General features: G+C 29.2%; 3 protein-coding genes across 4 annotated transcripts; 1 reads left to right on the top strand and 2 right to left on the bottom strand.

The window, feature by feature from the left end:
• Positions 1-61,736: 61,736 nt before the first annotated feature.
• On the bottom strand, positions 61,737-83,409 carry LOC142327674 (proteasomal ATPase-associated factor 1-like). Of its 2 annotated transcripts, XM_075370910.1 has the most exons (8): positions 83,294-83,409; positions 81,781-81,821; positions 78,658-78,854; positions 77,522-77,617; positions 73,567-73,772; positions 71,000-71,139; positions 67,641-67,835; positions 61,737-62,754 (listed from the first exon to the last, which is right to left on the bottom strand). In XM_075370910.1, exons 1-8 carry the CDS (start codon positions 83,344-83,346, stop codon positions 62,705-62,707), a joined length of 978 nt encoding a protein of 325 aa, XP_075227025.1. In that variant the 5' UTR covers positions 83,347-83,409; the 3' UTR covers positions 61,737-62,704. The 2 variants fall into 2 exon arrangements, with proteins under 2 accessions (XP_075227025.1, XP_075227024.1); XM_075370909.1 differs by lacking the exon at positions 61,737-62,754 and having other exon boundaries at positions 64,448-67,835.
• A 6,917-nt stretch (positions 83,410-90,326) lies between these two features.
• Non3 (Ribosome production factor 2-like protein Non3) lies at positions 90,327-112,415 on the bottom strand. Its single transcript, XM_075370188.1, has 6 exons — positions 112,261-112,415; positions 111,741-111,873; positions 109,402-109,561; positions 96,923-97,208; positions 94,412-94,556; positions 90,327-90,524 (listed from the first exon to the last, which is right to left on the bottom strand). The coding sequence occupies exons 1-6, from the start codon at positions 112,284-112,286 to the stop codon at positions 90,351-90,353; spliced, it is 924 nt and encodes a 307-aa protein (XP_075226303.1). The 5' UTR covers positions 112,287-112,415; the 3' UTR covers positions 90,327-90,350.
• Positions 112,416-112,797: 382 nt separating this feature from the next.
• On the top strand, positions 112,798-142,277 carry Klp64D (kinesin-like protein 64D). The gene is made up of 12 exons (XM_075370187.1): positions 112,798-112,981; positions 113,407-113,628; positions 116,551-116,756; positions 120,240-120,430; positions 121,310-121,449; positions 123,229-123,426; positions 129,811-129,994; positions 132,305-132,533; positions 133,054-133,234; positions 135,120-135,356; positions 139,372-139,497; positions 141,751-142,277. Exons 1-12 carry the CDS (start codon positions 112,976-112,978, stop codon positions 141,871-141,873), a joined length of 2,043 nt encoding a protein of 680 aa, XP_075226302.1. The 5' UTR covers positions 112,798-112,975; the 3' UTR covers positions 141,874-142,277.
• Positions 142,278-142,629: the final 352 nt, after the last annotated feature.

Below are 142,629 nucleotides of genomic sequence, written 5' to 3'. Positions count from 1 at the left end.
AATTATTTTAATAACTCTTTTATGAGCCTTTTTAATTTTTTCAGAAAAATAGTTTGCTGTTAAACCCCGTATTTCAACTCTATACCTAATTAATGATTCAAACATTAATTTATAACAAAATCATTATTTTTGAAGATATAGTATTTATCATTATTTAACACTGAAACAATAAAATTTACAAGTAACTATATCAAGTTTTTTAGTAGATTTGTTTTATGTATTTTCAATTTTAATTTACCATCTAAAGTAATTCCTAAATATTTAAATTCCTCTACATCCTGCAAAATTTTACAATCACATCCGTTATTATTCATAGCACAATTACAATCATGAGCTTTCATAATTGGAAGCATATTAGTAAAAGCTTGTGACTTAGTAAACGAACCACAACCGTTTTATCTTTATTTAGGCAAAGTTGCCTTTCATGAGTCCATTTCATAAAAAATTTTAAATCCTCCTGAAGACGTGATTTAGCTGTTTCTAACAACTTATGAGCAGCCAAGAATACTATGTTATCCGCATACATGAAGCGGTAAACTTTATCTACGTATATTAAGAACAACATTGCCCCTAAATGACTTTTTGAGATACCCCAACATCAATTTCTCTCAAACTAGAACCAACCTTTACCATAAACTTCCTGTTTTTTAAATAATTCTCAAACATTTTCAAATAAGATCTCAAATAATAATAATAAAGAATAAAATTACTAGTCGCTATGTGCGTATTAAATTCTTCATTAAAAAAAATTTCAAACGTTTCTGAAATTTCTAATTATTATATATCATAAATACAATAAATAAATGTAGCATAATTTCATAACATTTTACACATCTTTAAAATATCATAAATATTTAAATTTTAGTTTCAGTTTAACATTCAATGACAAAAATATTACCATTTAGGGAAAGTAAAATTTTTTGGATGCACATCTGAATAATTGTTTCACATGGGAAAAAAAACACATATATAGATAAAACAAAAAAAATTTGGGGTGAAACTTTGTCAGTTGTTTTAGCCAGCTGATAACAGATCTCAGCTTTCTTTAGAAAAGAATTATAATATATAATTTTATAATGTAAAATTAAACCTGGTCTTGAAGTACAGGATAAAACTTCAGAAAACTTTGAAATTCTTCAATGTTTTCTGCCGAAAATGCTTAAACTCTTTAGATATACATCGATGTATGCTACGAATAGAACACTATACACAAAATTCCTTCAGTAAAAAAAAGAAATCATACTATTGTAAAATATCACAAATATTTTAAAAAAAAATCAAAATCAGGCAACATTCTAAACACTGTCAAATTATAAATACAAAAAAAATAAAAAATAATTTATTCTCATTATAGATTTTTTTTTCACCTGTTTAGACTTCGAGAATCACCGTAAGGTATTCAGAGGATAAATGAGGATGATTTGTATGAGTGAAAGTGAAGTGTAGTCTTGTACTGAGATGTATGGTTAATTGATACCCAACCACCAAAGAACACCGGTACGCACGATCTAGTATTCAAATCCGTATAGAAGTAACTGCCGTTACTAGGGTTTGAACGTTGGAACTCTCGACTTCGAAATCAGCTGGTTTGCGAAGACGAAAGATTTAATTAGAAATAACCATTCATTATTTAATTATTCGTAATTATCATTAAATTAAGTACTTGTAGTTTGAAGCGATAAGAGGTGTTGTTTTTGATCAAAATAAAAAAAAACTCTTCGAATACTAGCTGAAAATATATTTATAAATAAACTAATTAAAACATTTATTTTTTATTGAAAATAAGGTTTACAGAATAAAAGATTAATTATTAACAGGTTGACTGTTGTGAGACCTGATTCTAGGGCTTAAGATTACATGAACAGCTGGGCTATGTGTGCCCAAGTGCAATAGTGTTTTTATATTTAAGTGCAATAGTGTTTTCCAAGAATGCTAAGGGTCTTTTTTCATCTCATTTCTTAGAATAAAAACATTATACTGCAATAAAACAAATTATGAAAATTCAAACGGTGTACTTACTTTCTTTGTTCATTGCCTCATCCAAAAGTTACTAAGTTATTTTCCAAAAATTAAAAATTTTACCTAACTATTATAAAATAAGAATTGATTTTTACAAAATAAATTTAATTTGTAAAATAATTGTGTTATTTAGGTTAGCAAACAAATTAAAACCCAATGTCGGGGATTTACTACGCATGTATGACAAGGCTTATTTTTTTGATAAATAAACACTATTAGATAAACATAATTACAGATTAAAAAAATTACTTCATGCAGATCATAGTGTACATGAATATTTTTAAATGTTTTTAAAAATTGTAATTTTATTACAAATATTTTATTTTTTCCAGGTCAGAGTTCCTTCTGAATTATATTACTACAAAATAAAAAGGTGAGCGACATAAAAAATTGGACATAACGTTTTTTCCATTTACGTTGTGAACCACACAAGCCTATATTCATTCTATGATTTCATTAATCAGATAACTGATGTACAGTTTTTCTCTTATTTTATCCTAGTAAACAATTATACGATCTACGATACACAATTATATCTTAGTAATTAGATGTTAGTAAACAATTATACGTGATTATACGAACCACCATTTATGTGTTATTTGCTGAATTTTTTTAAGGAACGAATTTACATCTCGCTCATTGAAGTACCAAAGCTATGTCTCGCACTTTTTTTAACTATAATTACGCAGAATTTAAAATAGAATAAAATTCTGTAAAGAAAATTTATAGATTAAAAAGAAAAATTGAGTAAAAGATTTTTTGTAGCAGTGTAGTCAAGTATTGCTGTCGGTTGCAACAGTCAACTTGTTGAAATAAATCATTGAAATAATATTACGAATTATTATAATTAATAATATTTTTTTATTTTAGCGACACAGCAACTTTACAATCTGTTCAGCAAAATAACTGATCAGTTAACGATAAGGCAAACCAAGAATATTACTCCTTAGCAATCTTGAAAACTCACTGATCGTGTTATCCAATAAATTGACCGCCAAATAATTTGGATGCCGATCCAAACGAATTTGATACCGTAGGCTGCTGACAAGAGAGGCTCATGTACCAGGGTATGTTTAGCATTTTTTGCAATGTTTTTGCCTGGTAGCGTTTAAGTATGTCAATACTGGAGTTGCATGCTGTACCCCACAATTCAAAACCGTAAATCCAAACAGGCTTCAAAAGTGATTTATGAATCAATAATTTACTTTCTACTGAAAGACGAGATCTATATCCTATCAACCAGTACATGTTTTTAAACTTGAGATAACTGTTTCCGATTAGATTTGATATATTTCACCCAAGGAAGTCGTCGGTCAAGATGAAAACCTAAATAATAAATAATAATTAAAAAATCTTAAGATGAAAGAATCTAAAAAATACAAAAAAAATGCTTTTCCATAAATACGAAAATAAAATGTTAGAACAATAACTAAACCGTTAAGTTTTTGCGCATCGGAATGTATAAACCTGTAAAGGAGAAATTATAATTACGATTCATTTTCCAAGAATGGAGATCGACAAGAATATATTCCACTTCTTTAAAAACAGAAAAACTCAATTAACTTGGTTCTCAGAAATCAGAGAAAGTTTAAAGAAGAATAGATCACTGAAAAGAAAATGTAACATAGGAAAATTTTTAGGGAAAGAATCGAAAACTGGAAGGTTTCCAAGCCAGAATAAAAAAATATCACTAATTAAAATCGAATAGTTGCAAGAAATAGAAGACAAATGATGAAGTAATATTGGAGAAATTATAAAACAATATAATAAGATGAAATTAAAGTTATAATTTAATTTCAATAATTTAATTATTTGTTATAATTAAATTATTGGACAAAGTGGCCAAATTACAGAAAAAAAAAAATCCGATGTGGAAAACACATGTTTAATAAGCCTATTAAATTAAATTTACACATGTTTTTTTTTTAATGAAAAGTTCGTACATAAATTTTATTTTTTTTTAAATTTCTGATATGTTTTTCATAATTTTTTTTGTTATTGAATTATTATTCATCGTAATTTTTTTTACAATGAGAGGTTATTAGTTATAAATAAATCATTACATTTAAATTTTCAAAAAAGTTAAAAAAAAGGAGATGAAGACGGATTCGAACTGATGTGTCTTCCCCTTGTAAGATCCAAAATTTAATTAATTAAAATCTTATTTGGCAATAACTCTGAAACCAATCAAAATAAGTTCCACATACGATATATTGTTGAAAAGTCCTCAATAAGAGCTTATTACTGCAGTTAAGAAAAAGTCCAAAATCATTTTTTTGGATTTTGGGCTTTTATGGTCACTTTTGGTTCAGCCGATTGGAGTTAAAACGGGAGTAGCAACTAGATTTTACAAGAGTCCTAAATCCAACATTTCAACATCCTGCGGCTAATGGTTTTTGAGTTATGCGAGATACATATAAACATAAGTACGTACAGACGTCACGCCGAGACTAGTCAAAATGGATTCAGGGATGATCAAAATGGTTATTTCCGTTGAAATCTGAAAACCGAAATTTTTTCGATCACAATACTTCCTTTACTTTGTACAAGGAAGTAATAAATAGAAATTTAATCAAAGTTACGTAAAGTTTATGAAAGTACGAGGCTCGGCTGATAAATTTTGCACACTACCGTACTACACGGAGAAAAAAAGGTACTATCGAGTTGGGCATGACACCACATGATAGCTAAAATCTTCCTCTAAAAACTGCAAAAATGCGTTGAAATTTGTTTACCGGTTTGTTTTCAGTACCAGTTAAAATGGAGTCGAGTACGGCCAATATGTCAACACGGTTAAAACAGCGCGCAGTGAACTTTTAACAGCAGAAAATGTGAATCCTACAAATATTTTTCATTGTTTAAAAGCGGTTTACGGTAGTGAAACTGTTGACAGGAATACTGTGAATAAGTGGGCGTTGAAATTTCGCGAAAGCGAAGCTGGTAAAGAGACAATTGAGGACACCTCGCAGCGGGCGGATTATTTACTTAAAATTAATTTTCTAAAAAAGATTATTTTATAATAAACTAACCCAAAATAATTTAATTTGTCATCTAATTTAATATATACCGTCAAAACGTTATTACCTACATACAAGATAAAATTTACATCAATGTTTTCATTAAAAAAAAATAAAATAAATGAATTACTATACTTTTATAAATTGAATTTAGTTTGTTATAAAACATATGCCTTTAGTTAAATTTTTACAACCGTCATAAAATACATCAAGATAGAATAAAAAATATTCAAAAACCAGTTAAAATGAATTAAAAAATAAATATAAACTCAGTGGGCATTTCCAGTATTAAATAATTATAAGTAAATACATATAAGTGAATTTACAAACGTAAAACTATACACATTCAAAGGTAAAGATTTAAAAAAAATAAATATTAAGGTAGAAAAAAGAGAAATAATACATGGTTTTAATACAAACGTTTTAAGGCAGAAATTTTAACGCTTAACTTTATCAAGGAAGACTAGAGAATATTTTGAAAAAAAAGAAAAAATTCTAAGAAAGCTATGAAGTGTGAAAATTAGAAATATTTTAAGATCATACGAAGAAATTTATAAAGAATTTAAAAATATAATCGACACAATTAAAAAATAATGTTTTACGGCCATTTAATCAGAATGAATGAAGAAAGATTGACAAGAAAGATTTTCAGCTTTTTCAAAAGATAATCTCAAACGTAATAACAATTGGCTTCTAGAGACGGTAAAGGATCTCCAAAAGATCAGAATAATAGAAATACAAATTTTTGACAAGGAAATTTTCAAAAAAAAGAACATGATTTAAAATATTTTAAGTGGCTCAAAACGGAAAAGAAAACAACAGGTACAGAAGAACATAGAAACATTAAGAAGAATGATGACTGAGAGATGGCAGAAGGTTAAAGCCTCAGAGAAAAATAAATTTTGTACCCGCAGTCCAGAGATGATGGTCAATCCGAAAAGAAAAAAACTAATTAAAAAATTGAATGTAAAAGATAATTTGACGGAATACTGCAAACAGCGTTTTGTTTTCCTTTCTACCTTGTTTATAATTTTAAAAATTAATCTTTTTCTATTACATCGTTTGGATATTTTTTTTTATTGTTAATAGTATTGAGATTAGAAAAAAATTTGTCGTATTTTTCCGGTAGATGGCTCTGGTGATATCAATCAAACCTAGCAACAGTTGCGTGCTTTTGAAAAGTGACATCTGACGGAATATTTTTAGAAAGGTTATGATGATTAAATTAGTTTATTTAAAAATTATTGCGTCTTGAAAATTAGTGAAAACAAGAAATTTGAAGCAGTTCTAAAATTTATCACAAAAACAGTAAAGAAATCGGCTTAGGATTCTAAAAAAAATGTGTAATGTTTATGGAAATGATGCGATATCAGTATGTATGAAGAAAAGCTGGTTCAAGCGTTTTCAATCTAAAAATTTTGATATCAGTGATGAACCAGGCTCTGATCGGCATATGACAGAAAAATTCAATAAAATCATACAAAACATTAAACAAGAACTGCATATTAGAAACCAATATTCAGAAACAAACTAAAATTCGACCAAAAACAATTTTAAACCGAGGCGGAATAAAAAAAACCTAGATGTTTAGGTGCCACATGATTTTATCAATGAAAAATTTAATGAATCGAATTACCCATCTGCCAATTACTGCTAGAACGGGCTAACACTGCCTTATTATAGGCGATGAAAAATGGATCACGAACGACAATACTGTAAGGAAAAGATTGTGATCGTAGCAAAGTGAAGCTCTGCTCTCTCTCTATCTCTCTCTCTCTCTGTGTGTATGTGTGTGTGGGTGTGTAGGTGTGGGTGGGTGATTAGAAAGGAGTTGTTCACTATGAGCTCCTGCCGCCCTGTCGAACGATTGACTCTGACCTCTACTGTCAACAACAGGAAATATTACCCCATGAAATCGAGATAAAGTGACCAGAATTGATCGATAGTAAAGCTGTTGTCTTCTAGTACAACACTAGGTTTCATACATCTTTGGTGACCTGTCGAAAGTTGGCAGAGTAATATTTAAATAATAAGTTGTTCAAGAAAATTTATAAAAACTAAAACCCGTATTTTTTTCAACTAATATTAAATAGTTCTATCTTTTTGACTTTTCATTGAATATTCTCCAACTGAAATATATATATATATTTATACATACATATACGCGCGCGCGCGCACACACACGAGTATGTTTTTCTTTTTTTATCTTTTAAGAGGTATCAGCCGGCTATAATAAATAGCCGTTAATATATTTTAACAGCATGTAATAAAATAATGAATCTAACGTTATTTAAATTCAGTGATCTACATGTAGCGATTTTACAATGGATATAATGCATTTTGTTATGCAATTTATCCTTGCATATTTCAATTTACAAGATACTGTTCTCTCAAACCCTTTCAATTATTGCGTAACCGTTTATCATTTAACCCGAAACTACATTTATTTATTTATTTTATCTAAACATTAACATTCTAAATATAAATTAATTAAAATTTAACGAAGATTAAAGATTCTAGATTTTTCTGTAGTGGTTCATCTAGTAAAAATTTAATTAAAAATAAACATAATTCATCTGTAGCGTACTTAAAAATAATAATAATAATTAAAAAGAAACACAATAAAATTTAAACGCTTATATTTAATAAATATTTGTAAACAAGAATAGACTGTTTAGTGTAACAAATTATAACAGCCGAGAATGTATCCTTGTATTGCTATACAGATCTAAACTATGCACTAATATAAAAGTTCTTATTTTTCTACGCTTTCGTTAGAGGGGAAAGAATTGTCTGACGATGATAATAAATACATTTAATGAATAGATCTGACGTAAAAGCGTGAACAAGCGATTCTATTAATCACATATTGAGTTAAGGGTGTATAAGTAAGTGTATATGTTTGTTGCATACACATCCCAGTTAGGTGGGTGGGACCCTTTGGCTTTTGGAACCAGATGTATCTTGAAAAGCTTCTCAAAATCAATTAAAACCAATGAGAAGGGTATACCGTAATAATATGCGTGTATGTGTGTTTTGTTATATATGTGTGTGTATTTGTGTGAGTATAGTATCAGTCACACTAGTTTCTTATATGTATAAACTAACTGGTACTATTATCGCTACTAATGCAACTACAGGCTAGCGAACGAGCATAGATTTTTAATAAAATTAGCAGATCTGATATTAAATAGTAGAGGGGGGAATTATAAAAAGAATATAACCAGTACAACAATGGTGATGACCTAATGCAAAGGGTATGAAAGCTCCGCCCATTTAAAATGTATACAATTCAACCAATCAGCGCGCGTTATCTCTAAGACATCGACCTTTTTTATTATGAATTCGTTACAGAGATATAATACGATAGGGTTATATAGCGGGGAGGATGTAAAAAAAACTATATAAAAGAGAAGAAATGTTGAAGAGAGAAAGAAAAAACAGATGCAGATGTATGAAATTATGTTTAATATTGCATCTCTTGATCGTTTTCGACGTACTATTGCCAGCCTTTAACCCTTCCCCCTCTTTCCATGATTATAATCATTATAATGATTTTAATAATGACAAACCAGATATTGTTATATCGTTACTAACCCTTTTTATTATAATCTATATATAAAGCCCATAAGATGAGTTAGGGTTGTATTCGATATTGTTTGTATTACTAGCCTACTGTAAATTTAAAGGTCCTCCTAGTAGCTACGAGATACCAAACAAAATTGTATTGTTAACAATGTATCCAATTATGTGTGTATAAAAAACGATTTTTTTTTTTTTAATATTTCATTACAGGTTTGTTTTATTATCATCAAATAAATTATAATTTAAAAGTCTTCTTAATTTTATTTTTATTATTGTTTACTTTTTATATTTTTTAATTATATTTCTAAATAGAATTCTGTTGATTATATTTAAAGTAAATAATAAAACTAAACAAAGGGATACTTTTTTTATGAGAAGACTATATATTAAAAATACTTAGAATAACTTTTATTTTCCTATAATTAAAAGTCATAATACAGAGTGGCGTACGAAATGATCCAACATTTGATTTTGTGAAAAAATATTTATTTTAATCGCAATACAGAAAAGTAAAATACAACGTGTTTACTATATACCTGGAGATTATGTTCTGCTTATCACATGTTCAATATGATCAGCATCACGTCTAGCAACTTCTTCAACATGAACTTCTATGTTGTTAATAACTCGACAACACATATCCTCGGTTATCTCGTTGCACGCCTCAATGATCAGCACTCTCAGTTCTATCACTGTAAGAAGATGTTTAAAGAAATTCTTTTCCTTCAGAAATCCCAAAAAAAAATAATCACACGGATTCAAATCATGACTGTTCGGGAGCCATGTTCACACGAAAAACGATTAGGAAATCGGTTTGAAATGACATTTGCGTTAAAAGTTTCATGCATATAGTCTAAAACAACATTATCTGTGTGCGGTCTGACTCCATCCTGCATGAACCATTCGTTTTGTAATTGAAACCCATTTTCAAGAAGCTGAGGAATAAAATTATTACGCATCATGTTTAGATAACGTTCACTGTTCACTGTATGTTCAAAAAAGAATGGCCCTATTACCCTGTGACTTAAGATAGCGGCCCAACCGTAATTCTTGGATTATGATGCACCTTTTCACAAATGTTAAATCATTTTGTGCACCATTCTGTAATCTTATAAATACATATTTTTCAGTTTCATAGTTTTCATCTCACTTGGAACAAAAACACTGACCGACCGACCGGTGTTCTACAAATTATTCCATATTAACTGATAACGATATGCAGACATATTATTGACACTTTTGTTAATTTGTTAAAAATTGATTATACAATACAGTAGATATTTTAGTCACCGTAACAATATAATTTTCTTTCTTTATGCCTGTACGCTCGAATTTTATTACAGACAATTCAGTTTTAATTAGATTATTCTGCTATTTTTATATTAAAAGTCATTCATTTCAGAATAATGTTTTATTAAACTTCGAGAAAAAATCTAAAACTACCCTCCGATATGTAGTATGTAGTAATCTACATAAATATTTTGTTAATACAAAATATTTTATTCTGAACGTAAATAATAATGGAAAATATTTAATACATCACGTCAGGAATGTGTAGATATGCTACTGCAAGGATAGACATTTGGTTTGGTTTGCTTGACATTTCTACCGCCACCACCCCATTCGGTCGCCCTTAAGCATAAGACCGAATGTCTGTGCCACAAACGGCTACTGAGCCTCGAAACAGTTTAACCACCAGTGTCCTAAATAGCTCCTAGAGCTTACCTAACAGCGTAAGCGGACTAAGCGCGGTGCCATACACCACCGGCTTATGTGTCCCAACCACTCACTTGTCATATATTTACTAAAACGGGTAGGCGCACCCCGACAACTACTAAAAATATATATGACATCCGTAAATTAAAATTTACTTTGTCAAGACAGCAATTCGCTGCACGCCTAGGTCGCTGAATGCCAGCAAGTACCTCTCTACTATATTAAGGCGCTTGGAACCCTAATTGCTGGTGGTCAGCCATATAACTCAAGGTTAGCTTCCCACAGCAGTGCGTTAGAGAGTCTTTCCCTTAAGTAAACTACTGATGTCGGTTGAATATAGCAAGCCGCATCAAGGAACTCCCACACGGTCCGAAAATGCGGCTCTCGCCACATTGACTCGCCGCTTGTGAGTGGCCAATTTTACTGCAAGGATAAAACAAAAACGTATTGCCTTGGAATTTATTTGAATAAACCAAGGTAAACCTAGTAAAAGTTTGATTGAGAAGCTTTCAAAATACGTAGTTAATTATAAAATTAAAAAAAAACTACTTAGATTGTTTATATAAGCAATTTAAAATAAAAATGCATGATATGATAAAAAATTAAATACGTAATGATAATTAATTAAACAACTAAAAAATAAATAACAATTCAGAACTCATTAATGAAATCAAGGAACAAATTAAACGATTTACAGAAAATTCAGGGGGTTTTTTATTCAGGGTTTTTTAATTCAGGAGGGTGTAGATATGCTACTGCAAGGAGAGACATTTGGTTTGGTTTGCTTGGCATTTCTTCCGTCACCACCCCATTCGGTCGCCCTTAAGCATAAGACCGAATGTCTGTGTCATAAACGGCTCGAACAGTTTAGCGACCAGTGTCCTAAATAACTCCTAGAGCTTACCTAACAGCGTGAGCGGATTAAGTGTGGTGCCATACACCACCGGCTTACGTGTCCCAACCACTCACTTGTCATATATTTATATACTTGTCATTATATGAACATATTAAAGGATTTACAGACAATTCAGGGTTTTTTTTTTAATTTATTTTTAATTAGTAGTATTTTAAAACCCAATAACAGAGAATGTTGAATTTATAAAAAAATAAAATTAAAAGATTTAAGTAAATTGGTGAAAAGATCTTTTTAATTGATTGATAATATATTAAAAGTGGCAATGAAATCATTTCTTTTTATGCAAAATATTGGGTAGAGTAATAGGAAAATAGTATTTTTATCCGAATAGAGATGAATATTATTTTTTATGAATGAATCGTAAGCATTAATTTTTGGCAAAAGTTGCTCTCTCATAAATGTAAAACATGAAAAAATATGGTACATATTGTTATAATTAATAAAAAAATACAGTATTTAATGTACAAGTTATATCGTACATATTACAGAAATATTGTAGGATATTATAACAAAATAACGTAGAAATATTCTAAGTAATATAGAAATAACTTATTAATTATATATAATTGAAACGTACATACAAATTATGACATGCAAATAAAATTATTTTAATGTAAATTACGTACTAAATATGTAACAAAACGTTCCGTTACAGAAATATGTAATATATTTTACCGTGAAAGAAGTACAGAAAATTAGAATCATACGACAAGTAATTAATAATACACAGCGAAATAAAACAGAATTATTTATTTATAACATTTAAATGCAAAAAACCCTTACTAAAATAATTAAACTACATGTAAAAAGTACTGAACAAATTATAGGTCACTGGAAATTAATAAAATAGATTTTGAATTTTTAGTAATATTTTAGAAAATAAAATTGAATGTACCTTCTTAAAACTTTTGATATCACACTCTAAAGGATATATAGTAAGCTTAAATTTGGTATAAGGACTGATCTCGTCCTAAACAGGTGCACCAATAAAAAATCCTAAAATTTAAAAACGCTACCCTAAATACTGATCTCTTTTGTTTTCTAAAAGTTAAATTTTTTTATTGGAACTTTTATTTTTTTAATAAATACTTTTACGTTGGACTATGACTCAGTTTCCGTTGCATGCAGATTCAAATTCTGTTACATGTAAGAAATTTTGATTTTGGAAATGGTACTAATCAGCTAATTAGAACTAATTAGAATATACTACTCAATTGTTGCTCAATTTATTTCTGTATCTAAACAGAAACGTATTTCTTTCTGTAACATATTTCGTATTTATTTCTGTGTCGATCCTCGGTTGATTCGGTACCTGCTGCGTTAAACCTCATGGCTATACCAGTTGTCGATCATATAAGCTAAATTTGTTCTGTGTAACTTGTGAAATTACAGAAGTTTAGTTAGTGCCAACCGTTCCCGCTAGTACAGCCACACCCGCACGAATTAAATACGGTATGCGCGCGCTTTAGTTAGAATCATTGAAATGGCATTTAAGTACAAAAAATAATAACGAATTCAACGCTTCAGTATTGGTAGGAAAATAATAAGAATATATCTGCCGGCTATGAAGAAAAATTCAGAGCAAAGTTTTTTAATTCTCCACTGCTGACTCGTCATCATTTGTGTAAACTGAATATAAAATTTGAAAATATTGGAGTCGTTAGAGTTGTTTCATAATGAGATACGCCTTCAACCACTTTCGTTTAGAAAACAAACAACTTTTTATTGGGAAATATTAGTAACGGAAGTCAACCGGAAAGATCTCCGTTAGATTGGAAATACCAAGAACAACATTTCCCAAATATTCATAAGAATATTCTAAATATCGCAAATATTCTAAATCACCTTTATAGAACTTTAAGATTTATGGGATACGATAATTTTGATAGAAGAATGAAATCTGGGACTTCAATGTGAAGCATATCCTCTAACGGTCTGATGAAACATATTTCAAATTCAATGGCCAACCAAACTGCCATAATTCTATTTTACTATCTAATAAAAATCCATGGATAATTATAGAAAAAGACTTTTATGTGCCTAGGCTTAATTTTTGGTATGGGATCATAAAAATAGTATCGGGACTTATTTCTTCGACAATGTGTAAGAAGCGATTCATATCCTGAGATTTTGGAAATGTTACTTCCAAGCTATTAAACAAACCTATTCAACATTTACTTTCTCTAAATTTGATAAAAAGATAAGAAATAGTCATATTATGCTACTCCGCATTACAGAATACCTTAATCAAATTTTTACTGAATGGATTAATCGAATGGCCACCACGTTTATATATTAACTTCTGCTATTTGTCGTTTAGAGGAATTATCAAAGACATTATGTTTTTTTCTAATTCAAGTGACCTGCTGTCAAATAAAAACTCCGGGATTTTTACAAACCAGAACAAACCTTTATTGGAAAAACGTGTATTTTATTGAATGTTAAACACTACCTTGAAAGTATAAGGGCAAAAGGACGAACTTTAAACACTACCTCTAATACCTAAAATGTATAAAATTATAAAAAAATAATTATAACCCAAAAAACCGGATGCAAAATTTCCGGATGTTAATATTCACAAGTACTTGTGTTCGGCATTGGCCTATAAATCACCTTCTATCTCCGAAACTACTGATTCTATTTTGACCAAACTTAGTCAAGTTACTTCTATATAAGGGGAATTAAATTTTCAACTTAGAAGGTCAAGGGAATGAAACTGCAGAGCAAGGCCACCCTCAGTATCTTGAGATTTCGCCTAATTAATTTCATACTTTTCTTAGGCACATTTGTTAACAATTAAAAAATAACAAATAAAAATCTTTGTAATATCGCATCCCTACTTCGAAAAATACTATTATAGTCGTGGGCTATGCAGTGACGTCATAGGTTAGCGGTAGAATTAAATAAATTAATAAAATTTAAAATTTAAAAAAGTAAGTCCATCTGGTCGGGTTTCGAACTCGATCCTCGGTTGACTCGGTATCTGCTGCGTTAAGCCTCACGGCTATACCAGTTGTCGATCATGTAAGCTAAATTTGTTCTGTGTAACTTGTGAAATTACACGAGTTTAGTTAGTGCTGACCGTTCCCGCTAGTACAGCCACACCCGCGCGAATTAAAAAAAAGTATGCGCGCGCGCGCGCTTCAGATAGAATCATTGAATTAAATAAACGAAAAAATATTATATTTAAATAATGCGTACTTACATACAACTTTCGTTCATTTTTTTTTTTTAAGTATGCTCACGGCTTACCAGATGTGCACAGATTTTTTTTTTATTTCGTAAAGGAAATTTCATTGGTGGTTACAAAGTAATAATTTCTTCAAGATAACATTAATTTACATGGTCACGTATCCTTACTTACCGTTAGATTATTAGCTGAAACATTTTTTATATCCTTAAATCGTCCTGATATTCAAAGTATTTTGACGTGAAACGTACGGAATTTGTTTTATATAATGAAGTGTAATAATTAATATTAACGTATTTCAAACAGTTTCAACTTACGTTTATTAGTAGTAATCTTTAAACAAAAGTTTCTTACCTTTTGCTTTCTTGTAACAATTTTTTTTTCTAACGACTGATGCGTTTTTCGTTTTATTTTTCTTTAATTACCCGTATTTTAAATTAAAATTAAAATAATTACAATAAAACTGACTTTAAAAACTCACAAAAATCTAATCATATTATTCAGGTTTACATTAAATTTCGACAATTAAATCGGTACTTAATTAACAATACGTAAATCTGTTGATTGTAATCTGTTTTTTTTTTAATTATTATTGGCAAAAATTTCAAACTGATAAAATTTTTAAATAAATTTTACTTTTTCGACTACATAATTACACCGTAGCTAATCGGGTCAAATTTTGCAGATCCTTGACGTTTCATGATCAAAAAAGAAAAGAAAAATTTAGCATTGGAAAATTTCTAAAGTATGTACTCGTATTTGGCCTATTTTTATTGGTATCTAAGAACTCGATAGACCAACCTAGACGAAATTTGCAAGATGATTTCTACATATAAGATTCCATTTAATTTTGGTTAAAATTGATCACGAGGGTAGGGAAGATTCGGTTATCATAGGTCTCGTATCTCTCATTTATTCATTAAAATAAAACCAATATATTATAAGGCCTTTTTAGGCCTACTTAGATACTTTTAATGTTCCACTTAATTTCCGTTTTAAGTTTTAGCACATCGAGGACGAAGCTCTAGATATCCAGAATCAAATTCCCGATTTGGCCGGGATAGAAATGTAATTCTTTGATGACTATCTAATTTTTTAATAAAATTATCTTTTAAATAATCTTTTCCCAACAATTTTTTTTTCTAAGTTACATCATTAATCACAAATAATTTGATAATATTAAGATTACAAATTTATTTAAATACGCAGCAACGGGTTACATAAACGAAAATAAAATAGAAACTGCTTGTTTAGGCCGTAAACGCGACTTTCACAGATTAGCGCAAAGTTAAATTCACAGAAGCCTATATACGTTGTGGATTACATTCATGATTAGTTCGGTGCGGCTGTCTAGCGGTGAGAATACGAATTTGCAGCGAATAAAAATTGTTTGGATTTATTTCACTATCGATAACATTTTTATCCCTCCGGATATTTTCGATACTATAGAAACCTTGTTTTTAAAAAGAAAAATATCTTTACTTGTAAAAAGGTTGACAGAAATTGCACGTAAATATTCAATTTTATATTATCAATCGCATAAGGGTTACAGAAAAAAATAATAAATAAATAAATAAAATTCTAATATTTTTAGTGATAGACTTAAAATGTTATAACAGCCACTGTTCAGTGTATATCCTTTTTTAGTTGTCTTATTAGTATATAAAATTCTTCATTCTCGTTCCTCTCTAAATTTTTATAATTGGCTCACTTCCGTTTATTCCTTAAAAAGCACGAAAAAATATCGACGTTTTCCACAAACGTTGTTACGGAACTGACGCATTGGTGAGAATAAACTTGTGGATATTTCGTTGCTACGGTAGTGCGGAATGTTTTGTTGCCCTCAAACCTACAAATATTTAGCGTATGTTTATGGAAGGCTTTTTTTTAATAAGGCTTAATAAAAAAAAAGTATTTATTAGATTAACAAATAAGTTTTGACACTACTTTTGACTAATATAATCTTAAAATATTACGAATCTATACTAATTACATTTCGTGTTTTAATATCAAAATTATTTTTATTTTTTGATTTGTGTAATCCTATAATATTAATTTATATTTCTATAACTATTTTCTTTTCTTTTGAATAGAATATTCAAAAGTTGGATGCTTATTGAATAAAACTGACTTGTCATAAAATCAAACAACGATTAGAAGCCAAAGTGCTGTTACCATAGTAACACAAGTTGATTGATAGAAAACTGATTATTTTTATAACACCTATTATTGACTGACTTCTGCAAAAGCTTTTGATTAATTAAAAAACATGAAGGTTCATGTTCATTGCAATTGTTATAATTACCTTTAACTGTTTTAGTACTTTTAATCGGGTTTTTTTTCAATTATTTTTTCAACCGCAAAAAAATGTTTATAGCAATAATACGGTAGCGCGCTGTTTTCCAAAGATGTTATAAATGAACGCCATTATACGTCCAGCACAATTAGTTTTTATCGTCATACTTAATTTTAGTGGAAGTGTGGAAGTGAGGAAATTTTTTTTAATGATCCGACCCATATGCTAGCTATTACCGTTTTTATTGTATTACTAGAGAGAAATTCCGTTGTTAATTGAAAATTTATGGTCCGATTAAAAGGATATACCCTATTAGAAATTAAATCTGTCAAAAGCAAATTGTTCGTAATTTTTACTATTATAATATAATTATTATTATTATTAATTAATTATACTTATAAATTTTTATCAAATATATCTCGTACTGATTGATATAAAAAATAAATTATAGAAAACCTTTTAATAATTATCTTCAATTTTACAATAAATTAATAAAAAAAATGTTAAATTTTTAACTGAAAATTAAATTGTTCATTCTGTTTCAGATTATATAGGCTTAAATGTTAATAAATGCTGCCTTCTTTTAATTTAAAACCCAGCTGACCTGTTTACCATATGTTACCTTTTATAACCAGTTTATTACAAAAACACTTGGAAATTTTAAAAGAGGTAACGATTTTTTAACCTTTTTTATTATTTTTCAACTAGTATCATATAAAAAATTATTTATCTATTATTTTTCTCTATTTAAAATAATAAATAAAATTACTCTTTTTTTCTATTTTTTTTTAATTGATACAGTTTATATAGGTAGCGAGAACTCCCATTTTCTGGTTCGATTTTCAGATATCACTTCCTTGTACGAAGTAAAGGAAATATTGTGATCGCAAAAAATGTCGGTTTTCAGATTTCAACGGAAATATCCATTTTGACCAGCCCTGAATCCATTTTGACAAGTTTCGGCGTGACGTTTGTATGTACGTACTAAGTATGTATCTCGCATAACTCAAAATCGATAAGCCGTATATGTTGAAATTTGAGATTTAGAACTGTTGTAATATCTAATTGTGCACCTTCCCTTGTGATTGCAATCAACTGAACCAAAAGCGTCCAAAAAAAGCCCAAAATCCCAAAAGAATTTGGATTTTGGACTTTTTCTTAACTGTAGTAAATAAGCCATTATTGAGGGCTTTTCAACAATATATCGTAAGTGGAACTTATTTTCATTGGTTCCAGAGTTATTGCCAAATAATATTTTAATTAATGAAATATTTGGATCTTACAAGGGGAAGCACATCGGTTCGAATCCGACTTAATCTCCTTTTTCTTACTTATTTTTTTTTATTTAAATATATTGATTTATGAATTAACCTCTCTGATTGTAAAAAATATTTACAATAAATAATAATTCAATAATAATAAAAAAAAAAAAAATTATAAAATATCATACGTTATTAATGAAATAAAATTTTAGGTACTTTTCATTTAAAAAACAATGTATCTATGCAATTTAACAGGCGTACAAAGAAGTCATGAGGTGTCCACATCAGATTTCAAACATAAAAATAAATTTAGACACTCTTTAATCAATATCAAAGCTTTTTAAAAAAATAAATTTTATACCCAGAATAATAATACAATTTGTTCATAACGTACCCACTAACAGTAAAGAATCTTAGATCAATATTAATATTATTATTGTTAAATCATTTTTAGCCACATTTAGTGTAAGTTTAACTCTGAACAACAATTTCTTAGTAGGGAACCAACTTTGTTTTAAGATGGAATAAGTAATTGTGGAGAGTGTTTTGTTAAAGATCGTCAAGAAATAGTGACAAGCATTTTTTTTTTTTAATTTAACAGGATTTCTAAGAATTCTAGAAATTTCAAACTTCGCACAAGGAAGTTCCATAAGCTTAAAAACTCTAGAATGCTCGAAAATTCTCAAAACCTTCTAGAGGGGGCATAGCTGAGGGTATTTTTGAAAAAATTCTCAGAAATAAATGCGAAGAACTTGACTTTCGGATAGTTTCAATCTGCGATATCCCCTTATTAAATTTTTCGATTGTAATGAAAAAGAAAAACAAAAATAAGATTTGCACTACTATCAAAATTTATTTTTAATAAATTTCTTTCTATGTAATAAATCTAGTCTACTAAGGAACATGATTTGGCTCGATGAAGGAAATTTATGTCAAGTTTAAATTAAAAAAGAGATGCGACAAAATGTAAATTTAACTACTCCAAGAAATTTAGTTTAAAACAAACAACATCTTTTTCAATCTCGATAAGTACGGTTTGTACGAACTTTTTCCATTATTTTCACTAGTATATTAGTTTATAAGTCCCGGGAGAACTTCGTGATACACTCTGTATAATACACTAAGGAAGGACGACAGTTGTTACAATTTACAAAACGTCATCTACAAATATTCTCGTAAATGTGGTATTGCTGGATATGGAATTAACCTCCGGGTGTGCGTCTTAAATCAGACAGATTTAAGAAGAAAAGGAAAATGTAAGTGTTGAAAGTACAAAAGTATTAATTAAAATTAAAATTAGTTTCACTGGCCCATTGATGAGTACACTCGCGACCGACGCGCCACTACCGCCAGCTATATGTATACTTCAATCATTGTTCATTTGTGTTTTTCATCTTGCGAAATTTTCCCACGGGTCCGCTTGTGTAAATTAATTATGAATTACCCGCCACTGATACAAAAACTGACTGCAAAAATAAAGATCAGTATGCGAACCAAAAAACGTCAAATGAAGTTTGGTAGCTCAGACTTTTAATCTGACTGATGGACTACTAATCGGTGCTATATTGGTACATGAATGCAAAGAGATTCCTAAAATTATGTAATTATATGATTAACAAACTTTTCTTCAGAGAGATTTTGATTTTTTTTTAAAGCAATTAAAGCAAATTGTAACAGTAAAAAATAGATTATTTTCGCTTTTGTTTCAAACAAATTGCTGTTTCAAACAATTCATCAAAATCAGAATTATATGATACCAGAAATAAGCCTATAAATTTTATGTAATATTGTTTTATATTTTACCGGTTTTACCTAATAAGCACCTCAGCTGCACATTGTAATTTTGCAACAACCAAATAGTAAACAATCTCAGGACAGATCTGTAGACATAGTCATAGACCTATCAAACCACTAAGTACGCAATAACGGAAAGATATAAAACCCTAAAGATTTAAAGAATAGGCTCAAGTCATTCTTCTACGTAGTGGCTATCTCTTTCGCAATACTTTAAGGGAATAATTTATTTTGCCCAGAACTATTGTACCATATTACTAATGAAAGATTTTGCATAAATAAAAGCTGAAAAATAGTTTAGAAGCAAAATACGTTAAGAGAGGCAAGATTCAAGTTTTTTTTAACGAATACCCTCGTCTATTTCAGAATTGCGTGACTTATGGAAGTATCCAGCTGAACCCAATAAAACTTTCAATCAGATCTCCATCGGAGGGTAAACATTTTATTATATTGATGAATTCCGATTATTTACATTACCTTTATACACCTTACAATAAGTAAAATACGAATTTAGAGGATGATGTCATATTTTTTTCCATCAATTAAATTCAATTACCAATTGGTCTGCTCATACTGTCACGTCCGTCACGGTAAAAAAAAAAAAAAAAATAAGAATAAATATTTCACTTACATCAACACTTAATCAATTAAACACTTTATATTCTATGACATGGCAGATGTGATTCTTCATAAGTAACAAAAAGAAAAATCACTCAATACTTGCTAGAGAGGGATAAAAAAAAACTACTTGAAAACCCTAATCAGAGTAACATTTTAATAAATTTCTCTAACCTGTATGTTCAACTTTATAATTTATATTCATAGTTAATGTTTTTACGCTTTATGAAAAACGTTTGTAATTATGCAAATATTTTAGTCTATCAACAAGCATTAATTAAGTCTAATTTTATGTTTGTTATTATTTATTTTATAAATCTGAATCCAAAATCTTGCTTGACTTTTTATTGGTGAGGGTTTTTTTTCAACAAACCCTAACCAATTCCCAAAAATCTGGCCAGAAACAATTCTTTTCTTATTTTAAATTATTTAATCTATCAGTATTGTTTAACTTCAAAGATTATACACTCCGAATTTTATATCAGGAATATTGTTTCCAAGAAAAAGCTGTATTGTCATGTTTAATTATATGAATGAAAAATTATGAAATAAGATTTATGGAAAATGAAGTTATATTTTTACGTTGATTTCAGCAACTTACTATTCGAAACTTAACGTAGTTAAATTTAAACCTTTGGTTTAGGTTACTGTTGCTCATTCAGAACATACCAACCATTAATTAGTGTTCTAACATACGGCTTTTTATTCCTTATAGAAGTTATTCCTTAGTCTAGCCTCTCTAAATACATTAGTGAATTAATTTTACCGTAAAATGTTAATAATATTACACAATAGAGTAATACAAAATGAAATATATTTTAAATAACGTTGATCGTAATACTACTTTAAATTATAAACAAAAGCGTCTTATACGAAAAAAGAGTTTTCAATAAATAAATATCTTTGTTTAGTAATATAATCTTATTAGAAATTTAATTAAAGACAATAAAATTACTGTAAAAACATTTATAATAATCTTGTAATAAAAAACAATATCAAAATAAGTTTAGTAAATTGTTATTTTTTCACAATGTATAAATAAAAGATTTATTTCTAATAAACAACTAATCCTCTTAGAAAAATATAAAACAATATAAGTTAATAAAAACAATGAAATTATAAATAAAAGTAAAATTTACTGAAAATAAATATTAAATAAAAGATGAGGCAAAGAGATAATTCTTAATATTTTAAAACAAAAGCATCTTTAATAAGTGATTATAATGATTTGCTTATTTCTTTTCTTAAGGAAAACAAAAGAAAAAATAATAAACGAAGTTTAAATTATTTATGATTAAAAATTCTTTCATTTTTTCCCAAATTTGTTAACGTTTTATAAATAATATATTCTCTACAAACCATCTAATATTAGAATATGTACTTAAGATAAACAAAAATATAAAAATGGCAACAAAATCTAAATCTTTAAATATAAACATTTTAGTATTTGCTAACGATCTGGTAATTTTGTCAAAAGATACTAGAGATGATAAAATCAAAATTTAAGAATTAGAAAAATGTGCAAACCAAAATTGTCTATAAATTTCATTAAAAAAGGAAATGGTTTTCCAGTAATAAAAGTAAAACCAAAAAAAAATATTTTAGAAGAAAATAATCAATCAAAGTACTCCCAAAAATATAAATATTTAGGTAAAATAATTGCCCCGAATGTTTTAGAAAAATAAAAAATAAAAATGAATACTCAAAATATGGAAATGACTTAATACGAAATAATTTAAATTAGAAAATCTTTAACCAAAACGCGAAATTAAGATACTCTAAAAAACGTTATTTTACCGAAAACATTATTTAGTGCGGGTGGTCTTCAAAATTTTTCAGAAAACATCTTGTAAAAGTTGAAAAAAGAGTTTTAGAAAAAATCCACGCCCCAAAACTCCACGAAATAATTATAAATTTAGGGTATCAGAAGAAATTTACCAAAATTTTTAAAAATTACACCATACGATGAAAATAATTTAAAAAAATTATAAAAATTAAAAAATACGACTCCAAAAAATTAATTAATTAAACTAAACAACGACAATAGATCGGACTAAAAAAAAAAAAAAGAAAACAACGTATGGAAATAAAGAACTAAACATCGTTATGCAGAATTTAATTAAATAAAATAATGGGTGAGCAATCAACTATCAGACACTTTTAATCTGTTTAAATATATTTTTCGTGTTGTAGAAATAGCAGTAAATTGTTTTTACTATTATTAAATAGTAATAAGTTGTCTAATGATTAAGTTCTCAGAGGTCTTACATCGATCAGAAAATTTTGTCCTTCAACAAAAACAATTAAATGCAGTCAATGAACTCTTTAATGTAGAATAATTACTTTTCAGAGCTCACCGGGCTCAAGCTGGTCTCAACAAAGCACAGGTCACTCGATTTTTCTGTGAATATCAGTTAATTTTTGTTCTGGTTTCGCTCCATTGTGATTTTGTATCATACTAGCAAATCCCTAGTTTGAATTTTGAAAATCGGACGATTGTCTGCAGAGAAGGGAAGTGCAAAGAGCATCCCTTTGCACTTCCCAAAACAGCACCCAAGGGGCACACCAATTGTTACCAGTTGATAGTGATGATTAGTCTAGCCTCGCACGAAGTGCCCGCATCACCTTACCGCTCTAGCCTCACACGCAGTCCCCATGGGAAGCCTATTACTATCAAACAGAAATGTTTTAAATTTATTTAATATTATTTTATTTTATTTAACCTAAATTTAATTCTATTATTTCTGTAATATTATTCATTCAATTGATTTGAATCATTTAATTTAAAAATGAGCTAACATAGTGATAATGGCTTACAGTTGACAGTTCATTAATTAATTCATTAAAGTTTATGCTTCAACCGGCAAATCTACATTACTAAATATATATTTTTATATAGATACATATATATATATATATTTATTTATTTATTTATTTATATAACTATGACACTCTCCGTAATGTAAGTATTCCAACGCGGGGTCATAGATCTAAATCGATTCATCCATCGAGCTGCTGCGGTGAAACAAATATACATACACCCTAAATACATTACACTCCTTTTTGAGCAGTCGTGAAATGAAAAGAAGATAAATTTTATGGTAATTTTAGAAAAAATTACTAGATTAACAAAACACATATTTGTTTTTTTTTTTCAAAACAGAACACTAAAATAAGCTGGTTCAAAGAAACTAAAAAAGATCTAAAATTATTAATGTTCCCAAAGAGAAAATTTTCGTCAGATAATTTTTCAGAAAACTAATGGATGAATCTAAGTTTCCAGAGGAAAATTTATAAAAAGAAACACAGTGTATAAACCGAAGAAAAAAGAGAAAAATTAAAGGAAAGAATGAAAAAATTTATGAAAACAAAGAAGTCAAGATATGCATAGTTTTTATTCATGCATTATCTTTAGGAGATCCGGTTGAAAAGAAAAATCGAATGTCTTCTTCTTTTTTCTCTTTTTAGTTGGGATTTTAAAAGGATATATACGAATGATAAACTATAAATCGCTCATTTTTTTTTTCATTACAATTTTTGTTATATTTTGATCAAACAGTTTATTTCAGTAAAGACAAAAATTTCTCTCTATTAGAATTCAGAGTTTTGTCAAACTTTCTTTCCTTTCTCTATTGACGGTACTTTAAAATTTTTTTCATTAAACAAAAGGAAGAGGAGGACATCCGGCTTTATTATAAAATAATTTATAAAATTTTATTTTTGTTATTTTTTTATTACACCTTCGGAATTAGGTTCGTCATTGAAAATCATTGAAAAAATAGAAAAATTGTACAACTTAAGGACTGCTTTTTTCAAAGAATGAACAATTAGAAAAGAAAGTAAATACAAGAAAACGTCTGCTTCAACAACGAGATAAATTTGATATGAGATAATGAAATCTAATTAAAATGAAAAAAATATAAAATATAACTGCTTATGTCGTCCTAATATTAAACTATATTTTTAATTTAAATATAAAGAAAAAACTCAGGGTACATCAAAAAGAGGAAGGTAGGCTCAAGGGATAGACCAAGAATAAAATGAGGAGCTCAGTGATAATAACAAGTTGAAGATGAAATGCGATGTAGGTAATACGGTGGATGAAAGGTCAAGAAAAGTAGAGCTTAGTAACAAGGCCTACCCAAAGAAACTTTAAAAAGGAATTAGAAGAGATAATGATAGCCTAATTAATATAGAATTATGTATTTGTACAATAATAATAATAAAATCCCTATTTCTTCAGATAATACTACTTTTAATACATATTTTAGATACATTTCAAAAGGAAAGAATTTTGTAATCTGGTTGTTTTTTGTGTTTTTTCTAATTCAAAACAGCAGAATTCAAAATATAACACAAAAAGCTCGAGTACGTAAATTCAAAGTAAATATAAAATTTAGAAATCTTTGTAAAAAAAACCTAAAACAGACTGATCACAGTTCGTTTAATTAACCACTTACTACGCATCAGAGTATTTTTTTTTTTTTTTTTTTTTTTGAGGTAATGTCCATAATTATATTTAAAAAATCAATATATTTTAGAAATGAAAAATAAACATCAAAATAATTGTGTGTTTCAGTATAAAGAAATTTTACTGAAAAATCAGTGTTTTTTGTTTGTGTTTTTTTTTTCATAATATAACTGATGAGTTTTTTAATCTCCATAATAAGTTAAACATGATACCGCTTTTAATGTGGAGCGAAACAGATAATCCTGTATGATATTAGGGTACAGAGAAAAGTGGGTTAGAGAGATGAAAGAGAATTTAAGGGAGTATCCAGTAACTGTGACGAGTGAAACAGAATTTGTGACGATAATCAAAGTGACAGGTACACGCGACCAGGTGCGCTCAATGGTCAGGTAAATACGCACATATAAACATAGGGTATTTCTATTTAGGCTATTTCAATTCAAAATAGCTAATAGCTCTTACAAACCACCTACTGTGTCTACATTACAAGCTTAATTATACTCAAGCGCAAATATACATATAAACATGGATATACACATAGATACGCATACTAACAATGGATATGAACACTTCAAGAAGGACAATGTAAATATTCAGTTCATCATGAAACCTTATACATATAGTATTAACATGTATTATATAAAATACAACACCCACCAAACGCACGTTGAATGTGTGCTCGGTGAACAACAATAAACAAACCAGAAATACGCACTTACCTATGTAAATAAAGTAGAGGAGAAGGTTAGGTTTCTCTGTTAAATTTAATCCTAAAATTGGCATAATATCTATTCACTCATACTCTAACGAAATGTCATTTAAAATAAAATTTTCTTGTATTCGGCTATCAAATAACAAATGAACAGTACAGGTAAAAAATTTTTTACTTCTTACCAAAGGAATTGAATTTAGAATTTCTTACGATATTACTAATTTTGTCGCCATCAGTGATTTTAGATATTTCCGTAATTCCTATGTAATATGTGGTGATAAGATATATTTTAACTCTCTGTTCGTCTATTTTATCGATAATATTTATTTTTTTTTGTGTATAATATTGAAATTTGATATTATGTAACGGTTTTTTTTTTGTACAAAGAAACGGTGGGAATTCAAAAAGTCGCAGGGATGGAGTCATACTAATGTTTCTAACCGGACTAAATTTTTACAAAGAAACACAACTGTTAGTAATGTAAGTAGGCGGAGAGTTGCTAGAAGGGTTCGAAATTTGTCAACTAATTTTTACATCCAAGGGCTCAAGGGGCCGGTTCAAGTTTGTAAATCTTCCTTTACGAGTAAACTATCCGTAAATCGTAGGAAAATTGAAATTGCAGCTAAAAGAATTGCTTCCCCTGATAAAAGCATTACTGAAAAGAGGAGAGAGGCTAGATGTATACCAGAAAAATTAGAAAAGAAGAATAAAATAATTCAACATATAAAAGAATTTAAATGTTCAGAAAAGCATTACGGAAGGAATAACACACCAATGCGTTGTTACTTACCACCCATTTTATGTATTAAAAAAATATATGGGTTGTACAAAAATAAATATAACGATGAGATATGTAAGTATAGTACTTATTGAAGTGTGTTTTACGCATAATTTTAATTTAGCTTTCGGCTCCAAAAAACCCGATGTCTGTTCTGAATGTATTCCGCTGAAATTAAGTAGGAAACTAGAAAAAAAATTAAAAATCAAAAATAAATACCTGGTCCATAAGCAAAGAAGTAGTGCTTTTTTAAAGCAGCTCAACCTTCGACCAAATGAAAGTGTAACTGTGGTATTGGCTTAATGACAAATCAACCTCTTCCAAGAACAAAAATTACTGATGCTTACTATTATCGTCAGCTGTGGTACTACACATTTGGCATAGTTATCCACGACTCTAAGGGATCGCTGAAAAAAAGAGAATGTACATTTCTACAGTTGGTTGGACTCTGAATATGGGAGAGGTTGTAACCAAACAATTTCATGTGTGTTACATATTCTCAGTAAAGTACTATTACCCATGCGTTTTCAAACGCTACTAAATAAAACCGTAAAAACTTTGTGATTGTTTTGTGATTCGTGCACTGGCCAGAACAAAAATTATGTAATCTTATTACGCTTGTCAAATTCTATTCAAAGAAGCAGATTGATTTACAGTGGACATTCCCAGTGCGTGGATATTTTTATTTACCTGTAGGCAGAGCTTTTGGAATTGTAGAAAAGTAATTTTGAAAGAAACAGCAAATAGTTGAACCAAAGGAATACAACCATGTATTGTCATCGATTGGAACATTTCTTTCAGACCGTGAAGTCGTTATCCAAAATTGGAAAGAATCAGTTAAACCGTATTTAAAAAAATCAAAAGGATTTACTTGTAATATAACAGATGTAATTTTTTGAGCGAAAAATACGAATATTTCTAAAATTATATTACAATTGCATCAAGTAAAGTAAACCAATCACATGTCAGCAGCAAAAGTAGAAAATGTTAAAAATCTTTTGAAAAATTAAATGTGAAAGTCACTCTTTTTACAAAGTTGCCTTCAAATAATCCAAATAACGCAACTGCACAAAATCCAAATTCTTTTGGGATTTTGAGCTTTTCTGGACGCATTTGGTTCAGTCGATTGTGATAAAAAAGGAAGATGCACAACTATATGTTACAACAGTCCTAAATCCCAATTTCAACTAATCGTTTTTGAGTTATGCGAGATACATACGTATGTACAGACGTTACGCCGAAACTAGTCAAAATGGATATTTCCGTTGAAATCTGAAAACCGAAATTATTCGCGATCACAATATTTCCTTTACTTCATACAAGGAAATAAAAAAGGATGGTGCGTGGGATTGTTTGTTTGTTGTATGTACTCGGATTTTTATTGGCATGGACTAATGACCGATGGTAGTGCGTCGGGCGGCTGCGCGCAGCGCACGAAAGATTCATTCGTTCGAACGATTTATCTAAATAATATTTATTTTTTGGGGATAAAAAAGGAAAACAATGGAGTTAAAGCTGTGTTAAGAAATCACAACTCAGAAAAACAGTTAAAAATGTTCAAGATTTTCGTTGTAGTTAGAACGCTAAATTCATGAACGTTATTTAGTTACAATTGGCAAATACATTTAATAAAATCACGTGTAATGAAGCATAAACCATGTAACATTTTCACGACGGACCGTAGGTCTGCTTTTTTCTAGTTTTTAAAAATAATAATTTTTGACTCATTTCAATATTATAATTTAAACGATTCGTATCGTTTTCTTTATTGTTTTGACTTTTAATATAAAAATAAAATATTTGAAAACTAGAATGAGAAGAATCCTTAGTTTTTATACATAATATTTTAACGAAATAAATGTAATTAAATTAATGTAATAACGTTAATGGAGAAAAGAGGTTTTAAACTATTTATAACATAGATTTTACTACAACTGTTGAAACTTTTCAATGAATCCCCAAATTTAATTGGTGAAAGCATTTTACATAACTAATTCTGATGTAACAAGGAATCTAATGAAAGTAATGAATTTTGGCCAGAAGTTCAAATATAAACTTATTGCAGATAGGGATCAACAACTAAACTTTTTACCGTTATTAAAATTAAATTAGCTAGACCAATCAACAATCCACTTATTAGATTTCAATATCACATTGAAAGCAGTCGAAGCACCAATAAATTAGTTACCTCCAAATAAACTTCAATTACGTAGCTGAATTAATTCTTAAATAAATACATTGCAATGAATATTAATTGTTCAGTTTTAATTTAATGGATTTTTATAATTTAGTAGTAGTAGCTTTTTAACAAATTGTAGATCGTAAATAAAATAATATCCTTGGAAAGTAAAAGACGTGCTCAACGATACATATTAATGAAATAAGTGGATTACCGTAATTAAGACAGAAATAAGCTTTATGCAACATAAACTTTAAATATGAATTACGAGTTTATTATCATTAATTAAAAATATAAAAATTTTAATTATCAAATGTATTTATTGTGACACTGGAAGAAATTGTCGGCATCCATCCGCTAGTTTACTAGGTTTTTTTTTATGTAGACAATAACACAATAATATTTGTGTATGAATAATCAAAACTGTTTTAAAAACAAACGTTCAAACCCATAATTTTCACTGGAAATAGATAATAATTTTAACTGCCTTTATTTCAATAACAAAAAAATACTTTTATTCTGATCAGTTAATTATACCTTCAGGAATGGTAAATACTCCTGCTCGGTTAAAAAAAAAAATTAATTGGGTCAGTAATTTCCTTGGATGAATCATTGGAAACTGTGCTAAAAGATTGATTAGAGAAGTATCTCAAAATACGTAAGTAATAATAAAAAAAAAAAAAAGGTGGCAAAGTACTGAATGACTTTTCCGGCAACATTGGTTAAATCATGATAATCAAAAAAGATTTAAATATCAAAATTTCTAATAAAAAGTCTATAATTTTAGTGATTTCCTTACTCTGAGGGAAAAATTTACGAATTTTTCTAGAATTTAGGGGGTGTACATTACACGCCGTTCGATTAAGACTAAAATATGAAAAGGAAAAGTTTCAAAAAAACGTTTTTTCATTTTAGGTCTGTAGTTTATAATTAAAAAAAAAAACAGACATTTCTTGATAGTTCTATATATGAAGTATAAACTTTAAAAGAATGTTTGAAAAATATTTAAACCGAAGGGAGAGAGCAAAATAAAAAAAATAAACATATTTTAATTTTAATTGTGAGGGTTAACATTTTTTATTATTATTAATTATATATGAATTTTTGGTAAAAAAATTGCTTTAATAAAGTTTTCTCTAAAATACCTCTGAATAAAATAGATATATTTTTTATACTCATAGGTTAATAATTATTAATAAATCAATATATTTAAATAATAAAAAAGGGTTAAAAAAAAAGAACTTGGAATCCAACCGATGTGCCCTTATAAGATTCATTAATAAAATATTTCATTAATTAAAATGTTATTTGGCTATAACTCTGGAACCAATGAAAATAAGTACCACTTATGATATATTGTTGAAAAGCTCTCTATGAGGAATTATTACTGCAGTTAAGAAAAAGTCCAAAATCCAAAACATTAGATTTTGGGCTTTTTTGGACACTCTTGATCCAGTCGATTGCAATCAAAAAAGGAGGTGCACAACTGTATGTTACAACAGTCTTAAATCCAAAATTTCAACATTCTACGGCTAATCGTTTTTAAGTTATAAGAGATACATACGTACATACGTACAGATGTCACGCCGAAAGTAGTCAAAATGGATTCAGGGATGGTCAAAATGGATATTTTCGTTGAAATCTGAAAACCGAAATTTTTCGGAACTACAATACTTCCTTCTATGAAAAATATAATTATAAAATAATTCACAATTCATAAAACATTAACAAAAATTATCTGAGCACGTTACATATGTTGAACAAGATGGAGAAAATTCAACTTCTTTTTTTTTAATTACTATTATTTAAAAATTCATCGACAAAGTAATTTTTCTCTAAAAGGAAATTTTTTAATTGTATTGGAAGAAACATTCTTCAAACGATTCAATAATTTATTAAAAATAGTTACGGAAGTATAATAAGATCCTCTTTTGTAAGCCTAAGTATTCTCTTGAGTAAGACAAAAACAATTCTGTTGTCTTATTAAGTAGATAGATATTATTATTTATTTTTAATAAGTAGCTACTCTTTTTAATAAATATTGAAAATTCAAAAAATAAACTTAGAATAAGTTAAAATTTTTAATTCTCTAAATATCGATCTACATGACAATATTTATAGCCGCCAAATAATGCGATGACAACCCATTCTTTATCTTGAAAATTTGTTGACTTTTGAGGGAGCTGCAAGAGATTATATTATACTTCAAACGGTAATATATGTAAGCATAATAAATATTTAATAATAATTATTACAAGCTTAGCATTTCATGACGTTTCAAATAGATTTATCGGAACTAATCCGATAATACAAATAAGGAGCTATACTGAACGATTACCGAAATAAATAGGAAAACAAGATCGCTCTCAAAAAATTGTTACAAAGATTTTAGTTAAAAACACCATTAACAAATACTAGAAAAAAAACTTGATGTAAAAAAAGTTACTGTTGAACAATGAAGATCAAAATTTATTAGGCGTTTTGATTTTTTTTTATTGATTTTTTTTTTTACTTTTAAGGCCGCAAAGGACCACTTTAGTCAGAATAATTCAAGTCTTTTTTGCCGATCTTTTGGCCTTTAAGTTCTTAGCTTTCGTTTCACTTTCTCCCAATACTTAATCATTCTTAATGATCTTGCTATACGATCCTCTTCTGAATAAACCCTTTTTGTATAATTAAAAGTTCTTACTTTAAAGTTGGTATTCGGATCTTTAATAACAAATTTTAATTTTTCGGATTTATTAAGTTAATCTACGTTAATCAAATTTAATTCTTGCACGTCTTCTTTAATTTCTTTGATCCATAATGGCGGATTTTTTAAAGACCAAAATTGATCGATAATTCTATTAGAAATCTTATCCTGCGGTAATCTTAACAAGTGTGCGCAGAAAGAAATTCGCTTCTTTTTCATAGTATCAATTAAGGATTCCAAGTTTTCGTACAGAAATTTATTAGGCAATAATCTGTACTGATTTTCGTGTTTACATTTTTTGTTTATGCAGGTTCTAAGAATCCTGCGTTCAACTTTAAGCAAAGGTTCAGTCCTATTTTTCTGATTTAATCTAAATAAAGTCTCGCTCGCGTAAGTAATTACTGGTTTAACCACAGTTTTGTAATGTATAATTTTAGTGTTAATCGAGAGCGATTTTTTGTTGTAACTATTCTTGGTTACTTGTAGCACTTTAAATAATTTATTAAGTCTTTCACTCCAATTTTGTTTTAATTTATTATAATCTTTTTTTATAAGTTTTCAATTATAAGAGCATTAAACTGTTAACCTTTCGCTTACGTTTTGTTTATGAGACAGGATATTTCTTTGATGTAATGTTAATGCTATTTTTATCTTTCTTGAGATAAATTTTTATTAATTCACCCTATATTATATAGGTTTAAATAATTCTAATGAAAAGGGTAAATTAGCTTTCGGTTATAACAGGTCGTAATCGAGCACTGTGAGTTGAAGTTTTCCAACACAATAACATTTGGATGTTTTTAAGCTAATTTATTCCTTCTACTGAGGGTGGCTTAAAATGACAACAGATGTTTGTAATTTTTATTATTATCCTCTAAATCACTGTTCTATTAAAATTATTCGTTTAATGATGTTTAGTAAGTAGTCGCACTAATTATGGGTTAATTAACTTTTTTTGATTATTATTTATTATTTCTTCTGTTTTTATTTCTTTTATTTTCATACGTATACTATATGTAAGTGTATTCCTTTATGTAAGAGTGCTTCCTTACGTAAGAGATTCCTTAGAGTGTATTCCTAAGAGTATGTATCAATTATGATTGAAAAAACAATCAAAATTTTAAACTTTAAATAAAGAATTTTTAAAAATTATTTAAATCTTTTTTCCTGTTTAATCCTATAAAGTAAGTAACAAAATATATCCGTTTATCCAACATTAAATAGAGAAAGAAAAATACTGTAATGAATACTTCTTACTTTTATAACATTTTTACTTTACCATCTAGATAGGAATTGCTATAGCATATCAGAGCTACAGCTCTAGAAGATAAAGTATTGTAATCGGTCCAATTTGGTCATATGCGGTTTTCACCAGATCATGACGTTTTGACACCTAAGATACCCAAAAACCCGGATGGAAATTTTCCAGATGTTAATGTTCGTATCTACGTGTGTTCGTTGTTGGCCTCTAAATCGCCTTACTTCTCCAGAACTACTAGGCAGATTTCGACCAAACTTGGTCAGATTACTTCTATATATTGATGCCATAAAATTTTCAATGTAAAAGGTCAAGGGGATAAGACTGTAGAGCAAGGTCACCCTCAGTATCTCGACATTTCGCCTAATTAAGGATCATAATTTTCTTAGGCGCATTTGTTAACAATAAAAAAACAACAATATTTGCAAAAAAAAAGTTCGCAAAATCGTATCCCCATCCCAAAAAAATGCTGTTGTAGTCGTCTGCTATGTTGTGACGTCACAGATCAGCGATAGAATTAAATAAATTAATAATATTTAAAGTGTAAAAAAGTAACTGGGTCCGGCTGGGTGTCGAACTCGATCGCCCGGTAAATTCAGTACCTGCTGCGTTAAGCCTCGCGGCTACACCAGTCTGCCGACCGAACAAGCGAAATTTGTTCTATGTAAGTTGTGAAATTACATTAATTTAGTTAGTTCCGACAGTCGCCGCTAGTAACGCTACACCCGCGCGAATTAAATACGGTATGCGCGCGGGCTTTAGTAAGAATCATTTAATTAAATAAACGAAAAAATATTATATTTAAATAAAATGATAAATATTTTTAATTAAATTGTGCGTGTAAGTCATACATCGAAAACAATCCAAAACTGTAGGAGTCCTACAACTATGTTGTCAGCTTTTTTGAAAGTAAATAATTATTTGTAATATAACAAATATCACATTTACACATTATAATGCTTAAACAAATATGGAAAAAAATTTGTAAAATGATGAATGCCTAAAATTAGGTAAGATAAGAAAAATATGATATTTTTAAGGCAACTATAGAAAAAAGATCAGTACTATAGAAAATATTAATATATGAAAGGCAAAATGTACATAATAATTAAAGAAATATGTGTACAAAAATATTTACTTGTATTGATTCCCTCAGAATGAGTTTTTAAATCAGATAAAAATTCTTTTTAAGTTAATTTTAAACCCGCTGGGTTGGTCTAGTGGTAAAATTATAATCGCAAATCAACTATTTCACAGCTTATTTTTGAAATTGAAGGTTCTGAGATTAAGATATCTAGTAAATGTAAGTTACTTTTATACGGATTTGAATATTAACAGTGCATACCGGTTGAAGTTCAATTAATCACATATCTCAGGAACGGTCGGCCTTAGTCCGTAAAAGAGACTACTCCTCAAATACATATCTCCCTCATTTCATTGGCCATCGGGTTGCTTATTGTTCACAATTTGAACAGCTTGCAACGAACACATAAGGAATAGAAAATTAAAAAAATAAAAATAATTTTAAAATATTAACTTCACACTTAGTGTTTTGCCTATAAAAATGAAATGATTTATAGAAAATTAGTTTTTTTTTGTAAAAAAAAATATATATATGCCAGTCTGTACCATCTCAATTTCATACAGTAGGGGAGAAGACGATGACATCGCTCCCTCAAAATGTTGTGACTGGATTTAAAAAGTACCCCAACTATTTACATCAATATAATAGTGCGTAAAAAAAAGAAAAAAATCAATTGATTACAGCAATACCAATTCTAATTATTAATTTATGGTCTTATCTGAAGAGAAAAGGAAATGAAGTTGAAGTAAGAAGTAAATCCGGCGTAAAACCACTACCATTAGAGGGCGTATTTGGTAAGAAAGACACGTGACCGGAAGTGGACTATGTCATATCCGGTGAGAACTGCACGTGCCAAGATGGCTACCACCCAATATATTAGTACTAATTCACAGTAACAACGTCGTTCAAACGTCTGGCTAGGCGTAAACTATTAAAAATTCTATTATTTATAGTCACGTGTTTTGTAAATAACATTAATCATTAAAAACTAGCATCGATTGTATTTTTTAACCTTTTATTTAGTCGTTTGACACAAGTCATCATTTTTTTAATAATCGGTTTGAATGATCTGTAAACATATTATTTTGTACAATACAATTTAACAGCTTAATTTTATATGTACAAAACAAGCGTACACAAACGCCCACTACAATGATTGGAGTCCAAGTTAAAATAGTTACCAATAAAAATAAATATTTAGCAATTTGATAAAAACCAAGGTAGTTTACAAAATATATATATAAATTTATTAAAATTAATTAATCCCTCTCTAAGAATAATAAATAGCAAACGTAAAAGTTAAGATAAGAATTCCTGTATTCGATAATATATCAGCGCCTTTTTGCCACGTAATATTCCGGTTCCGAACTAACACAAAATTTAAGTAGCACGGCCAGAATTAATAAATTGATAGAGGTCGTGAATTTACCTACTAAAGTGGGTACGTCCATTATTGAACTCTACTAGGCAAAATCCAGATAATCAGAAATCCTGATAATTGAAAAATTAAAAAAGGTTTACCATATATACTGGACATATTATTCTAATGGGTATAGTACTAATAAAAATACGAAAGTATAAAAAAGAAAATAAATGAATTTCAGTAAAATTAAAACGATACTCAAAGCATAGTACAGTATTATACAAAAAAAAATCTGTTGTGGACACCATTGTACGCCTATTAAATTACATATACACATTTTTCTTAAAATAAAAAGAACATAAAATTTTATTTCATTAATAAGTTCTGATATTCTTTCATATACATATTTTTTTTTTTTTTTATTGTTATTATTGAATATTATTTATAGTAATTTTGTTTTACGATAACAGGTTAACAATTTATTAATAAATCAATATATTTAAATTAAAGAAAAACAAAGTTAAAAAAAGGAGATGAAGTCTGAGTCGAACTGATGTGCCTTATAAGATCCAAATATTTCATTAGTTAAAACTTTATTTAGCTATAATTCTGGAACCTATGAAGAAAATAAGTACCGCTTATGATATATCATTGAAAAGATCTCAATGAGGGCTATTACTGCAGTTAAAAAAAAGTCCAAAATCCAGATGTTTTACAATTTTGGCCTTTTTTTGGACACTTTTGATTCAGTCGATTGCAATCGAAAGGGGAGGTGCACAAATAAATGTTACTACAGTCCTAAATTCAGAAAAAAAGAAATAACCAATTCGAAGGTATTATGTTTGTGAGACAATACTCTCAAAATGACTGTAGTGATTTTCATTTGTAGATTATCAAATTGTTTATCCAATTCTCATAACACTGATAACATAGATTTTAAAATATGCATAAAAAAAATTAATATTTATGATGAGCCTATTGTTATTTTCGGTCAAAAACTTCTATCATTAGAAAACACTATTTTTTTTTTCAAGTACTTTTACTAAATAACATTTTATTACACTTTTCCTAAGGTGGGTCCCCGTAATTTGTTAAAAACAGTCTGTTTTTTTTTTTTAAATAACAGACCTCGAACATAAAATACAGAAAAGTTTTAAAAAACAGTCTGTTTTTAATAAATTAATTTCTGAAGTCGTGTTTGCTAGACAACACCATACTAATCTGGTCTCCATAATAGAATTAGAATTTCAAGTTCCATAACTGAAAATCTGGTCCTTTGAATTGCATAAAATAATGATTAAACAGTTTCTTTAAGCTCCGTGATGGTCTTAGGAATATAGAATGTTAAGAATACACACGTCAAACCCTTCTGTACTGTTCCGGCCGTTTACCCCCACTAGTTTACTACTTCTACGAGAATTGTGTCAACGTCATAACGTAGCCCCACCCATTCACACAATCTCTCCCTATCTAACCCCTCCTTCGCTACAATTTTAGCAGTTACTATATTCTGTGAAAGTAAACGTTCGATGAATTCGCAAAACTGCTAATAGTTCATGAATGACGACAATACTTGAAAATGGGAACTGGTTGAGGAAGTGGCACAGAAGATTATCCATAAATAAATTAATGAAATTTTAACAGTCAGTATCAATTTCTGTATTAACAAATAGGGATGAATCTTCTTCGTTCTTGAATAAAACGTGTTGATTCTTTTTAATGTTAATTATTGTGGCGGAGTGGTAGCGTCTCGGCCTTTCATTCGGAGAGCCCATGTTTGAATCCCGGTCACGTATGGCATTTTTCGCTTGCTACAAAGATTCACTATTATCCACCAGTAACTGTAAGTAGGCGTAAGTCTGTTGTTGCTGCTGTATAAATAAATAATTTAGTGCAGGTATGCAATTTCCGAACATTATTTGAATTACCGTTTACTTTTATTCTTAAATTTGTTCAGGGTTTCCACCCACCATCCGCCCAAAATCACCAAAAAATTCTATTGTAATATTATTATAAAAGTTTGGATAATAAACTTTAATACTAATATTACAATAAAATTTCATCGTAATTCATCCCCAACCACCCAAAAAAGAAACCTAATATAACTTTTTATTGGTTGTATATTTTTCAGTAGAATTGTTTTTGTGGTTTCTTCCATTTAACATAATAAATAGAAAAATCAAAAACTTTTATGGAAGTTGATTTTGGAGGTTGAGGAAGAAAAAATTATTTTAAAAATAACGATTTTTTTATATTTTTTTTTTGGTTTATTTAAACATGTAATGGTAATTATTCAATAAAACTTCATCATAAATAACCCCCAACCCAAAAATTTATTTTTTTATTTTATCTGGAAAATTTCCATCAAAGTTTTTTGGTTTTTGAGTTACTCAGGTGTCAAAATTTAAAGATCCTGTGAGAACCGCATATGCCCAAATTGGACCGATTACCATAATTTCCCTTCTGTGGCTATATTCGTTGGCGGGAAAGTAAAAGCATTAAGATTTTCATGAATAAGTTATAAAACATTACTTTTTTCTGTGAATGACAATATTTTATGAAATTTTCATAAAACTATTGAAATTTTTTCAGTATTTCTGAAATTCCAATTGTCAGTTATGATGTAGAAATCCTCTTAAAAGTAAATTGTTTTCTTCTTTATATATATATATATATATATATTATATATATATATATATATATTTAATAAATTTTAATCCTTCTTTCAAAAGATATATTGATGATTTAATTTCGTAAATACTTATTAAGATAAGAAAGAGAGGTTTCAATAACTTTTTTAACTCAATTTTTTTTTTTAATTGAGACTGTGTCACTTAAAGTTTATTCCTAAATTTCTTAATCCGTTTTCTTAAAAATTCATAAAGTTCGATTCAGTCTTGAATTTGAAATAAGTAAAAAAATATTAATGAATTTAAAATCTTTATTTCAGATTTAGAAAATGAGAACAACTAACGTATTATAAAAAAAAAAAGACTTACTAATTAGAAAACAATGTTAATGCATTGTTTCTCAATAGAAGACTTGTTTTATACTATCTACTCCAATCTTTCTTACGACTATGATTTATTTTAAAATACAGAGGCAAAAATTATTATGAAATAACTTTTAAGAAACCATAGGAAACGCAAAAAACAAAGAGAAACCACTTCATTCCTCACTTTCCTGAGTAAACCTAAAAATTGATAGTTGTTTTCTTGAGATTGACTATGCCTTACATTTAATGTCGTTACCAGCAACCATTTCCACTTAACATACAATATACAAGATCATGACAAAGAAATTGTAAATATATTTAAGGTTATAAAAATAAAATTATAACAAAAAGTTATGGAATTTAGTAATACGGTAATTTATATGAATGAATGAACGAAATGGCTAGCAGGTACTTAAGAATGAATGAAGGAAGGCGGTGATTTCAAGAGGTAAAAGTAATAGTTGATTCGTAATGGACTAGTGAATTCAAAAAAAAAAATTTGAGTAGAAAAACTATCTAATATTACAAGATGTTAAGGCGGTGTTCATTTCATTTACAAGGATAAGTTAACAAAAGTTGACTACAGTATGATATGGCTATTCAAGAGGTGTTAAAGAGGAACGGAAAAAAGGATGATGAGATGATACGATACTTTAACGAAGAAGAAAAGGAAAAAAAAGGTGAAACCCGGCTACTACTTATCACTTGAGCTTTTACTATAATAAAGGCAAACACTTCAAAGAAGAAGAAAAGAAAAAACTTTTGAGTCATATATTATAAGAATGAATGAATGGAAAAAAGAAAAATAACCTATTCAGAAATCTTAAATTTTCACTATTTTCTGGTAATTTTACAGTCTAATGATCGTCAAATGTTTCTTATATATATACGTCGCCGAAATGTCTCTTACGTATCAATGCGGTAGAAATAGTTTCTTTGATCGAATATATGTGTATATATGTACAATAAACCAGGTGTTAAAGTCCGACCCTCTTATATATTTTGTCAAAAGAAATAAAAAATAAAACACCTATACCTCGTGCTAAATGATACAATAGAATTGTGGCCCGTGTTTAATCTACTTGACCGCGTATTTAGAATAACATCGGACTACTTCAGAACTAATAACCTGTCAAATTTTGAGTATAGTTACTAGCTTATGTGTTGGAGGAGGTGAAAAACGGATAATTTATTGGTATATTAGTATCAAATGGTTTGGTGAAGAATAGAAGAAAAAAAATTATATATATATACATATACACACACACAAAACACCGAGAATTCTATTCCCTATAATTTTCCTTCTCATTAAATAAGAATATATCCATTAACATTAGCACACTACGTATAAATATAGTAAAACATAAAAATAAGAAAAAAAAGAATTTTATATATATGTATAGTAAAAATTGATAAAGGAAAGGGAATGGATTGGTACAAAAAAAAAGAAAAGAGAAAAATATTAATGAAACACCAAAGCAGCTGTACAACCCATTGTTATATTCAACAAACAGTAATAGTAATAAAAAGACAGGATTTAATCTAATAAATATCTGTATTGACAGATTTTACCCCAAAAATCGGGGTAAATGTACCTCTAATAGTTTTTAAGCTGATGCATTTCCAGCAAAATAAAATCATACTGTTATTATTACTACGCGCGTGCACGTAAGTTTTAGACATTATCCTATACAGCTGTATATATATATATATAACAACATTTAATACGAATACAACTAATACATTTTGTGACCCATTACATATGAATTGAATTACAATTTGAATGAAGGTTTAATGCGTATTTGGATCATATCCTACTTATCGTATTATTCCATTTTTACTGATATTTCTATAAAAATATATAATTTAACAATAAGTTACAAAAATATAAAGAGAATTATTGATTATAATCCTATATAGGTTAAATTTATGTCATATCATGAAAAAAAAAATTGGAAAAATATAATATAAGAAATAATGACATAGACATTGGGTCAGTGACAGTTAAAAATATAGTAATATTTTGTATCTACATATTTATTTTAATACAAGTTTTATATTTGAATAAATTGACCAGATATTCATAAAAATGAAAAATTAATCATTAAAAACCAGATGTTAAGATCAAAACCGATGTTTATAACATTTTTGAGTTTCTGATTTTATAGACAGGGAAACTCTTATCGATACGATAAAAAAAAAATGAACTATAAATTTAATAAAACTAACTCTAACAAACACATTCTCAAAAATAAAATTTTTAGGTGAAATCAACGATCCTTTCGAAATTAAAACAGATCTGGGAAAACAGGGTGATGGCCTTTCCCCTACACTCTTAAACCTATATTAAATAAAATAATAAAAACATTTTGGAATTTTAACAAAAGTTTTTTTGGAATCGAATCAGAAAAAAGGAAAAATAAGAATAAATTGTTAAGCTTTCGTAGACGATTTGGCTTTACTGGTGATTTAAAAAGAGCTAATTTTTAAGTTTAGAATTTATAAATAATTGCCAAAAAAGCTAGTTTACAAACCCCTTTTTCTAAAATAGTATTGACAAATTCGAAACAAAACAAGAAATGTACAGAAACCAAATTTGGAAAAATTAAATACATAAATCAATTTAAATATCTAAGCGAAATAATGATCTCAAATGATTCGGATAAGAAGATGTGTTTTAAAGAAGAAAAATAGTTTTTGAGAAATTAAAATTTTTAATTAAAAATATGTACAACAAGAAAAATTTATCCGTAAATCCAAAAGTGAGATATTTTAATACAGTACTGAGACTAGTACTCCTCTATAGGAGATAAACCTCCAGAACAACCTACCGGGTTGGTCTAGTGGTGAACGCGTCTTCCCAAATCAGCTGATTTGGAAGTCGAGAGTTCCAGCGTTCAAGTCCTAATAAAGCCAGCTATTTTTACACGGATTTGAATACTAGATCGTGGATACCGGTGTTCTTTGGTGGTTGGGTTTCAGTTAACTACACACCTCAGGAGTGGTCGAACTGAGGATGTACAAGACTAAATTTCATTTACACTCATAGATATCATCCTCTGAAGTAATATCTAAACGGTAGTTACCGGAGGCTAAACAGGAAAAAGAAAGAAAGTATAAAAGAAACCTCCAGAACACACCTAGAATCATTTTTAAAAACTGAAGTGAAAATTTTAAGAACGATCCATGGCTCAAAAAGAAACGGAACACGGATACAGAATGAAGTCAAATAAAGAAATTTATAAAATTAAAGAAAAAAAGATAAAATGTTTAAAGATTTAGAAACAACAATCCATAAAAGAAGACTAAATTTTGTGGAACATATGATTCGAGTGGATTCAGATATATTGAAAAAAATAATTTTTTGATAAATTATGGAAATATAAAACAAGGAAAAGAAAACGAAAATAGCAAATATAGAAATAATAGATTGCCAAAATAGAAAAAGAAAAAAATCCTCAGAATAAAGGTTCTTGTGAATGCAAAAAAGAAAAGAGAGCGCATGCGCTTGACAGAAGAACGAAAAACATGGTATAGTGAAAAAATGAAAGAATTCTGAAGGGGAAATCAGAACAGAAGAAATTGGAATGATATTTGCGTGGTTCTCTGCAGTCCTGTTCGGGAAAAGAATGTATAAAAAATAAATATGGAAATAATTATAAGAAAATCTTTTTTTTATATCTCTTATAGTAGTCGCGTTGAAGAAGTTAGATATACAGGTTTAGATTTTTCACCGTCGTTTATATCCTGATGAATAATAGACATGTAGATGTTATTTTAGTACACAACGCTATAGAAGAATCAAATTTTAAAAAAAATCTAGAAATATTTTTTACGAGATTAAATTGATCATCGATATTAAATGTACCTTTTAAAAAATTGAAAAGACGACTTATTTAAAACATTTAAATAATAAAAAAGTTACTTTTTCTTTCTTGATTAATTTTAACCGTTTATAGAATAGAAAAATGCCTCAAGGGATGATATAACATTACAATAGAATTACATATAACATGACAGCATCTGACAGCATACTAAATATTCATTCATATGTTATAGCTACAAAATATCCCCTCGCATAAACCCCCTCTATTGGATTACCGGCCGTTACCAGACGGTAATATCAATGCCAACAAACTAATCTTTAAAACTCACTTTAAAATAACACAAGTTTTAAAAAAAAACCCTCCTCTCCTCTTTGTCTTCCTTCCTTTTTACTCTAACACAAAAACTCCCGTAGGATAAGTAAACAGCAGTACATCATTCTGATAGGATGACTTTATCAATAAGAAAGAAGAAAACCCCATACAATAAAAGAGAGAGAAAGAAAGAAAAAAGTATGGAGAAAACTGTTTAAACAGGCTGTATTTATTTCTATTATTTATAGCTATAAACTATTCATTCCGGATTATATTCGTACGTACATCTATTGATATATATTTTAACATGTTATATTATAAATATATAGGTTATAATACCCCTCCTGTATGAATTTATGTTTGCTAACCCGTATTTCTTTACTGAAACTGTCGTAATTTTACAGTTTAAATCACACTATTTATATATTAGTTTACACCGAATTTCTTTTAATTTTTATTTAGTCAAACGTTTATTGCGTTAATGCTTCGTTATTGCCAGAATGTTTACCACAGTTCAAACCTCACTACTATACAAATAATACAACAACAAAAAAATCAGATGTGGACACCACATGACTTCCTTGTACGCCTATTAAATTACATTTACACATTTTTTTTTTTAAATGAAACGTACATAAAATTTTATTTCATTAATAACATCTGATATTTTTTCATAATTTTTTTTATTGTTATTATTAAATTATTATTTATTGTAAAACGTTTTTAGAATCAGAGGTTAATAATTATTAATAAATCAATATATTTAAATTTAAAAAAAAACAAAAGTAAAAAAAAAGGAGAAGTCGGATTCGAACCGATGTGCCTTCTTCCCTTGTAAAATTCAAATATTTCATTAATTAAACATTTATTTGGATATAACTCTGGAACCGATGAAAATAAGTACCACTTATGATATATCGTTGAAAATCTCTCAATGAGGGCTTATTACTGCAGTTAAGAAAAGGTCCAAAATCCAAATATTTTGGGATTTTGGGCTTTTTTGGGCACTTTTCATCTAGTCGATTTCAATCAAAAGGGTAGGTGCATAACTAGATGTTACTACAATTCTAAATCCAAAATTTCAATATTTTTCGGCTAATCGTTTTTGAGTTATGCGAGACACGTACGTAAACGAAGTGCAAGGAAGTAAAGATCGTATTAATAAATAACCTAAAACTTCTTTTACTAAATTTAATGTCGTTGTATATGTCGAAAGATATCGTCTATATCGAAGGTCATTGTCTATGTCAATATCGACTTTCTCAAACAGTTGTTATGTGATAAATACGAATTATATTAAATTATAATATTATTAGATGTTATGGAACTAATAACATATAAATACTCCCGGGATAAATAACAATAATAAATTGTGATTTTTCAGCGAAAATTAATTAATAAAAAATCTAATTTATTTAATTTGCGAAAAGTCTATATTTAAAGTCTATAACACAAATTAATTAATTTTTAAAAGTCTATAACAAAAACGTGTGATTTATCTTATTTGTTAGATCCGTCGTGTAATCGTGTAACTTTGTTTGTTAATTTAACTTCCTCTTTCCAGTTTATAATCCTATCATCAGATTGTTTTCAGTTCCGTTTATTTGGTCATAAATTATATGATAAAAAAAACAAATTAAAATAATTATTAGTAGTATTACAATGATCTTTCACACACTTATATATATATATATATATATATATATATATATATATACTGAGAAGACTCGAGGTGCGTTTGAGCAGGCTATTATCTACTAGCACTATTATCGTTTATCAGTTGTAAACTGTACATGCTTCAGTGCAGTATAGTTTCTAATTTGCAGTTATGTTTTTTCTAAATCACCTTATTCGATCTAGGAAACAACTAACTATAATAGAAACTTATATGAGTTCTAGATCCTTTCAAGAAACGTGTTATTCACGAAAACTTTTCGATTGCCAGTATCCAATGCAAAGAATAGCAAATACGATTCGATTTAAAAGGCTTACAATGGTGTCGGTTTAAAACGCATAACTAATTAGGTGACCTTCCATTAGTACCTCAATGACCGTAGCCGATATTCAAAAAAGAATTTCTGCCGACTCAAGAAAAGATCTTTGCATAAGTTGTTACAAACAAGGTGTTGCATACAGGTTACAACAAACAGGTGTAAAATACACATCTTATCGTAAAATTATTTAAGATTTAAATTTGAAACCGTATCTTGTAACGAGCAAGAGCTTAAGAGAACAGGCAAATCGAAACGTTTTAATTATTGCGACTAGGTTTTTAATGACACTGTCGATGGACAGCTAGACCCAATGCAGTATTTCACGTCAGAAAAGGCACGGTTTCATTTATCTGGGCATGGTAATTCACACAAAACCAGGTACTGGATGACTAAAAATCCTTAAAGAACTTTCATCGTCCACTTTACCTTGAGAAAATCAGTATATATTGTTTTTTGTTATCATATAGTAGGTCCAATATTTTTTGACCAGACTGTCAATAAAGAAGTGTACTGTACAATTTTTGAAGAATTTTCCATTAGTTAACAGATCCTGAAAAACTCATTTTTTAGGGTTTTAATCCATCATTAGATTTTAATTTCCATTTCATTCATAACAGGTTACACGTTGCAACTGTCTTTAATCAGTAGCGGTTTGGTTTTAAGCTGCTCACCCTACTGGTATATATATAAATGCGAAATTTTGTGGTGGTTCTGCCCGTTTGTAATACCATCACGTAATAACCAGCCAATCGATTGCTTTCAAATTTTCAGGATATATTCATGTTATCCAAGGGAAGGTATTAACCCATAACTCGAGACCCTAGCCCCCCTCCCCCTTAAGGGTGAAGTTGTGGATCTTTTCTCTTGAACGACAACCTAACACCGTTTTTGATTTCGTTTTTCGACGTAAAAATAATAAGACTATGCGTTTTATAACATATTCGATTTTCGGCTCTCTAGCTTTCCTGAGATGCAAGGTATTCTAGGTAATGGAAAGGGGAACCAAAAGGGATATGTTTGTCTACAGCAGAAGCGTATCAGAGCTTTTATGTCAAGATCGAGGGAAACGTTGGAACAAAGAGAGCTTTTCAGGCTTTAATTGTTATTTACCAGTATTATTCTCGCAACCATGATAACGAACACAGCAGAGGTCCTGACTAGACGGGAGGGGCAAACGAACCGAGTCCTGACCGCTAGCCAAGATATATATATATATATATATACATATGCTAGTACATAATTATATATATATACATATAAAGAAAAAATACATTAAATGTCTTAAATGTTTCACTTTAATGTCTTATTTTCTTTTTTTTAATAAAATTGATGATGAATTCAACATAAGTGGCAACAAATTTTAACATGATGAGCACATAACACGAAACTCCTCGAAAGATAAAAATAAAAAAAATTAAAGTTTACTTTTTTATTTTACAAATAAAAAGTGTACCATAGAAGATAAAATCAATAAACTGATAAAATATCTTGTCTGCTAAAAATTGTAATCTAATAATCCAGCAAGCAGAACATTTTTAGCTGTAAAAAAATAATAATAAAAGAGGTTAAAAATAGAACTAATTAAATAATACTTCTTCAAGATATACTACAATCTTTTTTAAATTTACTTTCTTTTTAATCAAAAGCTCTCTTTTAGGTTAATCTGAGAATGAAACTTTAAAATAACTAAAGAATTATCATCTTGAAGACAGTTTCTTTTAAATTTAACTAAATAAAAAACGATTTAGTTTATGGCAGATTCATATAAGTGGTGTATGAAACATTGTTTTAAATTGTAAAAAATAATTATGAGTTTGGAGATATGTTTTGTCTCCAACTAAACAGTTCAAACAGTTCAACTAAACAGGTTGAAAAAAATTATTTTGTTATCTCTGCTTTTATGTATCGTTTTGGAACGAATATTTTTCACCCTAAGAAACATTTTTGCAATAAAAATTGAAAAGTAATAAAAAGATTTACAACATTAATTTAAATATAAATGTTCAGTCTAAGTCTTCCTATGCCGCAGCGTAACAGCATACCGTTTTCATGCTACATATAATAATCATTGCCCGATGATAAAAATACTACGGATTGGTTTTAAACGTTTACTATTCTATTTTTAAAATATTTAACTGATACGTTTATGGTGTGATGTGTATTTTATTCTTTCCCTCAAACAAACAAATCTCAGAACTTTTACATAAACTACAAAAATTATATTTCCCCTTTCTTGATACTTATAATACTAATTTAACAGATGATTGATTATATTCATGAAATTATATTATAAAATTGTTTGTTATAATGATTTAATCCCTTGTATGTCTCATTCGGAAGGTAAGTTTCATCTCTTGTTACCTTATCCACAATACCGAGGAATTAGAATTACCTTTTTAAGTAGATTTCATAAGAAAGCTACCTATTGTAATGGGTACCATGATTCGACTTATTTTCAACAATTTCGACTTATCTTCGCGTTTCACATACCCCAAAACCACCGTCAGCTCAAAAGTTTATATATATATTTCACTTTTTGTGGACGCAATAGCTGCCGTAATTTCGCTCCAATCACTTTTGAATTGTTTCTTAAAAATAACTCGTCCATATATCTCGGTTGAGTTCGTTAACGGCCAAAATCGGACCATGGTGGTGGAAATGAGAGGGCTTTTTCGAAAAAACAAAATATTTCTATAACTTTCTTACTAAGTAAAATATGGAATTAGTTTAAAGTTCTTACTATTTATTCTTTTGATAAGGGCCTAAAACTATTGTGAGTAAAGTTTTTCGATATCCCCAACCGTTGGTCCATAGGGTGGGAAAAATGGGGTTTGGAAGACAAAAAAGACCTTCCTTAATAGGTACAGTATCGAATTGGTTTAAAGTGGTCGTTAGTCCTCTAAACATTACCTAAAACATTTGCCTGAAACAATTTTTGATATGACCAACCCTTACAGCAAAGGACGACCAAAATATTGATGGAATTGTAAGAAGATGGAGATTGTCGTATGCTAAACATGTGAAACTTTTTTTCACATGCAACCATTGTCGTATTGAGTTAATTTGAAGTTTTTCTTAACTTTAAGGTGGAAATATTTTTTATCTCCTACTTAGAACCGGTGAAATCTATCTCGGTCTTCCGGCGTGTCGAAAGGGATTTTTTTAAGATCTACCATCACCGAATAACGGAAAACGACGTGAAGTTTGGTGTAAATAAAGATGGACGTTCATAATAAATATTAATTACATAATTTTTTTTTTCTCAACGTAACAAATATTAGAAATCGCATATACCAAAAGAAATGACATCTGTTTTTCTGCATTATTATTTATTTTATTTTTTAATATAAACGATACTTCTTATAATTAAAAATCAGAATGTAGTAAATAACGGACTTTAATCTTTTGTACGATGTATATTAGTGTATGTTTTCCTAGGATTTCTTTAAAAAATATATTATTTCAAAATAAGATATTTTCTAGCCTAACAATAGGTTCCAGAATAACCTAATTTCAGTATGTTTGTAAGATGCTATATTTTTTTTTTTTTTTTTTTTTTTTAACAAATAAATTTATCAAACAATACACATTTACGTCTACTAGCAGGATGTCAGTATTTAAAGTTATAAAAACAAAAACAATAACTGGATAAAATTCTTTCTATTAAGGAAATATTTACTAGTAAAGATTTACTAACAGATTTGATAAAAACAAAGAAGACGATTAAATTAATTTGAGGTCAAAGGTAAAAAAAGTATGAATGAACGAACACACTGGTGGTAGAACTTATTGGGTTTGGAAACAAGCCAAGCGCTAAAATCTATTAGGATGTCACAAAGCTAATATTGATAATTACTAAGATTTAAAAATAAAAATAAAAAAATAGAAATTTGGATTTGTTTCCAAAAATTAAAATTAAACGAAGAAAAAATGTTTCATTATATTTTAATAAACGTTTCTCAGATATATCCAGAAAGAAAGCTCAAAAACAATGATGAAATTGGCTTCAAATCAAAATCAATGAACCATGAATTCTCCCAAATCATAAAACGTTCACTTTCAAAAACATCTCCGCTAATTAACGGGAAACTAAAAAAAAAAAAAGAAAAAACAAGGAAAAAAATATATCTTCTGAATAATGTTTTATATATATACTAACATCCACAACATTGTTTTTAATGAAACCACTTAAATTGCTTCACACGTCGAATTATCGATTATAGACTAATTCCGTCATACATACACATAACGTAAAATTTAGCGAAAAAAATGGAAAAAGTTCTTTGAAATATTTTCTGTGGTTTACTTAAATTAGAATTAATGAATCTGTAACACAGAGATTCAACCAATGTTTAACGTATTTAACATAAAGAAAGACAATCGAAAAAAGACTAATCGACTGTTTTGTTCGTGTCGCTGATAACTGATCTTTATATCTCTTTTATTCGTAAAATGTTTCAGATCTGCAATAAAATACATGGCAAATGACAGACAAAATTCTGGAAAACAGGATTTTAAGAAAAAAATTATCGACTTACCCTTTAAGGAAATATCACATATGAGATGATAGATTACAGCTGATAAAAAATATTTAAAAAAATATATATATATATATTTTTATAAAAAATGTATGAGATGGTAGATTATAGCTGATAAAAAATACGAAGGATATCTCTAAAGTACAGACCGCTGGGAAATTTCTCTCCTTAATATTGGCGAATCTGTGTCGTTCATGGGTACGCTAGTAATATACACTCTGCGTTGTCTGTAAGTTGTCGCCTTGTAGTGTCTTTCATTACGTGTGAGTAACTACATTATAAAATGAATAGGAAAATCGATGTTGCCGCTGACTCAAAAATACATGGAGTCATACTTTTTTAAACCATCAAAACGTTAAACCGGCTGAAATTCATAGGCAGTTGGTTGCTATGTATGGTGATAATATAATGAATGAAAGAAACGCTCGAATATGGTGTGAAGAGTTTAGAAATAACAGAATTAATCTTCATGATGAAGAACGTTCGGGAAGGCCCTCGATAGTCACCGGGGACTTATTGAAATGCGTCGATGATGAAATCAGAAAAGATCGTCGCTCAATGATTTTCGACCTGGCCTGTATTTTTCGTGATGTTTCAAGATATCGATTGCATTGTTCATGACCATTTAGGCTTCCGAAAGATTTGTGCACGCTGGGGGCTCCATGTATTTACGGAACGTCACAAAAAAATCCGTATGGGATCTGATTTGGAATTTTTGATACGCTACATAGAAAAAGGTGATAGTTCCTTAATTCTATTGTTGCCGGTGATGAAACGTAGATTTCGTATTACACGCCAGAGAGAAAACGGCAATCAAGTGAATGGCGTCATCCTCAATCACCAACCAGACAGACAAAAGTCAAGCCACAGCCATTTGGACTCAAACTGATGGCCACTGTCTTTTGGGATCGGTTTGGCATACTGTTGATTGATTTCATACCGCGTGGAACGACTATAAATGCAGAAGCATTTATAGTCGCAGTAGGCAGAAGCCTACTGCGAAACTCTACGTAAGTTACTGCGCGCCACTTAAAGTCGGCGACATGAGCGGCTGACCGACAGCTGTCGTCCTGCTGCACAATAATGCACGTCCACATGTTGCATGTCCGATATATGATTTACTGAGAACATTTGGATGGGAAATTTACGATCACCCACCATGTAGTCCGGACTTAACTCCTTCTAATTACCATTTGTTTGGGAAATTGAAGGAATTTTTGAGTGGTAAGCAATTCGCGGGTGACGATGAACTTAAAAATCCTGTTAATCAGTGGCTAAATGGACTGGCGGCAGAAGAATACGACTAGGGTATAATGAACCTCGTGTATTGCTACGATAAATGTCTTAATTCATATGGTAATTATATATAGAAGTAGTATAAGGTATGTAGAAAAATAAAAAATATTTATAAAGTTTTCAAAATTTTTTTTTTAAAATGAAACGGTCTACGTATTAATGCCACCGCAGCTACAGCTTTATTTAAAAACAAAGTAGTCAATCGGATTTCGGTGGAAAATGAACAGTCACTTTATTAATTTTAATAAATGGTTATTTATATTTATTTATTTTATAAATATAATTTAACCAAACTTAACCTACGCTCGCTAACCTTGACTAATTAACACCGTAATTTTTTGAGTATTTATTTAATAGATTCAGTAATTATTGCAATTATTTATTATTTAAATAATCAAAACACTCCTGTTAATTCGTCAAGGTTAGCGAGCGAAGCCAGCGTAGGTTAATAAAATAAATAAATAAAAATAACCATTTATTAAAATTAATAAAGAGACTGTTTTGAATCTATGTTAAACTCTATATCGGCCCATTTTCCGCCGAAATCCGATTGACTACTTTGTTTTTAAATAAAGCTGTAGCTGCGGTGGTGTTAATACGTAAGTACCTTTTTTTTATAAAACATTTAATTTATGAATTTCTTTATGTTTTTCAATAAAAAAAACCCATTTCCTAATTTTTAAATACATAAAGAAAATATATTCTAAAAAGGAAAGATCTACTGAAACTGCAGTGAATGTAATAGAGCCTCAATACATAAATATTTAAAAAACGAGTATAAAGTGAAAGAGAAATTTTTCAGGCAGGAAATTTTTTCCGTAAAGATTAGCAGCAACACCTGTCGACAGTCGCGAAGGCTGAGTAACTAGACGGCATGGCTAGATAAATTAATTATCTTGTTTACGTAGCGTGAGGAACAGTAGTGTAGGAAATTATTGTAGCAGAGTTCACGTACTAGTGCAGCCGACGTTTACGTATGAACGAAAGGAACATCATGTGTTACGATAACAAACTACTGCAGAGTATTCTCAAATGCTCTTATATAACTACATGAGGCATAAATCTATGTTGTCCAGCGATAAATTAGATTAAATATTTGAATGCAATTTAATAATTAAACTGCACTGTTTTACGCATGACTGGATTACAGTTATATTAATTATAACCTACAATCAATTTTTTAATAAATGATAACAATTGTAAATTGAATTAACTTACCATAATAATCAACATCCATTCAAAACAGGCCCAAGTTTTTGTCACATTTTAAATCTTAATATAAAATAATAAACGAAACTAAAGTTTAACGAGCTTACAGCACACATCTCCCGTTCTGGCAGAATTTTAATTTCAGAATCTTTTAACTAAATCTAATATCACTGAGCAAAAGTTTTTAATTTTTACATAACTATAGTAAAAAAATTAAGAAACTGGTATTAAAAAATAATTCAAATAAAACTACTTTCAATTACAATAACAACTCCATATAGATACTACGACATCCCTGGACTGACAACGACGCGCTCGTAACGCAGTGTTGTATTCTTGAATTAAAATTAAATAATCAGCTGTTTTTCTTTTTTTACAGTTCTAATTCAAATTAGAATATGTCACTACAAAAGCATTTTACCAACTGCATACTTTTTCTTTCTTTCTTAATTTCTAAAGTATTACAAATAATAAATACAATATTCTTTATTTATTTAAAAATCATGTAATTTCAATATTACTGATCGAACACCAAAAGGCTAGGTCATCAAATTAATTTCAACTTTGGCATTTCGTCTGTGTGTTTGTGACTTAGTTATGGTCAAACAAATTTTCGGCTTTTATGAAATTTAATTAGTAAAGTTTTTTGCTGTTAGACGAAACGACGGAAATCTAACGTTTTTCCAAAAATTCTGTTTCAAATTGATGTATGCTAGTTTTTTGTTTTTTTTTAAACAAGGAGATAGAGATGTGAAGTGCCGGGTTAATTTCTACTGCCATGCAAACACGTGGTCGCCCCTTCATCACTTAAATATTTCTCACGTCACCCACAGTTTGTTCTGGTCTCTTAGCGGGTACAAGTTAGATACTTAACTCTTTGTGTTTTACCATGCATTAACCTTTGATTCTGTAACCATTTTTCTAATATCTTACAACATTGTACCTTTCTCAATACATTATAACCTTCAGTTGGTGAGCTGACCTTTCACCGACACATACGGTAAGGTGACGTCATTTTGATACCCCTTAATTTTTTATTACATTTTACGTAATTTTTAATTTTAGTAACTGTTACGTGAATAAAGGTTTTTAAAACACCTTTAATACTTTAAACCACTTTTTAATGCAGTAAAACAGGAAACAGAAAAGTAATTTATTCGATACTTCAATTTCACTTTCATTTCGAATATTACGCCTGTTACCAATTCGTAAAATATTATGTGCCGTAACTCGTCGGACATTTCTTCTCGCTTCTACTTTAGACCATCTAAAACTGGATTTACTCAGATAATCGTTTTCATCTACTTCATCATGTTTATCAATCCCTACATTTTCACCAGCTCCTGAAACTTCAACCTCAGAATCTGTGTCGTGTTCGCTGACAATACAGTCATTCCGATTATCAGCCTGTTCCTCATTTCTTACAGCAACCACCTCTCGATTTCCATCTCTAGCCCATTCTTGATTACCATTTGCACCTTGTTCCCTATTTTGACCTGTAATTGGTTCATCATTATCCGAATTCCTCGCTTTCCCATCTATCCAGTTCACGAAGAAATGTTTCTTCAAAATTCTGATCATTCACGTTCATTTTTACACTGGAAAAAATTAATACGATTTGCTAATGAAATTGAAAAAACTAGATGTAAAGAAATTAATATTTAAGCAAAAATCCGCATATCTGATAATTTTACGAAAGGAGATTGTACTTATATAAATGGTGAGCACAGGTCAGTTTGACGTCGGACACTCGTTAGAGAAAAATCAGACACTATAAAAATTCCCAGTGCACGGCAATCTAATTATAATAAAAAAATAACCATCTACTGAAAAGCACGTTTCATTACCTGATCAAGGGTGGGGGTAATCTCGTAGCGACCAGTCGCTCGCCGTCATTTTGACGTCACCTCACCAGTTGAAGGTTAAATATTTAATTCTATTTTTTTTATTTTTTTTTTATTTTTTTATTTTTATTTTTTTTTTAAAGTTTAAATTTATAAAAATATAATTTCAAGTGTCTCTGACTGTCCGACATTAATGTTTTATGATTTTTATACAGCACAAATCTGTGGTTAACAGAGTAAAGGTGTTAATGGAATGGAATGGAATGCAAAGTTGGCGGGAGTTTACAAATTCTCCCTACAGATCGCAGAACCTGGACTGTATCCCTTGCTGCTGGATGATTCTATCGGCGTGTTTTTAAACGTTTATTTTTAATGGCGGGTCTAATTTTCCAGTTTTTGTGTTATTTTATATTTTAAGTTTTAAGGACGGATTTAATTGCATTCCAATCCGTTGTTAAAGCAGCGTTATCGAATCCATTTTATTGGCCGACCGCGGAAGGCTAGGCTTTTGAAACCTGTCCTCCCGATGTGATTCCCCTTCAGACCGTCCGCTGAAGTCCTTTCGGTGCTAACGCTTCATAGGCTAGCAGAAATACGCCACAACGGGGAACTAACTCTTTGGAGGGAGCAATGCGTCCCCTTCTCCGGAGGGAGTCGCAATTGCTGATTTAATTTAATTGTAAGTTATGCAAAGGTGTTAACTGTAATAAGAGTTTTTTGAGAGAATTGGCATTCTAATATGCAACAATATATTTGGGTCATTGAAGATGACAAACAAAAGATCCCTACTTACTTATTATTGCAGACTTACTAGGAAGACGGTCCCTAGTAAGTATGGTGTTGAATGCTGGTTCTCGTTTTATGTAGTGACTTACAACTCAAGTCAGGTTGTCTACATCAGGTTGGTCAAGTACACATTTGTCCTCATAATTATTGTTTTTAATAAATTGCAACTATTCAAAATGCACAATACTTTCGGAAAATCGCTTCATCAAATAATGTTTTTGAAAACATTTTTCAAAATGTTCTTATAACTCGATAAAAATGTTACTCAAAATTATTTTATTAGTATTCTTAATACATATATTGCAATCTGTTCAACTAGTGAACAATAAGTAAACATTGGGCCCATGGCCCAATGAAATGAGGATAATATACAAATAAGGTGGAGTCTTATACTTGACTCGAACCAACCATTCCTGAGAGATGTAGTTACTTGAACCCCAACCACCAGATACTCGGATTTGAACCTTCGACTTCGATAATCAGCTGTTAAACAAGTGATTTGAGACAAGTTTACCACTAGACCAAACCGATGGGCTAACTCAGAATTAGCAAGGAAAAATGTAATATACGATAGATTTCTCTTACTGCATTATGCAGGCAATTAAAGGATTAAAGAAAAACTACAATTAACTGAAATGCTATTTATCAGTATCTGAATTAAAAGTTTCCCTTTAGTATTTAATTAATTAGGAATTCTACCAATTTTTTTAAAATAATAATTAAAACAAGAGGGATTAAAACATTATAAACTTGACATCATATTTCGTAATATAAATTTATACAATAAAATATACAGACTGTTTCACAAAGAAACTTTCGGGACATGTTTTTCTGGTGAAAATAATGAAAAATGTTCTTATAAACATTGGTCTAGAAACGCTTTCTTTTCGAGTTACGACTAGCGAAAGACTTCGCTCAAATTTCATCTCTTCTAATAAAAAGAAGTCCTACTGCAATTTTTGGGGCCCAAATTAAGAATTAAAGTTGGTTTCTTATGAAATTTAAGCTGGGAAATAGGATAAAACAGGTCCCAAAACGGTAACTCCAGTAGTTTTTAAGATATCCGACGTAACACAAAATTCGGTGTCGAAAAATAAGTTTTATTTTTTTTAGGTTTGTAGTACAATAGCTTTAAGTGACTAACAAATGCGGAAGATTTAGTAACAAAACTTGCAAAGAATTTAATTCTGAGAAAATTAATGTAAGTACAGCTAATAAAAAGTAAATAAAAACTTATAAAAATATGTTTTTACTTCCTTGTACGAGTGAAGGAAAATCGCGAAAAATTTCGGTTTTCAGATTTCAACGGAAATATCCATTTTCACCATCCCTGAATCCATTTTGACTAGTTTCGGCGTGACATCTGTACGTACGTATGTATCTCACATAACTCAAAAATGATTAGCCGTAGAATGTTGAAATTTTGGATTTAGGACTTTTGTAATATCTAGTTGTGCGCTTCCCCTTTTGATTACAATCAGCTGGACCAAAAATGCCCAAAATCCAAAATATTTCGATTTTGGACTTTTTCTTTAACTCCAGTAATAAGCACTCGTTGAGAAATTTTCAACGATATATCATAAGTGGTACTTATTTTCATAAGTGGTACTTGTTTGCATTCATATGTGGTACTTATTTTCATTCATATGTGGTACTTATTTTCATATGTAATTTAACAGAAGTGCAAGGAAATCATGTGGTGTCCACATTATATTTTTTTATTGAAGCAAAGCAGAGGAAAAAAACACAGAAAGTCGTATTATTCTTTCTGCACCTAATAAACATTTTTTTTAAAAAAACAGAAACCAAATTACTGATAATAATTTTTTTTAAATACAAAAATTTATACTGTTAAACAATATTCTACCTGTGTATATTCAATAATTTGCACAGGTAAAACAAAATAATTACGTAAAACTAAATTGAAATATATGTTACTTTAAAAATATTTTTAAAAAATTGATTGTATAAGTTGGCAATACTAACAGCTGGTCAACAATGAAAATTGTGTACTTCGTTTGAATCTGTTGTCATAAATTACCATAAAGAATTACCATAAAAAAAGTGTAAACTACCTCACAGTAGTAGTGTTATCATATCGTAGTGTAAATTACGATATGATAGGACTACTTTTTACCTTTATGGTAATTTATGACAACAGATTCAAACGAAGTACACAATTTTCATTGTTGACCAGCTGATAGTATTACCAACCTATACAATCAATTTTTTAATGCCGTTTCAATTTTCTAACTATGAATATGCCGATATAATTTTTGTTTACGGATTTTTTAACAGAAATATTAAAGCTGCTTAACTTGAATACTTGTATCAGGAGATATTTCCTGGAAAACAGATTTCAAATACGAAGATTTTTTCTTTCGTGTATCAGTATTTACGAACGAAAGGGTCATTTCCAACGTGTTCGTTTTCTGTTGAACACAAAGTAGATTATTATGTTAATGATGAAAAACGTGTGATTCAACAGATTCAGCGTAGCCCAGGCATTAGTACAAGGCAAATTTTATGTCGCACTGCTTTCAAAAATAAGAAAGTGTGACGCAACCTGAAAGAAAATCTTTATCCTTTCCACCCACAGAAGGTTCAAAATTTGCCACCAACAGATTACTCCCTATGACCAGATTCTGTCATTGGCTTCTAAACAATGCTGATAAGGTAGATCCAATTTTATTTACGGATGAAGCCACTTTTATAAGAAATGGAATCTTTAATTCTAAAAATAGTCATTTCTGGAGCGAAGACAATCCACATGGTACTGTGGAAACTAGTTTCCAACAAAGATTTCACATTAATGTTTGGTGCGTTATTATTTACGATAAAATTCTGGTATCATTTGTTTTCAATGAAAACCTTACGGATGATGCATAAATTTATTTCTTGAAAAATAATTTGCCGGCTCTTGTGGAGAATGTTACAAACTAGATTGCAGATGATTTTCCATCAGGACGTAACATGACCACATTTTTCTTTAGTAGTCAGAAATCACTTGAATGTTATTTTTCTTAAACTGGATTGGACATAGTTGACCAATCAACTGGCCACGATCACCACCTAACTTAACACCACTAGATTACATCAACTGGAGCATATGAAAACAATAGTATAGCAACAAAAGGTTAATACTAATGAATTATTCTTTAAAATACGAAATGCTATTGAATTTATACGAAACGATCCTGAGATGATACGGAAAGCCACCGGAAATATATTACGTCGGGCCCAGTGCTATGTACATTGTGAAGGAGGAAATGTCGAACACTTACTGTAAATGAGGACTGTTATTTGTTATTCTGTTACCATTTATCATTTCATATATTTTATTTTTTTGTAAACAATTTTTTTCAAAAACAAAGGTTTTCCAGACTTAAGTTTATATATTTTTTTTCATTATTTTCACCAATATAACATATCCTAAATGTTTCTTCGTGGCACACTCTGTATACGTCTACTTTTTAATATTTTTCATGAGATTATCATCAAGCAGTTACAGAAACAAAGAACTAACAATAAAAGAGAAAAGAATTTAAAATTTCAGTGTTTTAAAAAGAGTTCAAACTTCTCTACGAGTATAGAAAGCCCACTTAAGAACAATAAACTGAGAGTATAAAAGAATAAGGGGCATATTGAACTATTTTTATTGCATGCCAAATTCAAGGAGAAACCATCAACTAACAAAAACTTTATTTTCTTTATAAATTTAGATTTATTTTAGAAACAATAATAAAAGCGTGCATTTATGTTTACTAATAATATTATAGTAATAAATTATTAAATTTTAATTTCATGAATTCAAATTGGTAAAAATAATAAATAATTTCGAATTGTTTTTTTAATATAAATAAACTCCACGTTCTCAAACATAAATTTTAACTAAAAAAAAAAAAAGAGAGAAAACGTTCTATGAACATACTCGTATAATTTATATAAATTTTTTAAACAATTTAATAATTACTTTACTTAAATAACTGTACTTGTCATTATTTCTTTACACTACTTTTTTTTTTAATTTCTTTTTGGAAAGGAAATTATTATTCTCAGAGATTTTCTATAAGTAGGGATGAAACTAGTGTCAAAAGCAAATAATATTCATGAATGTAATGAAGTTATCATTACTCTCTCTCTTTTTCCTGTTTAGCCTCTGGTAATTACCGTTCAGATATTACTTCAGAGGATGATACGTATGAGTGTAAATGAAGTGTAGTCTTGTACAGTCTCAGTTCGACCATTCCTGAGTTGTGTGGTTAATTGAACCCCAACCATCAAAGAACACTGGTATCCACGATCTAGTATTCAAATCCATATAAAGAAGTTATCATTACTAGGTACAGCACATATATATACAGCATACATATATATATATATATATATATTACATGAGATATAAACCAACAAAACAAAGTAATTAGATTAGTTAAAAAACTTACCATATTAATTTACAATAACTAGTTTTCATGTTATCTCTCATCTTCAGTTGGTATTAAATTTTACATTTATAGATTAAAACAGACTATTTTAATTGTATGTCATTTCTTTCAAAATTTATATTTTGAAATTTTTAATAATATTACAAGCTTACATGTAAATTTTGCTCTCCAGTATTGAAAGATTTAATCTTTAAAATGTAGTACAGTATTTTTCTTTATTCTAGTCTTATTATTGCCAACTATTAGATTGTATTTTTATTATGTCTTTATGATAAAAATATAAATTGGAGAAACATTGGAATTGGGAAGGAACAATTTTTATCTAAGCAATGTTTAGCTTCTGTTAGTTTAGCAAAAGGCGTTTCAAAAATAAATTTAACTCTTAACAGTTTCATTGTGATTAATGCAAGAGTACTTAATGATTTAAACAGTGAATTACTTATATTTGGTAAAATTAAGTCATCTGTCATTGAATATGTTTGCACTCAAGTTTGGTTTCTTTAATTCATACAGTCAGCATGAACAATCAATTAATCACTGACTCTCACTCCACATATTAATATTACTTTCCTAAGCAAATATATAATTTAGTTCTGAACAATATTCAGTGAATAAGTTTCAAATTGAATTGGACTTATCAAGACTTCAATAAATTTCAACATTAGCATAAAATGGTACTTACATTGCACATAAAAATGAAAATTAAATTTTTACGTGGACTAATAAAATTGACTAGTATTTATAATTCAACACTATAAAATGTTTTGAATATGAACAAAATTTGTTTGATGGGAATTGTAATAAAATATCTTTTCAACATTTAAAAACTTTAAAAGAAGTAACTAATTGAGAGGAGGGTAAAATATTAAATTTACAATATAATAAGGAATGAAGAGACATATGCACTGATAAACTTACGGAGTAAAACGTAAGTGTGATACAAATGGATTTCCTTTAAAAAAAAGAGGGAGTTATTAATAAAGTTATCAATTACAGGTAGAATTCCTCCTAGAATATGGTTTGAAAGTTATAAGCTGGGTTATTATTAAAATAAATAACTGACTGGATGGAGCACCATGCAATAATATGGTAGTTACAGGGTGGTTTTAGGAAGAATTTTTCTACTTGGGAAAATGTATTTAATTTAGTAAATATGGTTAATATATAAATTTCTAAAGGAAGAAAGTTTATATGTTTTTTAATAAACTTGTCCTCTGCCTTTAATAGTGTGAATAGATGGGCATTGTTTTTTAAAACTATTTTAACTGGATATCTCTGAAGCGATTAGATTCTACAAAGGGTCTATTAACTAATAGCAATTGTTCCGTGTGATGTTCTGGTTAGATCGAGATGTTTGAAACAACTACTCAAATTAATCAGGATTATATTTTAAGCCCCACTTAGTTTTCTTTCTTTCTTAATGATATTGAGGTTTTTATTGATGTGGATGATGTATATATTGGTAAAGGAGAATATTAAAAAATGGCATTTGCAGGTGAAATTGTTTTACTATCCTTGGAAAAAATGATTAATACTGTCTACATTAATACTTCAGTCTTGAATCTTTTACATTGATCTTCAATCTTGAATAGACTTTTTGAATACAAAAAGTCTAAAATAGTTGTATTTTATAAGGGGAAAGTAAAAGAGCTAAAAATGAAAAATATTTCCAAAAAAATAAAATTAAAATGGTAAATATAAGTATTTTGGGCTGAAGCAATCGTCATAGCATTTAAAAACATTTAACTGAAAAAGTGCTAAGCTTAATAGTTTAGCATGATTTTATAAAATAATAAAATCAAAATTGCCGCCAAAAATACAAGTTTTTGAAACGATTTCTCGAGCTGTTTTATGTTACACTGCATAGAATTGGGACTGTCTCTCGAGAGGCAGTCCTAGTTATCTGTGGTATTAAGCCCAATAATATCCTTCCAACTTAGTGCCAAATAAGTTATGATGCCAAGAAGGCATCCTGAAGACTTACCTTTGGGCATATAAAAGTAACAGACAAAAAGGTTTCTATTTATGGCAGGTCAGATAGACTGAATTGTTCACCTGACCTGCCATAACGCATAGACATTACACACATAATATTTTCCCTGATGCGAGACGTATGCAGGTTGTTAGGTGGAATTTTCCTAATCGACATATTACACAATTTCTTTCTGGAATTGGTGCTTTTCAAGATTTAATTTAGTAGTTGGGGGTTGTAAGTTACGGTAGATTGTTGTGGTTGGAAAAAGCTATATGAACGCAACTGTAAGTTGTGTAAATACACTGATAGAACGTCTGCTGAGACATTTGTATCAGTAGACATTTCCGAGGCATTTGCATTGGTAGAATCTTGACAAGAGACCAAATTAATGACTGATGTGTTATTAGATTTAGACTAAAAGAGAACTTCAGTAAAGTCCATCAAGGCTAGGAACGGAGGGGGATGTGGCGACTGGGATCATCACAAGGCACAGTCTTCTGGGGTCACGCTGTGCAGAATTGGGGGTGATGAAATTTTATTTTTATTTTTGTTGCAAATTTGATAAATTTTTTATCAAAAAAATTACCTAAACTATCATTTCTTATGCTTTCAGCTTTTTGTATTTGTAAACTGGTTTAATGACATTTTACTTCACCTTTTAAGTTTGTATAATTAAATAAGTAAGGCATTACAATTATCTGATGATCATCTTATTAAAAAATTAGCTTTATACTTCATCAGAAATAAATTAACATGACTTAAGGTAATGAATTAACAGTTTGAAAATTGGAAAAGGATAGTCCTTGACTAATATTCATAATAGGGGATGTTTATTTGGAGAAATGTATAATAAACTAAAATAAAATTTTACAGAATTTGCATCAGAGATTAGTAACTAAGCTTTCTATTCTCAAATAGGGAACTCAGCCTTAATTTAGGTAAAATAATTATATGTACAGAGATATGTCTTTTTCCAGTATAAGATGGATAGTGAAGTTCAGAAGTGTTACTCTTAAAATGAATGGTTTGCCATATAAAAGTAACTCTTCTAATTTATACCCCATTTATAGCTGTAAGGAGTTGAGAGACAGTATAATTTTTTAGTAGAATGTTCAGATCTTGCAAACATTACATAAAAGTGAGTAGGAAGAAGTATTATATTTATCCATGAAATGCTTAAACTATTAAATTTAAGCGACTACAGTTCTTTGATTAATTTTACTAAGAATCCTTAATTATATAAAGAAGAGTCTTTAAATTCAAAATTTGGGGATATAAAGATTTTAAATTTAGGAAAAGGCTAATTTTACATTATTTACTTTGGTACAAAGAATGTAAATTCTTTGTACCAATGTATTCTCATTGTATGAATGTATTCTCTTTCTAGTTCAGTAGACTTCTAATATTGTATTTACTTAAATGAGTGTCTTATTGTTTGGTTTAGCTTTAAATAGACAGGGGATATTCAATAATTAATGAGACAAACTGATGTACAGAAAAAACAATTTATTCAGTGGCAATGAAACTTACACTTACACTTTTCAACATGGTCCCCAGCAACATTTAGACACTTGTACCACCGTTCTGTAAGCTTTCTGATTCCCGCAGTGTAGAAGCTTTACCTTGCTGTTTGAACCATTCATGTACAGCTTTTTTGACCATTGTTGTAGTCGAACTTCTTGCTGCATAATAAGTCTTTGAGCGGGCTGAACAAATGAAAATCAGACAGAGCGAGGTCTGGGCTGTAAGGAAGATGTGCCAACCCTCAACCCAACTTCTTGAGCATTTCTCCTGTTCTGAGAGATGTGGCGGCACGCATTATCATGCAAAAGAATCACACCTTTTCAGAGAGCACCCTGACATTTTTACCTTATAGTGGTTTACACTTTTTGTTGGAGTATGTTAGATATAACTCATTATTCAAGGTATATTGTTGTTCTAAATAGTCGCTAAAAATTAGGCCTGGTGAGTCCCAGAAGACCGTCAAAATCACTTTACCGGCTGATATGTGAGTTTTGAATTTTTTTGGTGGGCGAATCCAGATGTTTCTACTCAAAAATTTGCCATTTAGGTCAGGTTCAAAATGGTGTATCCACGTTTCATCACAGACTGTATGATCTATGATAGACCTTCTGTTTCAAACCGTTCTTTGAGCTCAGAACAAATGCGAATCCGGGGTCTATGGGCTTGAGTCAACTATCTTGAAACCCATTTCAAACATGTTTTGTGATAATTCAGCGTCTCGTGAATGATTGAATGCACAGTTCCAACACTAATATTACACAAATATTAATTCGCCTGTCTTCGCGAATAAGATCATTTATGCAATTTTACAGCACAGTAGTCAAAACTTCAACTTGTCTTCCAGATCAATGGAGATCAGTCACACTTGTTCTGCCAAAATTAAACTGTTCCACATACTTATACATATTACTTATGTATAAGTAATATGGTTAAAACACTATTCATCATACTTTTCAACATTCTTAAGTAAATTTCCACCAGTTTCACACCTTCTGATAGGAAAATCATATCACTGAAAATTGGCCTTCCAGCTTAAAAGTTTCAAGCAAAGCTGACATTCTGAAATCAACAAAAGAGGTTATGTTTAGATTAATTATGATCAAACAGCTGATTAAATGTATTCCCAAGATTGCCAACTTGACCCTCACAGAGTTTTATTATCACTGAATGAACCGTTTTTCCCCTACATCAGTATGTCTCATTAATTACTGAACATCCCTCGTAGTTATCAAGAAAGGTAATAGTATTATTATGGCAGCAGCCTATACCTACATGATTTTACAGTGCAAAATTATCTTTAAGTTTATAATCTTATTTGTGATTTCACTTTAAATGTCTATAAATTTATAAAAATAAAGAGTTGAACTAACTGGCTAACCTAATAATTTTTTGACAGCACCTTGTAAAACAGTAATGACACATTAAATAGTTCATATCATGTTCAAAATTTACTTCTTCACGTATATCAGAACGTCTATGTAAACAAGAATATATTTAGATGTACCAGTATATAATCCAGTATGGTATAATCCAGTGTACCACGTGTACTGTATATGTGAATAATCAACACATTCTTTATCAATGAACAGGTAAATTTTAAACATGATGAACTATTTAAACTGACACAAATGTTTTAATAGCTAGTCTCTGAACCATTATTTATCTTCAAGTGTCACAGCAGTTGTCAATTGTTATATAAAATTATGATAAAATATTGCTAATATTATATTTTACAATGATAAAATACATAGATTCAAAAAGCTTACTGTAATAAGTGGTAATTTTTGCATCAGGCTTGCTATTTTGGTTTTATTAGTAAAGGTAGTTTTTATTAATAAATAAATATATTATATATATATATATTCATTTATTTTTTTTATTAACATTGTGACTTTGCCCATACTACATGGTTACTTGCATTTCCCATCAGTCAATTTTTTTCTATTTTATGTTTTTTAGCCAGGTAACCAGAGGCATGTGCAGCCAGTCATGTCACACATGCAATAATAGTGGCAGTGGCTGTTTTCGTTGAATCATCACACTGTATACCATAACATCCCTTAAAAAATTGAAATACAAAAAATCCAAAAATGATTTTTAGATATTTATCTAAAAATTGTTTGCAACTTAAATCTAATGAATATTATTTCTACATCACTATAGTCAGAAAAGGAGAAAATTTGCAATCATTGTTCAACATTTTTTTACCTTTCTTCTCTCTTCATTCTTTTACTTTTTCATCCAGAAGGTTTCAAGTACCTGGTCAAACATTTCAAATCCTGGTCAGACATAGCATTTTTGTCATACTACAAAATATTTTCCATTCCACACTCCCACATACAACTTTCAGTTTATGTGGTGAACTTATCATCAACAAAAATAAAATTATTCAAATTTTAGACACATTATAAAATTTTGATATAAATTAATTTGACAGTTCAATAAAGAAAATATCTGAATTGGTTATTAATAAACAAAATTTAATGTAATGTTACTTGAACATATTCACTCTATGATGCCTGCTACTTAACTGCTGGGTAACAAACTGGTTACACAATATTTTTATAGAATTCAGTTATCTAGCTACTGTAAATAACTTTTTATCGAATCATTTATGATATTTTAAGGGTACATTTTTATTTTCACATGATTATCAATAAATGGATCACCTAATATAAAACAAAGTTATAATTAAAATCATCAGAATCAAAGGACTGAAATTCATTTTTCAATCAGTGAAGTCAGGTTTATAAGAACATTAGCCATTTTATTTACAAAACCTGCTATTAATAAAAACAATAAATAGAGTAGATAATACATTTTTATATTATTTTAAAAACTGTGTTGTGTGAATATATAATACAAAAACTGTCAACATAAACCCACTTTAAAAAACTAATAACACTTCATACAATACAAAATATCTATATTAAATACAATTTTACACATAAAGCTTTATTTCAGCCTAATAAAAAAAAATGTTCTCTCTAAATATTAACTACAAGTGAACGATTTTATAATAATTATTAAAGTTATATTTTCTAATTGTAAAGAAAAAACAGTAAAAAAAATAAATAAATGTTACATCTGATAATGAATATACTGAACAGCAAATCAATTAAAAATTCATCTTCATGAATAATGCATATAATAACACAGAGCAATTAAAGGAATATATTAATTACAAGGCATATTACAACACATATTTTAATGCGCATACATATTTTAATACACAGAATAATTATTATCAATTTAAATACAAACTATGTAAAACAATTACACTCCTGTTAGCATATTAATGTCAATATATACCAACTATTGAATCCACTTTTTCTAAATGTCATTTATTTAAAAATTTAATTAATATGAAAAAAAAATTAGATATATAAGAAATAAACATAATTCAGAGAAGTTATAAACTCGTTATCATTATTGTTCTAGGGAATTTTCCCAGGTTTAAACATCACTATCATGTAATATGTGGGTTTCATACACTACCAGAAATATTTTTTTCCAAATACAAAATTATCTTTCTATTTGTAACAATAATGCTATGAAATATGAAGAAAATGTCCAATAAAATGCCAGGATATGTGTTTTCTGTATCAAGTATCGTCCACCCACAACAATAATTCTGATTATAGGACATAAATGTATGAGTATTCAACAGCAATATGATTTTATTTTTGTAACAATAAGGAAGACAAAAAATACATCACAGACATTCTCCTCCTTAATATTACTCCTGCTAGCCCATGAAGCCCCTGGTGGCATAAGCATTAGTCACCTTTATAATTTTGTTAAACCATCGTAGTCAAATACAAGCTATACAATATAAATGTTATAAATGGACTAAATATTGAATGATTATGATATCAACATACCAGAAAATCATTAAAGTATGATCTACCTTATTCTAGGTGAATCATATTTTTAAGTAATATAATTTAAGTAACTTAAATTTTATGTATAAAGTTCATTCATAGATCCTTTTTATTCACTCAGAAAATGATTCAAATAAATCTCTTTGTGAGAAAAATATCTGGCACATTAAAAGCAAAAATTTTAATCAAAACTTCCAAAGAAAATACTAATCATGAAATATTATATGATACTCTTGAATTGATGCAACTTCCAAGTTAAATGACAGTGTCATAATATTTAACATCAACTGCTATACCCAGATGGTTATTTTCTATATTTCTATTTTTTTACAACTGTTAATTATGAAAAAATTAATTTCCTGAAAAAAGAATTGATTATGGAAAATATAAAAAAATTCAATCCCTTCATAATCTGGTGGTTCCAAAATAGCTAAAAAAAACCTCATAGGGCATTCTGCAGAACAAAAAATGTGAAATATGATAAAAGTTTTGTTAATTGTTTTCCCATGTGATACTGATATTAAACAATATTCAATATGTATCCAATTAGACGTAAAACTGTGTGCTGTGATGTTTAGTAATACCTTATGACCATATTATTTAAAACCATTATATATACATTAATTTGCATAAAAGGTGAAAAAAGGTTTATCAGAATGATTAAGGGTAGAAAGAATATAATTTGTGAAGGTTCCCGGAAACCTTTTTGATAGAATTGTAATCCTATTTCTTATCAATAGATTTTAAATGTTTATTTTAGTCGACTAGAATACACTCCAAATCATTCATCCAAATAGTAGCCTAATAAATTTAATTAGAAAAAGTCTATATGAAAAACAGTAACAGATATGGAAAACAACTGGTTGAGAATTCTTCCTTTATATTAGAAAATATAACAAATTCACTGGAAATACAGAATTCTCTGGGAAGGGTTTAGATGATTGTATCCCAATCATATCTTAGAAAATTTAAGCTACAGAAATATTATAATAGAAGATGGGAATCAGATTTATAAAAACTAATTACTTGAAAACCTGCTCACATTTAGGTGTTAAATTTCTGAAACTTAAGTGGTTAATTACAGAAGAAAGGAAATTTTACACTTATTAGAAAAACAAGGTTTTGTTGTTCTTATGGAAGAACTCATGAAAGATATGCTTACTAAAAATTAATAATAAAGCAGCAAAAACATTAAAAATATACACAAATTTAACTGCATTACTTAAAAAAGTAATTTTATGAATTAACAAACAAACTATATTCAAGTATGTTTTCTTTTTTTCTAAATAAAATATACAGAATGAATAATTCTTAAAAAGAACAATGTCTTTGTTCCAGTCATATTGAAAGTGTTAAAAAATCAGATTTTCATAACATAAAAATTAAGTTTATAATTTAATTACTACCAGTTCAATAAGTAAAAATAATATTATGAGATTGAAATTTTTAACAAACATATCACATACATTTCAAAAATGCATAAGAAGGATTATAGTTTAACTTTTCAAATTAAATACAAGTACTTAGCTTAAAATACATAAAATCATCATCTGACATTTAAAATTACTGTGGTCATATTCATTTTATTATTTCATCATTTAACTGAAGCCTAATAGAATCAATAATACAACATTAAAGAAATGATAAAATCAAAAATATTTTATTTTGTAGTTTACTAATTATTTCTTACTATTATATAGGAAATGTCAAATTCTTATAGCCATAATAATACAGTAGTATCAATACTTTAATCATTTCACTTTTGGGATAATCTATTTAAAACTCTTTCAAGATTATATCGTCTAACAACTCCATCTCTACAAGAAGTATACACAAATCGTCCATCAGTAGCCATATTAAAAACAGGATCACAATCTGGTCCTGTTAATGAAAATAATTTTTCTTTTAAATTATTTTTAAGAAAATAAACAGATCCTTCAGCATGAGATACTAAAAATCCTATATTTTTATAAGGTAATATATGGAGTACAGGACTATTTAATTCCCACAGACTACCAATCAGTTCTTTAGGATTTGTAACACCATACATATGTAGCTCACCATTTTGACAACCAACAACAAATTTTTTTTCTACATCAGTCTCATGAGTCGTTTCTAAAAATGCCACTGAATTAACAGGAGATTTAAGAACCAACGTAAACAACTTCCTTCTACTATATACAGCAACAGAATGTACAGTTCCATCTTCACAGCCCAGTATTAAAATCTTATTTTGAGTTCCAATTTCACGTTCACCTAAAAGTTAAATGCATATATAAAAATGGCAAAGAAAATAAATTTTAAAACTCTATCACTAATTTTTTTTCACTCATCAGGAGTTCTATAAATATATATTATCCACATGAATAAGCCTACTTGTTACAGTAATTAACTTGTACAAAATCTAGTCATTACTCTGATGGAAAAAACCAATTTATAATTATAATGGTGCAAACAGAATTCTACATACATTACAAGGCTTAGTCTTAAAGAATATTTCACTATATAAATTACAACTCCAATACAAGGATTTTTTTTGTTATGAAGTACCCAGAGAGATAGTTTTCTAATAAAATGTTAATACTGAGATAATTTGTGAAATTTAAACAAATAAACTGTCTTAATAAATACAAATGTTTCATGATAGTACTGAAAACAGAAACAGTATTTACAGTTAATACTAAGAACTAATCTACTACCTTCAATTAAAATGGTACTAATCAGCAGAAATATGTAAACCATAATCTACCTTACTTCAATTCACAAAACTTCTAAACTTTTGACCACATCAGTTCAAATTATGCAGCAGCTTATTTTTTATTGATATTTTATATGCTGGTGGATATGTTGCATTCAACATGCAACAAAGTGTAATGCTATCAGTTAATTATGTTGTTACTGATCCAGAGACAACTTATAATCAACTTTAATCCAATCATGAATCACTTATTTGATAAAGCAAATTTATTTTATTTCAAAATAATTTATTTCAATGAATGAACAGAATTGTTTATTGAATATTTCAGTGGGTAATTTACAAATTATTTTTATAAAGATAAACAAAATAAAGTAAGCCGTTGCTAACTAAAGTGAGGATTCCTCTACTTAAGTCAAAATTTCACATTCCTTGGTTTTCTAACACAAAGAATTAAAGAAGATATAAAAATGAATTTTCTTTATATAAGGCACAATTTAATTATTTTTTAACATTTTATAACAAAAACTTGAAAATATAAAACATAAGATATCTAAAATTAAGTGCAGAATTATAAGGATTACAGTGTAATATATATTCTGAGAAAAAAATTAACCTGTTACTGAGTGTCCTTTATTAAAAAAATGTCTGCCAAATCGTAAGATTTTGAAAATATCCTATTTTTGGGGCCCAAAACCACATGTGGGTCAGGTGGCAAAAATCTGAAATTTTTACAGAAGTAGATACTTTCTACGTACTTTAAACCAGATAAAATTTATTTTATTACTCAAAGGGTTTGACGAGTAAAGTCATCAAAAACGGTAAAAAACACCATTCCTTCTAACTGTGATTTTAAGCGTGTATTTTTTCAAATATTAATGTAGGTCTACTACACAAAATATTTTGTATCTATAATGAGATGGCTTATATTCTAAGACTACACTTCATTTACACTCATACATATCATCCTCATTCATCCTCTGAAGAATTATCTAAACGGTAGTTACCGGAGGCTAAACAGGAAACAAGAGAGATAGTGTTACTTAAAGTATTACTTATACACACAATCTCATGTTTAAACATGAAAGTGAATAGACATGCATGGACATGAATGTTTGTGTAATCCCGAATGTAAATATTGTAGAAGGCTGTTTTAATTTCAATTTGATATGTTGTATTGTCGCTAGTATTAATATTGTGGTCAGGTAAATGCACACAATTTGTAAACATAACTTCAGTAAACATTACAAGATTTGGTTATGCAACAAAATGAATTTTGAGTACAGTAAGATGAAGTTCCATCTTTACTCTTTCCAAAAAGCCTTTTTGACCTTCTGTACGATGTAAAATAAGAATGCTACAGCTCATGGAAAAAGTGACAAAATTTGAGGTTTTTACCTGTTGGCAAGTCAGAAAATGGTCTATTACTCGAGAAAAAATTTTTTTAAATATAAAAAAAATATTTTTTGGCAACTACAAGGTGGTAGTTATCATATACCAAATATCATCAAAATAAAAAATAGTGATGCACTGATCATTTGTTGAATTAAAATGGAATACCCCACAGACAAGAATTAATTAATCATTTATGTAAAGACAAAATGGGTTTATTGATTACAAAGGTTTCTATGTAGCTAAAAAGTTTATAAAAAAGGCAAATTAATGACAGCTTTAAAGCAGTAGTAAAAAAACACAGTTTAAAACAATACTGCTCTACTACAACTAAATCTTATTTACTCTTAGTTCTAACTAGACACGACAGTGTGACATCATGAAACACAATTATTGGTTCATCAAACAGTAAATGGCTCATCTTATTTCTAATTGGCTCATCAAACGGTAAAAAATGAGTAACAGCATGCAAACAGTACAATCATGTTCCAGGGTTAGAATTAGTGCTATCAAACTCACAGTAAAAGTGGAGGTGGTATAAACTACATAATACAATCACATTATGCATTAATTGAATACTATCTTCATTAATTGAATGAGTAATTTTCAATATGACTAACCTGTACTTCCATGAGTTTATATACAAGAAAATAATACTAAGAAAATGTAAGTACAGCTAAACTTGTTATGAACTTCAATTATCCAGAAGCCTCTCATCAGAGCCTATTAATTGTTTTTATTTTAATAATAAACTGTTTATTGCCCTTAATTTCTAATTTATAACTACTATAAATTTGATTTTAATTTTTTTTCCAATTATCAATAAAAAAAATTCAATGGTCTACATATTTCTTTCATACAGTAATCATCCAAATTCTTAGAAAAGATTACATGAGGAGCAACAGGCTTACTCTTATTAAAAAGGCTTTGCATCAGCCCTTAGTTTAGGTGTGCAACCCCACAGTACCTCAAGACGGCTTCTCACCCTACTTACTGAGTTCTAATAAAGAAGCTGTTTTCTGGTTACTAAGAATGCAAGAATGAGACAACAGGTGGAGCCAATGTGGCAGAAGATATAATTCCCATGGTACCTACCCAAGAAAGAAGGGATGAAAAATAAAAAAGGAGGGAAGGAAGTGATAAAAAACAACATAAAGATTTGTTTAAATTTTCAGTATCTAAGAATTTACACTGAAAACACAAAATTGGATTATATATCCATATATATACATATACCCTCAATATTTTTATAAAGCACAGACATTTAGCGTGGCCATGATGTCCACTGTTTAGAGGTCTTAATGCATTATCTTTTCTTACAAAATCTACTTACTTGGGGAATCTTCAGGCTCACCAACAGGAAATGATGGTGAAACAGATGTAATAGCACAACAATTAACTTCAGATGATGTACATATCAGCGTATCTATACATGAAGATTGACCACAGTCCCATAGTTTAGCACTTCCATCTCTAAAGATTCAAAAAAATGACAGTTTAATAAATAATATAAAACGTAACCACACTTATATTTTTAAAAAAAAGAATTATAAAACTACTAACTCAGATTAAAATTGAAATATTCTTACACATTTTTAACAAAAAGAAAAAAGTTTATAATTAATAATTTTTCAACGATATAATTAATTAAACATAGAAAAAACATGGTAACTCTAAAGTCATTAAATATACAGTAACTCACTTTCAAATTACTGGAACTTTTTCTTTTAAAGAAACTTTCAGAGATAATAATTAACACCTTCTTCAATAACACTGTCAGTAGGGCTGTTATTAATATATGAATTTTATTATACAGCCAGTACTTGAGGTAGACAAAGTAAAGTTAATGTAGAACTGAATCTGCATTTCAGTAGGCTTGACATCCTTATGGAATCATATACGAGGATTATTTTTTTTTCAAGGTCCGATCAGTCATGAAATTAAAACCACAGTAAAAATAAAAAATTTTTTTATTTGTAACAAGTACTTACATAGTTATGCTATTCCTCTATATAGTCAACACTCCGATTTAGACATTTGTCGAAAAAAAAATAACCCTCGTATTAGGCTTATAAAAGCAGGCAGTCAGCTTACAACAGAGTTTATTGATACCCTTTTACAGGGTGCAGAAGGAAGAGTTTAAATTTCATATCCAAACTGGCAAGCTTCCATCTTGGCTATAAATGGAATAAACTCCAATCAATTTGTCATATTAACAAATTTGAGAATTGCTGGCAGTGGGGCATCTCTGAAAATTATATAGTCTGGAAACCACTCTCAAACCAACACCATAGACGATCTAGAAATATAGACTGTGGCTCAACCTGCTTGAACCACTCCACATTCAAATTGATCGCACTGTGATGCAGTTTAGGAACATGGATTCTGTAATATTGTTCTGAATCTAGCAGAAATAACTGTCACTGCTTGTGCTTCCTCTTCCAAAAAAAATAAGGATCTTCATTTCCAAAACTTGACCTAAGACAGTTATATGTAGACTTTGAAAAGGGGACACATGAAGCTGGTGGGGATTAAAATCATACCAGTAATGAAAAATTTGTTTGTTCATTGCGTTAACAGGTAAAAGTAAAAAGTTCAGAAAATTCTTGCAGAATGTCACTCAATTTGCTTTTATCATATTCATTTAACTGTTGCATCCTCAGCTAAAGTAAAATTACTGTAAGCATGAGCACGCTACAGTAATTCTTCTGATTTCTGAAGCATGCTTTATGCTTGAGCACTGAGGCTTCCTTAATACTGCCTGCCTGTATCTAATAGTAATGTTTGGAAGGGTTCTCATAATGTGATCAGGACTTACTGGTTTGTTTTTAAAAGCAGTACAATGGCATGGAGAGGAATATACAATCACTGATTGAATAATAACTGTGTAATCATAATCAAACCATCAATACAAAAATAAGTTTCTATTACAAATGCACAGCGTACAGCACCCACTGCTTCATTATTGAAATTGAACCCGATATCTAATCAGTATGATTCCCACCTTCAAGTCAAGAATTACCAATCCACTTTTCTTCAGGTTCCTGTGGCTCACCCTGAACTTATCCGAAAATACCATCTCCTAACCCTTGTTTAATTCACATATCTTTATCACTGACATTCTTACTGAAAAGAATAAAGTAAATCGTAACTACTTATTCAAAATGAACTACTATTTTCCTCTAACTTTCCTTCCACAACTTTTCTAATTTTGCCTTTCAAATCTCTCCAATAATTTTGCTGCCTATGCAGTAAAAACTAAATCTCTAAAATTTATACATTTCCCCTTTACTTTTTTTAACTTACCCTTTCACTATTATACAGAATATTTTACATTTTAGAGAAGATAACCTTTATATATTCGTCTGGCTCAATTTTATCTCAGCTTTAATACTATAGCTAACCAGAATACCCCTTTCTGCTCAGTAGCTTTAAACACTTCTACACAGGCACCACAACTAACTACTTTGTCCTCCTTAGTTTTCTTAATGGCTTCCTCAATCTCATTATTGTAGGCATACTTACAATTATTTTTATATGCATTATTATAAGCCAATACATAGACACTTGCAGGGCATATCTAAACTTTTTTCTACTACCATCTTCAATATTTATTACAGGCTTCAGATATAATAATAGTAGAAACTCTTCATTATGCATAATACAGAACTATTATAACTTAACTACAGTAGCACAAATGTTCAATAATTCTGTGAAATATAAACAAATATAGTGAGAGTATTTACAACATGCAGATATATTTATAACCTTTATAATGAATAAAAATCAATATTACTGAAAATAATCATTGCATTAACATAATATCAATTAAATTAAATACTATTAAATGTAGATTAAATACTATTATGTATTAGATGTATTAAATTAAATACATCTTACTTGCTAACAGATATAACATTTCTTCCAACATCAATGATAACAAAATCAGTCACAGCTCTTCTATGACCTTTTAAAGACACAGGACAACGACCAGTTTCAGCACACCAAATCTTCAATTGCATATCTCCCCCGCCTGTCAAGACGACACGTTCTGATGGAAAGAATTTACATTTGTATACTTCACCAACATGGCCTTCCAGTTTCAGCTAAATAAAAGAATTTGAAAATTATAAATTAGAGAAAATGGAAATAAATAATTAAGACATTTACTTAAAAAATGATAACAATTTCACCCAATTAAGAGAAAAACTAGACAGTACTAATTGCTCAGAGATAATGCAAGGAACAGTGTTGAGACAGCAGCAGTTACTTATTTAATTCTGTGCAATTTACAACTCAGCTGGCCAACAGAACTCTAGAACCAATGCTAAAAATATTTCTATTAACAGATGGATATCAACTGCTGTTGTTAAGTGACTTTGGTATTAACTCAAAATTAGAACAAAGAATCAACAAGATTTTATATAAAATTGGGAAAATTAGTTGCCAATAATCTTAAAATTATAAGTGAAGCCCATATGGCAAAAAGAAAAGGCTGTTCCTTCCTTTTTTCAGTGTGATCTCCATAGTAAAAAATGTAACTGAAGAATAATAAAGCTAAGACAACTGTAACTCCACACAACCCCAAAAATCTTTATAAAAATAGCAATAATTATACTTGAAGTTTCAACTACAACTGGAAAGTTGTTGACATTGTTGTGAGTTTTATTTCAAGTAACTCAAGAGTTTACCAAATGCACTGCCCACAATAAATAACAATTTTTTTTATGTCTTGAAATGAAACTAAAGCATCAATTTGACTTTTGAACAAATTGCAACACAAATATATATAACAAAAATTTCATAGCACACAGCTGTGCTCCTCAGCCAAATTAATCGTAAAATCCAGATACTTTTTGACAGCTTTTATATGTATCTAACACAAGAGATTTACTCTGCATCACAGATATTATTCACATTTCTGTAAAATTATAATGTAATAGGTAATATTTGACAAAAAAAGAACATTTTTGTTTAATTGTTCATAAGTAAAATTTTTTTGTTGTATTGATTTATGAACATTTCACTTTTAATTTATTTATTTTTACCACTTCATAATTAGTGATTAAGAATGCTTAACAATTAAAATGCACATTTAGTTGTAGATTTTAATTTTATGTAATTTCCTGAGCATTATCTCACTTATTTCATTCCAATAATTGATTAGCATAACAAATTTTTAATCTAAAAAATCTTATGTGGACACCACATGACTTCCTTGTATGCCTATTAAATTACATATACACATTTTTGGCTGCACTTCATTTAAACTTATTTTATTTGAAAGTGAGATACGATTCTCCAATTGTTTAAAAAAGTGGACATTTACTCAATTGCTAAAATACTGGGTTTTATTAACAACAAATATTTACACAATTATTAATTCAACAATCTTACCTGAAATATTAGGATAGATTAAAGTCCCTTTATTACTCTTTAAATAAATGCAAGTCTTATATCTATCTAATACTATGTTTTTTAAATTATTATGATCTAACCATCAACAAAATGAAAACAAAAACGAAACTGGAAAAGGTTACTAAATTTTATAGCGATATTTAGTTATAAAGTACACAGAAACAAATGCATAAATAAAAATATTCTAATATTTACTAATACTTATGTAAGTATTATACTAATACTTACTAAGATCGTACTTATATTTAAAAAAAAAATTGTTTTTTGTAAGTAAATTATTTCTAATTCAGAAAAAAATAACTATAGTGACCTTTTTCTATCCATATTACTGTACATCCTATGTATTCTATACATATTACTCTCATCCATATTACTGTAGCTAACAAGGGGAAGGCACGGGCTTCAGGGCATCAATTTGAACCATATTGCGAATGTGAATAGTACACTGTTTACATGTCTTCATCACAAAATACTAACGCACAATATTCAATTATACTCAAGAAAAGGCCCTAAAAATATCCTTATGGGAAATTTCCCTTATTTCCTTTATATTAGTTTATGTATTAATTTTGTTTCACGTCGCTCAAGTAGATATGTGGAGTAAGTAAGAACGTGTCGTATCCATAACCATGCACACATCAGTTCAAATCTGACTTCATATACATTTTTTTTTTTTTTTTAATTTAAATATACTGATTTATTAATAATTATTAATCTCAGATTGTACAAATCTTTGAATTAAAATGAAAAGTACATAAAATTTTATTTCACTAATAACTTCTGATTTTTTTTCATATTTTTTTATTGTTGAATTGTTTATTGTTGTAATTGTTAATTGTTGAATTGAATTGTTTTCATACTGTTATTATTGAATAATTAAAAATTATTAAAAAGGTGAAAATCCATCTTACCAGCAAATTAAATGTGACAATATACATCATTCAGTCCTTAGACCATCATCAGGAGAATAAAATAATACCATAAAATAAAGTAATTTTATCAATTAAAATTATTTTATTCTCCTGATAATGATCTGAAAGATCTAGAGAGCACATTTAATTTGCTGGTAAGCTGGATTTTCACTGTTTTAATAATTTATTAAATATGTCAGCAGTAACCATGTTTGAGAAATTTATTATTATTGAATTATTATTTATTATTAATTTTTTTTTTACAATCCTTCAATCAATAATTTTTTTACAATAATTATTAATAAATCAATATATTCAAATTAAAAAAAGGAAATGAAGTTGGATTCGAACCAATGTGCCTTCCCCTTACAAGATCCAAATATTACATTAATTAAAATTTTATTTGGCTGTAACTTTGGAACCAATGAAAATAAGTACCACTTTTGATATATTGTTGAAAAGCTCTCAATGAGGGCTTACTACTGCAGTTAAGAAAAAGTCCAAAATCAAAATGTTTCAAAATTAAAACCTTACTTTATTTAGAGGTCTAACTGTATACACATTTTTGGCCGAGTCAATTGCAATCAAAAGGGAAGGTGCACAACTAGATGTTACAACAGTCCTATATAGAAAATTTCAACATTCTATGGCTAATCATTTTTGAGTTATGCGAAAACTGAAAACTTAAATTTTTCGCAAATACAGCATATTATAGTATTCTAGATTTTTTGCAATATTTTTTTATTCTTAATGCTACTTACAATCGTACCAATTATATTTGTTTTATTATCAGTAGTTGAAGTTTTATATTTTAGTTTTTCCACTCAAAAAAATTTGAAATTATATTTTATTTTATTATAATTTAAAAATAAGAAATATGCATACTTTTGATTACAATTATATAAAATTAAAAATCTCTACCCAGACATCTGTACACCAATAAATTGCTAAATTGAAATTGAAATACAAATCAACGTATATCGTGGATCAGTAATCTTACATCTGTTAAACATGCACGCTTAAATGGAAAATAAGTTACACAATTCAGATAAGTATGTAAAATACTCTGCTAATAGTCACTATGTAATAATGACAAAACTAACAGAACAAAAATTCTAAACCTTCAAAATGTAGATCTAATATACTTGAAATTTTAAGTCTTTAAGAATACAAGCTGTAACATTTACTGATGGACACTTCTCCTGTGACTAATAATAAAAAAATCCTTAATCAACTCTTTAAAATGTAGAAATAATTTTCTAGAAAAACTGAATGCAGTAATAAAATTACACTAATAACATCCCCAAAATAATCCTGAATCATTTTCCTAATTTTATACATCTTCTAAAGGGGAAACATATTAAACTTCAAATTATAGAATATTTTTTCTGGATTAAAAGATCAAAATAAGAAGTATAACTGTATTTTAGTCAATCAACATTTCTTCATTTAGAAGAAGTGCATATGGATACAAATGATTTAATATCAAAATATACTAAATAAGAAGTAGATCATAATTTACTTGCCTTTAATTCTTCTTTGTTAAAGTCCCACACTACAAGGTTATTTTCAACACAATAAGACACACATAACCCAGTAGTGGTAACATCTAGACATGGAATCTAAAAAGAAAGTAGCCATTTACTTTAAAATATTTAAAAATATAATTATATATTTAAAAAAATAATTTTTTAGAAAGATAAAATTAAATTTACAGAAAAATAATTAAAACTGAGTTAATTAGTTTAAAAATAATGCACACATTTGTGTATAATTGAAACAACAATAGTAAACTTATTAAAACACAATCTCATTACAAATTTAAAATTTGAAAATTTTGATTTTGAAGCGATTCATAAAAATTGTTAACAAACAAACTGATGGATGGGTGGAGAAGTAAAAGCATCACCATTAAGGATTTAAAATAAACTGTAACCTGAGAGACTTGCAGACACTGTTTAAAATAGAATGGGAATAAAAAAATCTGATTTTTCAGTTTTTTATTCTGTGCAATTGTTCTCAATCATCAATAATGTTTGCTTACAATCTTTCTAAAATACTAATCACACATGCAACTTCAAAAAATTCAAAACTCTTAAATTGTTATAATGAAATCAAATGTGTCATTACTACCGCTTTTATTAATTTTAGAAATAATTAATTTCTAATTTCACCCAAGTAAACAAATTGGTTTATCTTTGCAGGAAATTAGAAAAAAATAATTGTAAAAAGTTTAATGTTAGAATGTTATGTTTATTAAAGCCCCCTATTCATAAAACTTTCAAACAAGAATATCTCATCATTTTTATCAGTAGTGATCTAGCTGAATGCTTTATATATTTGTTTTCAACTGGAAATATGCATAAGCAACATAATTATGGGATGGGTGAGAGATTTCCTTATGGAAAAATGGCATCTAAGTCACATATAAAAGGGTTTGCAGCAGAATAATCCTGTTTAAATCCTCTCATGCCTAAGCTCAGAAAAAGTGGGAAAAATTTGAATAATATAAAAAATATATAATATTGAATCTCTAAGTGCATTACATTTTTTTTAACACTACATTAAGTAATAAATTAAAACCAGTCACAGTTAAAAGAAATAATAAACAATTTATGAAAATACTGGCATTCATACCAGTTGAAATAAATAACAAACTTACAGATTTCTTGTGAATATCAGTATAAACTTTGGTTGGAGCAACAAACACGGCTGATATTTGTGATTGTTTATGTTCAACTTTAATCATGTCATTAGCTAAAACTTCAGCAGAAAATCCACTTGTTGCTAAAAATGTTGGCGATTCATTACTATCAAATCCTGCATTTGTTATTTTCCCATGTATATTATTTGAATCACCTAAATAAAAACAAGGTAAATAATAAAATTAGATCCATTTCACAAAGAACAATAATAATATCTTTATATAAAACTAATTTAATACTGCTTAATTAAACTACATACCATTATATATACCATTATTAAACACACGTATAGAAATACAATCTGCAATAAAAGTTAATTTAAAAAAAAACTGAAATAAGTACTTAAAGCTGAAATAATGTTTAGGAATACTGAAGGCATCAGGTAGACCAAAAAAAAGGGGCACTTTAGAAAACAAATTTGTGAAGATTTGTGAAAAAAGCCTTCAAGCATCAATCAGAAACGCTTCTATTAGGCTGGAAGTATCTAGATCAAGTTTACAGAAGACTCTAACAAAACTTAAATTTTATAAACTTAAATTCTAAGTTTTATGAACTAAGATTGTTTCATGCATTCCAATATGATAATTTTGATAGAAGGGTGAGGAAATTATTACTCCGTGACGCTGCTTCAAACCAAATGGTCATAAAAATGTTATTGCCCTAATGAATTCCTTGTATAATTATGGAAAAAGTACACAATGTAGGTAACCTTCATGTTATGGTGTGGATTCACCAAAATTGGAATATTGTAACCTTAATTCTTTAATGAATATAAAAAAGGTCATTTGTATCTTCAGATGTTACAAGATGATGTTAATGATGTTCTTCCCAAGCTATTATTCAACCCTGTGTTTAATTTGATTATTCAACCCTGTGTTTAATTCGAGTTAGAGACCACCTCAATCAAACACTTCCTTAAATGGATAAAATGAGAAACAATTGGAAGATCACTATATTCATGCAATATCATTTCTAGTAACTTTAAATTCTGATGATTCTTCAAAATCATGGTATTTTCTTAAAATCCAAATTAACTGAACCACCAGAAGCTGTTGATTTTATAAATCATGACAGAACTTTATAAAAAAGAGTATAATTCAATAAATATACAATTCAGTGGTTAAATGCTGCCATGAACACCCAAGGACACAAGGATGACTCTTTGAACACTTTCTTCAATACTTTTCAAACATAAAATAATTTAAAAAAATAATAACTTTCTTAGGCACATGTACCACAATGTTGATGACTTAAAGCTGGCCAGTAAGAAATATTTACAGAATACCCACCTGAATTGCTCACTCAATACACGAATCAATGTTTACATTTAAACATGTGAATTACATATATGTTCATAACCAATGGTGAAAACATGTTGACAACATGTCAAACCCGAGACCTATATTCTGCCTTAAACATGTTGACCCTTTTTATAATCTATATGCTATCTTTTTCATTAAAAGTCGACAAATATAATAATTTTGACATTATTTACATAGTAGAAATGTTTGAATTGACAATATAAAGAAAAGCTCCCAACTGTTTACAGTTTGGAAATTCCCAGAATTATTTAATAAAGTTTAGTTATTTGAATTTTCTTTTTAATGCAGATGCAGCCAGTTGTTTCTTTACCATGTAACTACTCTCACTATTGTAATAAAAAATACTACTTCCATCATATTCTTACTCAAAAAATAGTCAATAACAAAGAATATTGTTTTAAAAGAATATTAAACAATCAGTAAACCTCCCAAGGGACAAAAATCAATTACATTACAGCATTAAATTCCATGTCCTTCTCCTCACATAAAATTAACAATGATATTACTTTAAAAAAATATATTTACATAAAATTTACATTAGTTTGTAAAATAGACCTAGAAACTAATTTAGACCTGTCCTCAGAAAAATCAAAGGAACAAATTATTTGAACCAGTAAAGTGGGAAATAGACAAAAAGGAAAAATCAAGTATCAAACTGAAAACATAAAAATCAGTTACATAAAAACATCAACACAGAAAACAGTTAGAAAATAAATTTTGAAAATCATATAAAAGAGTATATAATAAACAGACAATTAACAAAATCACCATGACTCATGTGAGCATCAGTATTCAATATTAAACAATAATTCAAATTGAAAATAAAAAGCCATTGCAGGATTTTGACTGAGTAAATCAAAAACTGCTAGAAGAAAAACAGAAAATTCATATTTTGTACATATCCGAGTGCATACTGAATAAATATATACTGTAGTTATTCCCTATTATGTAATCACATCCATTGACATGTTTCTACAGGTGTAACTTTTATAAACCTCCTAATTTTAATGTATGTAAAATTTTCATTAAATCCAAACATAAAATTTGTTTTGAAATTTGACAGTCATACATGAACTGGACTGAACAAATTCATTTGTGCAGCCTTAATTCATTTGTAAAGCTTTAAATTTAATCAAGTATAATATAGATAACCATAGTAAAATAATACAGAAAAAATAACAGACAATTTTCAATAAAATACAGTACTTTTTTTTTAATTTAATCTCATTTTATATATTGTTTTATTGTTGCTACCTAATTTATAGCTGTGTATTAAAAAAACTGTTTCAAGTCATTTTTTTTAATACAGAAAAGCATTGACTAAAAAAATAATAAACTACAATCTTTGAATCTTAATTTCATAAATTCAATAACCTGAAATTAATTTTCCATAACCTTCATAACTTGAAATTCATAATCTCAATTTCATTTTTCTATCAGTTTCACTTTGTTTATATTTTTGGTAAATTAGGGTGCCCAAGGAGTTAAAAAATGTATGGAAGGGACAGCAGAGTAAACACTGGGTAAACTAATAAAATTTTTACTAGACCCCAGAAACAAAAGACATTTTTAGAAAGAAGTTTTAATATTGAAATATTGCAAATTTTATTGATTATTGAAGGAGCTACAGGTCTTCAGGTAAAACAAAAACTTCTTGAATAACAATGTTTTTTTTTAACAATTTCTAAGGAGAACACAAATAGGAAGTTATAAATTCAAAATTAAAATATCAACAATTAACAGCAGGTATAAACTTACCTCTTTTCTTTAAAGAAACCCACAAACTTCCTTGTGTTTTCCTAAAATTGAGAATAATTATTAATCAACACATGAAATAGTTCCTTAAGATTTACAGTAAAAAATATACATTACATAATCAATGAGATAATTCTCTAAAACATTCTCTCTGCGTCAACCCCTGCAAAAAATATATATAATAAATCCCACAAAATTCCCAAATATGAAGTCTTTTTGACAAAGAATAAAACCCTAAATTGAACAGTGAAACTCTCCAAATGGACATTTCTCACTTGAATCTTACAAATAATTTTAACAAATTCTAATAAATCATTAAATTGAAAAATACATTATAAATTCTTAAACCCATCAAAACTGTAAACTCTTAAATTGTTTACTTATATCCCCACATGTATTTTTAACAAGCAACATCCTATCATAAGTACACAGTGCATTAAAATATATCTAAATTTCTACATACTGAATATACTTACATAGATTGGAAAACAAAAAAAAATGTTCAAAAATCGTTTAATCGAAATCTACCTCTAGATTTCCATTTTCATTATTATAAAAATCATCAGCAGGCATTAAGGAATAATTAAAAAGTAAATAAAAATAATAAATAGTAATTAAAAAATAAACAACAATATTTATGAAACTATTTATTTTAAGCAGCCATTATGGAATAATTTTTTTTTTAAATATTGTCATTTTAGGCAAATACAATCAAAAGCTTAATTCAGCTTAAAAATCATCTAAAACACTGAAAACTCTGTCTCAGATTGTCAAGTCAGAAGGGAGTCTAGACTTAAAGAGAAGAATGTTAAGTTAAAGCAAATTATGTTAATATAAATTATAGTCCTACAAGTCACTAGAGAAGTAGATTTGGTAGGTCTATTTTTTTAAATAATTACAGCAGTAATTGGATATTTCAAAAAAGAAAATAAAAATAGCTAGAAGAAAGTCCTGAGTAATGAGAAAATATAATTTCTGATGATAGTGCTGATGGATACATGCAGGAATAACTAAAATTTTAAGACAACAAAATTTTACTTAAATATAAAAAAATTAGCATAAAAACAGAGATTGATATGTTGTTGCAGAAAATACAAATGCAGCACTTTTAAAAAAAGGGGGAAATGTTTGATAAATAGAACCAAATCCAAGATGTCAAGATAATTAATGCTGCTGGATTAAAATAATATGGCTAATAAATTTCAGGAATATAAAGGACTGTACGGAAAAATTAGCAATAAAAATATTGTTGTATGAAATTAAAAAAAAAGATTTTATTACTACACACGAATGATACTTAGGGATTAGGAACAAAATAAATTTAAAGAAAAAATAAAAAAAATCTATTCTTCTGTAGGGTGATATTTTCTATTAAAACCATAAACATGTTACGAACATGCAAGGTATACTACGAGAATATAATCAAAAAGAATTTTCGTCAGATACATTGGCACTAAATAATAATTATAATTTGATGGGAAATAATTTACATTCAACTACTAACTTGATTACCTACCGTAAAAAATCATCCCAATCACACTGAATAAATATAACAGGGCTATCTGGCATTTTAAAAATATATTTTATACATAAGCAGCGATATAAGCGAAACTTACAATACTCTTCGTAGGTTAGGAATGATTTGAAAACAAAAATCATCTGTAATGTCAATGCTACCAACTGGGCATAAACAGAAAAAAAATTAATATTTTTCTTTCGAATAAAGTAAATTGCTACAATATTTCTTACTTATCACAATTTTACGATAAGAAATGGAAAAATTAGTTATCTATTTACAAATTTTAGAGCCGCGTCATTTTATTTAGTTTTATGATCAAATTAAATAATGTATTTCTTATAATTTGCTTTCAGAAAGATATGTTGAAAAAAATCCTTTTTGGTTGGTATTCCGAAAATCCCAATGTTTAAAATTTCTTCATTGGCTTGCTGCAGGACACACCAGTTTTCACTGTGCTTTATGATAACTAAATCCATTTGGTGCATGTCATGTTTTTATGGTTTTAGTTTGTTCAAGCATGGAAGATTTATTTTTGTAAAATGTACTATACTATTTCTACTGATGTATACTAGTTTTTTTAAATATTTTTATCTGATTGAATGTACTGTTTCTTTACTAGTATCTGTTGCTGACACTTTCAATAAGCATTTTAAAATACTTTAGCTCTATTGATGTAGAAAATTGCATTAAGAGTTCTCAAGATTAATGTATAATTTACTTAATAACAGTAGCCATTTTATATTTTTCTTGAATTCTAATATGTTTTTTCCTAACATATTCTTATTGTTCTAACATATTCTTATTGTTAGAACTGATTATTAAAATAATGTATGTAGATCAACAGTAACATCTATTGAACAGCCTCTCATATGTAGGTACTAACATCAGAATTGGATAATGCATTAGTACAAGCACATTTTAAAAATAAACACCCTACTTTAGTTGAACCAATTTTATACCTTATTAGTAACTCAGAAAAGCTACAGAGCAGTACTCTGCAGCTTAACAATGTACATTGAAACTTTTCTATTTCTGGAATCTATTATAAAAGTGAACTTGATTTTTAGCAGATCAATAGATGGCACAAGCCATAATAAGCCATAATAGATAGCTCAAATTTTAAAATTATCTGTTGTTTAGATTGAATTCAATAGCTTGTTTGAAGTTACTATTGAAACATTTATAAGTATCTGATGACAGTGTATTCTAAATATCAGAATTTGTTCATTTCTTTCAATGAAAAACAGTAGCAGTTTTTGGCATAACCAGGCATTTTTTTATAGTCTTTTATAGGTAGATTAAAGTAATTGTTTTACCATAAAATTAGGTATTTTAAAATGGCGTTAACTTATTTTAATTTCTCTTTTGACAAATTATATAACTGAAACTTAAAGATAAAAGTACATCTTTAGACAAATACTATAAAAATAATTCTTGGTTTGAACACAATTATTTGGTTGCTTGTGTCAAATTTAATAATCAGAAAGGTAAAAAATTTACAGGATGCAGTTTTAACTTTTAATAATTTTGTAGGCATTACAGGACGATTGATAAATTTTCAAACACATCACAGAAAAATAATGACTGATTTGCACTTAACAGAAAATTATTTGTTGCAACTTAGCTGAAAATGTTTAAGTTTAGCCATAAAATCTTTTTTAATGGTTGCAAAAATTATTAAAATAATTTATTTTTACTCATTGAGTAGCTTAAAATTCTTATATGATGTTCAACTCACTTTTGAAAAATAATACTGAAAGTTTTTCTCTCATAGCACCTTTCACAACTAACAACAGCTTCAGTGGAGTTACTGGGTAGTACTGTTTTAAACTGCATCAGTCTTAAAAAAAAGTATTTAGACAAAAATAAAATTATTTAATGGTTGAGTTTTGTTATCGAGTGCAACATATTGGGATATATTCAATTTTGTCCTAATAAAGTTGGTTTTTTCAGCCTTTTGGTGATGCATTAAAACCGTTTAGAAAGTGATTTTACTTTTTGGTTACCATTTTGTTTTTGTTATTTTGATAGTTTCCCTTCAGCTTCAATTTTGTTGGATTTATTTCTTTTTTATGTTGCTCTGGTTTTGGGGTTTTATTTTATGATTGCTGTTTGGTCATCTAACTCCATTTATTATTTATTGGGTTGTATGCATAGAATCTCTAAAAAGATTTTCTTATGAAGTTGATTTTTTTAAATTACTTTTTATTTTATTTTGTATTGCAAGTTTTTAAAAACATAATGTAGTATTAATAAAATGTTTGAATCCAGATGTGCAGCCTTGAGAAATCTTAGGACATTAGATAAAATTGATGCATTGCTCCCTAAGATACTTCATATGTTAGCCCCTTTTCTTTTTTCTGTTTAGCCTCTGGAATTATCTTTCAGATAATACTTCAGAGGATATGTATATGTGTAAATGAAGTGTAGTCTTGTACAGTCTCAGTTCGACCATTCCTGAGATTGTGTGGTTAATTGAAACTCAACCACCAAAGAACACCAGTATCCACGATCTAGTATTTAAATCCGTGTAAAAATAACTGACTTTACTAGGACATATGTTAACCCCTAGTTTAAACTTCTGACACAATGCCACATAGTAGACACAGTCCACAAGTATGTGGTGTACTGTCAGTTGGCAATCGCAGCAAATACAAACAGGTACATCAGTTTGAGTCATCAAATAGCAATGGGTGATCCTATTCACAAACAATAACTACCTCATGACAGTTACTCCTATATGAAGAGCTCCAAGGTGACAGTGACCTTAACTAGTTGAAATTTATAATTGATTGTACCATTCGATTCATCCTGCCACTCGTAAAGAACCATACTCTTGAGAAAACTAACAAGATCATTCAAAACAAATGGATTTGAGAAAAAAGGCTGTGCACAAGCCTCTTTTGCAGCACGATCAGCGCTCTCATTGCCTAAAATTCCAAAATGGCTGGGGATCCAGCAGAAGTTCACAGTTGTATTACATTGAGTCATTTCAGAAATAATAGTGTATATCACAGTCAATAGGGTGTATGAGTACATATCACTAATGGCTTGCAAGGCAGGCACTCATGGAATCTGAACAGACAAGTACATGTTGGAAAGTTGGGCTAAGTAGATTTAAGGTCTAGTTAATTGCCCAGACAGCTCAACAAAGAAAACACTGACAGTACTGGAAAGACCAAACATGTATTTATTGCCAACCACAACCAACAGAATTATCATGTCTAGAGCCATCTGTGAAACATCTGGATTCACGCTATTTACAATTTTTAAAAATTTGTTTCCTAAGACAACCAGATTTGTGTTCTTTTTTTGTATTCACAATAGAAGGCCACCAAGGAGGATAACAATGTTAACAGATGGTACTGGAGGTAATTGTATATTTAGAGCTAAGAAGAGGCACTGAGCTCTGATGCCTAGTGGAGCAGTAAGATCTCAGCTGTTCCTGATATTGATACAATATAGAACACCGCATCAAAGGTTGGATGATTTAGTTGCATTTTAATACGAGCTATAAGAGCAGATTATTTGATTTCATTTATTCCAAAGTAATGGCTCACCGCTAGACTTACCACAGGGTTTAATGAAATGTACCTGCAACAAGATGGATGAATGAATGAATGATTGTCTGCATCGAGCATTCTAAGAGCGGTGAATCGAGCAGATGAATAAGCCATGCAGCAATAGTATAAGAGGGAACGGACCAGAGCTTGGTAGAAGTGCAACATACATACTCAATAAGCTCCCCATAGAGTATGGGGAGACAAACTCTCAGCATGTCTAGCATTTTTAAACATTTTACTTTCAGTTCCTTTAAATGTGTTACTAATGTTAGCGAATGGTCAAACCACATTCCTAAGAAGCTAACCAGTGTGCATGGTTCAACTAGTTCACCATGTAAAAACAGTTGAAGAGTCAATATCTTCCCTCAAATGTGAAAAGCAGTTGCATTTTGTTTTCTCTGGAGAAAACGTGAATCCAGTTGTTTTACAACACAATCCTAAACAGGTTATTGTATTTTGGAGCAGCCTCTCACTAGTAGCTAAAGCTCTAGATTGAAAAGTCATCTACAAATAAAGAACATACAATGGGTTTTCGCACTCAGTTTGTTACACTATTTATGGATACGGCAAATAAAGTAACACTTAGGACATTTATCTTTGGTATTCAATTTTCTAGTGTTAAACTTTCAGATATAGTCGTTCCAACTTGAACGGACTGACTACTGAGGAAATCCCTGATAAATGCAAGATTTCCTTGTATATTTCACTCATATAGTATATTTAGAACTCCTCTCCTCCAAGCTTTGTTGTATGCCTTTTGCATATCAAAAAATACAGCAACCAAGGGTTGGTGAAGTAGGAAGGCGTTTTGAATAACAGAAGTTCCAGGCAACTACATGATTGATACCGATCTACCTTGGCAGAAACTGCATTGTTCGGGGACAATTGGGACGCTTCTCTCACAAGGGTACCACACAAGACGATAGTTCATCATTCATTTCAACTTGCAGGATACTGGTCAAAGATATAGGACGATAACTTGTGTTGTATGATTTATCTTTACCAGGTTTCGGTACGACAATCACTATTGCTTCTGACCAAGAATCTGAAAACACCTGGTCAGAGAATATTTTATTGTAAATATACCAAAGATGTCGTACATCCCTTCATAGGAATCTTGGGAGGCGAAATAACATACTGAACCTGGTATTATCATTTCCAGGAAAAGTGTCATGGGAATTTTTCAAAGCATACCTTAGTTCATCAAAAGAAAAAGGAATGTATAATCAATTTTGCAAATCTCCAATAATACAAGGCACCCTTCATACCTACAACTTATACCTCATAAATTCAGGACAGTAGGATACTGTTAGTGAAACTGACTTAAACAAGCAACCAATTGTGTTCACCATCAATTGGTACGGTAACATGGATGCTGTAGCTTTCTAATCCACTGGCATTGATAATTGTTCTGATCCACACATGGACTGTTCTTTTCTCCAAACAACTGATGATTGAGTTGTCCGAGAAATGGTATCGACATAGCACACCAAAACATGCAATAGCATACAGCCTCACATTGCAGTAGGCGCAGAGCATTTCTATTGTGAGCCTACGATTGAAATTACGCAAAGCCCTGTGACAATCCCTTAATGTGCTCCTGCATTCTTTGTTCTACAAAGGAAGCAGGCGCCTAGGTTTTCCAGCGGTTATATTCACTTGCACTATCAAGTATCATGTGTGCAAAGTTGGTGGATCATGTCACCAATTTCATTATACTGGTTAAATGAATCTTTGTATCTGATCCAGTCTGCTTTCCCAAATACCCTTTAGGTAGCTAACTCTGAGGCAAATCACTATTACTGACTGAAATAACCTGTTTGTGATCGCTTCAAAAAACATTTCTGAAAATGCACTATATAAGATATGGAGGTAGGGATGTCAAACACAACAGATTGAGACATGAAGATGTACTAGATACAAACATGCATGATCCACCGTTCATTCAACAAGCAGATATCTAAATTTTGCCTCAGTCGATCAATTATACGGTGAGAACAGACTGCAAACATTCCAATGAATAATATTCATACCTATAAAAATATTCTTTTCCTTTATATATAAAACTCTGCATGAAGATTATTTGTCAAATACAATACAATTTTTTTTCTAAATAACTTTTAGGGAGTGCTTTGATTCTTTGGGCACTTTATCAGACTCTTCCATATCCTAGAAGTGGTGGGGGTGACTTGGAAACCTGGGAGGCTGAAGATACCACACCAGGCAAGTACATCCCTTCATAGGGATCTTGGTAGTTTGCTGTTTTGTTGGTGCAGTGGGAATTTTCTTTGGTGGTGGATTGAAAATGGTTTTCAGTAAACCACTTTTGGACTTTCTAGCAGAAGTAACCTTCTTGCTTATACTCAGTGCTGTAACAGCAAATATGAGTGATTTCATTTGGTTTAACAATGCCTCTACCATTTTGGTTAATTCTTTGCACAATGCGCATTTGTTCTTTTATTGTACTTTGTTACAGAGCTTGGACAAAACTAACACCAGGTTGTATTGAATTCCTCATGTTGAGAGATTTTCTATACTTCTGATGAGCTGCAGGAAAGGACACTTTCTGCTCTGTACATATCTTTAGTATAGCAATTTCTTCCTGATAAAGGGGGCACTTCCGAGATCTTATCAAGTGTGGACTTTTACAATACATTTTTCTACTACAGCACTGGACTATCATCATCATGTGCTACCAGTAACAGCAATGAAAAAGATGCTGCTGATAAGTTTCATAAGGTCTTACAGAAGAAAACATTTTAATATTTTGAAAGCAAATTGTAAAATAGTTTTAAAAATTAATTTACAAATAAACACCACAACTATATTAAAAATTTTGTTAAGACGAAGAAAAATGTTTTGAAGATTTGTTGAAAAAGAAAGCAGCCAAGAACTATAGATAAAAACAACTGTCTTAAGCGCCAAATCTAATCTCGGTGCTTGTGGACTTGTAGTTGTTTTCATATAATTTTTTGTCTGCTTGAAAAATTTTGCAAAATTAAAACTAAATACTTTATTGTGGATATAATTTTTTAAATTCACACCACTTTGTACAATTTGTAAAATAATAAAAACAAACAATTCTATAGAGAAAGCACAGGAATGCTAAATGCTGGTGTCGTAAAGCAATCAAGTTATTTAACCAAATATACAATTACTCCTGTAATTTTTCATAATTTTTTTTCTTTGTAACTGCCTCTAGCTGTCAATATGTTGAATATATATATATCTGATTAAATTTTTTTAGAATCCTGATATCAAGAACATTTTTATCACTGTTTTCTCTATTTATCAAATTTTAAAATTATTTTTCAGCTTTTAAAAGTTGATGTATCAAAATAACTGTGATACTAAACTATCAGTCACAACAATATTTTTACATACAGATACGTAACAAACGTGTGTAATAAAAACAAAGGAATTGAAAATGGGAAAGTTTGAATTTCAGGTATACATAAAATCAACAGTTTTTAATATTAACATATTCTATTTCACTGTGCTTTAGCTTTAACTTTTTTCAAACGCTGTTCTTTTTTCTCCTTAATAGATTTTTTCAAACCCTTCATTTTTCTTGTTTGTAGTTTGTTAATATCTTGTTTTGTCATATGTATACGTCCAACTTTAGTACCAAACACATTGTGAGATACATTCTTGATTTTCCGTGCCTATAAAAATAAACATAGATTAGAAAAATGGATTAACAAACAGGAATTTTAAAACTACTTTTTCCTCACCAATGTTAGCAATATTAAAACAATCTTTACAAAAATTTTCAGATAATTTTATTAATAAATTAAAATGATGGCTTCAGTTTGGACCTGTTCAAAAAATAAAAAAAATTCACATTTTATTAAATGTTACAACTTTCTGAAATTTATATAAGTGACGAATAAGAAAAAGTAAGAACAAAACACACTACATTCTTAGAGACTGATAATGTATCTGTTCATGTTTATAAATACAAACTGTTACGTCTGTAATATACCTTGAATCATCTAATTTTCTTTAAACAAGAATGATTTTAACTATCAGCATATAAGCTGGTACAAAAAACTACCAGCATCCAACTAACATTTGGCATCGTACTAGGCCGACTGAAAACACTGTCAGTTTAATATAGATGATAATTATTATAACCAAATATACGTAGGATACTATTTAATTAAAACTAGTCTAGTATACCAATTAATATTATTATTATTTTAAATTACTATAATAATTATTTTTTCTACTCCCTTTACTGCTGTAGCTCACAAATTACAAAGTCGCTATCATCGGTAGATTCTAAAGAGCTCATGTCCAATTCTGAATTCACATTTATCACAAAATGATCGATGTGCACATCATATAAATGTCCATCTTCAATGTATTTTTTTTCAGTGTTGACAATATGCTTACAGACATTGCTGCAGTCAGCTTCAGACACTTTATGAAATTTCAGCTAACTTAAGAACATCTGACGTGCTAAAAGTTGTATTTCGTTTAGCTACTTCCTCTTTCACTTGACTCCAAATCATTTCAATGGCATTTAAGTCAGAGTGATAAGGTGGCAACTGTAGAACTGAGACCATAATTTTCGAAAATGTCATCTATTAGAAATTTCTTTTGATTTTCTTTGTGTAACTTTATATCATATAATTCAATCTTCGTCATAGCAATTCATTGTTTGGCTAACCATTTTATCATATTGCTTTTTAAAGAATTAGAATTTGGTTGCTTTTGTAGCAGAACATTGTGATATGATGTGTTATCTAAGTACAGTGACTGAATGAAGTGGCAAGTTAGGAATACACTTCTCCCATAACCATTTTGTATTCTTTTCAGAAACTATAGATTTGTGATAATCTCCTTTTTTATTTGACTCATACATAAGTAAAACATTGTTAATGAATCCTTTACTTCAGCCGGCATGAACAATTATTACTAGTGAGCTCTTCGATATTGGTGTTTTCAGTCCCTCATAAAGGTTTGTTGTGTCTTCCCATGATTTTGGTGTCGCATGACTACTGTGAATGAAGGTTTCATCTGTGTATACAATCGGTCTTCCCTCTTCGCAAAACAGGGAAATTTGTCTTAGAATCTCATTCTTTGTTGTTATGCCAGTCAGTTAATTTTAATGTCATGCCATTCTATCAGAATTTTCCAGTTTATTCTATCTAAATACCATTTTATGTAACATTCTCCTTAAAGATCTTTCACTCCCTTTAAAATTAATTTCAGTTTTGTGGGCTTTCTGCATATTTCTCTTCACAGTAGGAACGCACGTTTTGATTATGTAAAATTTATTTATTAAATACTTCAAAGCATCCATGTCAAGCAAATCGGCAATTTACATATTTTCTTGGCGAAACAAACATGGATGGCTTCTCAGTTTATTTGCATTCCCTTTTGCTATAATTCTTTGGACCATTCATTCTGATACTTTTGTTGATTGAACAACCATATTCGGCACTTCAGTTTTTCTCAATATTCCGGTTCCGGCATTGCAAAAAGAAATTGTAAACATTGAATGCAATTTCCCTCACTTGCCTATGACCTTACCTCTTCCTCCTAACAAGGGCATTTTAAAGGAAAATAACTGTATTGAAATATTAGAAATTTAAATGACTGGATTTAGGTCAAAGCCTTAAATGAAAATAACACAACAAATAGTAAGAATAAATCCCCAATTTACCAAAAGTTCACTTTATTATCTAAAATATATACTGCAATAAATGTTTCTATAATAACCACTTCTAGAACATAATTACAAGCAACCTGTGACATGATTCTTCATAGCACAATGATTAGAGTAGATTAAAAATAAGTAAATGAAATTCTTAGAATTGTTTGTTGTTTACATTTCATAAATAGCACATTAGTCATGCAAGATTCTACTATTATTAGTTGCTATACAACAGGAAGTAGGCCTGAATCATAACATCAATATATAATTTAGAATAAAACTCAACTATTACATACGCTGCAGCAAGTTTATGAAATCTGTTTTTTTATATATTACCATTTCTCAAGACATAGAAAAAATAACAATGTTTTTAGTTTGCTTGTAACAGAGGCCAATGCATGCAAAATGCTAGTACATAGGCTTTCAATCTCTATACCAACAAATATGCTCATACATTTAGCAATTTGCATGTCTTAAAAATGCTTTTTGGAAATGAAAATTTCCAAAAAACTGTTGATAATACTATAACCAAGACACCATCTCATGTGAGAAGGATCAGACTATAATTTTAAGAAATCCATTTTTAAGCCTCAAACAAGGAATACATAGCTCTGCAGATGGTTACAAATAAGAAATTCATGTATGGTTCTATAAAACGACAATTTTACACTACATTTTGGTTGTCTGTATTTTAATTAATGCTTACTTTTTAAAAATAGCTAAAAGAAATTAGTTTTAGTCCTGTTTTGAAAAAAACTTTTGTTTCAGCAAGTTACATCATTGTCTGTGTTCAACATTAAATGTCAGCTGAAAGGATTTGTTGATAGATAAAGCTTTTTTATTTACTTTAATAGATAACAGGCCATAAAAGGCAATTCATATTTTTCTACTAATGAAGTTTCTATATTTCTTTCTCACTTGCCTATTATAATTTATTACAACACTCCAAGTGCATTTCCATAATAATAAAAATTCTTATAATATATTTCACAAAAAAATCAACACTCCCATTATCAATATGGATTGATTATGCAGTCTCTGTATTTTTCAGTTTATTTAATTTTTTTTTATAACTACACGAAATGCCATCCAATACTGACAAAGGTTATGTAAGATATATTTTATCTTTAAAAGTGGCACAAATATTGCAAAACAAAAAAAAAGTCATAAAAGGCCTTATGATGCAATGGAAAACAAACTGTAGTTCTCAAATAAATCTTTTCCCAAAAAATATTAACAAACTGTTTCAGTATTTTTTATGCCCATATCAAATGTTACATAGCATATCTGAGAAAGACTGTTTTTAGCTTTTCATCAATGAATCTGAATAGTGGATTACTTTATTTAGATATATCTGCTAAGTCTAAATATAGCCATATAACCAGGAGGTTCTGTTCCCTGGACCCTTCCTGTGATTATTATCCTCATGGTTCTAAGAATAATACTGATACATAATAATTAAAGCCTCTTTCTTCCAATGTTTCCCTCGTTCTTGACATAAATCTTGGTCAGCAGCTAACTGAGAATCATGCACTTAAGCTGTTTTAGAGGAACAACATAGTCTCATTCTTTTACCATGCTTTGAATAATAAGAAAGGTTACTTCTCTTTCTTGAAGGCATATTTTTTCAACTTTTGCTAATCATGTGCATTAACCGACCAATATCTACACATAAAACTAGAAAAAGGATTCAATTAATTGGATGTTAATGTTGTACTTTAATGGTGGAGATACAATAAACATCTCAAAGAATTGGTGGCCAAAAAGACAGAAATGATACTTAAAAACTATAATGAAGAAGTAAAATCTTGTAAATAAATAACATACTTATAATTCAAACTGAATTTTACTTTAGTTAAAACTAAAGAAATAACAGAAAATACTCACTTTAAGTTGTTTAGGTTGTTTACAAGTTCTTTTGAAATGGTCATCTGAAGCTAGTTTTAAACGTCTTAATTTGAAATCAACAGACGGTCCAATCTCTTCTAATTCTACACGAGGTATCCTTTCACCAGACTTTTTCAAAAGAATTCTTAACAAAAAGCAACACAATGGGATTCAAAATAGGTTCATTTACAAAATTAGATTGCATTTTATTAAATTACATAAACATATTTTAAAAGTCCTGAGAGGCCCAGAAGAAAACTTACTTTTTATGTTAATGAGTAAAATATACATAAGGCATAAAAAAGTGACATGAAAATGCCTTTAATTAGTATATTTTTAGTAGAATTATATCAGATTGACAAACTTACCAAAAGATGGTGTAAATGTTCATCATTTCTGGAAGAGATACCATATCTCCTGAACACACTTTTCAATAAAGATTTCATCTTGAACAGTATTTACTACATTCAAAATAGTTTATTATAGAAGTTCTCATAGGCTCATTGGTTCAATTCCATGAACCAAATAAGGATAGATCCTTATTTGGTTCATGGAATTTAAAAAGAAGGGAACAATGACAAAGATTTAAGAACAAAGTTTCTTGAGATAAATTGCTCCTTAAAGAAACAGATGGTTAGAAACAGAATTATAAATTGGAAATGATAAATCACACCAAATTACTGGAGAAGATAAATCTTCATTTTCTTACAAATGGAAAGTTAAATCCCTAAAATCTATCTGGCTAATTTTCCTCTGTAAGCTTTAAAATGTACACTTACAGAGAGATTGGACTCAATTAATCCAAACTGTCAGTAAATAAAATCTGTGAGGTAAATTTTTTATAACATTCGATGGAAAGATAAATCTTTACAAGCTAATTTTCTCATCAATTTATTCTTTAATGGTATTGTTTAGAATATTTCTCTTAATTTTTTGAATGATAGAACAATTTTTTTGGTAAGAGTGAATCTTTCAGAATTCCAAAAGATTAGAGTTTTATTTGACAGTTTTAGTTAGTTCAGTATCAAAAACAAGCCAAAATGAGACTGTAAATAAGTTTTGAATTTTCTGCTCAACAAAACCTTTGTCATCATTAAAATAACACTTGTTACAATCAATTAATTCTCTGTAAGTGTTGTTTTCAGATTTTTGTTTGTGTATTTATGAGGTGTTTTCCATAAAAAACATAGACTATGATTTGTATTACTATAGCTAGCACAAATAATAATTTTTACAGATACGCTATTTGCCAACTGATCAATATATAACTGAAATATATAATATCTCTGCTCAATCAACCCCAATAAGCAGATTTTTATTTTTTAACTGCTACAGATATAATGATCAGAGCAGCCAAATAATTCTTTAAATATATCCACCGCACCAATATTTCTTATCAACAATACATTGCTTATCTTTGTTATTGGTCTTATGAATGCTAACCAACAGATTTGACTTTAAAATCATCATTTTATATTGGCATATTCAAATCTGATGAGAAAATTTTTTCTGTGTATGTCCAGCTAATGATATCAAGAACAATTAAACATTCATTCAGAGTTTACTATTTTGTTGAATAAGGAATAATACTTGTTTACCTTATATGAGATCGGCTAATCCTGTACGAGATACAGAGATCAGCTGATCAGATATGGCTTTTTCTATGCTATAATATTCCATTTCTATATCCCATACACAAGCTTATGTGGTGACATTATCAAGAAAAAAAATACTATCACATCTCCACATTTTATTTTATTTTATTTTATTTATATAAAAAATACAATCTGATGGCAACAAAACAGTTTGAAGCAATCTCTCTTGGTTCATTAAATACAACAGCATAATAAATAAATACTTGAGTGAAAACAAAAATTTAACAAGTAATATAAATCATACAGTGATCAAATAGAAAAAACATCTTAAGAGACTAAAATTGCATTTATACTATACATCCTACAAAAGAGAAATTAAAAAAAAAAATACTTAAGATGATAAACGTAAATGTTTGCAATAAAAAAAATTTGTAAAAATAAGTTAAATAAAAACTGATAATAAAAGTAACTAAAAATCAAAAATTCATTATGAATCATAATTAAAAGCAACCTAAGAAGGGAAAAAATATCTCTTTGGCTGTTGGCCATCACAACTTCACTTTTTTTTTTTAACCTCCAGGTCTACCCGTTAGGCATTGCTTCAGAGGATGAGATTAATGAATGATTTGTTGCGTGTGTGAAAATGCCATGCCTAACTGGGATTCAAACCTGGGACCTCCAGATGAAAGACCTAGACGCTACTACACGCTCCACAGAGGCCGGCATCACAACTTCATTTACAGACAGGCAGCCCAACTTTCATAAAATAAATAGTTAAGAATAGTTATCGAGCAAAATAATTGATACAGACAAATATCCCTGAAATGACCTACGGTCAAAGATATTATTTACAGTAGCTGGTAAGACTGAATTCTTCATTTATTTATTAATTAAATTAGTATTAATTCATACTTACTTATAACTTCTCATAAATATATTCTCCCCATTATCATCCACTGTAAACATGATCACATGTTCCAAACCTTGTAACCTTACTGCTTCCACTTTTTCTCTTTGAAAAAAGTCAATGAAAAGGTTTTGTATTCTATTTAGATTTGGTACTTGACTGAATTGTGGTCCAGCAAACAATAGGCATGGTTTAATCCCTGCTGCAATTTTGTCATTTGTAAATGCTGACAATGATTTAAAATTTCCAATTCCAAGTTCTACCATATCTAATAACTGATTATCAAACATTCTACCTGTAAAAAAAATAGTCGGAAGTTTAAGAATTGTTCAACACAAAATTTTTTATCACATATTCAATCTGATAAAAGAATAAATACATTCCTAGATCAACTCAATTTAAAGTTTTAACATACACTCTGTGCAGGTCAGGTGACAATTAATTAAGTAGATCTAATAAAACAAATACCCATATGTGCTAAAGGGTTGATTCTATAGCACCGTCTTTCCACTATCATTAGTTCACTTTATTCACCAACCTGGAAGATTTTAACCAATGTATTACTACACTTTAAAATCAATTTGAAGGGATTTTTAGGTTATGTAGTAAAAAGATACTATATTATATTTTTTCTCTTCTGAAATCCCATAGAATGAATAATGTTTTATTTGCCAAAAAGCTCAGATATTATTTTTTTTTAATGAAAAAAGTTGTGTTACATGAACAGATTAATCTGCAATTGAATAAGGGTAAAAAGAATACATTACAATTACATCTCTGAAAGTGTCAAAATTATCAACTGATGTTCTGCCTGTTGGTAGGTAACTAACACACTGATGCTGTCTCTATCCATTCTGTCCCAAGGCTTCTCTTTTGCCTCCTTGAAGTTTCTAACCTACACCTCATCTATTAATTTCATCCATCTTCTTCCTCACTTCCTTCCTCCTTCTACTGATCTTTTCAATGCAATTGCAATGGAGAGCATCATAAATCATAAACTGCTAATTTTTTTTATTAAACAAAATTCAAAATATGATTTCTCATTATCAAATAGGAGCTAAAAATTGCAGCAAACTACGTAAGGAAAGTGAGGCACTCCAAAGTGCCTAAACCCCAAAGGGCTATATTGTCAATGTAAATAAACAGTAATATAATAATCTATTAAAAAATGTTAAAACTACAAGTATATTACAAGTGATGTCAGAACTCTTGCTTATAATGTTTATTGCCTCTCAAATTATATCATTATTATGATGGAAAAGGTTTTATTCAACTTTACAAACTTTGTTGACAATATATGAAGTATTTATAATAAATATTTTTGAATATACTAATACTTGTAAAATTATTTACAGTAAATATTATTTTCAGTCACGAATCTTAGTGTTATGTTATAGTAAGTGTAAAAGATTAAGTACTATTAAGAATATTTTAAGTGGACTACTAATTCAGTGATTAAAAATTGCATTGGTATGGCATATTGATTTTTAATGGGTGGAGACATGAAGAAATATATATATATATATATATATACATATAAATGTATATGTGTGTGTGTTGTAATTATTGGCATACCAATTTTGGAAATGAAGAAATGATAGATTATCAGGGAAATAATTTTTTTTATAACAGTACATGAAAAATTGACCACTCTAAGGATGAATATACCAAAGCTATATGTTACTGTGTACAGAATATATTACAACTGGAAGACATGTCAAAATATGAGTGATCTAAATAAGGATTTACATGAACTTAAAATTATGAAGAAAACTATCAAGGCGTCATGGTAACTGTTCCAATCCGCCTTTTCAACAATCCATCTCCATGGCCTTCTCATCACCTTGCGGTCAACATTAAAAGCAATAATAACTGGCCTGTGATCACTGCCGTGAAAGTCATCACAAACCGACCAATTAAGATGAGGAAATAAACTCAGTGAGCACATGGAAAGGTCGATGTTGGATAATCTACCACATGATAAGGACAGGAATGTGTGTGACCAATGATTCAGTAGACAAAGGTCCAAGTCTTGTCTCACCACATTTATCATATTTCCTCAAGAGGAGCAGAAAGTCGAGCTCCAGGAAATATGGTGGGCATTGAAGTCTCCTACTATTAATAACGCTGATGGGATTTGTGCGAGGAGATTTAACTTAACATTTCTAGAGCATTGAACTCAGAGTTCGGCAAGAGATACAAAATGCAGATGTGCAATTTGAAGGGTATTCATACCTTCATAGCAACAGCAGGAATAAGAGTAGCTAGTGGTATCCTTGTAGCCGATACCTCATTCTGAAGGAAAATAGCAACTCCACCACCACTCTCTCTACTGTCTATTAGACAATCGTACCTCTCACAGAAATAGCCTGAGTGTTACTGCATCCTGCTGTAAGAGATGCATTTCTTGGAAGCACATGATTAATGGTTCATATGTGAGAGCCAATATTCTAATATCCTCAAAACAGGACCGAAGACCTTTAACATTTCACTGAATAATGTTCATAAGTAAAGGTTATAGATACAGAAATTCAGGAATATATGTAAAGATTAGTTGTATGTGATCCGGTTTTTCTTTTTCGTAGTTCTGATGGCAAGGAACTCCGATGCCCTGACATCAGACGGTTCCTCAACCATATCCTCTAATATACGAGGTGATGGAGAAGGGGATTTTGATGAATGGGATGTCGTAGACGACATCTCAGAGGGGGTGGTTGTGAGGGCTTCCTTAACAGGGAGCTTAGTAGATGGCTTACCACCAGCTACGATTATTCCCGATCGCAAAGGCAAAACCTTTGGGACAAGGGACCTTCAGAGGAATCCCACAATTGGATTCATTAACTGCGACTAACTACTTCTTGTTCATTTTCATCAGCTCTGAAATAGTGGCTGTAAGTGAAGCGACCTGATCAGATAACATCTGAACAACTTTTTTCAGCTCATTGCAGGATCCGCAGTACTAAATACCTAAATTCATGTGAACTTGTTTTGATGCAGTGGTGGCAAAAGGTACATCTGGTTTAACCAGGTTCTGTGAATTAAGTGTTTTCCTGTATTCCCTGCGTGCAGCCACAAGACAGCTTCTGCTCCGCAAAGATTCTGAGAATCGACTTTTCTTTTTGAAAAATTGGGCAATCTCGAGAGTGAGCTACGTGTAAACCATTACAGTTCACACATTTTTCATCCACCTGGCAGTCAGTGTCACTGTGGTGTTCCTGAGCACATTGAGCACAAATCGCTGACTTCGAGCAAATTGCTAATGTGTGACCATAACCTAGGCATTTAAGACATTAACATGGGTTGAGTTCTTAAATGGGTTGGGTTGTTCTTCGGTGAGCCACATGATCCTGTTACAACCTTGTTGATCAGGAAGGGAGAGACTTTGTGAAGGGAGCCACCTTCCTGAATACTTAGCATAACAACAAATGGCCGTACCCGAATTGACAGGTAAGCCACTTTAACCTGCTCTGGTGATACCGAACGATTAAATGTAAGTATAAGAGATGGCATTGGTTCTTCTGACCCGCTCTGCCATTTCATGATACGATTCACACATATTACTTTTTGGGGTTGAAATTTATCAGCTATTTCTGTTACGTCCAGCTCCAGAAGGTCTGTATACCACCCATGTTAGTAATGCATAAGAGAGATCTGCTCTGTTCTTCATTATGGGTTTCAATCAATATCGATCCTCTTAATTTTTTATGTTCTTCGGTGAGCCACATGATCCTGTTACAATCTTGTTGATCAGAAAGGGAAAGACTTTATGACGGGAGCCACCTTCCTGAATACTCAGCATAACAACAAATCTAATATTTTTAACCTGTCTTAAATTCTGCTTCACAATTCGCATTGTTAATTCCATTAACTGATATTCTCGTCAGACAAAGCTGTTCAAGGCCTTTTCACAAGACTGGATTTGGTGGTTTTTTTATATGGACCACCAACCATCATATATGTTTCTTGTAGTCCTGTAATTTTGGTCTCACAAGTACCAGGAATATAAAGGACCACTCCATCACAGAACAAGCGTACTGAAGTTAGAGCTAAATACAACTGGATTCGTCCACAAGCCCAGAGGACATCGTTTGAGACTCACTACGTAGAGCCATTCACCCATCAGTACAATAGTTCCCACCTTGGGTTACGGTTGCGCTTTATAAGATGTTGCAACATTACCAAGTGTATGTGTAAGAAGAAATAGTGTAGAATGTTGCAATGTAGTTGTGTAAGGGTATATATTGTAATTTGTGTAGTGTTCTTGGTGTAGCATATGTGTACAGTGTAAAGTGTTCTGTAGCTCAGTGTAGTGGGAAGAAAAACTGCAGAGGCTAGACGCGTGGGGATGCTAACCCCCAAAGTCTTAAATAAGACTCCCCGTCAGGAATTTCACTTTTTTGTATTAATTTAAAAGATTATATTAAAGTAAATGTACATTTAAATGTTATATTACATTTATGTAGAATAATTTCAAGTGTAATTTAACAAGTTACTTTATACCACATAAAATAGTATGTCTTTCACCCCAAATTTGGTCTTTAGATTTCTCAAAAACTACTAAAAATACAGTTTTAGAACCTATCTTTTTTCCAGTTTTTCAAATCAGATTTTATACAAAACCACCAAATTTACCCCGCAACATGGATTCCAAGATTACAAACAGGCTTAATTTTATTGAACGTGCAGAAATCAGGGTGAAATCTTTCACCAGCTGATATCTGCTAACAAAGCATTTCTGAACCTATTTCTATATGAACTTTCTTCTTTATTTTCACTAGTACATGTCCTGAAAGTTTATCATATTCTTCAAGAATCATCCTACATGTACAAGTGTCTCACGAAGAAACTTTCAGTACATGTTCTATTGGTGAGAATAATGAAAAGAGTTTGTATAAACATAGGTCTGGAAACGTTTTGTTTGAGAAATGGCTAACAAAAGATTTTGCTCAGATTTCAGCTCATCTAATAAAATAAGCCCTACTGTAGTTTTTGGGACCCAAATTAAGGAGTAAAGTTGGTGGTTTCTTATGTAATTTGAGCTGGGAAATAAGATAAAAGAGGTCCCAGAACTGTAACTGTAGTAGTTTTTATGATAACCAGCATAAAACACAAATTTGATTTAAAAAACAAGTTTTTTTTGTCTTTAGTACAATAGCTTTGTTAGGTAACAAAAATGCAGAAGACTTAATAACAAAATTTGAGAATTTAATTCTAAGAAAATTAATGCAAATACAACCAATAAAACAGAAATAAAAACTTTCAAAAATTGTTTTTTTATTGAACAAAAATAAACAGAAAATTGTATTATTCTTTCGGTATTTAATAAACATTATTTAAAAAAAAGTAAGCGTTAATTACTGAAAATAATGTTAAAAGAAATACTAAATTTATAAAACAATATTTTAGCTGTGTATATTCTATAATTTATGTGGGTAAAATGAAATAGTTATGTAAAAAACTAAATTGAAATATATATTACTTTAGAAATATCTAAAAAAAAATTATTGTATAAGCTGGGAATACAAACAGCTGGTCAACAATGAAAACTGTATACTTCGTTTGAATCCGTTGTCATAAATTATCATAAAGGAAGTGTTGTGTTATCATATCTAGTGTAAAAATGCTGTTTTAATTTTCTAACAAGGAATATGCTGATATAATTTTTGTTTAGAGATTTTGTAACAGAAATTCTGTAGCTGCTCAACTTGAATATTAGGAGAGATTTCCTGGAAGGCAGATTCCAAAAATGAAAATTATTGCTTTGACTTATCAGCATTTATGAACAAAAAGGTCATTTCCAATGTGTTTGTTTTCTATTGAATGCCAATTAAATCATTGTGTTAATGATGACATCGTGTGATTCAGCAAATTCAGTGTAGCTCAGACGAACCCACCGGGTTGGTCTAGTGGTGAACGCGTCTTCCCAAATCAGCTGATTTGGAAGCCGAGAGTTCCAGCGTTCAAGTCCTAGTAAAGCCAGTTATTTTTACATGGATTTGAATGCTAGATCGTGGATACCGGTGTTCTTTGGTGGTTGGGTTTCAATTAACCACACATCTCAGGAATGGTCGAACTGAGAATGTACAAGACCACACTTCATTTACACTCATACATATCATCCTCATTCATCCTCTGAAGTATTATCTAAAAACGGTAGTTACCGGAGGCTAAACAGGAAAAAGAAAGAAAAAGTGTAGCTCAGACGACTATTACAAGGCAAATTTCATGTCACACTCCTTTGTCAAATAACAAAGTGTGTCACATCCTAAGGAAACAAAATCTTTATCCTTTCTCTCTGCAAAGATTCAAAATTTGGACCAACAGATTACCCCCAGCAGTTAAACTTCTGTCATTGGCATCTAAACAACGCTGATAAGGTAAATTCAGTTTTATTTACTAATGAAGCCACTTTTACAAGAAAGAGTCTTCAATTTTAAAAAAGGGTAATTTATGGAGTGAAGACAATCCACATGGTACTGTGGAAACTAGTTTCATTATTTATGACAAAATCTGGGACCATTTGTTTTCAATGAATACTTTATGGGAGATGCATAAGTTTATTCCTGGAAAAATAATTTGTTGGCTCTTTTGGTGAATATACCTTTACAAACTATATTGCAAATGATTTTCTAGCATAATACAACATATTTTTCTTTAGTAGTCAGAAATTACTTGAATGATTTCTTAAACTGGATTGGACATAGTGGAACAACTGTCCAACTGGTCATGATCATCTGACTTAACACCACTAGATTACTTCATTTGGGGTAAACAAAAACAATAATATACCAACAAAAGTTAATACTAAAGAAGAGTTACTTATTAAAATACGAAATGCTAACAAAACATTCATGAGATGATACAAAAAGTCAATGAAAATACTTTATGTTGGGCAGAGTACTGTGTCAATAGTGAAGGAAGGAATTTGGAACAATTACTGTAATTGAAGTTTCTAATTCTGTTGCCATTTATCATTTCATATATTTTATTTTTTGTTTTGCTGTATTAAGTAATGTTTATTAGGTACAGAAAGAACAATACGATTTTCTGTCAACTTTGTCTGTTTTGGTTCAATAAAAAACAAATATTTAAAGTTTTTATTTACTTTTTATTAGCTGTATTTACATTCATTTTTTCAAAATTAAATTTTCTACAAGTTTTATTACTGAATCCTCTGCATTTATTAGTCATTTAACAAAGCTATTGTAATACAAACATCAAATGTTATGTTTTATGACAGATATCACAAAAACTACTACAGTTACAGCTCTGGAACCTGTTTTATATCATTTACCAGCTCAAATTACATAAGAAATCACCAACTTTACTACTTGGGTCCCAAAAACTACAGAAGGGCTTATTTTATTAGATGAGCTGAAATCTAGGCGAAATCTTTTGTTAGCTGTAACTCGAAAATAAAGTGTTAACAGACTTATGTCTATATGAACATCTTTCATTATTTTCACCAATAGAACAGGTCCTGAAAGTTTCTCCACATCTTCATGGGACACTTGTATATCCAACAACTAAACCACCAAAATACAGTGTAACAGATAACCTCAAAAAAATAATACCAATAGTTGATTTTTGCAGGGTCCCGCACTATCAGTCGGTACACAATTCTATAATTACATAAAACAAAGATGTGACATTTTAAATTTGCATTATTCCAGCAAAGTCAGTGAAGTAGTGTTGTTCTTACAAATTTTGTGGTTGCTAGTGTGTTTACTGTATTGTTGTACTGTTTGCATTGGTATTAGTTTTTTAGGCTATCTGTTACTGTGTTTTGGTGGTTAAGTTGTTGTTATTGAATTTAGCATAATGATTAATATGATGAAGAATAATTTGAATTTAAAAAAATATTATATATATATGTATGCTTGATGTTTATCAATTTTGAACATCGAAAATTATAGGCGCCCAAAAAGTAATGTATTTACAAACAGTAGCACAGCAATAGTCAAATAATACATCAAAATTTAATTTATTAAATAAATATTTATTTTGTTCATGTAAATACATGAATTTATTTGTTCTTTTGGACTAGGAAATGTAACTAACTATAAATGTATAGGAATAAGTCTGTAGGGTCATTCCACATCAAACCAACAAAAATAAATGCACTTCTCAGATTCATGTCCAGTAATTCAAATAAAATTTACAGGTTTGGCTCTACCCATGAAGTGATGCAATAAAATAGTTTTTTCAGATTTTTCAGTCACTCAGTTTTTTGTGTAGGACCCTGTAAAAAGTAAAAAAATTGCAAAAAGCAAGGTTTGGGTAAACAAAAGAATAACTTTCTCAGCTCCTATAAGAGCTACAGAGAGCTCATTTTGATCTCATTTTAAAGCCCGTGGAATGGGCTTTGATGATATGTCACTTGGCAAGGTTTTGTGATATTAATATTTCAAGGTCACATTATTTGTCCTTGAATATATTTTTTCTAAATTTGAAAAAAAAAATTTTTGCTTCCTAATGTGTTGTACATGAGGTAAACATTTCATAATGGGATTGCAATGGGATCATGTTAAAAGATAATTTTGTAATAATTAGGAACAGCTTAACATTCCAATTGTCCCCTCCCCCATGAGGCAATTGCTAGTTGAGATTCAATCAATGAAAACCTTCCCCTTCCAGTCTTCCAGACTGGGTCATTTGATGAGGCAGAAGAGTAGCATGTCATGACATGCAATCCTAGTGCCAGCAAACGAATGTAGAAGTTTCATCCTGTTGAGAAAGTAAAGTAATATTCAGTCTTGATCATCTCTTGGAACAGAAGATTCAGTGCGTACTCCCCAAGAGGATTAATCATATCTATAAGGTGATGCAAAAAAATTTTTTTTTCAAATTTTTCAGTCACTCTTTGTTAACTGAGATTGCCTTTTTCTACAGGTTTGGAGTTTTATGACTAATTCATCACAGTCTTGGACCAGAATAAAATGACCATCATGAACCATCAACTTCAAGTAAAACGTACGATTGCAATCCATTTGAAAAGTCAAGTCATAATTCTTGTAAGAAAACCTGAGAAGTGTAAACAAGAGCTTGTTGCAAACATTTACTTTTCTTAAACAAACGTACAAAATTTGTGATACTTGCTGCCAACAATTAGAAGCATCTGCTAAAAATAATGCTAAAGAGTCTACTTCTGATGAAGAATTTCAACAATCAGATCCTTTGTGTTCCCCCAGAAAAAGATGAAGCTGTAAATGCTGTGAACAAAAGTTTGATTGTTTTAAATGAATTAGCTATTCAGAAAAAATGACTATGTGGGAGAAAATACCCTCAGGGAAAGCTTAAGAAAGCACTAGTAGGGTTCAAAAGCAAAATATTGAATATGGATTCAGATTCTGAACAAGATGCTATTTCACTCTCCTCTAACCATGAAATTATCAACCAATTGAAGCAAAAATTTAATACTACACATGATAGAGCATATGGAAGCAAATACTGACAACGCTCCTAAAAAGAGACTTTAAAAGACATTCAAGACAAATTTTGAGTATTAGACTACATTGCAAGGAAACCTAAAAGCCTGGTAGATCTTTGGATTTTGAAATATCAAAAAAGTAACTGATCTATATGAAAGGAAATGAATTAAATATTGTCTAGAAAAAAAATTTCAAGTTCTTATTGGTTATCTGCCCGCCATGTATTTTTCAGTTCCAATGGGTTCAAACAGTAAGTAGTAATCAGTTTACATGTTAGTTATGTATTATTTACTTAAATGTCACTATACTTTAAAATTAGTGAAACAATTATTACAATTTGAAGTCTTACAAAGATATTATGACGTGTGTAAGGATTGAGGAAGCTTTTGAGCTCAACTGTATTGAAAACAGCTCACCTACAAACAGTGGATACAAGTTGATAAAAGAACATCTCTCGAGACATTAGTCAAACCTATTGAAGAATTTATCAGTGTACTTTTTCAAAAACTTCTGAAACCTCTTCAACATTCATTTCTTACTAGTCAACAGTCCAGTTACCTCATCGATCTGAAGCAATCTCTGAAAAAAGGTGAATATCTTATAATCTGCGACTTCACTGAGAACTATTCATTCATTCTCCAAGATGCAGCCCAAGGTTTCCACTGAATCTCGTGTCATAATTTCTGACTGTCTCACACAACACAATAGCAGTGCACCTTTTTCAGAGATATTAATTGGTTTTATGCAGTCTCATTTTATCAGAAAACCAAGCCTTATCTATTTAATATAGTGATGGTGCTGCTTCTCAGTACAAAAACCAACTCAATTTTCTCAACCTCTGTTACCATGAATCAGACTGTGGGATCAAAGCAGAGTGGCATTTTTTTGCCACATATCATGTGATGGTGTGGGAGTGACTGTTGAAAGACTTGCAGCTAGAATGACCAACAATGATGAAATCATGACAATTGTATGACTGGGCAAATGGATACATTGAGTCAATACATTTCCATTACAGTACAATTGAACAGCATAAAGGAGAAGAAGAGGCTTTGAACAGTAGCACAAAGACAGCAAGAACTATACCAGGTACTTGAAAACTCCACTCTTTTGTTCCACTGAACAAGAATGAAAGTGAGGGTGTCATTTTCTAACAACTCAATAAAAGGAAGCACAACAAATATTGAGGATGATCCTGAATTTACAGAAATGGTTGGATTCTTGATCTGCAGATATGAAGAACACTGGTGGTTGATATATGTTTAAGATTCAAATGAGAAAAATCAAACAGTGAAGATGAAGTTTTTACATCCACATAAACCTTTACCACTACTCATTGTTTGAGGATGATCTTAGTGTACATAAAAGTGATGTTATTTCAAAAGTAGTTCCCAGGGTAAATCCAACAGGAAGAGTTTATAACCCCTCACAGCAAGAAGTGGACATCCTAACCAGAAGTTGTAAAAAGAAGTGTACATTGTGTGATTCTTCTGTAAATATCTTTGGAAGGTATACAAACTGCAGTTAAGTGGTGAGTAAATACAAGTTCTTTATTTAATTTCACCATGATCATATTGCAATCCCATTATGAAATATTTACCACATGTACAACACATTAGGAAGCAAAAAAATGTTTTTTTTTTTTTTTTTTTTTTATTTTTAAAAATACACTTTTGAATATATCCAAGATCAAATAAATCTTTTTGTTACCTTGAACTATTAATGTCCCAAAAGTTTGGTAAGTGATATATTACATGAATGTCCATTCCAAGAGCTTTAAAACTACACCAAACTGAGCTCCGTAGCCCTTATAGGAGCTGAGAAAATTAATCTTTTGTAATTAACTGAACCTTGCATTTTGCAATTTTTTCATTTTTTTATGGGGCCCTACTCAAAAAACTAGATGATTAAAAATTTTGAAAAAATATTTTTTTTGCATTCTTTATAGATATGATCAATCCTGTGAATTTTGTTGAAATTGGTGATGGTCAGATTGCAAGACTTGTTGATCTGCCATGAAATGATCCTATAATCACATACTTGTCTAATCCTGATTATTAACTATTCTTATTCTTAATTTAGTTTAAGTTTTCTTCTCTTTCTGTCAGTGTTCAGGTAAGTTATACACTGTGATATTCTTTGAGTTAAAGCACTTTTATAAGATACATCAATCTCACTTTTCATGTTTTTATTTATTTGCGGTATGTTTAAACAACTGTGTTTATTATTTTACATATAAATATTATATATATATATATATATTTTTTTTTTTTTGCCATACTGACCCAAACTGTTTAAATGATGTTTTATTTTTTTTCTTTATATATTTTAATTGTTATAATGTTTTTGAAACATAATAATTACATTACTTTCATTGAGTGTTGGACATAAGTACACAATTTAACTGATGCTTTGGTGGAGCACTGTAAAATTTTTAAAACAATTTAAGTGAATAAAATCTAGTTTAATACAAGCATGAAATATGGCGGTTCAATAGAAACACCAAATGTTTGATTTTTTGTTAAATAATGTAATCCTTTAAAGAAAACCTGACATTTCAAGTCAGCTAATCTGAGGACTATAGATTCATCTTTGAAATTTATACACCTCTGAACTCTACAGCCAATCACATACCTGACTTGTAGTCTATCCAAATTGAGTCCTCTGCAGTGGACTGGGTGGGATCAATATTTTAGCAGAACAAACAACTCAATATTTTGGACAATATATGTAGAATAGAAAATAAATTCTTTTACGAAACTAGAAAATGTTGGCTTATGAGGAATTCTTATAAACCAACATTTTCTACCTTCTACCTTTTCTATCTTCAACATTTTCAAAATATTTCATTTCATTATTCTGATTGCAGTATTTTATCCATATTATTAAAATTATCATTCTTACTTATGTTATACAAACAAATTCCATATAGTTTTAAAATAATACATTTAAAAACTACAAGATTTGAGTTTTTATTCTGCCCCCTTCTTTGTTTTACAAAACAACCAGTTTTTAGAAATAAAAGTATTACATAACTAATTTTAAAAAAATACTAACCAAGAATTAAATTATTGGGGCGCTTCTTATTGTGTGAAATAAATGCAAATAAAGATGCATCGTATTTTTTTGAAAGTTTTTCAATTGGCGTTACATCTTCAAATGGTAAAACATCATTCTTTTTATTTAACTGAACAACTTCTGGTTTTTTTAGTTGATACTGAAAAAAAACCCATTATTTAAATATATAGAATAAATAAATGTGTAATAAATAATGACTAAGTAACTTATAATATGAATATTTCCTTATCATTATTTGTATAGAATTAAAAGAAACAAAATTACACAATATAAACATGTGAAAGACCTTAAATCTGTGATGTTAAATTTGTGATAAACGATTACTCTTTTACATAAAAGTTTATATATTTAATAACAAAGCCACTGTAAAATAATATTAGTTTGTAATCAAGTTTAATTAATCAGGTTTAATTAAGTTTGTAATCACAGTTTAGTTAAACCAACCATACTCTTATCTCTTTAATTAATATTAATTTTGAGATTGAATTGTTAATAATACCATTTCCACGCCCATAAAAAAATTTTAAAGAAAGAATTTATGGTAATTCTGAGTAATTAGTTAATTAACTTTATATTTAATCACAAAACGGTCCAAAAATAATGCCTCTCCATCCTTAAAGGAATTCAGAAGCAGTTGACATATCTTTTGAGGTTTTCTCTGTGCTTCTGTGAGAAGACATGTTACCCACCTCACTGACACTTTGCTTTATACAAGAATTCTGACAACCTGTATGCACACTTATGCCCACATCTGATGGTTATGCGTGGTCACCTTCCACAAGGTCATGAATAGCTTAAATGCTGTCATCATTGACTCTGGTCTGAGGAGAGCATTCATGACTTTCATTTTCCACTGCATCACAGCCAGTTTAAACATTTTTGGTCCAATCAAATACTTGAGTTTCTGACAGGGTAGCATCTCTGAACTGTGCCTGGAGTAGAGTTTAACTTATAGAAAATTTGATACCTTCAATGGCAAGAAATAGAATAATTTGTTGCTCAAAACATGATGGTATCTCCAGCTCAGATATTTGGCTACTGACTTGGGAACATGACTATGAGTATGGCTGGCCAGTTGCTCTCCTTCACACACATCCCAGAACTACCCACAAATTCACTACTCTTCCTCAGTCTACTTGGCAAAATTCTGATTTATTTTTGAACCCTTGTACTTTAATATACCACAGGTTATATATTAGGATCAAGAAAATACAAGATATAAATGTCAGAAATCAGATTTGAACAGTAAGCAACCCAAGCAAGTTCAAAGTTCATGCCACATGAACTTTGTAGTTCACAGTACTCTAGTCAGTTAGCTACCAGTTTTGAGAGCTGTTCAGATGCTAATCCATCCTGTGGAGAGAGGTTGGGGTTAAGGTTAGAGAAGTAAGGGATAAATTGCAAAGGTATGGCCATACTTCACACAATCTTGTAGAACACTTATCTGAATTTATGTTTAAACACAAGTATAGTCACTAGACAAACCAATCATGTTCTGTGCTATGATGTATGATGGATAATCATCTTATGAAAAGCACCATTAGTCATCTTCAATGGCTAACTTGAGTCTGACTTTCATGACTATTAAGGTTAATTTATAGTTTATTCTTCTCTCCACAGAACTCTAACCTTAACTAAAACTTCAATCATAACTTTAATTCCAACCTGCCTAACCCTAACCCTTGTCCACAGAAAAAATTAGCATCTGAATAGGTTACCATAACTCACAAAAAATAGTCAGTTAGGAATCAAAAATTTCTAACTAACTTGTATGCTGATATGCTCTCTTTAAAGCCAAATTACAGTCTACTCTTGTGAGTCTATGTCTTACAAATTGATTGTTTCTATCCTTTTCTTATTGGCCTGTAACCCTTTCAACGTTCTTAAATTTGCAGTTTTGGAATACTCCAATCAAGATATGTTATTAAGGATTTTATGTGTTATACAGCTGCTTCTATTATTATGGTTTATTTCCGACCAGTTCAATTCCCTCTGTTTCAAAATGGGAACAATTTAATAGTAGATAAATTAATAGTGGCAACCATTAACAAGTTTTTATGGTTTTTACTGATGAGTCAGCATATTTTTTAAACAATAAACCAAACTAAATTTTATAAAATAACATTTCAGTTCCCTTTGTAGACTTATTTAGTGACTTTTCTACATGGTATCAACTGATATTACGGGTAGGAGTATGATTTACAAATAGATATTATTATTCATATTTGACTGAAAAGAAGCGGGTTAAATTTGTATCTTGTAGTAGTCACTTGGTTTATCTTCAAACCTAATTTGGTAACAATAGATTAAAAACTTACCAAGTCTTTTAAACAATTTCTAGCAATATCACTTGTATTTTTCCCCTTCATAAACAAAGTTTGCCTAACATTTTCAATCAGCTTTGGTCCTCTATTGATAAGAACTTTTTTTCCTCTGCGAGTTGTAGGTTTCCTATATAACAAAATAATAAACAAATAAAATCACCTTCATCACTGTAAATTAAATGTCTCAAAATAACTCAAAAGAGTAACTCAAGTTATTACATAACCTATCGTAATTTATAAATCAAATATGTGAATAAAATCCTTAATTACAAAAGCGCTTGTAGCACTCCAATTACAAAAATTAATAGCAATAAAATTTATTAACTTTTTGTTCTGTCAAATAAACAACACTGTCGATATACAAAGCTACCCGCTTATATACAACACTTAATTCAACTAGTACAAATTCAAAAGTGCAAGTCTTCAAAATAAACATGTTTAGATAAAATTGGTTGCTCAATCAAGCAACCAATTTAAGGGTTTCCAGTTACATGTAAGAATTAAAAATACTTACAATACACGTTGCATTACAGCAGGCATTGTAATAATTATAATAAAAACAGATACGAACAACCTAACCTAAACGTTATTTCAACCCATGTGGTAAAAGGTTACAACTGACTACTACTCAGAGAGAGAATCGAATTTTCCCTACTACAACAAAAATTAGGTTTTAAATTTCTAATGATATAATGTCGCACCAAAAAAATATGGTTTGTCACGGTGTAAGATCATGGATTTTGAATTCCAAGTTGTCACATAAAAATTGAATTAGCCATTAATAGCAAAAGAAAAAATAACAAGGGAACGCAAAACTTCTAAAACAATCTATATTCTATTGTATACAACTTCGGAAGTATACTTTGGCACCGGAATCCAATAAACGCCGCTGCATTTAAATTGAAGTTATTAGAATTGATTTTTTAGTTTTAATATTTTTCTAAAAAATCACTTAAGAATTAAAAATTAAAAGTGTTTTTTCCGGCGTTTATTTATTTAATTCAGTATGAATAATAAATTGAGGTTACTTAACTTGAAAACAGCTGTTCATCCTAGATACATCTGATAATGTTTGAATCGATAACGAAGGTTTGTCACTTCAAAGAAGAAAGATGTACGCGAATAAGTTGAATGTTGTTCTGTTCTGACATTTGTGTTTTGCAAATGTTCATAGGATGATTTTTTTATTTTACTCTTCTACTTTTACTTGACTTCCAAATTATTACAAAATGTTGGTAGGTACACAATCTGTTTTTGTTGGATTCTTAAGTTGCGTTATCTGCAAGATTTAATATTCATTTAGTACTGCTGGTCATTGTTTAAATCTGTTTAACATGTCTGAAGTCGTAGTAGTTCAGTTTAAAATTAAAAAAATACGTTAGTGTAATTGGAAAATTCATTTGAGTTTGTACAGAATACTCATTTTTTTGTGTATGATGTGTTATTAAATTTAAATACTGGAATATTAGTTTACTAATGGGTCTAAGCTTTACAGAAAAAAAAAATTTGTTTTGGAATAATTTGTGAATGCTAAATACTGTTTATCATTTTAATTATAGATTCTAATTAGATTTTTTTGTCTGTTATTGTACTCATGTTTGTTTCTTGTTATTGGTGTAAACACATGCACTGTAATCATGTTACTGTTCTAAACCTTTAGGGTAAATCCGTCTCCTCTTCTGAAAGCGAAGAAGTAGAAAATGTTAGAGTTGTAATAAGAGTTCGCCCATTAAGCACAAGTGAGAAAGAGGCTGGATACAGAGAAATAACTACTATAAATACAATAACTGGGCAGATATTTGTGAAAAATCCACATGCAAATTCTAGTGATCCTCCTAAAACATTTGCATTTGATGTTGTTTTTGATACAAATTCAAAACAGGTGAGATAATTACTTTGTCTTAATATTTTTTTATCACTGATACTGAGTAAGGTTATTATAAACCTTGTTCATCTGGATTTGATGAATAGAAGTTTGGATAATCTGGAAATGTCTTACATCCTATTGGGATAACAGTAAGCACAAATATAGTATGACAGAGAAATCTGTTTGAAGTCTTTTTTAATGTATGTATTTTAATAAAAAAATTCAAACCATGGTAAAGGTTTATTAAAAAAAAAAAAAAAAAAAAAAAAAAAAAAAAATGGGTAATAGACCTACAATACAGTACTTGGCCAATCTCATTTCTTCAGATGATGGATGGGTGAGTTTATTATACTATTGTGGCTACAACACTTATCCTTGTACATAAACTCATGCATCTAACTTAATTTGTTGATAAATAAATATTAAAACTATTTTTTTCTGATTTTAAAACATTAATAGATTCATTTAACTATGTATAAGTAATTCTGAGCAATTACATAATCAACTTCAATTTTGTTCATACTTTAATATACTGCAGTGCATATGTTTAGGATCAATAAAACCCAAGATCTAAATGTTAGAAAGCAGGTTTGGATATTGAATAACCCATGCAAGTTCAAAAGGTCTGTGTTACATTATCAGTACTATACAGTTAGCCCTCAGTTTTGTGAGTTATTTAGACCTGTTTGTAATCCATTCTATGGAGAGAGGTTAGGGCTAAATTACAAAGGTAATTTATCCAGACTTTCATGACTATTCAGGTTAATTTATGGATTATTCCTCTCTCCATGAAACTCTTTACTTCAATCTTAAGTCTAATTCTAAACTTAACCTCAACACAACGAATTAGCATATGAACAGGTTGCCATAACTAACAAAACTGATTGCTAACACTAGAGTACTGATAACATGGCACAGACTGTGACCTTGCACCAATCACCTGCTCTCTGACATTTAGATCTTGTGTTTTTTTGATGCTAAGCATATATACTATGGTGTATTAAAGTATGAACAAAATTGAAAGTGCTCATCAAGTAATTGCTCAGAATTATCCTATTTTACTTAAATGAAATTAAAAAAAAGATTACAAAAAAATTGTGTTTTGAGTCTCAAAAAAACTAATCTATTCATATTTTAAAATATTTATCATCAATTTGGTCTGACTACTCAGATATTCCAATTAATGAAATCCAGATTAACAGGGTTATAATGTTTGTATTCTAATTAAACTAAAGGAAATATAATTTTCATTATAGAAAACAGATGCCACGAATAAAAATAGAAATAAATTACTTGAAAAAATTGCTTTTAATATAATAATAAAAAAATATCACATAAAATTTGACAGTGATGATTAGACTAAGCAAGAAAAATCTGATAGTTAATGCAAATTATTAAAATTTCAAGTGTTTTTAAAAATAGTATTATTTTAGTATGTATATATTAAAATGTTTGGTAATAAATTTTAGGCCTAATTTGACTAGTAGATAGCAATAGAATAATTTGTACATTAGTTTAACTGAAGTTTAACTTTTGACTAAAGGCACTATTCTTTTTATTTAAAAAAAGTAATGTTTTTAATGTTATTTAGTCAATGGGTTATATAATATGATGGATGGTCAGCAGAAAAGTACTCCTGATATGAAGAAATAATTAAACAAAATAGTATCAAACCATCCATTTTTAAATGACTTAGTTTTCAGTACTATACTGCAGACCAATATGTTTATAATTAAACAAAATAGTATCAAACCATCCATTTTTTAATGACTTAGTTTTCAGTGCTATACTGCAGAACAATATGTTTAAATAGTACATGATCAATTAAAGACAATGCATATATGTGACTTCAGAAAATCTTGCTGACTTGGTCAGTAATAGTTTATTTGTTGAGCCTTAAGTACTTTAACTATACGTAGTTATGTGATTTTTTTAAACGGCTGATTTCATTAACAGCATAAGATTAATTTCACTTTGCTTGACCTAATTTTATATCAAACTAATCCAAGCCAAGTTGTATCAAATAATGTAACATTCTTATGGTAATTAGTACTTTAGCCATACATAGTGTTGTGAACGATTACTATTTTTAAAGTGTTGTGATATCAATTGTGATTATAATCCTTAAGTTGTTGATAAGTATCAAATGACAAGGTTCACATCAGAAAAGTTAACAAAATTGTGGTTTATAGTTGAAAGTTTACTGTCCAAGAAAAAAGGTTAAAGAAAAAGCTTAAACAATGTAGCAACAATTATATTTTCATCATATCAGTTACCAACAAACTCCAGCAGTTGATTGATCTGTGATTTTTTTTTGCAAAATCCAAAACAACTGTACATTCTCTCTTTCCATACCCTTCTGATTATGATCTGAGTTTTATTTTTTACAATCTACAATGAATGAAAATGTTTGAAGATGTAGGAGATAATAGTAAATTTTTTAATAGACCTGTGCATGATTCTCATAAATGAATTACAAATTTTTACTTTCATTTATAAAAGTGCCATTAGAAAAAATTTAACAATCAAAACAAGAGTGTTTTGAAGAAGATAGCGTAGCATCTAAGCCCAAAATGTGTACATGTGAGTTCTTTTTGGTATTTTTATGTATTTTTAAATGAATAATGCATTATTTAAACTGAACTATTTATTAAATAAGTAATTATTTGATTCATGGGTGAAAATAATCTGTAAGTTTAATCTCCAGTAATTTATCATAGATGATTAGAGCACCAAAATTACATTTTACACATTAATTTAGAATTTTTAAGGATTGTTTTCTCAGAATCATTTATTTGGGGTATTTATTGAGTTTCATTCTTGTTTATTTAATGACTGAATTTTGTTAATTAAATTCTATATAATACAAAAAAACTACTATGTATAATATTAAATTTTAACATATTTGAACTTTACTTTTTTTAATTTATATTTTAGTTGGATGTTTATAATGTAACAGCTCGCCCTATTGTTGACAAAGTTCTTGCTGGTTATAATGGAACAATATTTGCGTATGGACAAACAGGAACTGGTAAAACTTTTACAATGGAGGGTATACGTACTGAACCTGAACAGAAGGGCATCATACCAAATTCTTTCGCTCATATTTTTGGACATATTGCAAAATCAAATGAAGGTACAAAGTGAGTATAGTTCTTAATAATTCTTTATAAAAAGGCTATCTAGAAAGTAAAGAACATCTGCACACTGTGCTCAAGTAGACTATTTCCCGGCAAGAATTGTAGGCATTTGAAGTAAGAAAATCCTGTCATATATAAAATTTTATGAACTGATTTTTAAATATAAGTGTTGGTGTTTAAGTGAATGAAAAGTGAGAAATTGGTGTAACATATTCGTAAAAATGTTCACTATAAAATCATTTTGAAAAATCATCCATTTGAGGCTGAAGAACCAAACCAAAAAATTGCCAATAAAATTCATAAAAGTAGACCATTCAGTTTAGATGGATTATATAGGTAATTTTCTATGATTACCTTCCTAGATAAAATTTGTTGTTTGATACTAAAAATGTATATCATATTGATTATTTCTCTGCAAATATATAAAGAAGAAAAGAAAAACCAAATTGTTTGATGTCAATAAATATAAATTGAAGAGTAAGAAATATTATAATTATTTTGTTACTGGTAATTTCATTACCAGTAGCTAATATTAAATAACTGAAAGTAAAACCAATTTGTGGAATGATATAATAGAGAAACTCCTTCAAAAGAAAATAAAATCAGTAAATTTTGAGCTCACAAAAGTATGACAAATATTTTCTGGGACCAGAAATTTCTCTTACTTGATTTCATGCAAAATAGAACCAACCTTTTATTCATAGGCTTACAGAAGACACCCTCATATTTGTTATTTAGTATAAAACAGTGAAGCCTGTAGTCAATAAGCGTTCTTTTGTTTCACAGTAGAGTTTTGCTCTTAAATTTGGCCACCATGCAGTCCTGTTCTTGCTTTTAATGATTTTCTCCTTCCTGAACTAAAAGAATTTTTAGGTGGAAGTCATTATTGAAACTCTGATGAAGTAAAAAGAATTGTCATACTATGGATAGATTTCTAAAAGATTTATTAGGAAAGTGATGAGTATGTAAGAAAAAAATAAATTTTGGTTGTAAGAACCAAGTAAATATTATTTATGACTTGTTTTATTAGAGTCAGACATAATTTACTTTTTGAATAAATCTCATACTGTTTTAATTACTGAAACAAGAAGTACTATTGCTAAAAAATAAGCTGACTGATGTCTTAAATATTCTATTCTGCAAATTACATGGCAGAATTGTTATCTCTTTCAATATACTCCTCTCTCTGATCTCTACACTGCTCCATGCAAAATTTCTGCAGTTAGAAGAATTCAGTGTGTAGGTCATTTCAGGGTGTAATGTCTTTTCATAAGCTTTGTTACTTTGGCTAACTATATTATCAATCAAACTATCTTCTTACTTGAAATTGATTTCTTTTAGTCCAGACTTTATATTTCAGTACAAAAATTTACTTGGGTTTTGGTCAGGTGAATAAAGTAGGCACTTAATCCTTTCAGATTTTGAAAAAACTTTGCTGATTTGAATTTGGACTTGTTCTTTCACAATTTCTCTTATGTTGGACATTTCCAATATATAGATTTTTACTTAGCTTCTGCATTATATTCATAACCTTGATTTTTCACAAAATCCTACATTTTTAAAAAACCTAATATTATTTTCAATGGTTCTGTGAATGTCAGTGCATAATTATAAGTGCAGTGTCAGTTAATAATTTGAGGTGAACATGTTTATTCAAATTTCCTTATGCTTAAAAGTGAAGAGCATTGGTTTCAACTTTGTACCACTTTTTTCACATTAAACATTTTTTGTAAAATTTATTTGTAGGGTTTCTTTATCAATGTAACCCATCACAAATGCTCTGGTGGCAATTTTTTTCTAACAATTTCAGTGATTGAATTGTATATCTGTTTTTGATGTGCGTTTACTTATCTCTTTAAATTTGTTTAAAATGATAAAAATCGTGAGTAAACATTACACTAGAGTCCGGTTGTTTGATATTGGCAACTCTGTTTTAGATAGATACCCAGCGCAAGGCTACAGAAGGTGTTTGTTACAGACTAGCGCAATAGTAGCATGTGTCAACGTCAGTGCTTGTACAGTCAGCACAAGAGTGAGACACAAATTACTGCTTAATTTTACATTTTATATTGGGTATTTATATTGTGTATTTTATAACAAAAAAGACTTTTATTTTTTAGTCAAATGAATTGCTTAATTTTTTACACTGCATGCTATATAAAACCCTTAGTGAATCCTACTGGAGAAGCTCTTATATAATATCTCTTATAATAATTATGACTATGACTCTACTGCCTCTGTAGTTGACTTGAGTTTTTGTCCTTTGTGAAAATGCTTGCATACTCCTCATTTTGGAGGGGGTCATTCTATGATTTACACAACTATGTCCAGTTGCCAAAAATAAACAGCCAAACTCTACCAGTATAAATGTGACTTGCAGTTATAAACTGTCTACAAATAGTACATTTTCTAAGTTTTATGACTGATTTAATCTTGATACACTGCTGCAAATTAAATACGCTTACTCTGATGGAGCTCAGGTACATAGTCTTCTTAATCCGGGCAATGATAACGTGCAGACGTTTTTCGCCCTTTTAAAACATCGTCTTTTTTCCTTTTCGTTTAGCCTCTGGAACTACCATCAGAATTATCAGAGGATGAGCGGTCAGACCACCGGGTTGGTCTAGTAGTGAACGCGTCTTCCCAAATCAGCTGATTTGGAAGTCTAGTTCCAGCGTTCAAGTCCTAGTAAAGCCAGTTATTTCTACATGGATTTTAATACTAGATTGTGGATACCGGTGTTCTTTGGTGGTTGGGTTTCAATTAACCACACATCTCAGGAATGGTCAAACTGAGAATGTACAAGACTACACTTAATTTACACTCATACATATCATCCTCATTCATCCTCTGAAGAATTATCTAAACGGTAGTTACCGGAGGCTAAACAGGAAAAAGAAAGAAAGTCTTGTACAGTCTCAGGTTGACCATTTCAGAGATGTGTAGTTAATTGAAACCCAACCACAAAAGAACACCAGTGTCCACATTCTAGTATTCAGATCCATATAAAATAAAACTGCCTTTACTAGGATTTGAACCTTAAAACTCTCGACTTTGAAATCAGCTGGTTTGCAAAGATGCATTGATCACTAGACCAACCCAGTGGGTAAGGTACATGGTCTACTTTGAGTAAAAGTTACTGTCAAACTGTTTTGCTTGGAAATTAAGCAACAGATGGAGAGAAAAGTACAGGTCAATGCCCCACCTTGTTTGATTTTGTGTGTGTGTGTGTGTGTGTGCATGTGTGTGTGTATGTGTGATTAAGAATTTGCTTAATTAGTTACTTAATAAGGTGTTCAATTTATTTCTCTTAATTTGTGATTTTATGTTTTTTCTTGAGCCAGTAAAGCTGTTTTTGTTTTTACATACTAAAAATTCTCTTCCTGAATCTTATTTTTCATTACATTTTTCTGGTCCTTTATTTAATATGAAATTTTGTAATTGTAGACTGTATCATTTTTATAATAAAAAGTTAATTTTGATTAGGTTTTTGGTTCGAGTTTCATATTTTGAAATTTACAATGAGGAGATTAGAGATCTGTTGAGTAAAAATTCATCAGCTCGACTGGAAGTTAAAGAACGTCCTGATGTTGGTGTTTTTGTTAAAGATCTTTCGACATATGTTGTAAACAATGCTGATGATATGGATAGAATTATGACTCTTGGAAATAGAAATCGTGAGTATATTTTTATTATTAGTTATTGAGTAATTAGTTTTTTTATTAATGGTTTATTAAGTAAACTCTTCAGTTTTACTTTTTTCCATAATCAGATAGTTTCATTTATTCTTTTATTTGATAATTTATTAGTGTTTTTAAGATTTTCTTTACTTTTATCCTGTTTGAAGCCTCAACATTTATAAAGCTCCTTACAGCTACTAGTTTTTTTAATGGTTGTAACATATTTTTGTTTAGAACACTGTTTGTAACTGACTTGTAACTCAAGCTACTTCAGGTTTAAAAACAGAAAAATAAAGCTATGGCTTAAGAATAAAATAAATGAAATGACCAAGCAATATTGTACTATGTTCAATAATTACCCAGCAAGAGTGTGGTTTAATAATTTAAATTACTCGTAACTATAGTCAATTGTATTAACTAGTGTTAATATATTACTGATATTTGCTGTAAAATGAAAATAACTGATTTTAAACAAAAAACCTAAAAACAGTAAATGTGAAATGATGAATCTGATGAACAAATTCTGTTATTAATAAAGTCTTTTCAGCATTTTACTGTAAATAATAGATTTATTGTTGAATTAGCCTCAGGAAAATGGTACTTACAAGAATATTGCATTTTTTATAGAACACACTATACATGATCTTTCTCATGAGATTGTTCTATGACTTATCAGTAAATAAAAGAAGTCACTGCATATATGCAAAGTAATGTCACAATGTGTAAAATGTACACTTTCTGGATAACCCTCATATTAAGATAGAATATATTCATGGTTTGTTGATGATAATAGGATTGAAATTTATATGTACGGTTTGGTTGTTCACTAGATGAAAATGTACGAATGTTTTCAATTTTTAATTTTTTGCTGTGCAGGTGTTGTTGGTGCTACTGCCATGAATGCTGAAAGTTCACGATCTCATGCTATATTTTCAATAACAGTTGAAACAAGTCAAGTAGGAGCAGATGGTGAAGAACATGTAAAAATGGGGCGTCTTCATCTAGTTGATCTAGCTGTACGTACTATTATTTGAATAGCCTTTTTTTTTTTTATAAAGTAAACAAATTTACAAGTTAAATTAAGAATAATGTATTTGAATGTACTTAACACCTGCAATTTGTTTATTAATAAAATAATTAATATTTTTAAATGGATGTAAATATATGTTTATTTTAGATATGTTGGTCATGTGTATATTATGACTACACAGTAATATTCACATCATGACTGTGCTTAGAGCATAGTTGTTTAACACTGGTTTGTAATTTTTAAATTAGCTGTCTGGTTTGTTAGAATTTTGAACAAGGAAGGATCTAATGTTATTTTTAATAATTAACTTTTTCAAACATGTTCAAAAAATCTGTTGTCATTGCTATAGTTAAGTGAGTTTCTATAGCACCTTTGCCAAAGGAGTGACAAAGACAAAGTGGTCTTCCTGTTTGGGACAAAGAAATTAATCACTTCCTTGTAATACATCGGGTTGGTGTAGTGGTGAACACGTCTTCACAAATCAGCTGATTTTGAAGTCAAGAGTTCCAACGTTCAAATCCTAGTAAAGGCAGTTACTTTTATACAGATGTGAATACTAGATCATGGATACCAGTGTTCTTTGGTGGTTGGGTTTCAATGAACCACGTATCTCAGAAATGGTTGACCTGAAACTGTACAAGAGTACACTTAAGTCTTATACATATCATCCTCATCATCCTTTGAAGCAATACCTGATGATGATTCCCAGAGGCTAAGCAGGAAAAAAAATCACTCCCTTGTAACTTTTGAGTTAATATCACTAAAAATAATGCTGCCTAGGCTTTTTGTAGTATTAATAGTGTTATTGTAAGCGTCAGACCAGTTATATTGCATATTTTACAGAAGTTTATAGTTTGAATTACGGTCAAGTTTGACATTTTTCAAACATTACAAAATCCATCTCACATAAATATCTGTAATAAGGTAAAGTTTGTAAATAAGTTTGTAATAAGGTAAAGTTTGTATAGAATATAATTTAGATTAAGTCTAATATATTAGTCTATATATTAATGTTTACAACAAAATGGAAGTATATAACTGAAACAAATATTGTTATCCAGCCCCAAGTACAAAGCAAATTGTCAAAATTTTATTTGATATTAAAAAGATTGTTTATTTGTAATAAAGGAAATCAACTAAATGTTAATTTAATTTAATTCTTCAAAAAGGATTTTTATTAAAAAATAATTAAAATTATTAAAACCATAAATACACATATGTTTACTATTGGTTAGTTGTTGAAATAAAATGCTTTGCTCTTGTTGCAGTTTACTTGTCGAATAAAAATATTACTTAAGAACCATATTTGAATATATTTTGAAATATAAATTATACATTTTTTTAGTAATTTAAATTGAATATATTTTGCCGCTAACCCAATCATTGTGTTGAATTTTAATAATATGGTAATTTAATTTTTTTTATTTTAAATATTTTTACAGATTTAGAAGGTTTAAAATGTAATTTATACTATTATGGTATTTATATAAAACCATATGAATAAAACTATAAATGTTTTTATTCTTCCAAATGTGAGTGAGATCAGCATAATTAAATATTTTGTTTTTGTACCTATATGCTTCTAAATGTTCTTGAAAAAATTTTATAAGGGGAGAGAATAAACACATATTCACATATGTGCTTATATTTTTTTGTTTTATACTTATAAATATTCTGAAAAGAATAATTTAAAAATATTTACCTGAGCATGTGTACATGCATGTGTAAAATTTATTCTTATATTTTATTTATTATATTTTTATAGGGTTCTGAACGACAGGCTAAAACTGGTGCTGTTGGTCAAAGACTTCGAGAAGCATCAAAAATTAACTTATCATTATCAACGCTTGGAAATGTTATCTCTGCATTGGTTGATGGAAAATGTGTACATATTCCTTATCGTAATTCTAAACTTACCCGAATTTTACAAGACTCATTGGGAGGCAATTCAAAAACTGTCATGGTAAGTTCATATAAAATTTAAGTTAATTTTTTGTCTGTCATAACTGTAAATTTCATTTCTTTATACCACAACACTCCATTATACCTGAAATATTTAAAAAAAAATCAAAACTGTAATATAAATGTACATGATGTTAGAATAAAATTCCTGTGGTTAAGGGCACTTACAAAAAAAAGAAAAAAAAAAAGCATATTTTTTTGTTTGCATTTTTAAATTCTCCTACTTTATTTGCTTATTTTTATATTTAATACATGATATTTGAGTGAAGATTTCTGCTGCAAAAATATTTAAAAAAATATTTTTAGATGACATTTTCTTTAATTTAGTCATTTATTTCGTGACAACTAATTTTTTTTTATACCGTTAGATTTCCTATCCTCCTTACATGTGCTTTACTTTTAAGTTGTACAGGTTATTTTTTGTATGTTCTAATGAGTTTGTTAAAGTTTTACTATAGTTTTAGTGCGATGCTGTGAGTTATTTTGTTTTTTGTATGGTTTCATTTCTGTTAACGTAATTTATTGGTAAATAAGCCTACTTTTTTTTTTAAAACAATGTGTAGAATTAAGAAATTCAACAACCGTAAAAATGTTGGAAAGAAGTCGAAGGAAAATGCTGTCTATAGGATAACTGGTTTCAAAAGAAAAGCTGAGGAAAACTTAGAAGATAGTAGTGATAATGGTTCACCTAAAAGCAGGGCATCTAAAGTTAAACTTTGCAAGTATTCATATAAATATGATAATTATATGATATTCCTATTAATGACTTTGAGTATGACATACTCAGTTTTGACGACTTGAGCAAACTTTTATCAGAAACAAGTGTATGCAAATTTTGCCAAGGCTCCCTAAGATTATTTATTTACAAATCAATGTTGATAAAATAAAAACTTATTACGGCTTAGATATTTTGAGAAACATTAATAGTGTTAATAACATGAGACATGCTACTTGGGCTTGCTATACAAAAAATTTTAAAATGAATCTTCAGCAGAAAAGAAAAAATTTAGAACATTGTGAAGAGCAGGAAGATCCTGACAACCTATCTTATAGTACTGGTATGCACCAACACTTAGTTCATTCTCAGGTGAGTACCCAGTCCGATCTTTAAAGTTGATTTTCCGAAAATCTTGTTATTTTAATCTTTAGGTACATTTTTCTCAACAACAAAAAAAGATATTCCTTCTTTTTGCATTTTTTTCTCTTTAATACTAAACTGATTTTCAAACAACACGTTATAAAATTTTAAAAATGATTATTAACACTAGTAATTACTAAACATGAAGTAAAAAAAAAGTCCTATGCAGTTATCTTTTTTTGTTTTCTGTAAAATTATACCGAACCATAAACAAAATTAACATTGTATATGTATAGGACCATGGAAGCCCCCTTAAAGCCATCTTTAAAATATTAGCATGATTGTTTTAAACTTAATAGTTGTGGTTCTTAAAATTGTCATTTCATATGGGTGAAGCATACGTATTAGGTAGACCTTAGGCCAAAGATGCCAATTTTGATTTAAATGTAAATTGAAATATGAAAAAAAGAAGATATTTGATTAAATAATAGCATTTTTAGATTCTGAAAACTGATTAATAAAAAACATAATTGATCTATTATTTTTAACTTCCTCAAATGTGATTCAGATGAATATCTGTACTAACTTGTTTGACTTCAGGTGTTAACAACAAACAATAACTCTGTAAGTGAGGTTGTTTTATAGTTACTAGTATTTTTATTGTTGTAGACATTTTTTTTTAAATCTTAACATTTCAGTAAATATGAAGGTTCTTTCATATTTTAAGTAAATAGTTAAGACATTTTTAACTTAATGAAATGGCATTACGTTTAGAAGTGAAGCGTTTCTGAAATTTATAACTTTTCTTCCAGATGTTTTATGAGAAGTTAATAGAAATAAGTCATAAGAAACAAAAAGAAATATTTTTTTGGAATGGAAAAGTTCTAAATCACAAATATTTTAATATGTACTGGTTTTAAAAGATTAAAATCATTATAATAAAATTTTTTTTAATAATATTTAAAGTCTTTCATAAATGTGTTGGGTAGCGGTTAAATTATCGGTTTGGTTTTATGTTGCACACTATATATATATGAGTGCTTTTGTAGTAGTGATCACTATTTCATCAGATTAAAAAAGAAAAGAAGTTAAGGCCAATTAATTAAACTGACCTAGAAGATGAAACACACTTCTCTTTAATTGAAATGAAAAATTATGGATAACAATTTTTATACTGCTGTATTATTAGATAATCTTATATTAAATAGATTTTACTATTTGTTTAAACCATTCATTATTTTCAAAATTTATAATGGTTTATTTATATTATTATTATTTTTTTTTATTAAGTGGATTTTTTCAAGAGATTGCATATTACTATTTATTTCTAACTAGAAAAAAGGCAGGCCTATGGGCCACTGCAAAAATGTTACATGGTTTATGTTTCATTATGCATGATTTTGTTAAATGATTTTGCCTGTTGTAACTAAATAACGTTCATGAATTTAGCTTACTAACTACAAGAACTTTACAACGAAAAGGTTCACAACAGTTTTAGCTGTTTCTTGAGTTGTGATTTTTTAGCACATCTCTAACCCCAATGTTTTCCTTTTTTATCCCCAAACACAAATATAATTTTAGATAAATAGTTTGTCAAATAAATAGTTTGATAAATAGTTTATCAAGAAGTATAAATCATTCGAATGAATGAATCTTTTCTGCGCTGTGCACAGCCACATCTTCTGGTGCACCACATGATCCCTCTCTACCAGGTAAACTAAAATAAAAATGTGAGCATTTACAAAAAGCAAACAAACAAACCTACACACCGTTGTTTTTTTATGGAGAGTGATATATCCACGTCTTATAAATTAATGAATTTATGCTTATTACTTTTCATATGGTTTGCATAATTAGACTTGTTTAACATACTTAAGAGCTTGTAAGTTCTTTGAATTTTTTTTTCAAATGTTTTGGATGTTCTTCAAATGTTTTTCAAGAGTTATGGATAAAAAATTTACATTGTTATTTGAAAGAGTAGAATAGGTTTTTTTGGTTAAATTTATGAATTAATTTGTTTATTAAATTATTAATAGGTTTTATGTTTTATCCATTATTGGTAGCTAATATTTTATTTTAATGCTCTATTAATGATGTTATACATAGCAGTTTTTTGATGAAAGTATTGTTAAAGACAATGTTGGTTTTCTAAAAATTCCTAACTTTAATTTATTATTATTACCTTTTCTTTATTTATGTCAAGGAAGTTTATAATGTTTTGTTCAGTTTTAACTGTATGAGTTATATTTTGATGAAAATCATTGAGTTTATGAAGTATTATTATATGTTCTAAATTTATTTAATGAAAATGATCAAAATGTCATCTACATATCTGATGCATATTGAATACGAGATCTGTTCAGTAACTGAACAGATCTTAGTGACGTGCGGTTGGCAGCATTGTCTTCTGCATAACCTTCTCAATAATCAGATGTTCTTGGACTTTGATATCTTGTTTAGTTTTCATGTTATTGTTATTTTAGTGCAATGTGTATAAGTGTTAGTAGTGATTTTTGTAATGGGCAATTTTTTGTCATCCGTAAACCGCTAGGTTTACAGATTTTCTCCTGTTATAATCCTTTGCTTGAATGTTCCATCATAATTGGCTGTTCAAGAAGTTACCAAGAAACATCCACTCAGTTTTCTTTCAGCTGTTCGGTCATCAAACGAGGAACAAACTTTGCTGCAACTTTATGCAAGTTCAATTTTTCAGTAAAAATCTCATCTAACTGAGTTGCTAAACTCTTCTGCAAGTTCTCTGACAATCAATCGCCAATTTGCATGCACCAAACTGCTGATTTCCTGAGCATGGGTGGGATGTCAAGGCCTTCCTGGTTGAGGGTAATATTCAGTTGACTGATGACCGCTTTTAAATCATAAAAACCATTCATTACATTGCGTACAATCCCGGCATCATCTCTGTAAGCTTGTTTCAAAGTTCAAACATTTCATTTAGGCAATAAATATCTAATCAAGTAGTATCACTACAAAAGCGCTCATATATTACAAGAAACAAAGTAGTAATTGTGATTTTTATTATTGTTATTAATTTATGGTACTTGTTGGTTTTCAATTTTCTTTCTTTATAAGTGTTTTTAAATTTTATTCAGTAATGTTTTTTTAATGTTCATAATTGGAGCTATAAAAAAAATATATAATCAGTTAATGAATGTAGTTAATTAAAAGACCACGTTCTATAAGTATATTTTTTGTGTTTATTGAATTGTAAACATAGCTACGTACATGTTCTCTCCTACCATAGAGGTTACTTTTTTGTATAGTTGTTGTATAAATTTGTTTGATGTGGTATAGTTACAAATATAAGTCTGTACAATGATGACTTTTTCAAGTATAAGAAGGAGCACTTCCAAAACTTAATATTTTATACTTGTTTAAAAGAAATAATTTAAAACTAATAAAAGTTGTGCTTTTGTAATAAAAAAATGTTTTGAATTAATTATTCATAAAAACATGTTTTTATGAAAAAAAATCTCTGTAAAAAAATTATTTAATAATATACTAAATGTTTTATTTTTTTAAATATTTAATGTATTTTACACACTGTTTTTATTGGTACTTCTTTGATTCTACTTATGTAAACAATATACTGTATTAAATGATTTCTGTTTTATAAAAACATTATAATTTAGGCCAGATAGCAGATGAAGAAAAGGCAAGACCTTTCATCTAGTGAGCCTTCCCACTTTATACAAATATTTTCTGGTCAGTTAGTTAAGAAATCTAAATTGCCTCTTTTTGGGTAAAATGATTTATTTTTCACAGTAAAATAATCAGAAAAGATTTCTATTGAAAAATTCACTTCTTATAAATTAAAAGCAAGAAGATACATGATAAAAAATGATGACTGCACTTTTCAAAATAACAAACCCTGGTATGAATATTGTTATAAACACCAAAATACCCTGAATTAAAATACCAAAATACCACATTTAATTGTAAACTACAACATGTTAAAAAAATTATAAGAAAATCTTAATTGTAACAGTGTTTAAATTTCTTTTGTAATTATTTTATTATTCTGAGATTTGACAACAAACAAAAATTTAAGAAAATTCATATTAAGAAGCAGGTTACATTAATATATAATTAATAATTGCTGTAGTAAATTAAGAGCTGTGTTTGCATCATATTTATTTGAATACTAACTTTTTATATAAGTATTTATGTAAGTACACTTAAAGCTCACTTTATATCTTAATTCTTGTATGTCAAATCCAAAATATACAAATGTATGTTAAAGAATTTTTTATGAATTTTGTTATTTCTAAAAAAATATGCTATTTTTGTTTGAATATTTGTATTCACCATATAAAATAATTCCTTTTGTTTTATCTTATTTATGATGAAGATTAGAAAAATACTAAAAAAATTTTTTTAAATTATTATATATTTGCACATTTCATAGTTCACATTTCTAAGTATTGTTATTTCATTGTAACAGTTACAATTATAGTATGAAAATTATTTTAAAAAACTCACAAAAGCATGTTTTGAATCTCTGTTGACACTAGAGGTTCTGAACCAGTAGCAATGGTTTTTTTTTTATGAACAGTTATGAAGACATTCATAGCCATAAAATTGGATACTTTTCAAGATGATGTCTGCCACATGATGATAAAATGTGATTTGTAGTTAGACAGAGAGTTGTAGTGTGTCAGTTAATTGTTAGATGGCTCCAAAAGTACCATAATAAAATTATAAATATAATCTAACCAAACCTATCATATGCTCGCTAATCTTGATTAACGAGAGTAGGTTAAGTTTGATTAGATATTTATACCAGCTGGTTGGTATAGTGGTGAATGCGTCTTCACAAATTAGCTGATTTCAAAGATGAGAGTTCCAATTTTCAAATCCTAGTAAAGGCAGTTTATCTTAGTAAAGGTACTTTTAAATGGATTTGAATACTAGATAATGGACACCGTTGTTTTTTGGTAGTTGGGTTTCAATTAACCATACATATCAGAAATGGTCAACCTGAGACTGTACAAGACTACACTTCACTTACACTCATACTTATCATCCTCATTCATCCTCTGAAGTAATACCTGGTGGTGATTCCTGGAGGCTAAAAGGGAAAAAAAGATATATTTATAATTTTATTTATTTTCTTATTTCAATATAACCTTTCAGTGGCGCCATCTAACAATTAACTGACTAACGACAGATCGCCTTTCTTTGGTAGTAGGTGTCTTCTTGAAAAATACCTAAAATTGATATTACAATCCAAAAATTCTGATTTGCTAGCATACATTTTTGTATATCTATTGATTGGTATGTTCTTAGTGTGCTACAATTGGTCCAGCTGATTATAATTATGATGAAACAATTAGTACACTCAGATATGCTAGTAGGGCAAAAAATATTTGTAACAGAGCTCGTATTAATGAGGATCCAAAGGATGCTTTATTAAGACAGTTTCAACAAGAAATTGAAACGTTAAGACGTCAACTTGAGGAAGGTGGCAATAGTAAGTTTTTTATTCTGATTATTATTATTATTGTCAATTGTATTATTATTTTCACTGCACATTTGTTGTTGTTTTTGGAGTTTTCGAAAAAAAAACAATTAACTATTATTAAAAATTGTTTTATTACCATTGAATGAAAGTCTTTTGGTGTTTTTATCATAATTTTTGGAAGTTATGCACATTTGCTAAGTTCCCCATTTAGTTAATTAGTTCTTAAAACTTGTTAGAGATCTTGACAAAGTGTTAATAGGTTAAAATTATCCTCAAATCTCTACACCATTGAAACTGCTCCAACCTAACAGTTCCATGTTAATTTTATTGAAAGTCCTTGTTTTATATTGGTCTTTCAGCCATTTTCATTTTGTTACTTTTTTTGTTGTTGTTTTCATATTGTTGTTTCAACTAGATCAATTGTCTTTACATGTTCTTCTGACCTTGACTTTTTGTTAATGACAGTTGAAGTTTACATGATGAACGTAGAGCTCCCATGTAAACAAATCAATTATCTTGTTTGTTACTCTTAGTCTACTTTTTTCATTAAACAAACCTATGAAGGTAATATAATTATTTAATAAGTCAACTGCAATTTTTTAATAGTCAACTGGATTTTCCTTAAGAAATAATACCCTTATTCTGTAAATAAAAGTGTTTTCTATCACGGTATAAGAAAAAAGAACAATACCAAAAAAATAAATAAGTAAAATATAACCAGTTAACAACATGAGTGTTCAGAAACTCATGGTATGTTAAAAACAAACATCTATTTTTATTTGAATTGTTACATCAATTTATATTATGGTTGTTATTTGGTTTAAATTGTTAACAGTCTTTTAGGATTTATAAAAATCTACCTAATTAGAGGATTTGAATAACTTAACTCTTTGAGGAAGTAGTACTAAAAAAAATTTGGAAAGTAATTTCTGTGGATACAGTTAAGTTTTATTCATGCCTTAGCAGTTCTGTAAATTTGTTAATTTCTAGAAGTAGTCAACAAGGTAATAAGCATAATTTTACAAAGTACAGCTTCATATGCAGAGTTTATTTATTTTTTAAAGAATAACTATAATAAATGCTTTATAGCAGTTGAATATAAATTTATTTAAGTAATGGTTTTTCAAACTGTAGACACAAGTTTTTTTTTGTACATATTTTAAAGCATATAAATGTGATAAACAAAAACCCTTGTAAATGGAACATTAAAAAAAAAATCAATATTAGAATTTAATAACAAATATTAATGTCATTCCCTTAAAAAATTGTACGTAGTGAAAATATAACAAATGACACCTGAAGTTTGGCAAGTATCATTGGATCAGATAAATTATAAATCTAATGGTCATTTATTTCAAATTTATATTGTATTTTAATAAACCACCAAAAATGATAGTTCTAATATCTACCAACAGTATTAATGTTATAGAATTAATTAACTGCTATACTAGCAGCAGAATCAATTTTATAAAAGACTGGAAAATTAATGAATACGTCTTTCTTTAAATTTGAAAAAATTTTTTTTTTTTAATTAATCTGATTATATAATCTAAAATGAATTTTTATTTATTTTTTGTTAACTTAGAACATAGGAGCTGCGTTGGGCTTAACTTTAGCCAATTTTTAATTATGTTTGTTAATAATATGCTAATTGGAGATTCCGAGGATTTAATATACTATATTTTTTCTGAGCTACTTTAAAAATTATTCAGAAAGTTTCTGATTATTTTCAGTAAGAATGCATGATAACCCCCCCCCCTAAAATCCTAATCCTCCCCACCTCTATAATCTTATTATTACTATGCTGATCCCATTTTATTGAAAGACTAGCTGACCTGACAATGCTTTAATATTGCTAGATTTTGGTATATATATTAAAAATTGAACATTACAAAACATCACAAAATTTAACCTTTCCTTTTTTCCCTTCTTCCCATCTTCACCCCGTCCCCTCTTTACTGTTTTCCTTTTTCCCTTCTTCCCTTTTTCACAAAAATATTTCTTTTCATGTAACTAATATATATTCTGAATATGAGCCAAATCGGGTCATAAATACAAAATATCTCAATTCCAGTGCCACGTAGCGGGTCCAAACTAATTCAGAAATCTTTACGGGCAACAACTCAGCAAACTCAGCAAAGTTTCATCACAGTCAGATTAATACTATAGGAACACATATGGAACAAACAGACAAACATTAATTTATATATATATATTAGATTTAATAGAACAAAATATAATGATTTATCATTTTCATTTTTTAAAAAACCTTTATATGCAAGCCTTTGTTACGCAATTTTTAATTGTATTTTTTTCTAGTTGAACATACCCAGTCAGATGTTGAAGTTGAAGGTGAAACCAGTGATGAAGAGGGTAAAACTGGCAACAAAAGTAACAAAATCCATAAAGTAAAATCAATGACTATGGATCAACTTGGTGATGGAGACGGGGGTGATGTTAATCAAAAACTAAAAGATGATGTCAGTAATGATCCTGAACATGTTACAAATAATGAAGAAGCCCATGAACAAGAACTTGCTGTAGCAATGTGAGTTTTGTGGAACATTATGAACACTTAAGACACTTTTTTTAGTAATTTAGATTTCTTCCTCAAATTACTGTTCATTTAGGTGATTAAGTCCTATTAAAATATTTCTAACTAAGTAAATCACAGAATGGTGCTGACTCTATCTTGTATTTTCATCTTTAACATCTGGCGACTTATGTTCGTAAAGTAATTTCTAGAGTTGGTTGATTCAATCATCAGTATCTAGTTAGTGAAGAATAATAGTTTGGAAAACATTTTTGTAATATCACTTCAAAGAAATTATTTTTGTCTATAAAATTATTGTAATTTTCTTAGTGTTTATAATAATAGTACTATTTTATAGATAGGTACTATCCCATATATTTATTTATTCACGATAGTTGGTCAATTAGATTTTGTCTAGGCAATAAGTTTTTTAAAAGTGTTACGTTACTACTATTAAATCCAAATTCAAAACTTAAAATAAAAATTATCCAGAAACCAAAAATGAATGTAATCCTAATTACATTATTCTTTTTAGGAGTGAGCATAAGCTTTTACAAGACAAACTTGATAGTTTAGAAAAGAAAATTTTGGTGGGAGGAGAAAATCTGTTAGAAAAAGCTGAAGAACAGGAAAGACTGTTAGAGATGTCTGCCAAAGAATTAGAACAACGAAAATCTGAAGAAGAATTATTGAGACAAAAATTACAAGAGAAAGAGGTAAGACTTTATAAGATATCAATTAGTGCTAAGAGACAGACTGAAGGTTTGTACATTTACTTTTCCAAAGGCAGGAATCATATTGGATACACAGCAGCCTTTTTTTAAATTTTACTTGTTGCATATGTTTAAGATCATGTTATATAGTTAGTAAAGTTTTGTAAATGTTTCAGTGTGACCCCTAACTGCGAAAACTCTGCTGATTTGCTGGACAGATTGAATGAAATAGACAAAAAAGTCCTAACCAAATTTATTAATATCTGTAATAAAAATTATATTTGCTGCTTTTTGTTTCTTGTGATGTATAAGCACTTTCTTAGTAATTACTACTTCATCAGATATTACAAAAAACAAATTAAAAAATTAAAAGAAGTTTGTTTCATCGTATAGGTCAGTTAATGAAATGGCAATTGAATTGTTTTTTATTCTTCTTTACTATTTTAATTTTTTAATATAGTTTTCCGTAATATGAAGAAGTAGTGATTACTATGAAAGCATTCATATGTTACAAGCAACAAAAAGCAGTAATTATAATTTTTATTGATAATAATTTATATTATTATACTGCTATGATGCCCAATTGCAAACTCATTAACATTGAACCAAATTTATATTCGTAATATAATTTTAATAAAACTATACATATTAATTTTATTAGTCAAAATTTATTTCTACATTTTAAAAAGAGTATGGAAAATGTATAGCATCTAATTAATAGCTTTGTCTCTGTTATTCTAAATATACTCAATCAAGCCATCATGAAAAGTCCTATAAATTTTAGCTGGTATCATATTATTTTTATGTCTGAATTTTACAGTTGTAGCACCAATGATCATTGTCTTATTCATTTTAAAACGTTATAGCATATTTGTAAATGTCTATAGGAAGGTGTAGCAAGTGTATTAATAAGCGTACAGATATGCCAGTATCCTTTAGAATACGTACTTCTTTATCTTTTAGATGTCCTTTTGATGTTATTATTTAATGTAAATTATTCTCACCTGTGTTATAAGAAGGTTTACGTATAAGTAGGGTATATTACTTTACATCTCTTTTTCATCAGTCATTTTACTGGTATATATTCTCTATCCCTTTCTGTTTCTGTTCTGTCGTCAGTTTTAACTGCAGCATAATTTCACAGTTATTCATTTTTTTGTATTCTACTCTGTCTTTCTCTAGATTTTCCACCTTGTACACATCCTTCTATAACCAAATTCACTAAGCCCAGGTATCTTAATACACAAACCTACCAACTTAGTTTATCTACATATCCTACTACATATTTTTCTCCTCGTCTGTCCTGTCTTAAGGCCCTTTTCATTCTGCATCTTATCAACCCACTGAAATTTCAATATCCTTCTACAATAACATTTTCCAAAGGTCTAAATAAATAATGTAGCACCACATAAATAATAATAATAATGTAGTGAAGTGCCATATTTCACCATGTATTCTTGTTTTTCCTTTCCTGTTATCTATATTTAGCTAAAGTGAAGCACTACACTTATATATTTAAAGATATCTTTATAGATCTAGATCTACCTACATTTGATACTAACTGACTTCTTTACTGCATGAAAAGTATATAAAAAAAAGTTTCTGTGCCAGCCAATTTTAACCTTTATTAATAACTTATTTATACCACTGTTAGTATTCCTGTAACATAATATTTTTAATTAATAATTAACAATTTAATGTTTAATTTACAAGTGATAAAAGATGCCACAAAAGATAAAACCATATTATATTATACAAATTGTATGAGCTGATTAATTGCCGATAGTAAACATACTCAAGTTATGTGTTTATGACCCATGTTACCAACATGGTCTTTATTGATTCATTCTAAAATATTCTTAGCAGTAATGTACATATATATTTTCAGGCAGAACGTGTTGATATTGAAGAAAAATATTCGAATCTTCAGGAAGAAGCAGTCGGGTTATCAAAGAGGTTGAAAAAACTTCAGGGCCTTTTAAAAGTAGCACAAGAAGAGCAAAAAGATGTAGCTCAAGAGAACCAACGTGAAATGGAAGGGCTATTAGATAATGTTAGACAATTAACTAAAGAACTTGGCTTACAAGAGGCTTTATTGAAAATGTACATACCTGATAAATACAAGGTTTGGCTTTTATTTATTTTTGTATTATTTGTATTTATATTATTTTTTAACACCCCTGAAGAAGAGTTGTCCCTCATTTTTAACCCAACAGTGTTTCTACTTCAAAATGCTGTTGTAAAAACTTATTGTAAGTGCCTTGATGTAAATTTGAAGTAAGGAACAAAAAAAGCTTGCCGAAGCCATGTTAGGGGAGAATGGATCCTGTGGGAGTACAGAATCCCAAGTATATATATATAAAGTGTGTGAGTGATTCATAATCAACCCCCAGTAAAAACTACTGAAAATAAATTGATGAAAATTTGTATATGCATTTTTTCTATTATGTAAGTACACACTAAGAAAGGGTTTTTTGAAATTCCAAGTTTAAAGAAAAGAGTTAAAATGGATTTTTGAATTTTTTTGAAACCCAGCTATTTTTTTTTTTATTTCTCTAACAAATGAAGATATCAACTTGATCTTTGGTATGTGTAATCTTATTGTGAATATCTAAAAACAGTTTCTAAATTTTTTGAAATTTGATCTTGAAAGAGTTGAAAAAAGATAAAAACTTTTATAAAATGATTGTAAGTTTTCCCCATTTCCGACTAAACAAGATATTCACTTGATTTTGACTTGCACATGCTCTGTAGATAAATATCTAAAAACTATTTTCAGGTTTTTTGAATTTAAATATTTTAAGGGGTAAAAAACAAACTGGTTTTTTAAATTTTTGCATTTTTATTCTGTTGCTATTGACTCAACCTTTATGAGATTTGGTAACATTGTGATTGTAATTTATGTTTGTTAATTCTGCTTATGTATTTTGTGAACAAAGCTGTGACAGGAAACCTAAAAACCAATTAGTGGGTCCTCTACTAACCAAACTGTTGGTCCAAAGAAATTATAATATACTGAAGCAGACATGAATACAAACTTTTCTGCAATTTGATGCATCCCTAGATTTCAGACAGAATATCATAGCATGTTATTGAGTCAACTGAAATGTCGCACCCACCTGCTCCAGTGCTTACACTATTATATAATGATAAGAATATACAAGTTTATTGGTTTTTGTGAACTGTCAGTGTCTTTCAATACAGATTATTTAATGATGTGAGTTTCATAAAAAAAAAATGATGTTCGTAGAATGACGCTATCAACAACACTTTACTCAAATGATCATATCATGTAAACTAGAACAAAGAGGTAAATTCTAAATGTAATTTGACTTGTTACATTCTACTTCACACAGTAATGCTATATTGTAAAAATTCCTCATTAGTTTGCAGTCCAAGAAGTTAAGTTCCTTCAGTCCAAGCAGACCTTGCACCCAGTGGTGAACGCATCTTCGCAAATCAGTTGATTTCAAAGTTGAGAGTTCCAATGTTCAAATCCTAGTAAAAGCAGTTACTTTTATATGGATTTGAATAGTAGATCATGGATATTGGTGTGCTTTGGTTGTTGGGTTTCAATTAACCACACATCTCAGAGTCAATCTGAGACTGTACAACACTACACTTCATTTACACTCATACATCATCCTCTGAAGTAATATGTGATGGTGATTCCTGGAGGCTAAACAGGAAGAAAAAAAGCAGATTTTGCACTTTGTGTAAAATGTAGAAGCTATTACTCTATAAAAAGTTTTTTATTAGAACCTAAAACATTTTTTAAATTGTTGGTTGTACTTTTCTAAGAATTAAGAATCATTGCAGAATTTTTTAATCCATTACAACAACAATTGTCCGTAACCTTACAATTGTCCTTACCTATGTGACTGACTCACATAGGTTAAATTTTTAAAAGTAATGTAATTGTGTGTTAGGCAGGTGGATAGAAAGGGTAAAATAATTATTATTACGTAGCTTTACCTTATTGTTATTATGCTGCATTATATAATTGTAATTTTGTACTATTTTAAGGAAATTTTCAGAGTAAAAAATTGTAAACACTGTTGGTTTGTGTATTGCATATCTTAATATTGAGCAGGTTTATGATGATTAATGAAAGATTTTATTAGATAATGGATCATATTGCTTTTATTATGTTACAGCATTATGTTTGATTTTTAGATATGTTACACATTACTGAATTATTGGTTGTCTTTATATTATATTGTTTTACAATATGTACAGGACAATTCTAAATGATGGATTCAATTTATAACTCTATATTTCTTGAACTATACATTGATATACATAGTTGTTGAGAGAGTAGATCCAAAAGTTTTGAATAATAATGTTACATGCTAGTGGTAGCATGTAGTTTGGTAAACAACCGCTACCGGAGGCTAAACAGAAAAAGAGAGAGAGAGTGTTTGCACCACCATTACATGTCAGTTGTGAGTAAGATGCTACCTACAGTGTAACACAAAGTTTTCTGTGTTCTTGAGTTTGGCAAATCTCAGTTGTCAACTGCAGTGTAGCATGAGTTCCATCTCCAATTTAACATTGACTCTCCAACAAAGCTTATGTTGTTGGTTTCACCAGTTTGAACAAACAGAGTATCTCTGTAAAGGCAAGAGCATGGGCCGACTGCATTTGGCAGAGGAGAATGTGAGACGAATTGAAGAAAGTTTTGTAAGAAGCCCAAGAAAGTCAACCCATAGAGCGAGCAAAGAACTTGAAATACATCAACCAACTGTCTGGCATGCTTTGTGTTATTGTTTCCTTTCAAGCCATACTGCCTACAACTTTTACAGGCTCTTTGCAGAGGTGACAAACCAAATTGTGTTGAACTTTGTAATCAAAAACTTGAAAATATAGAGGATGACACTCCACCCCATTGTAACCTAGGTATTCAACACTACATGAAAGAATCTTGACCTCAACGATGGATAGACAAATCTGTAATGAAAACCTGTCTCTTCAGTTCTGGCTTCCAAGATCACCTAATCTCACACTATATGACTTTTCTTGTGAGGGTTTGTGAAGATTCAGATTACATACCACCTCTACCAGCAAATCTGGCTGACATGAGGAACCGTTTCACAGCTGCAGTGAACTCTGTTACACAAGTATGCTTTCTCATGTGTAGGACGAATTCAGCTACTGCCTGCTTAGATGCCAAGCAGCTGAAGGGACCACATTGAACATTTATGAATTGTATCTGTAAACCTCAGTGTGAGTATTCAAATGTATTTACTTCACATTTATCATTAGTTCTTAATTTGGAATACAGAGTTACGAAATTGAATGTATCTTTTTGAATTCAACTGTATATTATTTGGTTTTACCTGCTTCACTAATATGAAGGAAGTTTAATATTTTGAATTGAGTTCAAAAAAAGGAAGATGTTCTCAATTCAATCCATGTTTTATTTTTCATTTTTTTATCTTACAGTTTATCAAGTGTATGATTCCAATAATTTTTAATTTTTTTAAGAAAGGTGCTTTCTTTTCTCTTTTAGTAAGTTTCTATGTAAAAACTGTTGCTTACAATTTGAAGTTTTTTTTTTGTCATCATAGCCTAGTATTTGACTGTTATCCATATGATGTGTAATCTAATATTCTGATGTTGAAACTATGGTCAGATAGAAATTCATAAGTTCCTGCACTACAGAAAATAATAATGTCAATTAATCTCCACAATGTTGCTGGAATTGTAAGAAGATGGGGCTTGTTGTATGCTAAACACGTGAAACATTTTTTACATGCAACCATTGTCATATTGAGTAAATTTGAAATTTTTCTTAACTTTAAGATGGAATTAACCCCTACTTAGCACCAGTGAAATCTACCTCTGCCTTCCGGCATACCAAAAGGGATTTTTTTTTATGGCTGTGTGGTTTTTAAATATTAACACTGTCTTTTTGATGATAATTAGTGAAATGTTTTGGAGTTAGCTGTGAAGAGGTTAAGTAATTTTTATATATTGATGTGTCTTCTATATAAAAGAGAAAGCACTTAATTTCTGGCAGCATGTACTTCATCCCCTTCAATTAATAAAAAAGTTACAGTGATATTATTTTTGGTTTGATATTAACTTAAATGTGAAGTAATATTTTTATTATGTTAATGATCTTATTTATTATTTAGGAACTCATTCAAAAGCATGCACACTGGAATGAAGATATAGGAGAGTGGCAGCTGAAATGTGTTGCATATACTGGAAATAATATGAGAAAATCTATAAATCCAATAAGTCCTGAAATTAATCCAGAGGTGAGTTTACAATAAATACAGTGTTACTGGAAACATTAAAACTATTAAAAAAATCAAATACTTGAAATACATTGTTTACATTACTTCTGAAACCTTCAAGAAATCCTTTTTCTTTTCAGTCAAATTCGTAATACAATTTACATTTTTCTGTTTTAGTAGTCTGTTATATTAAAAATTCATCACTAAATATTGCAGAGGCAGAAAGACATAAGAGGCCGTTAATAGATTACAAAGGTTGTTGTCTTGGTGATAATTCAAAGTTGCCACTGTCCACAGAATTACTAGGGAAGACGTAAATAGAGAGTTCTCTTATTGTCTATGAAGTATGCAATATCTAGCTAAGTGTAGTGTGTGTATCAAAATAAAATATGTAAAACATGTTCGTCACTCATTCCCTTTTAGTTCTCTCTTCTACCACTCCCATCTCATCCTATGCATAATGTAAGTTGATAGCTCTATATCCCAGACATCTTAAATGTCAATCTTTTTTACTAAATTAAGTAAATATGATAGTTCTAATAATATAATTACCAAATATCCATCACAGTAAAACCTTACTTCCTTTTTATCTATTTTATTGTTTTAAACAACTAAAATAAATTAAAGAATATAAAAATGTATATTAAAAAAATCCTCTTAGATTCTTTAATGTGAAAAGTAAAAGAAAACTTAAATTTTTAATGATTATTTTTTATTTATGGTGTCCAAATCTCATTAGGAAATTAAAAAAATGAAAATCTATAAAAACATCAGAAATATTACTCCACAAAAGTCATCTTTTTACTGATTAAACACAATGTTTATTGCACAAAGTAAATTAGTTTGTTATAGGTGTGCACCTATAACACAATTTATGTGTTTGGATTGTATAATGTACATCTATAACTAATGGCAAAAGGGCACAGCACTTAACTCTTAATGATGTTGAATTTTGTATACCTAAAAATTAAAATTTAGTACACTATGTTTATTTAAAATTTACATAAATTAAATTTGATTTTGTATTATTTAATGTACTATAATTTGTTATATCTGAAGAACTTTTTTAATATTTAATTTTAGGTGTGTTTTTTAAAGCATTTTTAGAAATTTTTCCTAATCTACATAAAAGCAATGGTAGTCTACAAATTTGCTTAGGCATAGTATTCATTGCACATTTTTTTTTAATTTATAAAGTTATGGAACACAATTGGAGGGGGTGGATTTGTGTGTCCATTTAGTATATTCAGATTTTTTTGTTTGTGGTTGCTTTAATTTTTTCTTGTCTGGTACAGAACTAAAATTATTTTAATGATAGGTATTCACTCCCAAGTTTGGTTCATGATCTACTTGTAATCAAATATACCAACTTTTCTTTAGTCAGTTTTACATTTTTAGCACCATAGTATATTTTCATATTTTTTTTAGCGTATCCAAGTTGCATTAAACACGTTTGGTTTGGTATCAGTGCCTCTAATCCAGTTTATCTTGATTCATAAATCTTTTCCACTACTTTCAATTCTTTTATGTTGGTTTAATAATGGTAAACAGTAATCTAAATAGTATTAGTTTTACTGGGTGCATTTACACAGTCAAATGAGATTTTTACAAGATTTTTCCACCGTTCTGTTCGCATTAAAAAAATCATTCTTTTTTTAGCTCTTTCATCATTTGTCTATACCAATGAAGTATTGCAAGCAGTAAAGTTTTCTTCATTTATAGAAGATGTTTGTTACTGCAGCTTACACTACTTATTCTCAGATTCAAAGACTACAACTCCATTAGTTAAGAATTCATGTTAGAAATGAATCCTCATAATGTTTCAGAACTTGAGATCGGTATCTTAGTAAATGGTCGTAGTTCATTTTATTTAATAAAGATTCTGTTAGATATTTATTTCCTTCGATTTCATATTATACCAACCCATCTAAATTTCAACTTATTTAACCACATAATTCTTTGTCTTTCTAACTGTTGTAGCATAAGTTAATCTTGAACTATTTGGGATAGCTCACATGTGAACTTTCTAAATATTGGAAAATTAAAATTTTTTTAAATTCCTATGTTTTTGTTTCTTTTCTATATGAAAACTACTGTGCCATTCTAAAACTACATATTCAGTATGTTTTTCATTTATTTACTTTTTTCATTTAAAAGATATTATTTCACTAGTTGTACACCTAATTATTCCTAAATGATGATTTTTAAGTTAAGTAATTGATTAAGTCCAAAAAAATTACATCGAGTTCTAATTTATTTATTCTTTCTTTTCAGGTTGTACAACCAAATTTATCACATGTATATTTAACTTATGCATCTGGACGTCCTCAAACATGTGGCCGTAATCGTTCAAAATCAAGTATCTCTAATATATCTGGAACACCATCTCGACATTAAGAGTTTATAATGCATAATACTCTGTGTAAATACATCATGAATCAGTTTATATTGTATGCATATGTTGTCCTTACATACATGTACATGATAATAAAAGCATCTTGTACTTTATTTAATCTTCATTTAAATTAAAATATTAGTTGTCAGCATAACAGAGATGTTAATGTATTTGCTTATATTAAATTAGTGAATCTGTATTAAATTAAAATATAAGCTATTGGTACATTCCTGTAATTTAATTTTCATTCATTTATTTTTTCTTGACATTAAAATCTAAAATAAATTTTTTTATGAATTGGCAAACTAAATAACTAAAATATTTCATATACAGAATCGTTTTATAAAATAATTTATATTATAACATGCACAAATATAAATTTGTATTGAACTAATTTTTTTTTAATCTCCTTTATTGCTATGGTCCTATGAGAGTAATTAAAGAATAATAAAGTATCCAAGAAATATATTTTTGTACCAAATAATATATATCCTAAGTACCAAATAATAGATATTTGATGTATTCTATTGCTTTAATAAATTATGATATATATTTTATGTATTATATTGTTATAATCAGTATTATTAAATTATAACCAGTGTACACATAAAAATATTAAAAAAGAGGACGTATAAGAAAGCACATAATTCTCGATTCAATGTCAAAGTGTGATGCTCTCTTGTTTTTTTCTATTTTAATGCATTTACAACAGTTACATGAAAAAATCCACAAAAAAAGAGACCAGAGCTATGGTGAGA

The sequence above is a fragment of the Lycorma delicatula genome, chromosome 7, assembly GCF_047948215.1.
Source record: "Lycorma delicatula isolate Av1 chromosome 7, ASM4794821v1, whole genome shotgun sequence".
Lineage (NCBI taxonomy): Eukaryota > Metazoa > Arthropoda > Insecta > Hemiptera > Fulgoridae > Lycorma > Lycorma delicatula.
The sequence above is the reverse complement of the archived record's forward strand: the minus strand, read 5'-3'. Positions and strand labels throughout refer to the sequence as shown.

Coding starts and splice junctions, on each gene's coding strand:
- Non3 (XM_075370188.1), bottom strand. CDS start 112,286: ATGCCTGCTGTAATGCAACGTGTATT. Junction 109,562..111,740: donor GAAATTGTTTAAAAGACTTG/GTAAGTTTTTAA, acceptor GTTTTTTTTCAG/TATCAACTAAAAAAACCAGA. Junction 90,525..94,411: donor AACAACCTAAACAACTTAAA/GTGAGTATTTTC, acceptor TTATTTTTATAG/GCACGGAAAATCAAGAATGT.
- LOC142327674 (XM_075370909.1), bottom strand. CDS start 83,346: ATGCCAGATAGCCCTGTTATATTTATTCAGTGTGATTGGGATGATTTT. Junction 78,855..81,780: donor GGTTTCTTTAAAGAAAAGAG/GTAAGTTTATAC, acceptor GTTTTTATTTAG/GTGATTCAAATAATATACAT. Junction 73,773..77,521: donor TTAACAAAGAAGAATTAAAG/GCAAGTAAATTA, acceptor TCTTTTATTTAG/CTGAAACTGGAAGGCCATGT.
- Klp64D (XM_075370187.1), top strand. Junction 129,995..132,304: donor ACTTGAGGAAGGTGGCAATA/GTAAGTTTTTTA, acceptor ATTTTTTTCTAG/TTGAACATACCCAGTCAGAT. Junction 133,235..135,119: donor AAAAATTACAAGAGAAAGAG/GTAAGACTTTAT, acceptor ATATATTTTCAG/GCAGAACGTGTTGATATTGA.